This window comes from Quercus lobata, chromosome 10, assembly GCF_001633185.2.
Source record: "Quercus lobata isolate SW786 chromosome 10, ValleyOak3.0 Primary Assembly, whole genome shotgun sequence".
NCBI classification, from domain to species: Eukaryota; Viridiplantae; Streptophyta; class Magnoliopsida; order Fagales; family Fagaceae; genus Quercus; species Quercus lobata.
In genome coordinates, this window is record NC_044913.1 from 3,376,599 (window position 1) to 3,520,777 (window position 144,179).

A 144,179-nucleotide genomic window follows, 5' to 3' on the forward strand; every position below is an offset into this window, starting at 1 on the left:
ATTTTAAGCGGGTGAGGATAGCTTGGTAGACACTAGAAGAAACATCTGAAAATGATGGTGTGCCACTATGATTACGTCAATAGGAGACGATTTTTTAGCGATATGGTATTAGAAATTTTAATCTTGTCAGGATCGGACTTCATAAGCAACATGGATTTTTTGAAAGGGTTTACGTTTGGGGCTGCATGTGTTTTTCTCTAACGTGGATGGCATTCTCGTCAAAGTGGCGACCACAGGCGTTAAATCTTGTGTCTGCAGAGAGATATAATTGTGTCCAAACTTGTATCTATAGGCAATTATGCATCCTTTGGGAATGGCTTATCTGTTAGTGAACAAATATGTCTTATCCTAGAATTATAACCTTACCCAAAAGCTATATCTCTTTACGGAAACAAGACCACACCTAAGAAGCAACTCCATCTATCTAGTGGGTGTCATTACATGCATGAGGGTACACCATATTATGTTGTGATCACCCATCAAGACCATACATCAACATGTACCATTGGGTTGCCTACGAATTTTTTGATCGAGATCAAACTAACTTTTGAAGTTGCTTTCTATGGCGTTTGGATGGCACCAGTGATTATGAAAAGGTGGTATTAATTGGTTGCTTCTATCTTGAAGAAGCGTTTCTATGTTCTGTTCCAGAATATTTGAGATGATTCATGATAGATTTGATGTCAAGCAGTATTTTCAGAAAACTCAATCAAATAAGTATTAGGAGATAACTTCATTCTAATGGAATCCACTTGTTAAATATTCTCATCTGTCTACAAGAGAAATCATTAGAAGTTACAAACCTAAATAGTTTCATAAACCAGTTTGTAGATGGGAAATTTAGTCAAAGGAGGAAAATGAAGGCAGTCAATACAAGTTACATGGAGAACAGAGGATTTGGTGAGGAGAACGAGTAATCAATATTTCCCACCTCAAGTTGATCTAGGTTTCTATTCTTTTCAACCTCTAATTACAGAAGTAAAAAATTACTAAATGTGCAGACTTGCTCCTACTTTGTAGTGTGACTCATGAGGTGTAATATTTTCCTTTAGTTTCTGTGTGGGGTGTGTGGGCGTGTGTGTTTCACCTCTACTTACATAAGAAACAAAAAATCTAAATATGCAGAATTTCTTCTGCTTAGTGGTGCAAGTAGGGAGGTATAATTTTTTGTTCAGTTGTGTTATATAATTTTTGTGGAGTTGTGCGTGCGTGTGCACATGCGTGTGCACTTGTTCTCCAGTATCCTCTTACTCAACAAGAATCTCCTCCTCTAATATCATTGTGAAGAGTGTAGTCGTTACTTTAAGACCTATCTGTTGACACAAACACTGCACATGCCCTAAAATGGTCATGTATCGGTACAGAAGCATTGCCTGTGTGTAAATTATCAGTAAAAATTGTGTACACAATACACACATCTGATTTACACTAGAATTTTGAAGCTTGGGATAATCATCTAATCAACTACAAAGCAATCAACAAGGAGGAAATCCAATCCTTTATTTGGTCTAAAAGTCAATGAGTATTCTTCTGTGTTAACAAAGTGCTTTAGTTATGAATGAATTGGACTTGCTCTACTATTTAAATCATGAAACCTTAGATGTCACTACAAAAGCCGCTCCAGGCATATTTTAGCAGTGGATTATATGTATTTACTGTTTGATCTTATCCAATAGCTATGTCCTTTTGGCAAGTTTTGGCGGGAAACTATGGCAAATATGTGGGATTGTTGTCGTTTACTAGTCATTGATTGATCTGCTCCTGTATGCAGTTTCAGTCGAAGGAAGGTACAGTAGGAATGAAAGGCACATTTCCACCATTGGTTGTGGTTTAAATGCAAATTATGTTTCAGTTATTTAGAGGTAACTTTTTAAATGTAGCTCCGCAACTTACAAGTAATGCTGCTACTTTTGGATAGATCTAAATTTGGTGATGAAAGATGAGCGGGCTCTGTCCTGTAACTACTTCCCAGCTGACAGTGTTCCCAAGTGTTTGGAGCCAAATAACCCCACATGCTTCTAGACAAGCGTGATCCTAAAATTTCCATGTCTGGTCTGAAACTCATGGATCTTATATGAGGGTTTGGACTTCAATGTTAGTTGTCGTAACTTAATTCGACATCTTATCTATTTATTATCTTTCCTAGCCATTAGCTATATTGCAGGGTCCGCATGGCATGACCCAAGGGGGCCTCCTTGCTGCATTTGGTGTTCCTTCCATTATTGTAGGACTAGGTTTGAGTCTACCAATTGTTTGCCTAACCATGAGCAATTACTAACATCTTATCTATTCATTATCTTTCCTTGCCATTAGCCATATTGCAGGGCCCCTATGGCTTGACCCAAGAGGGCCTCCTTGCTGCATTTGGTGTTCCATTATTGTAGGACTAGGTTTGAGTCTACCAATTGTCTGCCTAACCATGAGCAATTACTAACATTTTATCTATTCATTATCACTCCTAGCCATTAGCTATATTGCAGGGCCCGTATGGCTTGACACAAGTGCATTTGGTGTTCCATTATTGCAGGACTGGGTTTGAATCTACCAATTGTCTACCTGACCATGAGCCATTACTAATCTCATGGACCACCCTCTCATATAGTGTTTGTTGCATTGTTCAATTGGGCTTAGGCAGAAGACCCTATTTTGGTCCTTAAAAGAAACATATTTTTTTTTAAAAGAAAAAGAAACATAATCTTAGTTGTTTTAGATAGATTAACGGTATAGTCTCTTGTTGTCGGTTTGAATACCATCTAAAAAATATGGTGATAGTAAAAACAATTATTTATAAGTTTTAAATTTTATAATATCTATTAAAAAAATTCAAATTTCAAAGCAATCAAATGAGAACCACCAAGGCATTATGAGGTCGTGGATGATATGCCCCTAATAATTAACAAAACATAAGGGAATGGTATGGAACTCAATTGTTGGTAGCCCCAGAAACTAATCCATCAGAATTTTAGTCTTTGTTAAAAGGACACAATTTCCTTCATCCACTTAAATGGCAACTTAAAAGACAATTCATGTGTATTATAGTCACATGACCAACTTAATGATTTGCCTTTTGGTATTAAGATGTCCATTGAATTTGACCATTAAACTCCTATAGCTAGACAAGCCCACCTTTATAGGTTTCTATCAATTTAAAACCTTGGACAAAAAAAATGTCCATTGAATTTGACCATTAAACTCCTATAGCTAGACAAGCCCACTTTTTTAGGTTTCTATCGATTTAGAACCTTGGACCAAAAAAAAAAAAGGCTGATTTTCATCTTCACGATATGGGTTATCCCATGAGGATATGTATTGTCTTTTATAATGATTATGAGCTAGGGTGTCCAATTTGTAAAGGAGAGAACTACACTTGATGATAGTTTCCGTTGAAATTACGTTGTCTAGTTTGGTAGTTTCTAGGGCATGCCTTGCTTACTACTTAGCCTTAGAATGCAAATTATTAATTTCAAGCGAAACTCGATAACTAATTTTGCAACACAAACCACTGTTATTTCTTTGCAGATCAGAATATGCTAACCTCATAACCCTCTCAAAGGAATAGAATCTGTACTGATCATGAAATTCATAAGATAATTAGAAAGTCAAACTAAATTGTTTGGTTAATAACTATTGATCATAAATTTTTAGGTTGCATTGCTGCTAAATTAGAAGTGTGTGTTTTCTTCCACAACCAACAGAAGCATCATGAAACTTTTTAGAAATTACCTTCAAGAATAATCTTTCAATGCAACTGACATCCTCAAGTGCATCAACATCCTCAAATGAACCAAACCATGCCTATATGGAGGTCTTTGAGTGTTGAATGTTCCACAATGACCATGAACATAAATTATTGTTTATGAGCTAGTTCAAAACTTTGGTAAATCCAATCTCCGCAAACTCAACAATGCAACTGAGATCATCAGGGGCATCAACATCCATCACTAGTGCATTAAGAAATTTGTGTTGGGCTATCACTATTATCTAGACACAAAAATTATGATGTACTTTTAGTACAAGAAACAAAAAAAGAAAAAAGAAAAAAAAATGATACAAAATAATGGATACAACAAAAACATTCAAAGATCCATACTGTTACATTAATATCCAATTGTCTACAAAAAGCTTTGGAAGCAGGTAGCCCTCATAAATAATGGGCCAAGAATGCAAATAAAGCCCACACACCATAACGAACACAAAAAAAGAGAGATCCTCCAAGCACGAGGACTAGCATATACCCCCACAAGAAAGTTCCCTCGCTTTTTCGTTTTCTGTTTATTCTGAGTTCTGACTATTTCAAGTAAGACTAAAGCCAAACCCCTGAAATTATTGCCAGGACCACGAATACTAGCATCAACAATGGTTGCGAGACCAACGCAGTCCCGCCACGGCTCATTAATTCCTCATTCTATTTCTATCTTCCAAAGCTTCCTTTCTCTTTCAACTTCTCTCTTTGACTCAAACCCCAAAAAAGATCTCTACGACCACCATGACTGACATCAACACTGCTCAGCACATCGTGCAGAGTTTGAACACTCCAGTAAGGGCCGATGAAGACAACGAGGACAATTTGATCGATCCAGAGGCTGTGGATGAGCTCAGAGAAATCGAGACTAGAATGGTTCGCCAAGTGTATAGAGAAAGAAGTGTGTCACTTGTAGCAGGGTCTTTTTTTCCATCAGCCAAGTCGGAAGTTGGCAGTGGCAGTTGGGATTGGAATGAAACAAATCCAGACTCCTCTATTAACATTTCATCACTCTTCCCATCCAACAAATCTGAGACTGATAGCAGTCCAGAATTCTCTCGTTCTAATTCTGATTCCATAATGTCAATCTTCTTACCAGCCACATCTCCAATAGAAAGTCCTGAAAACTATGAAATAATTGTTCGAAGTCGTTCCATACCCTCATATTCCATAATGTCAATCTTCCCACCCGCCATGTCTGAAACAGACAGCCCCGATAATTATGAAATAATATTTCGAAATCCTTCCATCCCCTCATATTATCACTTCTTCCCACCATACATGTCGGACACTGACAGCTATGGATCATCAACTCCTAATATTTCGAAATCCTTCCATACCCTCATATTATCACTTCTTCTCACCAAACATGTCGGACACTAACAGTTATGGAACAACTCCTAATCATCAGCTTTCCATACCATCATTATATTTCCCACCCAATGATTCAGAGACTGATAATAGTCGTTCACTAGTTAATGGAATTTCTTTGGATGAGCGCGTCGTGATCTTAGAGATTAAGAAGTTGAGCATCAAAGAGGTGCAGAAAATCAAGTGGAATTTACTGGATAAGAAGATGGAGAAATGGATTCAAGCCATGAAGATTTTGGTTAGGTTGATTCTCAGTGGTGAGAAGAGTATGTCTGATAAGATTTTCAGTGGCGCTGATGAAACCAAAGAGATTCGCTTCATTGAAACCGTGAAAGGTTGTGTGATGCGGCTATTGGATTTTGGTAAAGCCATTGCGAGTGGGAGAAGATTGCCTGAGAACCTCTTTAGGGTACTCGAAATGTATGATGTGATGGCCAAAGCATTGGCACAATTGGAGTGGTTGATTACTAATGATGTCATGATCAATGAGGCCAGAGAGGTGCTCACGGAGCTTGGTGAGGCAGCCAGCTGGACATTTCCGGAGCTTGAGAACGCAATGCAGAATGAGTCCTCGGTGAAAGGTATGCAAAGCGGTGGGATTCACCCACTAACACAGTACGTAATGAATTATGTGCAATTGATTCTGGATTATAGTGATTCTATGAACTTGTTGGAAATTGGTGAAGATGATGATAGTGATGATCACTTGAAATTGACTCCGGTGGCTAGGCGGGTGTTGGTGCTAATAACATCTTTACTGTCTAATCTTGAGGAGAAATCGAAGCTCTATAAGGATTGTGCATTGCAGTATGTCTTTCTGATGAATAATATTCTTTATATAGTGGAGGAGGTGAAGGGTTCGGATGATCTTATGAGTCTATTTGGTGATGATTGGGTTTGTGAGCGTTTTGGGCAGATAAGGCAATACGTGATGAATTATCTAAGGGCTTCATGGACCTACCCATTGTATTGTTTGAAGAATGAAGGGATTGGGAACTCGAGTTATCCCTCAAGGGTGCCTTTAAAGGAGAGATTTAAGAATTTTTATTTGTGTTTTGAGGAAACCTACAGGGTTCAAACTGCATGGAAGGTACCTGATGATCAACTCCAAGAAGAGCTTAGGATATCTATATCGGAAAAGGTAATCCCGGCTTACTGATCATTTATGGGAAGGTTTCAGAATCTAGTAGAGAGTTGAAGGCATGCTGGGAAATACATAAAGTACACAACAGAAGATTTAGAGGGTTATTTGTTGGATTTGTTCAAGGGATCACCGTGAGTACTGCAGAAAAAGTACATAGGATAAAGGAGGACTCTTGCTGTAATGAAGGACAAGTTGGAAAGGAGTGTGCCTGTTAAATGTAGCTTGGTTGTATGATGTCCATTTTTGTTGTTTTTAATGTTATAAACATGGGTTTATAATGTGCTATAGATTTTAGTTTTTGTAGGTAAATCACCATTTTCTACGAAGTAACTTTGTGTCCATATGTACTTAGTTTTTTTTTTTTTTTTTTTTTTTTTTTTGAGAAACATATGTACTTAGTTGGACACCCTATGGGCTACTTGATTGTATACTTGCTGTTCTAGCATGTTTATATTTTTATATCAATTTTGTTCTTGCAATTCTATTGCTGAGTGTATCTGCTAGTGTTTTCTTCAAAAGGTGCATGTTTTCATCCACAACCAACTAAGGCATCATGGAACTTTTTAGAGATCATGCTCAAGAATAATCTTAGGGTTAATTTCTCCGTCCCTCTAAATGATAGGTTCACATTTAATCCCCACAAAATACTCCATGCTGTTAACAATTTCCATCAATTTTAAAATTTTTAAAAAAAATTCTGAAATCAAGCAATGTCCAAATAGTGAATTTCTCCCATCATGAGCTTGTGAATTTTCTGTTTAATTTTGAATTGGCAAAAATTGTTAATGGCATATCATAATCAATCAGGAGGTTGATTTCTTTATAATAGCGTAGTGAGGGCTTGAAGTTGGCCCCATAGTTTTGGGGGGCAGAGCACAATTAACCAAAAATATTAAATACATAAATATATCAACCAAGTATTGAATGTTTGGTTTATTATTGGGATTATCCTACTGATGATGACCATGAAAGCATTGAGGAATAATCTTTTTAGTATATATAGAAAATGAGCATGGAATATTGAGATTAAAATGTACAAATGCTGATGAAGAATACTCGCATGAAGCTCATGGATACAGCAAAATATACAAAAAAGTTATCTCAATCACATTGGAGGAAAAAAACCTACATACCAAAAAAAAAAAAAAACCTTGACAATATTTTTCACATCAATTGAGTACCTACCGCTTACAATCTGCCACATTAGTATATGTCAAATTTTTTGTGTCTCTAGACTTTCTTAGAAAATTAATTACAAATGCCTATCTTAAAATCAGCATAATCAACCCATCTCCAAGAAACCAAAGGACAAGGGCAGAGATCATTACAAGTAAAAGAAAAATAAAAGTACCAAAAAAGGCCAATCAATGTTATTTTTGATATTAAACCCTGTTGTTTTGGGGCAGTAGTAGAACACCATAAAAGAAATCGCCAATATATATCCGGTTGATCTTCTTGGAATCAAGCAGCTGAATCAATTCTTTATTGTGTGGTCTCTTTTGCACGTAATCTTGTCATTCGCTAATGGAGAGTTCTCATGATGCTTCTCTAGCTAACTTCTAATAGCTGTTAGGAAGTTCTTTGTTGTGATAGATATGTTATACATGACAAATACAAGTCACGGAGTCATCTTGATTGAACACTCTGATGCTAACTGATTCATAAAATAATAAAAAAACAAATTTGATGAAATTGCATACTTCCCTAGCCTAATTCTTTTATCAATAACATCATATGAATGTTGATTTAGACATGGAATTCTAATGAGATAGAAGACTTATTATGCACATAATAGACAAGAAGTCAGTTCATTAGCCACACGTGCGCAAAACAAAAGAACTAAACCATGCCATCTATATGGAAGGTCGTGGATGTTGAAGGTTCCACAATGACTATGAACATAATCAAGTTTTATTGTTTATGAGCTCGTTCAAAACTTTGGCAATCAATTCCCACAAACTCAACGCCATGTACTTATTAATCAAAATAGCATCCTCAAGTGCATCAACATCCACCATGGTGCACTAAGAATTTTGTGTTGTGTCAATACTATTTGAATAACATCAGCTGGACTAGCGTCAGATTTTCTTTCAATAACTGGACACAAAAATCATGGGTGTACTAAGAATTTTGTGTTGGGCCAATACTATTTGAACAGCATCAGCTGGACTAGAAATTATGATGTACCTTTTTTTTTTTTTTTTTTTTTGAGAATGAAATTATGATGTACTTTTAAGTAAAAGAAACAAAAAAGGTACAAAATAATGGATACAACAAAAACAATTAAATAATGCATATAATAAGCATCATGCGCAAAATCATCCATACTACTAAGAGCACCTCCAATGGGCTCTTTCAACTCATCTTTAGAGAGCAAGCCCATAAAAAATCGGCTCTAACAACCTCTCCAAAATCCCAACTTTTGCAAATTATTTTTAGTGTTACAACAGTAGCTTTCCTCACCAAAAGAGCATTGTCACTCTCCATCTCCTAGTGATTTTCTCACCTTAAAAACTTCCACAGTTGAATAATAGAAACAAATCTTTCTCTTTCCTCTCATTCTCTTTGTTCACCAGCTGCTTCTCATTCTCTCTCTCTCTCTCTCAGATGTATCTAAACGGACATGCACAATCATAACCCAACACAATCTTATTCTCATAAAACCAATTAAAAAACAGAGAAGTTGATCTGACCCAATTCAGGCCGCATGCATGGAGTCTAAACAAGTTGAACCAAAAAAACACGCCTCCACTTCTCTGAAAACCTTCTCGATCTATTGTTGGAACTTGGACAACTCGACCTAACCAGAAAGCAAATTCAAGCCCATTGTCTACAAAGAGAATTGGAGGCAGCCTCACAATTAATGGGTCAAGAATGCAAATCAAGCCCACACATTATGTTAAACATTAATGGTGTATTTGGATACCACTTATTTGTTGAAAATTGAAAATTTATTGCTAAAAATACTATAGCAAACTAATTTTACAAGTGTGAATAGTGCCGCATGACCCAAATTTACCTAGAAGTCTGTGTTTTACTGACTTTTGTGGATCTGTAAACAATTCCTATAAGACCCCCTAAAAAAACGCATACACACAGGCAAAACGCCCAATTCAAACGCATTAAGAAAAACCACATATTTTTTTATTTTTTATTTTTTTTTATCTTGCATCTATGTGTTTAAAACCCAATCCTCTCCGAAAGAAAGTTCCCGCGCATTACTTCCTCGTTTCCTCACCATGTCCCTTTTGTTAAAAATCACCACACCAAACCTAGTTGGAGGGAATTAACCCGAATTCCCAACTTGTGAGAAACAACAAAATAGAGAAAACACATGCCAAAGAAAGCAATCAAACGCACAAGACAATATTTACGTGGTTCGGCAATTTGCCTACGTCCATGGAGTTGCAAGGATTTCGCTATTATCAGAGAAGAAGAAAATACAAGGTGCGGCTACAAGATTTTTCACACTATCTCAAAAAACATGGCAACAACCCTATAAAACCCTAATCACCAAAGTCGGTTCCATAATGGGCTAAACAGGCCAAATTTTTTTTTCCTGAGGGCCCCCAAGAGGCTCCACTCCATGGACTAAGCCTCAGTAAATCTTCCATTAAAAACCCCGCAATATTATTAGGGTCGGGTCTGATCGTCAAACCAGATCAAATAAAACTAGGCTCCACAAAGCCCAACAACCTTCCCAACCAGCCAATTCATTTTGCATCTTTTTCTGCTCAGTTTCTGCCAAGAGTCTAAATCCAAAAGACCAATTATTTCAGTATTACACTATTATCGGAACTTGGTGGTGTTCTTTCCTCTTACATTTTATGTATGTAGGACTATACCATGAATTTAATAATTCTCTACTTCCTTTCTCTTCCAATTTCTCTCTTTAACTCAAACCCAAAATCATGGCTACGACCACGACAACTAGCATCAACACTAGCGGCATAGTGAACAGTCTCAACACATCAGTGAGAGCCTGGTTCCAAAAGCTTCTCTAAGGATGATCGAGATGATGACATTTGCGTTGATTAGGGAACGATTTACTCAAGCTATGACGAAGAGTATATCCAAGTCTATAGAAAAAGAATACTAGTAGGAGGGTCAATTCTTCCACCAGAAAATTCGAAGTTTGGTAGTGGCCGTTGGGATTAGACTGGAACACTTGACATTTCATCAGTATTTCCAGCCATCAAGTCTGAGACTGATAGTAGTTCACTATTCTCTCATTCCAGTTCCAATTCCATAATGCAATCTTCCCACCAGACAGGTCTCAAATAGACGGTTTTGAAAATTATGGAATAATTATAGCTCGAAATCCTTCCATGTCATCACTTTTCCCAACTTACCTTTTGGACACTGCCAATTCGGTATCTAATGAAACATCTTTGGATGAGTGGCTCATGATTTTAGGGATCGAGAAGTTGAGCCTCTTAGTGGTTAAGAAACTCAAGTGGAACTTACTAGATGAGAAGATGAAGAAATGGATTCAAGCTAAGAAGAATGTCGTTAGTGGCTACTGTGATCAGATATTCTGAAAAACCGATGAAACCAAAGAGATTTGCTTCAACAAAACTGTGAAAGGTTGCGTGATGCAGTTGTTGAATTTTGGTGAAGTTGTTGCGATCGGGAGAAGATCCCCTAAGAAGCTCTTTAGGATACTAATGTGTGATGTGATGGCCAAGGCGTTGGCCCGACTGGGGTGTTGATTACGGATGATGTCGTGATCAATGAAGTGAGAGATTTGCTCTTTGGTCTTGGCAAGGAAGCTTGCAGGACATTTGCTGAGTTTGAGAACGCAGTGCAGAGTGAGACCTCAAAGAAGCCCATGCAGAGTGGTGAGATTCACCTGTTGATGCGGTACGTGATAAATTATGTGAAATTGATTATGGATTATAGTAATACTCTGAACTTCTTGTTGGAAATTTGTGAAGGTGATGATCAATTAGAGCCTTTACGAAATGATGATAGTGATAGCTTGAAATTGACTCCTATAGCTAGGTGATTGTTGGTGTTAATAACCTCTTTACATTCCAATTTTAAGGACAAATCGAAGCTCTATGAATAATATTCTGAAAGATTTGGATCTTGGTGGGCAATTAGGTGATAATTGGGTTTGTAAGCGACATGGGCAGATAAGACAATTTGCTTGGAATAATTTTTAGGCTTCATGGACCAAGGTGTTTCATTGTTTGAAGGATGAAGGGATTGGTGGGAGCTCGAGTAATGCCTTGAGGGTGGCTTTGAAGTTGAGATTTAAGAGTTTTAATGCATGTTTTGAGGAAATCTATGGGATTCAAACTGCTTGGAAGGTTTGGGAATCAAGTAGAGAGTGGAAGGCACGCTGAGAAATACGTAAAGTACACTGCAGATGATTTTGACAATTATTTGTTGGATTTGTTTGACAAAATAGAAGGGAATGGTATGGAGCTCAATTGTTAGTAGCCCTAGACAACAACCCATTAGAATTTTACCCAAGTTAAAAGATAGAATTTCCTTGGATCCACTTAAAAGAATTTCATTAGAATTATAGTCATATTACCAACTTAATAGTCATGTAATTTGTTTAAATGTTTTAATGCGTGTGATTTAATACATGTGCATGGTCTTATAAACCAAGACATCATGGATTGTAGGCTCCAACCCAGTTTGGAGGAATTCTCAAGTTAAAGCCAAGTCCTGCTTTTCATAACAAGATCTCCATTTAATTGGACCATTTAAGTCCTACAACTAGTCAAGCCCACCTTTTTGGGTGTCAATCAATTTAGAACCTTGGACCAATGTTATTGATTCTGTTTCGTTACAGCCAGAATGGCTAAAATTTCTTGTATCAGAATGGAAACACCTTTTATTCCACCTCAGATAAAATTTCGGCCAATTTCGATCTATTTCGGTTAATTTCTGCCAAAGTACATATTTCAGCCGGTATGAATTTTGGGTTCCTTTTCCCTTTCTAAACCTACCTATTTTGTCTTCTTGATGGGTCTAAACTCTAAACTTAACGCAATTGTTTCTCCTTCAGCTTCATCCTTGTCAATGAAAGTTCTAGAAAAGTGATTGGGTCAAGCATTTTTCAAAGAGAATTTTGCATAAGTAGAGGCAATCTTAGAGCTGACCATAACGGGAGAGGAGAGGGAGAGTGAGACCAGTAGCAGACTACCATGAGGAAGAAGAGAGAAGACTAGATTGTTTATAGAACTAAAGTTGAATTCCAATTGGATTTTAATCCGCCTCAACTCTGCTAGCACGTGGAACTCGAGTCTCTAAGACTAAGACTTGAGTTCTTGCTCTGCTTTCCTTCTTCCTTCATTCTTTGTTTCTTTCCCCATCCTTTTTTTTTTTCTCCATCTTCCTGCCGTCCCACTATTCTTCTTCTCCTTTCTCAAACATCCAACATGTTCTTCTTCTCCCACTCTCCTTTCTCTGCTTCATTATTTTTTTCTTTGGGTTTTTTTGGGTGTTGTTTCTCTCTAGGTCTCTAGGAGGGGTTGTTGATGTGTTGTTTCTTTAAGGAAAGATTCAAGTTCCACGCAGATAATTTTTCACCTTAGTTCTATTAGCACCTGAAACTCAAATCTCTAGGACTCGAGTTGCTATAGTGAACTTAAGTTTAATAGACTGGAGTTGTTAATTTCCTAATTAGTTTTAGAAACGTGCCAACTAAAGAAATTGTTAGCATTTCGGTGTTAAATTGCAAAAAAATACACTAAAGTCCTAAAATCAAAAAAGAAGAAGAGAACTTCAAAGAAAATTTTGAATCCACGGCTGTGATGGCATTTGGATGTGGGAATATTGGGATTTGGACTTAAGAGAAAAAGGAAGATAGGGGAATATGTAAGAAAGAGAAGATAGAGAAATACACAAGAGAATTACTAGGTGGGGTTAGTTTTAGAGAGGATTGAATAAAGAGAGATAATAACCTTTTTCTCTTAAGTCCTCTCTCTATCAAATCCCAATATTCCCACATCCCAAATCCCATCACAGTCGTGTATTCAAAATTTTCTTTGAAGTTCTCTTCTTCTTTTTAGGTTTTAGGACTTTTGGTACATCAAAATAGACCGGTATCGAAATATTTTATTCCATTGTACAAACTGAAACTGAAACGGTATTCATAAAATTGCCTTGGATATAAAAGCAAAGGGTTGAATTGCCTCTTCACAATATCGATTACCTCCTGATGATATGTTTTTTAATTTATAATGACCATTAATCACATAATTGGTTTACCAGTTCACCCTGCACAGTATTTTTGATAATTGGTTCACCCTGCATGTTAGATTAGATGGTGTTAGGATACTTTTTTTTACACCTAATTTTATTTAAGTACCACCTATTTATTTTCAAATACCACTAATAAGTTATTGGGTTTTCCCACGTATTTTTCGCTCTATTATTATGTTAATCACAAATATTTTATATCTCATTATGTAAATTGGGTCATGATATAAACTATCATAAAAAGCCCAAAAAACTCATATTTTACCCAATTTTATTATCATTATTTAGCTAAGTCCAAAACTGGCCCTATGAGCCCAATACACACATCCTATTCTATTTAAAGACCAAGAATACTGATGCTTGAGAATATTTGAAAAGCTCATGATTTAAACCCATGACAATTTTATCAATGGAATTCAAATCCATAATCAAAACTCATGGTTTAAACTCATGGCAATTTATTTATCCAAAACCCAATTCTTATTAGCAATATCAAAGCCCAATTTTCATTGGCAACATCAAAGCCCAATTCTCATTGGCAATATCAAAGCCCAGTTCTCGGTGGCAATATTTAAAACCTAATTTTCATTGGCAACATCAAAGCTCAATCCTCATTGGCAATATCAAAACCTAGTTCTCGCTAGCAATATCAAAGCTTAATCCTCATTGGCAATATTAAAACCCAGTTCTTACTAGCAATATTTAAAGCCCAAATCTCATTGGCAATATCAAAAACTCAATTCTCATTGGCAATATCAAAAACCCAACTTACGTTGGCACTATTAAAAGCCAAAACTAACTACTTGGCTTTATTTTATCAAAAGCCCAAGGTTATTAATACTTGGCAAAATACTATATCATAATTATTTCACTTAAAAGTCCAATAATGAACAATACTTTAGATTCTTAAACTTATCTATATCTATTTAATACTAAAAGCTGAAATATGACAATTAATGTTGTTACGCTCACATTGAGTCATGTCAGCAGCTATGTCATTATCATCTTTTTTCTTGAATTTCTTCTATAATTTTAAAATAGTTTTTCTAAATTTTAAAATACTAAAAAAATGAAAATAATTCTTAGCCTTATCTCTACTATAAAGCCCAATCTTTATAGCTTTAATTCCACAATAAAGCTCAAGCCCAAGCCCAAGCTTATGTCTCACGGTTTCAAATCCCCTTTCTGTCTCCTCACCTTTTGGTTTACTGTGTTTCACGATTTCTGCCTCCCCGCCTTTTAAACGGCAACCCTTCATCAGTGTTAATTTTTCAGCGGTTTCAATTCCTCAATGACAACCCTTCAGCTTTTGCTAATGCCAGCTTGGAATAGCAGTCTCTCTGTCTTCCCTCCTTTGTCTCTTCCTTTCCTCAAAATATATTAATACTGACAAAAGGTGGATGATTTAGTTCAGGTATCTGTGCTCCATTCTTGTGACTGCCCCGCATAATAATTCAATGTAAGGATTAGATTATTTTGATTGAATTTTTTTTTTCTTTTAAAATTTTGTTACTGCCTCTTTCGTGCTATGATATGGATGATTGTTATGTTGATTTTTCTTTGAATTTGATTTTTTTTAGGATGTTGAATTTTTGATTGCTGGGTTTTTTAATTGGAGCTCTATCTCTTTTGTATTGTGGGTCAAATATGGGTTAGTGTGATTCTGATTTCTTCGTGTAGTGCTGTTGTGTGGATACCTCAACAATTTGGTTTGGTTAACATGTGGGTTTTTTAATTGGAGTTCTACCTCTTTTGTGTTGTGGGTCATATATGGGTTTATGTAGATATTGTTTAATGAAAGAGGTTGAATAGTTCATGCAAACTTATTTCCCATATGATATGAGCGGTTGCCCCAAATTTATAAAAAGTGAATAAGAGTGGTCCAAAATTTCCCATCTTCAATGTTTTGGTATTGACGCTATTAAAATTTGTCCCTAGCTGCGCAAATTGGTCCAAGACAGATCCCAGCTATAAGTTTTCTCATATTGAATCAACCAAACAATTATCAAAGATTGCCAAATTCACTTTTAGTTTTTTTTTAAATTTTTTTTTAGTTTTTTTTTTTTTTTTTAATTTTTTTTTTTTTCGCGTTTAATTTTCCAGCTATACTTTAAGAAGTAATAATAAAATGGAATGTTCTATTCTCTTCAGCTGCAAATGGTCGAAATTCAAGAGCTGCATGTGATGACAAACCAAATAAGAGAAGCTCCAGATTTGTTTGCGCAATGGTAACACAAAAACAATGTGGTTAGTCCATCTTCTACTCTCTCTTTTCTTTTATAAATTTCTTAAATTTTTTTTCTCTGTTTTATTTCTGTGTAATTCCCAAATTTTGAATGTGCCTATAGGGTTATTTGATGATTATCCAGTTGGGGAGAGATGAGAAATTTTTTCCCTGCAAACAAGTTCAGGTATTTAAATTTCACCTTCTACCCAAGTCATTATTTTCTTTCTCAGCATAACACAATGCAAGACTAATGCAATGATATATTTTTCTAGCTTAGATTATTGGGAGAATTTATGTGAAACAATCTTGGACAATATTAAGGGTCTACTTAGATCCACAGGAAATTTTAGGAAACATATGCATAATTTTTCAGATCTATAAAATTTTCATTTGCCCAAACTTAAACACTCAAAAAAACCTCATACAATCTAAGTTTCATAGACTACAAAAAATCTTTTTTTACAAATTCCTGATGCAATAAGCTATTATTGGAATAAAGTATGCTTAATATAAGAACACCAAAATTAGCTTAAAATTCTGCAGGGCAAGGATTTTGTTATTATAAAGAAAACAAACTTTTCCCTATCCTATCTGCCTTGACTAAGTTAAGCAGGAAGTATCATATTCTTTTTTCCTTTTCTTGTCTTGGATTTTTCCATTTTGCATGATAAGTAATGTCTATAATTCTGTTTATCCAAAAAAAAAAAAAAAAGAGTCTCTAATTCCATTGTTTTACTATTTCATTTTTCCATCTGCTCTACTTAATAGAGTGGAGAGTGTCCCCATTTATGATGACTCAATTCTTGATAGAGCCTTATGTAGGAATTGGAGTCTCAATTCTAATGTCCCTTAAGTCCAAGTAATGGAATGGACAGGATTCATCTGTATAGTTTTGTATAGGTGATTTTGCTGTAATTTAGGTTCTCTTTTGCTGTAACAGTATCAGTTTTTGTGTTGTATATGGAGGTTGCAAGTTGCAGCTAAAGCTGCAATATGCTATATAGAATGATGCAGAGCTTGCTCTGCTATTTGGTTGTTTGGCTTGTGCCAGTGTTTTTTTTTTTTTTTAGATAGGGATTAATTTAAAGATTTTGAGTTTATTTACGTTGCATGCATCATGTGAGCCTAGATTTTTGGGTTGGGTCTCATCCTGTGTGATTTCAACGACTATTTGTGTAGGTATGTGTAAGTATTTTCTGTCAATTTTGTGTGTAAGTATTTGGGTTGGGTCTTATCCTGTGTGATTTCAATGAACATGTAGTGTAAGAGTATAACTTTTGCTGTCATTTGTCAACCACTTTGTTTTATGGATATTGGAATTGTTGTATAACTTAATTTGGTCCTTTGAATTGATTCTGTTGTGGACCTATTTTACGTGTAATTTAATAATTTTGTAGAATTTGAGTTTGATTCATTTCTATCTGTTTAAAAGATTCAGTTTTTGGAAATTCTGAGAATTGGGGTTTTATATATCAAATTTTTTTTTTTTTTTGGAGATGTGGGTTTGTTTATAAATCTATTATACGATGCTGGGTCTTGTATATTAATATTTGAATTGTTGTCATCTAAGACTTTTTAGGGATTTTTATAGGTTTGGGGTCATCGGGAAGATGGGTTTGATTGAATAAAGAAAAGGGGCTATTTGGCACAATATTTGTGAAATTCATAAGATTTCAACAATAATTATGTTTTGTTTGGTTTTTGAGATAAGGTTGGAATAGAAAATTAATTTGGGTTTTTGACTGCAGTTTGATTTTGATGGTCAATGTAACAGAACTTTGTGCTATTAGGGAGCTTGGTACAACTTTTCGTTTTAGTCCTAGAGTGGTTGTATAGCTTGGGGACTAAAACAAAATAAGTAGTAAGATTAAAGAATTTTTTTTTCCAAGCGTTTTTCTCATCAACCAAAGAGTTGTTGTAATTTGATTCAATGGACCACCTTATGCTGGTTGATGACACATTGGGCGACGGTTTGGATTTAGAAGTTGATGGCTTAATTAAAGTGTGACAACATAGTGGATAAAGATGTGAGTGATGAAGAGATTGAAGCAGAAGAATTGGAAAGGCGAATGTGGAAGGATCGTATCAAACTCAAGAGGATTAAGGAAAGATAGAAGATTGTAGCCCAACAAGCTGCAAAGAAGCAGAAGCCCAAGCAGACCACTGAGATCAGGCTTGGAGGAAGCAGAGCATAGATGGGATTCCCAAGTATATGCTGAAGCTGATGGAAGTTTGCAAAGCTCGCAGCTTTGTCTATGGTATCATTCCTAAGAAGGGTAAGCCAGTAAGTGGTGCTTCTGACAACATTAGAGCTTGGTGGAAAGAAATAGTGAAGTTTGATAAGAATGGGCCGGCAGCCATAGCCAAGTATGAAGCGAAATGCCTTACCATGAGTGAGGTAGAAAATAATTAGAATGGGAACTCTGAAAGCATTCTCCAAGACTTGCAAGATGCTACTCTTGGGTTACTTTTGTCTTCTTAATTGCAACACTATGACTCCCCTAAAAGGAAGTACTTGCTAGAAAAGGGAGCTCTGCCACCTTGGTGGCCAATTGGAAACAAAGATTGGTGGGTAAAGTTAGGGCTACCCCATGGTCAAAGATCTCCTTATAAGAAGCCACATGATTTGAAGAAGATGATGAAGAAAGTTGGAGTATTAACATGCTGGATTTGAATGAATGCAATCACATGCTGCAATCTTATAAAAAAAAAGAAGTTGTGCACATCACTTTCAAGGATTTTGCAATCATATGCTGTTGAATGCAAATTAAACTTGAAATTTCATATTTACATGTTTGTACATACCAAATTAAAAATGTCATCTTAAGTTTGATTGCTCATATAAATATTTATTCTTAATGTGCTACTACTTTAAAGTAGTGAGAAGGGAATTTGAATTGTGCATGTCAATCTATAGAACAAATGGGTTTTGATGGATAGCTTAGTGATATTGTTATGTTCTGGTCTTTTGCAGGACGGATGAATAATAAAACACTTCATAGTGATTGACTTTGCATGGATTGTAAAAGGATTCACATTTCAAAGATATTTCTGAATGCATTTTTTTAAACTATTTGCTTTGTCTTTGCCCATTAAACAATAAGTTAGATCAAGAGTTGCACTTATCAAGTTAAAAAAAAAAAAGGATCAAGAGCTGCATATTGAGAAATTGATTCTTTCTATCTTTGATCTTAAAAAAAGAATCAGATTCAATTCCAATTGCATTAACAAATTCTATTATTTTATATGGATTGTAAATAATATAAAATGTCTTTTTTAATGAGTGCTTTATGAATTATTATTTATATTAGTTTAAAATATTATTGATTGACGATTGTGAAAGGGGGTTCTTTTATTTTTGCTTTGTTTTATGCTTTGTCAATGGGTATCATGACAACAATCTAAAATTGAATGGAAAGACATTTGTTTTCCAAATACAATTGAATGAATATAATCTCAAGTTTGGATGGGAATTCTACATAGATAAGAAAGTTTTTGACTCAGTTGTAGAAATTGACAAAAACATTTAGCTTGAGAAGTGCATTTTTTTTTAATATAGCAAAATTACAAATTTGATATCTAACTTCTACATGACGTAATACATTTCTCAACATGTCTTATTGACGAGCGTATGTTAGTGGTACTTCAAATAAGAACAACAAAGGAAGAAGATACAAAAAGTACTTTAAGTTGTCTTTCAATTTATTGGAAATTGATATTTTAGCATTTATTAGATATTTGAGGATGTAGAGGATTGAAATCCTAATTTTATTTTTAATTTAAATTTGATTTATATTTTCCACTTCGTAATTTAATGTTTCATATCAAGGATAGGAATCCTAATGGGAGATCAAAGATGAAGAAACAAAGAATTGTTTCAATCTTCAAACCCAATAGCTTTCCTGTGCATCGCACGGGTTAGCGACTAGTTACTATAATATTACAAGCTTATAGAATTTATGAATTATCTATTCTCAAAACCCATGACAATCGTCTATAAAAGCCCATGGAAAGTTATGATTATTTATCTTAGACCCATGACATTTATTTATTTCATATCATATTATAAACTTATGTTCACTGTCTATCTTACATCACAACATTCATAATATTTATTTCCAAAACTCATGAAAATTATTCACCTTACAAGCATATTATGATAAAAAAACCATGAGAATATCACATTATTCCACTATAGTGGTTTTTACCGTATTTGAAACCTATGGATATTGCCTCTATTTAAAACCCATGGTAAATATTATTCTCAAGAAATATTGGAGATTTGGAGGTCATTATTTAAAAGCCCAAAGAAAATATCATTTACAAAAATAATCCATAGCAAAAATTATGAGAAACTATACAAGTTGTTATTTAAAGCCCATAAAAATTAATACCCAAAACCTATCATAAATATTTATTAAAACTCATGGATTCATTTTATTTCTACTAACAACTAAAGCCCATGTGGAATAAAAATCCATGGCAATATATGGTAGCTTTGTCCATTTTGTAGGGCTCACAATGAGAAAGCAAAAGGATAGGCCTAAGTGGAGAGAACCACCAAGTCAGAGGCCCACCAAAATACTTAGCCCTTATGGCCAAGTCCAACATGAAATCTCAGCCAAAACAGCCCATATGTGCAAACTAATCTCGTTGGAGAACTCCATTTAGTTCTACCTTCTACTCGAGGTCACCTCAAGAAGCAACCTTCTGCTCGAGGTCACCTCAAGAAGCAACCAAGTTCTCAAACCAAATTAGGAGTTGGCCACCTGTTTCACTGCCAACTCTGACGTGAACAGTACCAGAGGTTGACACCTAAAAGGCTAATGGGCAATAAATTCCCTTTTTCCCCAAGTTTTGGGCACAACTCAAGGAAGTCAAAACTAAGACCTCCAAGCTCATAAAATCCTCAACCAAATAGTTTATTATATTACTAAAAATATATGTAATTGGTTCATGAACCAAGACCATGAATCTAGAAGGGGAAAATTTGGGAACATGTGGTTTGGAGGGCATAAAAGTATCTCTAGCAGAACCCTCTGAAGTGGACTTAAACTTTGACACCTGGCTTAGGATGTTGAATCCTACTTTCTAAGGTCCAAATCTCAGTTGCAGTACTAGGATCCCTCCTTAATACCTGCCTTAATTCCATTGGCTGAACACAATCTCAGAATTCTTAGCATTTAATGCAAGATTATACTAATTTTTACCCATGTGTGACATTGCCCAAAGAAGCAAAATAGCCCTAAAAGCAAATATCCCATTTTTGGCCAAATCTTAAGATAATTAAGTTTGTTGTCTTGCCCCTGATCAATCCTACGTTTTTGGAACTTTTCTAATCAATCCCTTAAGTTTCACTATAACATGGAACTACCATCAACTCATGGAAGACAACAAATCTTATCACAAAATACCCCACCCATCATACTATTTTCAGCCCATAAGTTAGTCCCTTAGTTCAGAAACTAGCCTTTAGTCCATAAATGCTCATATAAACTTGCCCATAAACATCACATTCCATCTTCTTAGAAGATCCCGACACCTTAAAATAGACACCAAACCCCTCTGAAATTTTTGATTTTCTTATCACTTTGCTTGTGGCTCAACTCTCCCCAAGCTCATAAATCATCCCCTTAGCCCACACTCACTTAGCCTTAGACATTCTTTTTCTTTTTCTTCATATTCACAGCCCATAAATATTTCCTAATCAGTCACAAACAATTCGTTGCCCATAAAACCCTTAGCCACAACATTAACTCCATCACACCACCACAAGCTTAAATACCTACTCACTCAAAAATAGCCTACACTACACCATTCATGCCCCACATATAGATATTCCAAAAATCTTAGTTCAATATGTGTTGCACATCTCTCTCTCCCTTCATTCCGTCCTATTTTTTCCTCTTTTACTTGTAATTATGAAGCCTTTAATCCTTCTTTATTGTTATTAGGGGAAATTACACTTTACCCATCTGTGGTTTGGCCCATTTTAACAATGCGCACCCATGGTTTAAAAGTTGTCACTTAACCCACCTGAGGTGGCCTCTGTTAAACCTCCGTTACCCACCTCTACCCTCTTCATTAAAAAATCTTCTTTACTATATAAGCCAAAATTAGAACCTAATTAGAACCCTAAAAAAAAAAAGGATTGAACTCTCTCCCTCTCTCTAGAAACCTTAAAAATCCCGAAACCCATAATCCCTTTCCCTCTTCACTTAGATTGCCAAAGTGAAATCTGAACGCTTGTAAGCAAGGAGGTGTATTGAAGCTTGGGTTTTCCTTTCCTATAAATTTTCTCACCAACCAAACAAGAGTAAATCCCTAATTTTATCAACTTGTGTTCACCACGCCAAAAAAAGGAAAAAAGAAAAGAAAATATTGCTAGCAGAGAGAGAATTGCAAGCAAGCAAGCCTCAGGTCTTGGCGTCAAAGCACACAAATGTTCAGATTTCAAAGTTGCCAACACAAGCACCTGCTCCTAAAGCTTCAACGCCGTCACCTTCAGTTAGAAAGACTCCAGTGCCTACTCCATCTCTGGCAGTGGTGAACTCTCCACCATCTCTTCCTCTAGCTTCTTCTAAGGCTTCGGTGAGTCCTCCATCTTTGATTAGTACACCTGCCAAAGCTCCTAGACTGGCTCAGAGTGGCACCGTTTTGGACAGAGTTGGGTTCATTGTCGGATCTGGGTTCACTGTCGTTTTGGATCTGGGTTCGTTGCTGAATCTAGATTCATTACCGGATCTACTGGATCTGGGTTTGCTGCCAGATCTGCTGGGTTTACTGATAGATCTATTCGATGCCGTTTTGGATCTGGGTTCGTTGCCAGATCTGCTGGATCTAGGTTCACTACTATTTTGGATCTGGGTTTGCTGCAGAATTTGCTGGGTTTGCTACCGGATCTATTTGATGCCATTTTGGATTTGGGTTCGCTGCTGGATCTATTAGATTTGGGTTCTATGTTTTTTTGGGTTTAGCTGTTTTATTGTATTTATTCATTATTCATTCATTCACAGCATGTGATGTTTTGTCATGGTATTGACTATACCCATTAATATAATTCAGGCAAAAAAAAAACTATTAATATAATTTCTTCTTTATTCTTTTAATTTTGCAATTGGTGTTAAATATTATGAAATTTTTATTTTTGAAAGTCTAAGGAAACAAACTTTATGGGTTTGAATTGCGATTAGACAGAAATCAATTGGTGCTTGAGTTCAATAAAATATAACACACAAAAGGATCAAGTTGCTTTATATATGAGGTTGCTTGCAAGTGTTCGGATTTCACTTTGGCAATCTAAGTGAAGAGAGAAAGGGATTATGGGTTTGGGGATTTTTAAGGGTTCTAAGGTAGAGAGAGAGAGAGAGAGAGCTCGTTCCTTTTTTTTAGGGTTCTAATTAGGTTCTAATTTTGGCTTATATAGTAAAGGGAATTTTCTAACGGAAAGGGCAGAGGTGGGTAACGGGGGTCTAATGGAGCCCACCTGAGGTGGGTTTAGTGACAACTTCTAAACCACGAGTGGGCATTGTTAAAACAGGCCAAACCACAGGTGGGTAAAGTGCAATTCCCCTTGTTATTATGATGAAAACTATAATGTTTTGGATATTATGAAAGTTTTCCCTCATGATAACTTGATAAAAATAAAAAAAACTATATGATTTTTTTCATGTAAACATATTTATTGACTAATCAGACGTTACCGCTAGAGGTTGTAAGAGACCGCGCCCCCGGCCCGTTTTTATGATGTGTTGGGCCAAACCCACGTGATTGGGTGGAGTCGTGTTATTGCCTCTCAAAATGGAGGTTCGACTAGTTATATTTTTCCCTTTAGATTAAGGGTTTTACAATGGAGTCGCCACTTATTTAAGGGTTTTACAATGTAGTCGCCACTTATTTAATTATTGGAAAAATAAGAAAACCATGAATGAAAATTCCTCATTTTATTAATTTGAAATTGAATTTACATTGATCATAGGAAAATTACATGGCTTTGGTCCTAGATACAATCTAAGATAAAGTACATGGCTTTGTTTCCTAGTTACAATCTAAAAATAAAAAATTACATGGATAAGTATTTGATCTACTAACCCTTGATCTAAGCTCGGAGGCTATGTTACAAGGTGGGAAGGTGCTAGGCACCCACCTTGCTCGGTAAAACCGGTCTTCTAGACTATGGTGGCCAACATTCATATCACATCATCCAATATGTCAATCAATTTGTATGTTGAATTTAATGTGTGTGCATGTGATAAACCCTAATTCAATTTATTAAGCATGGCATTTGGATTGAAAAAATGAACTCTAGTGAATGTGTGTGAATAGTGATAAACCTAGATTCAAGAATTGGAAAGAATTACTAAACAAACATGTTTTTCATATTTTTGATGTGGATTTAAGATTAAATCTAGTGATATGCATGAACATGTGATGAACAATTAAGAACATGTGAAGAACACATAAGAACAATTAAGAACATTCAAACATATTCAAGAGAATTATCATGTTTTAATCTTAAATTCTCATCATGACAATATAAGCAAACAGTCAGGGAATGAGATTATACCTTTATGCAAGATCCATGTAATGGAGGAGGAGATTCTTGATGGAGGTCTTGAGGGTGGAGGAAAAGAAGAACTAGGAGAGGGAGAGTGAGTCTCACTCAATACCTTGAGTCTCAGGAAGACCAAGATATGACAAGACTACTCAACTTCACTAAAACTCAAGAGAAGAGAAGAGAGGGGGATTTTTTGTTGTGTCCTTTGGAATGAAGGAGAGGGGGGTTTATATAGTAGTGGTGGAGGAAATATGAATGGAAGGCCATTTAATGAGAGTTGACAAGGAATCATGAACCTAGACCTCATTTTAGCCTTTAGGAAAATCTGGTGCATTAAATGGAAAGATTGGTGGGAGTGAGGAGCAAGCCAAAATTCGGTTTTCCCGTAGCTGCTGTCACAGCCTATAGAGCCAACTTTGAAAAATCATATCTACCTCAATTCTAATCGGAATTGTCTCATTCTTGTGCTCAAATTGAAGCCCTGGATGTCTAGTTTCTGGGAAAAATAACCTCGTTCACAGATTCAAAATATTCTGAGAGATATCAATGAAATGGTAAGCAGAGGTCATTTGTTAGAAAATGGTTTCAGCACAACTAACATTAATAGGTCCCCAAATTAGCTCCCAATTAACATTAAATGGCTCCAATCACTCCCATTTCAGACTTAATTGGCTCTAAATTTACTCTAATTAAAAGATAATTGCATAAATTACTCATTGAATAATTAATGTTTAACTATCTAGTTAATTAGGTGTATGCAACTCTACCATAAAATGTAGTCCTAACCAATCAAATTATGACACATCATCGATCTCAAATTGATTATATTTGTAACCAATTGAAATCAATTGTTCATAATCACATATAGTCAGACTCAATTTGTAATAGTACATCTCAGCCATGAAAACTTGATTTGATGATAACTTTCAATCTAATGGTCCGATTAAGGCTCATGACCAGTCGATTTGATCGTTACAACATCAAGAGCATTTTGGTGAAATGAGATTAAGGATCTAATGACCAGAATCAAGATGCATATTTCCAATGTGAAATTACCCTTTTACCCTTCATGTAAGGTTAAATACGGGTTGCAAAATAGGGTGTCAACAGAGGTCTGTCATATTCACTGTTGGACCGTTTTTCCTCTTATGTACTAGTTATAACAGGCCAACTTCTATATTAACCAACTATGAAGGAAATGCATAATTTTTACTATGCAAATACATTTATTGATTTTCCAAACATCTACCATTGGACGTTTCTCTTGCTTACCGCTAGACTATTATTTAAGCACTTGTTATAGTGGACCATCCTTTGTGCTAGCTTATCTTTTTAAGAGGTATTTTTGGGGTCTTATTATAATCTTTGTTGAATGCAATCTAGACTTTGAGCAAAATGGGTCTTTCACACTTCACCAATAGCCTTTGGGCCATGTTCCAAGTCTAAAGTCGAGTCTCAGTTTTGACTCCCCTAACATCATGCGGGCAACAAAAAATGCCCCCATCAGATGGATACCTTTTTCTTTCAACACAATAATGAAGTTAGCTGTATTTCACCAGGAAAAAGGCTTAATAGATGAATAATTGAGGTTAGCATATCATTCAAGTTTTCCACTTCGGTGAAACTTTTGCTAAACGTCACAAAAGTCCCTTTTTTTTTCTTCTTTTTTTTGAGCTAACAAAAGTCACTTCTTTCTTTGGCACTGGAATTGATTGAAAACAAAATTGTCTAGATTGCAAGACGAAGAAAAGACAAAAGCCAAAAGGTGGAGAAAAACTACAATTTTTTATTATTATTATTTTTGTGGGGTTAGGTAAAGTGGAAGATTTTCATTAGGTAAAAGAAAAGGAGGGGCCCGAGGTAAAGTAAAGCAGAACCACGATATTCTCATGAACTTGCAATTAGTGTCGGTGTGGAAAAATAGGACACGGTTGATAAGCCAAAAAAAAAAAAAAGAGGACTGAATTTAAGTAGAGTATGTGCGGAAAAGGAAGGTTTGAGTGAAATTAAACAAAGAGAATGCAAATTCTTCAAAATGTGAGAAAATTAACATTCAAAGATCCCATTCTGTTCATCTTGTTTTCGGTGAAGAGAAATGAGTGAGGTTGTTGTATCTGGTGTGGTGGAAACTTGCTTGTACAAGAGGCAAAATTCTTGTCCGGGGTGAGTAACGAAGTTGAGCAGCTACCTCTCATTTAGGAAGTTAGTTAGAGCTCTTGCCACTTGTGACACATTAATCACATAGATTAATTGATGAGAGCACGTGCTTAATTACTAAGCCAACATGACTGAGCAATTTATGACTAATAGGAAGAGAGCTTGAGTTCTATAAATAGTGCTTCTAAACAATATGGATCACCTCCTAACGTTACGTTTTTTAATTTATATACTAGTCACTAACCCGTACGATGCACGGAAAAATCTTATGAAAGTATAGTTTATACGTTAAAGCTTTTTAATTTTACATGAACTATCATATTTTAATAATATTTGAAAAATAAAATAAAAAATAAAAACTCAAGCCAATTCAAGATGAACCACTGCAATAACAAGACAATCCTCCCATTCGTTTTCAGCAAGCAATATCAAGTGAAAATCACATTTGCACAATACCTAAATTTCCACCATAACAAACCCCTAAATTTGGAAGAGCAAGAACTTGTATGTTTTCAACAAGAAAAATCAAAATCCATATCTTTCAACAGAGATTGAAAACCAAGCCTTGGAGTTTATGTATTGTGTGACCTTGCCAAGAAACCCAATCTATAAAACTGATAGAAGAATCCAACGGCAGAAGCCTCCAACAGGGTGGAAGAAATTGAATACCGATGGATCTTCCATGAACAGCTCGGAGCGGGCTGGTTGTGGGGGTATCATTAGAGATGAACATGGTGGGTGGGTAGTAGGCTTCGCCAGGCATATTGGATCTGATAAGGATAAAAAGATTGATCTTAGAAGATGAGGTGACGGCTTGTAAGCGACGAGATCTAATAATCCGTCAGCCCCCATTTTGTAACTATCGGCATGCGAGAGTTGCAAGAAGAACCACTGAAGAGGCAGCCTAAGGCTGACGGCATCATAAGACTGAAGGGATTCTGAAGTTGACGGGATAGAGACTAAAGGCATAATATAAGCTGACGGCACTAGTCCAAGAATGCTTCCTAATCACATTTGCGTGTATAAGTAAATGACTTGCCCTCCACGTTTTGTAAGGAGGATTACTATATGGAAAGGATCCTGCAAAATATGCCCAAGGAGACTCCTATAAGGACAAAAACGACGAGGCAATGCGACTACAGCTCAACCTAATGGACGAGATCAGGGCGGTGGCAAAACAAAGGCTCGCTAGGTATCAGGACCGCATGGCCAAACACTACAACTCTCGAGTTCGACATAGAGACTTCCAAGTTGGAGACCTTGTTCTTAGAAAGGTCATGGGTGCCGCTAGGGACCCTACCCATGGGAAACTCAACCCCAATTGGGAAGGACCTTATCGAGTTACGTCATGACAGAGGAAAGGTACTTACCACCTGGAGACGTTGGAAGGACAGAAACTGCCACGCCCATGGAACACCGAGCACCTACGAAAGTATTATCAGTAGGAGTGACAGCATGAAGACCAACCTTTTTTATTTACATTTCAACAAATTCTAGTCTTACTCCTCAATTTTATCATCTACTTTAGTTTTTTGCAACAATACCTCTTTTTTGTTTTCAAGCCCAAAAGGCAAGATTTGGTTTTAGAATTACTTTTATTTACAAATGCATGGCAATAAGAGGAGTTTATTCAAAATCGCTGAAGTATCTATTTTAGAAATTTACGGTTTAAAGTCCACAAAATTGGACAACTAAGTTCACAAAAGTGAACAACCATAATGACTAAGTCCATAACACAAGGACTAAAAAGCTGACGGTCCCATAGATGATGCTAGCATCATATGGACGAGGTCCTAAAACCAACGGGCCTACAAAAGATGACAAGCTCATCAAGCCCATAACAGACCAAAGCTAAAAAGCTGACGGTCCTAATAGATAAGACTATCATCATATGGACAAGGTTCAAAAACCAACGGGCCTACAAAGGTGACAAGTTCATCAAGTCCATAACAAACCAAAAAAGCTGACGGTCCTAATGGATGAGACTATCATCATATGGACAAGGTTCAAATACCAACGGGCCTACAAAGGTGACAAGTTCATCAAGACCATAACAAACTAAAATCTAAAAGGCTGACGGTCATAATAGATAAGGCTATCATCATATGGACAAGGTTCAAAAACCAATGGGCCTACAAAGGTGACAAGTTCACCAAGTCCATAACAAACTAAAAGCTAAAAAGCTGACAGTCTTAATAGATGAGGCTATCATCATATGGACAAGGTTCAAAAACCAACGGGCTTACATAGGTGAAGTTCATCAGGCCCACAACAAACTAAAAACTGAAAAAAAAAAAATGACGGTCTCACCAAACGGATTGGACCATTAAGTCCATAAGATGACTGGAAATTAGGAAATTGACGGCCATATTAAAGTAAGTAAAGTAATAAAAACAGTGCAACTAACGGGCGAAGCTGTAAAGCCGACAGGCTCCAGGCGATGGAACCAGTACTTGGATAGTGCAACCAAGCTGACGAACCTTGAAAAATGATGAACAAGGCCGAAAATCCAAGAAGAAACCCGTGAAAGTGACGAGACAAGAAGGATATACACATTAGTCGCCAAAAAGCTATACCGACGGGGTTTTCCAACTAGTTCAAAAAACTGACGGGTTCCCAAAACAGACGAGAATGTTTACCAGGACTTCGTATGGCTCAATCACTGATTAAAAGATATGAAAGCGACAGAAATAACATAATTGCAGCTGTACACAAACAAAAGCCCGAGAAAACCAAACGTGCACTTAAACAATTGTTTGCAAAATAATTAAAATACAACGATTGTTTGCAAAATAGTTGAAATACAAAGTTGAAGTACAAATAAAGAAAACTAAGGGGCAGGAGCGTCAGCAAGATTCTCGTCAGCTTGCTGATCTTCAACGTTTACAATCGCAGCTGGAGTATTGGAAGCAGAAGTAGGAGGGTTTGTAGTAGGATGGGCTAGGATAACAACGCTGTTAGGCTCTGGAGTAGGATTAGGCAGAGAGGAGCCGTCATCTCCATCATCGATGGTAATTCCAGACAAATCCAACTCTGGGAAGGCTGACGCGACCCGTTTAAGGCAATCATCAAACCCAGTGCCGTAATACTCGGCACAAGAGTCAATAAACGATTGCGTCACTTTAAAGTCTCGAATCGCGTCAGCCCCAGCAATCTGTAACTTTTGGCCTAGATCCGTCACCTCCTCCTGGAGCTTGTCATTCTGACGGTTAGCCTTCACCAGCTTCTCTCTAACTTCCTTCAGCTCCTGGTTCAGGGTACGGACAGCATCCTTGTACTGAGCCTGTTCATTCATCAGATTTGCATTATGCTTCCAGACTTGGGTGACGACTCCCTCCTTCACAACGCAACGGTCTTGAAGGGCCTTGACACGCACCAAGGCCTAAGAAAAGAACACAGCCGTCAGTCAAAGTTTATCAAAATAAAATAAAATCAGTTCGACCAAAAAGTAGTAAGCATACCCTGATGAGATCAAAAAGGGCTAACACCCCTAAATCCTTCGTCCCCACAAGGTTCTATGTCCGTCGGTTTTATTAGGGACTCAACCTCCCCGACGGTGTAGTCCTTATGGGTCAAGAGGCGGTAGGGACCCTTGTTGATGAGACCAAAAGAAGTCATTACCCCCTTGCCTGCACCATGGCTTGGCTTCAGAGGGGATTTTCGTCCCCAGGAGTGATGGTGGCCTTTTTAGATGGACGGTCGTCACTCCCGTCAGGCTTCCTCTTCGCCGCCTTAGTGACGACCTTAGGGGTTGATGAGGCCTCCCCTCCTACCTCCTTTGGCCTCTTCTCCTCCTTCTGACGAGCTGCAGCAGCCCTTATCCTCTGTTTTGCAGATTCCATCTCTACAATACCAAAAAAAAAAAAAAGTTAAAACAAGAGACGGAGGAGTAAAACTGATGGAGTCAACAAAAAATCTACTCACGTTGACGTGAAAATTCGTCCAACATTCAAGCTTCAGCTGACAGTTTTGGACCCCCACAGTATAAATGAATAGTGTCAAGGGTGATTAAATCCCTACACTTACGTTCCTCCAAAGGGATTTCCAGAACCTGACGGATGAACTCCACCTATTCGTCGGTTATACGGGGACGGGTATGGGCTGAAAAGGGAAAAGAAAAGTGTTAGTAGTGTCATTTCAAAAATAAAAGGAACATAGTTGACGAGATTAACCTGAATCCCTGATAAAAGCCCAAGTATTGTCAAAATAACCCTGGGGCATCGTCACCCATTCCTCCTGACGGCAAACCCAATCAGTCCCTTCAACAAAAAAGTACCAACTCTTCCAGTTCCTATTGGAATCTGACATATCAGACACCAGCCTCAAACCTATCTCTCAGGCATTAAAATGGTATGTCCCCTTAGATAAGGCAATATGATGGGGTCTGTAGCAGAAAAAGAATTTGTCCAAGGTAAGCTGACGGTTTCCTCCACTAAGGTGACCCCACAGGATTTCAGCACTTATGAATGTTCTCCAAGCATTCGGGGCAATTTAAGTGATATACAAGCCCAGAAAGTCAGCTAGCTGATGGTGTATGGTCGTTAACGGCAACCTCAATCCCACAGCAAACATGGCATCATACATGCCAACGTCAGCTGTTCTCCCTGAGTAACATCTCTCATTTTCTCTAGGGAGACGGATCGAGATGTAATCTGGAATTTGGTAGCGAGCACGCAACTCCCTAAATACCTTATCACTCATCCTAGGTAAAAACTTGTTGACGGCCCAATCCTCAGGAAGAATGAAAGGATGGTTATCCCCTAGACCCTCTGAGGTCCCTTCACTGGATCCCTCATCACCGTCACTAACATCTCCGTCAACGTCTACATTGTCCTCGTCACTTTCGTTCTCTCCTTTTCCCTCTTCTACTTCATCCTTAACCCCCTCAATATAACACTCATCACCGTTAGGAGATCGGGCCAACGTCTTTCTCTTTAATGAAGGTGAGAAGTCCTCTAACTCAACATCAGAACCAAAGGCCTCGTCCTTCGCGAACTAATGACCCCTCACACGACGCGTCACTTGACATCTGACTACCAACAAGTGACGGATCCAATCTAAGTACCTAAGTTGAAGCCCTCACTAAAAATTATTCGGGCATAAAAAAAAAATGAAAGGGAAGAAGAAATAGAACTTACGGGTGAATTAACTTTCTTGGAGAAACGGCTTCAAGGGTAGCAATGCACAAGTTGACGGAATGAGACTTATGGATTTCAGGGCGACGGTCTCTCTCTTGCAATGATCAATAGAGATAAAATAGGGGAAATAAGGATAAGGAGCCATTTATATATAGGATGAGAGTGTGTGAAAGATGAAGTGAAGCCCTCGTCAGAAGCGAAGCCAATGGAAACACGCCACATGTCCAAAGCATTAAATGCACGGCGGCTCAAGGAGTCCTATGTAAATACTTTTCCCAAAATATAACAATCGACAAGAATGTTAACTCCATAACCTATCAGTATTAATAGTGATGGCGTTATGGAGTAGGGGGCAATTGATAAGGATAAAAAGATTGATCTCAGAAGATGAGGTGACGGCTTGTAAGCGACGGGATCTAATAATCCGTCAGCCCCCATTTTATAACTATCGGCATGCAAGAGTTGCAAGAAGAACCACCAAAGAGGCAGCCTAAGGCTGACGGCATCATAAGGCTGAAGGGATTCTGAAGCTGACGGGATAGAGACTGAAGGCATAATATAAGCTGACGGCACTAGTCCAAGAATGCTTGCTAATCACGTTTGCATGTATAAGTAAATGACTTGCCCTCTACGTTTTATAAGGAGGATTCCTATATGGAAAGGATCATGCAAAATACGCCCAAGGAGACTCCTATAAGGAAAAGACTTCTACTCCAAGGAAAAGGGGTCAACCCCTACTACTATAAAAACCCAAGCACCCTCACGAACCAAGATACGCATAATTTACCCTCTCTAGCACTCTAGAGTTGTGAGAATAGTTCTAACTTAACCTTCGGAGGGTATTTGACCGGTATCACACTGGTGCTCTTTACTAGGTCCTTTCTTTTTTACTGTGTAGGTGCTGTTTGGAGCGCGCGAGGACCATGTGGCTTACTAGTGAGATTTCCGACATCATCAGGATCAACAAACAACTTTGTTGTAGAGCTGTGGGGACTTAGGGATAGGCTTGTACTTTGCTATAATATGAATATATCTTGCCTTATTGTTGAGATAGATGCAAAAGTGGTTGTGGATGTCTTTAAAAATCCAGATTATGTAAACCATGTAATATCCTCTATCTTGGGTGATTGCAGGCAGTTGGTTTCCCGAATCCAGGGAATTCAGTTTAATCATTGCTATCGTCAGGCTAACTGATGTGTTGATATGCTGGCTAGAATGAGTGCTGGCCAGGAGTTCAATTTTTATTATGTTTAATAGTCCGCTTGTGGACTTCTTTAACAGGCTGTTTCTTGAACTTGAAGTAGCTATTTAGTTTTTAATGTATTGTCCTTTAACAAAAAACAATATCATTATTCAGGCTTAGATTAAAATAATCACAAGCAAAAGCATTAAACCCACCCAAAAGATTAAGAATTTTTATCTCAAATAAAAGGGATGAGTAAGCTTTAGCTTTTTCCTATGGAGTTTTTCCAGTAAACCTTGCTGGAAAAATGGTGGAGGTGGCTGTGAGATGGGCACCAATGAGAGAGTGAAAGAGAGAGGTAAAGAGTAGTGTGTGTGAGTGTGATTGTGCTTTGAGTGCGAAATTAAAAGAAAATGAAGGCATCCACTTCACTAGCCGGCCAAGGGAGAGGGAGATATTTTGTGAGAATGAGTGGTTGGGAAATAAGGGGTAGGTTGGGGCCTCACGTGGGTCTCAAAATCTGACCACATTCTCCTTTTTCCTTTTTCTTTTTTTAAACCTGGGACGTTACACATTTTAAGTGCATCATACACCTAAAGTATTCTTGACATCTAATGCAAATTCAAAGACGCTGTCAAAGGTCTGCATTGATGCCATCCTTGATTGTTCTGGCAACTTCACCTGGTCCATCTCATATTTTATTTCAAATATTAGTTAGCTAGCTTTGTCTTTTACATCATGACCTTTTAATTGGGTCAAAAGAAGCCGTAACTCTGCTGCTCATACAGCAGCAAAGTTCTTATTAGATTCTATGTTATTTTGTTTTTTCTATTCGGGTAATCTTCCACCTAGTATAGCTGCTGTTTGTTTGGAAGATGCCAACAATTGCATTCCCTCGTTTTGATTTTATGCATGGCAGATTGAAAAAAAAAAAAAAAAAAAAAAAAAAAAAGAGTTTTAGAAGCAGCCATTCACAAATAAGAGCACTAGCACTAATGAAGCTAAATAGCTATATTGCTATTTTAGCTTTACCAAAATACAAAAAGTACTCTACAATAGTGAAGGCATAACTAAATATTTTACCTTCAGGGCTACAGTATGCAACTATTTTTGGCTACATACCGTAGCTTGAAGCTAAATAGAAAAAAAAAAAAATATATATATATATATATATATATATCTATATATATATATATATTTTTTTTAATTTCCACTAGCATTAAAATAATATTTCTTTCTCTTTCTTTATTTAATTCTTTTTCTATTTCTTTTCTTTCTTCCATTTATCACACAAAGACAAAGCTTTGCTCTCAAGCTCTTAGCTCTCACAGTGCTAAAACTCTCACCGATTCCCATCATCCTCATCCACAAACTCTCACCGTATAACAAAATAGAAAAGAAGGAAGAAACAAACGTGTGAATACACAGGAAGAACAGAGAGAGAAATTGAGAGAAGAGATAAGAAACTTTCTCTAATTCTTGTATTAATGAATCTGTACATACATCAAGCTTATATACATCTCTGAAATCAAATGCCCAAAACAGAGAGCAACGGAATAACTGAAAGAATAACAGAAATGGGAGAAGGAGCTATGGAGTCAGTTACAACACGTGTGAGAGTTAGTTACAATACGTGTGACATAAGCTGAGTTAAATAATCAACAGGACTACATGCCGTTTAGCTGCTCTTCTAAGTAGACTTGTAGCTTAGCTTATTTCCAGTGTCGTTTTACTCCTCTTCTCATTCTTCTTATTCTCTGCTCTTTTCTTCTTTGTTGTCTGATACTCCCCCTCAAGATGAGACTCAGAATTATGTATATTTAATACATTCATCTTGGAAATTAAGAACTTCAGCTGCTGACTGCATAATGCCTTGGTAAAGAGATCTGCTAGCTGTGTATGTGTGGGAGTGAAGAATAAACGAATCACCTTTTCTTGTACTTTGTCTCTAACCAAGTGGCAGTCTACTTCTATGTGTTTTGTACGTTCATGGAAGACAGGGTTCTCACCAATATAGATTGCTGCCTGGTTATCACAGAAAAGCATACCCGGTTGTGGATGATCAACTTCAAAATCCTTTAACAAAGCCAACAGCCAAGTCATTTCACAAACACTTAAGGCCATTGCCCTATATTCAGCTTCAGCTGAGGATCTAGAAACAATGGATTGTTTCTTAGACTTCCATGAGATCAATGAGTCTCCTAAAAACACACAAAATCCAGTAGTAGACCTTCTGGTATCTACACAAGAGGCCCAATCTGCATCCGTGTAAGCCTTCAAATGCAAATCTGATTTTGATGATAGGAGAATGCCTTGGCCAGGGCATCCTTTAATGTATTGCAACACCTTGTAGGCTGCATCAAGATGTGGCTTTCTAGGCTTAGCCATGAATTGGCTTAGTTTATGAACTGAATAGGTAATATCTGGTCTTGTTATGGTTAGGTAAAGCAGTCTTCCAACTAATCTCCTATAAACACCCGGATCAGTCAACAATTCTCCTTGAAATTTGCTTAGTTTTAAGTTTTGTTCCATTGGTACTTTGCTGGGTTTGCAACCTGTCATCCCAGCATCTTTAAGAACACCTAATGCATACTTCCTTTGACATAATGAGATTCCTTTCTCTGATCTAGCAACCTCAAGACCAAGAAAGTATTTCAAATTACCAAGGTCTTTCAACTTGAATTCCTGATTCAAAGAAGTCTTAAGATCTTCGACTCCTTGAACATCATTACTTGCAATCAGAATGTCATCAACATAAACAAGTAATGCTATGAAAGTCTGATTGCACTTCTTAGTGAACAAGGAGTAATCTGATTTGGATTGCTTGAAACCATATTTTAAAATGGTTGAAGAGAACTTGGAGTACCACTGTCTTGATGCTTGCTTGAGACCATACAAAGACTTGTTAAGCTTGCAAACTAGGTTCTCCCCCTTGCTGTGAAATCCCTGAGGTAACTGCATATAGACTTCTTCATGGAGATCACCATTTAGAAAGGCATTGTTCACATCAAGTTGAACCAAATGCCAACCTCTCACAGCAGAAATGGCAAGAAGAGTTTTGACAGTAGTGAGCTTAGCAACAGGTGAGAAAGTATCAGTGAAGTCTAAGCCAGCTTGTTGAGTGAAACCTTTGGCAACAAGCCTGGCTTTGTATCTGTCCAAGGAGCCATCAGCATTGTATTTGACTCTATAGACCCATTTGCACCCAATAGCCCTTTTATGAGGAGGTAAAGGTGTAATGGACCAGGTTTGATTAGCCTCCAAAGCAGCAATTTCAGATGCCATAGCATCCTGCCAATTAGAATCTTTGATTGCCTCTTGGTAAGATGTAGGTTCAGGTATGGCAGAGATGAGGGAGCAGAAATGTGCATAATTGGAGGATAATTTTGAAGAAGTAAGATAATGAGACAAGGGAAAGAGGATACCTGACTTGTTGGCAGAAAGGGAAGGTGGATTATCAGTAACAACTGTGCTGCATTTGAAATCTGTTAAGTATGCAGGTGGTTTGGAGAGTCTGGATGACTTTCTTAAGGGAATAGAGGATGGAAGAGTGGGAGAAATGATAGGTTGGATAGATTGGGAAGATGAAGGATCCGCAGAATTTGTAACATGTAATTCTGCAGAATCTTCAACAGGTAAGTTAGCAGTATTGGGAACAAGTGAATCAGCAGGAGCTAAAACTGAGATATCAGTAGGTAAAGGAGCTAAAGGAATATCATGATTGGGAATAGCATCAGTGAGAGGAACCTGTGGGACATAAGAAAAGGTGCCAGAGGTTTCAAAATCAAAGAAAGAGGTAGATGGTTCAGCCACTGAAGGAAAAAGATGAGATAAAGGGATATTAGTGTTTGGAGAATAAGAATGAGGCTGTGAAATGAAAGGAAAAACAGTCTCAAGGAAATGAACATCTCTGGATATGAAAATCCTCTTGGTAGTCAAATCAAGAAGTTTGTAACCCTTAACTCCAAACGGGTAACCAAGGAAGACACAAGGGGATGATCTAGGGTCAAATTTGGATCTGTTATGGGATAAGGTAGAGGCAAAGCAAAGACAGCCAAAAACCTTTAGATGAAGAAAGGAAGGAGGCTTTCCATAGAGTTTTTCAAAGGGAGTTTTCTGGTTTAGAAGTTTGGAGGGTAGCCTATTGATTATATATGCAGCAGTCAATACACAGTCACCCCAATAGCAAATAGGAACATTAGATTGAAATTTTAATGTCCTTGCAATGCTTAAAATGTGCTGGTGTTTCCTCTCCACAACTGAATTTTGTTGTGGAGTGGCAACACATGAATGTTGGTGAATAATACCCTTGCTGGCATAAAAGTCTTTTAAGAAAAATTCAGGGGCATTATCAGTTCTAATGGTCTTGATATTTGTATGAAATTGAGTGTTGATCATGTTATAGAAAGAAATCAGCAAAGGTCTAGTCTCAGCTTTTGATTTCATAAGATAACTCCAAGTGGATCTTGTGGCATCATCCACAATAGTAAGAAAGAATCTGAATCCATCATGAGTGAGCTTGGCAAATGGTCCCCAAACATCACAATGGATCAAATCAAAAGCAGCATTTGAAACATGATTAAGAAAGGGAAATGGAAGTCTCTTTTGTTTTGCAATTGGACAAAGAACACAATTTTTATTGCTATGGAAATTTTGTACATCAGGTATATGACTGTGTAAGGCCTGAAACTTATTATCAGAGGCATGTCCTAACCTCATGTGCCAAAGATAAGACTTGCTAACTCTAGGAATTGAACCAGATACAGAATTGACAAAAGAATGCAAAACAGACTCAAGAGTTGAAGAAACTTCTGAAACAGATTTGCAAGAAGATGCAGTGTGCAGCAGATACAGATTGTCATGTAATTCACCCACTCCAATCGTTTTCCAACAAGTAAGGTCCTGTATAAAGCAAAATTTTGACAGAAAAATGAAACAACATGAAAGTGTTTTGGTTAATTGGCTAACAGAAATCAGGTTGAAGGTGAAAGAGGGAACACATAGCACATTTTCAAGTTTTAAAGTTGAAGTAACCTGAATTGTACCTACATGTGTAACTGTGACCCTTTCACCATTAGGTAATTGAACAAATGTGGAAATGGAGCTAGTGATGTGTGTAAACAAAGATAAGGAATGCACTATGTGGTCTGTGGCTCCGGTATCAAGGATCCAAATATCAGTACCATAGGCATTCTTATTGACAGGATTAACAGCAAAAACTGAATGTTGCAAGTCTAAGGAAACACAATCTGACCAAGTATTACACACATTACCTGAAAGAGCAGAATTAGCTGAGTGCAATGCATCATTGGCAGCACCAGATGTGGATGCATGATGAGAGCTGAGCATTGAGATTAACTGTTGATATTGCTCTGAAGTAAAGGGAAATGAATTGACCTGTTGATTGCCAGAATTGTTGGAAATTCCTTAATCATCTTCAGTCAAGACCTGATTAGCCATGGCCACTCTGCCCTTCTGCTTGTAACCTGGAGGATATCCTACCAATTTGTAGCATTTTTCTACAACATGTCCAAGCTTGCCACAGTGACTACATACAGGCCTCCCTTTTGCATTGATTCCTTTAGTGTTCTTGTTGTATCCTGGATATGAAATCCCTTGATTGAATCCTTGATTCTTGTTGACTGCAAGGGCAGTTGATTCAACAGAAGGACCAGCAGAAAATCCTGAATACCTTTGCCTTTCCTCTTGAATCACCAGAGAAAATGCCTTATCAATGGAAGGACTAGGCTCCATCATGAGTATTTGTGTTTTCACTTGAGAATAGGAATCATTCAACCCGTTCAAGAATTGCATGAGAGAATCTTGATGCTGAAAGGTTGTGATCTTATCATTCACACCACAGGTGCACTTTCCACATGAACAACAAGGTGAAGGCCTGAAATTCAATAATTGATCCCAGGCAGCTTGAAGATCAGTGAAGAAACCAGTGACAGTAGCAGCACCTTGCATCATAGTGGAGATTTGTTTCTGAAGTTGAGAGATCCTAGGTCCATTTGCTTGAGAAAATCGTTTCTTGAGAGTATTCCACACTTCGAATGCAGTGTCTCTGTAGATTACACTGGCAGTGAGGTTGGGAGAAACGGAATTCAAGATCCAAGAGGAGATCATTGAATTGCATTTGGACCAGGCTTGCTTCTCTAACGGTGTGATCGCCATTGATGCATTAACAGTACCATCAATAAATCCAAGCTTACTCTTGGCATCCAAAGCCATTCTCATTGCTCTGGACCACATAGGATAATTATCCTCTGTTAATGGTTGAGTAACCAGAATCGCACCTGGTGTTTCACCATGATGCAAGAAAAATGGACTTCGTGGATCCTCCATCGGAGTCAGTTCTCGTTGAGATGAGAAAATCTGAGTAGCCTGAGCAGCTTGAGTAGCTTGAGTAGCCTGAGTAGCTTGAGTATTCGACGCCATTGAAGAAGGCTCGAGCTCTGATACCATATAACAGAATAGAAAAGAAACAAACGTGTGAATACACAGGAAGAACAGAGAGAGAAATTGAGAGAAGAGATAAGAAACTTTCTCTAATTCTTGTATTAATGAATCTGTACATACATCAAGCTTATATACATCTCTGAAATCAAATGCCCAAAACAGAGAGCAACGGAATAACTGAAAGAATAACAGAAATGGGAGAAGGAGCTATGGAGTCAGTTACAGCACGTGTGAGAGTTAGTTACAATACGTGTGACATAAGCTGAGTTAAATAATCAACAGGACTACATGCCGTTTAGCTGCTCTTCTAAGTAGACTTGTAGCTTAGCTTATTTCCAGTGTCGTTTTACTCCTCTTCTCATTCTTCTTATTCTCTGCTCTTTTCTTCTTTGTTGTCTGATATAGATGAAGAAGATTGAGCAGAGGACTTTACTTAACAGGCTTGGTACCACACAAGACATGGCTGCTGCCGCTGCCTTGTTGGCATCTGATGATGCTTCTTATATAACAGGAGAAATTCTAGTGGTGGCGGGAGGGTTGCCTTCTAGACTCTAGATCCCTTTCTATATGGCTATGTGTTGTCTTCTACCGTTCTACTCATTGAAACCCTTCAGTTTAATACTTGTTTCCAATGTAACAATTAAAAAGCAAGAATTTTTTTTTTTCCCCTTACTTTTGATGAATAAGAAACTTTATTCAAACAAAGCAAAGAATCAAATACAAGCAGCATTTACTGCAGACGATTTTCAGGCAACGAACTACTTCCTCATTCAAGAATCAAATGGGCACTCTTTTCACCTGTGATGGTGGTGGGATTGGAAAGAAGAGGTCCAATCTCCCATTCGGGGATGAGCAGAAAAGGCCTTAAGCCAACCGTTATCAACCCTGTTGAACAACGTATTGTCTCTGGACAAGTGTCATGACTTGTTCTAGTGAAGCGGATGGAAATGCCAACACCATTTATTTGGCAAATTTGGTGTTTTCCCGACTTGCTATGAAGTCCTTATCTTCATCCATAGACTATGTTGCACGGACACGGACACGGACACGGACACGGACATGACACGGACACGGACACGGGGATACGACAATTTTTGAAAAATAAGGACACGACACGGCGGGGACACGGCGGTTAAATAATTAATTAAATTTTATATTTAGGTATATTTTTTAATATTTTTAGACAAAATACATTTATGTTTAGAATATAAATTATGTAAGAACTACAAATAAGTAAACTAACACCCAAAATACTACAATAATACACAAAATTTTCAAGCACTTTCAGTATTCATTTTAGTAAAATTACCTACAATATTTAACTTTAATAAATAAATAAAACTATAGCAGGACACACAAAAAAAAAATTTTATAAGTTATAACTAATATTAAAAAAAAATATATATATATATATATATAAAAAAAAAAAAAAAAAACGACGGAGGCACACAGGCCACACGCCACAACGCCACAGCAGCAATAAAAAAAAAAAAAAAAAAACACAAAACAAAAACAAAAGCAAAAGCAAAAGCAAAACGCGTTATACATTGTCTAAGTAACAGTAGATTCAAGTAAACATCGGAAAGAAAGAAAAAAAAAAAAAAAAAAAAGACAGAGAGAACAGAGAAGAGATCGGTCCGCGCCAAGAGAGATCGGAAGGGACAGAGGACAGATGGCACGGCGTCGACGTCGGAGCTCGCCGATCGGTCCGATCTAACTCCGATGAGGGACAGAGGGCAGCGGCAGCGGCAGCGACAGAGGGAGGGTGGGTTGAGAAGATCTTGAGATGTGGTTTCAACTTTCAGTATAAGAGACTCTAAACTTGCTATATTATTTTAGGGTTATCACAAAATCAACGGCATTGGTAAGTTCCGGTCAAAATCTGTGATTTTTTTCTTTTTTTTTTCACTGGTGGCGTGTTGGAGGTGTCGGAACCGCGTCGATGCCATGTCGGAGCTGCGTCGGCGCCGTGTTGGAGCCGTGTCAAAGAAGCGAAAAAAAGAAAAAGAAAAGGGACACTGCCGGACACCGGAATCTGGCGCGTCGTCCCCATTCCGGTGTCCGACACGTGTCGAACGCGGACACGACGCCAAAAATGGCGTGTCCGTGCAACCTAGTCCATAGATTCCATTGCTTTACCTTTTTCACTCTTCTCTGTTTCTGGGTGGGGTTGATTCGTCCAAAGGGCTTTACTTTGCCGCTTTGGATTGACTTGGAGATTCTAATACTAGGTCTGCAATAATTATCCATCACATCATCTCTCACAGAATGTTGTGTATGCCCCAAGCACCTTCCTCCTGGGATCTAGGAGAAAGTATGAATAAGAAAGGAAAAGGGAAACAGGTTTAAACCCCCTTACCATAAGCCAATCAGGGTCCTGGAATTATGATAAAAAAAAAAAAATTATCATAGAATAGATATGACCTAATCCAAAGATAACACATTCCATAATTTTAGTTGATTCAATTGGTAAAGTATATTATCCTTGAATAATGCTTACACTAAAAACTAATTAAAATAATAATAATAATAATTAGTGTCTTGATATGTTGATTTCTAGCAAAAAAACATGATGATAGAAAAGATTTTATTTTCCCTCATTTTTGTTTGGTTGGGAGTGAAAAAGTGGAGAGATGGAAAAAGTGAGTTTTATAAATTTACTCATATACCCTTTTTTATAAAATGATGCACAATTAAAATAAAAAAGTGACAAGCAACCCCAAAAAAAAAATCACCTAAATTTATTGAAAAAAAAAATCATGTCCAAAAAAAAAAAAATCATGTCTAATTAAACAAAAAAAGAAAAGAAAAGAAGAAAAGCAAAACAAAGCTCCATGCCACAGTTTTAGGAAATCAAAAAAAGGAAAAAAAGGGAGGCAAGGATTGCACATTTTTTATGTTCTTAACACATATGTTAAATTTTTTTCCAATTGAATGTTATTTATTATTTGATATATAAACCTTTTTTTTTTATGTATGATTTATGATTACAAAAACTTGAAATTTTAAATATTTAATTGATAATATAGTTATTAATTTTTTTAAAATTTTGCAAATATAATAAAATAATGCAATCTAACAGTCAAAACTAATGTTAAATAGAAACAAATGAGTTCAAATGTTTCTCTCTAAAAGTCGAGAAAAAAAGTGTCACAACTCAAATTATCTTCTTCTTTTTTTTTAAACAAGATAAAAATTTTACTTTACTTTAATCTAAAAGTATATAAGTGTGAAACTCTTTACCTTTTTTTTTTAGAGAAAATTTTATCCTATAACATTCATTTCTGATGATAATTCTTTTTCATCAAACCAAGACATCAATCAATTTTACACCGAAAACTTGAATTCCCACCATTATCTCCCACATCTCACTAATATTTATACGACCAAAATGCGTAGTAGTGCAACTCAAAGTAGGGTGCGTGGTGGCCCGTGGGGCAAGTCATAGTACCTTAAACGCGCATCAACTCACAACTTGTAAAGATCCGTCGGTATGTCCTCATATCTTTTTTCCAAAAAAAAAAAACTCGGTCCCATATATATATATATATATATATATATATATATATACAATACGAATGCGTAGATCAGGAAGTCAAGCAAAATGGACAAGTCGAAGTTTGGCAAGAGATACGAAGGCAAAGTGGCCATTGTCACAGCTTCGACTCAGGGCATCGGCTTCTCCATTGCCGAGCGTCTTGGCTTGGAAGGTGCCTCTGTCGTCGTCTCTTCTCGCAAACAGGTTGGTGGTCGTGGGTCACCCCTCAATTTTCGATTTTTCATTCATATTTTTAGGTTTCTACGCTTTAATTCATCTGGGGTTTCTCAACTCTAGCCAAACTTGGTGTCTCTTTTTCTACCCTTATGTTTCATTGTCATTGATCTGAAATTTCTGAGTTTTATGTTGTTTTGGTTTTGAGGAAATGAATTTTTATCTCAGCTACGCATAAAGTTAGCATCTGGTTTGGTTTGGTGGATAATTTAGGAGCTGAATTCAACCGGGGTTATTGAATTTAACTCATATTTGATTCCTTGTACGCTCTGGTTGGTTGCTGAGAAACTTGTGGAAAAGAAAAAAGAGGAAGGAAAGAAGAAATAGAATGTCATGGTTTGATTATGAAAGAGGAATTTGGATTTTTTTTTTCTTAGTTGCTTTTATAAGTGGATAAGTCTCATGTTGTTTTTTAAGCAGATATATGATGTTGATTTACTTGTTTACCTTTGTGTTGTGAAATTGATACAGAACAATGTAGATGAGGCAGTTGAAAAACTCAAAGCTCAAGGAATCGAAGTGTTGGGTGTCGTTTGTCATGTGTCAAATAAACAACAAAGGAAGAACCTCATAGACAAGACTGTTCAGGTGAGAAATGAAGTTGAATAGTTGACCTTTATGTGAATGACCCTAGAAAAAGTAAATGAATGAAGGAACTTTAGAAAGTGAGTTTATAAGGTTTTGCATATGGTTCATGCTATGGAATAATGGAAATCAGTAAGTTCAACAGCTGGACTCAGTTGATTTACTCAATCCCTTTATCTCGTGATTAGTAAGTAATGGGGAGGCTGTATCATGTTAAAAGGCAGTAATTTGCTTGGCATTTAGCCATATCTTAACATACATGTTTAATTCTGATTGTTGCTTTCCTGGTTCTTCAGTCTTTATTTCTATCTATGTGTCTATATTATTTTTGAAGGGAATGGATTTATGTTTTAAGTAAGAACATGCTTTTACTAATGTTGAATGTGGTTCTATTAGATAATTTTAACTTAAAATTTCATTTGCAGAAATATGGGAAAATAGATGTGGTTGTATCGAACGCAGCTGCTAATCCTTCAATTGATGACATTTTGCAAACTCAAGAATCTGTCCTGGATAAGCTATGGGAGATAAATGTCAAATCATCCATACTTATTTTACAGGTAATTTCTTTGGAAGATTCTTCATTGTAATTGAATAATGCCATTGTGGGGCATGCATGGGCATCAATACTAGTTTTATAATATGTTTAAGTGTCTTACCTATTTTTTGTTCTTTTGGATGCTTTTAGTGGTGTACAGTAATTGTTGGCCTTTATAATCTTTTCATTATTGTCTCATAGTTGGTAGATCTTCTCTTTGCAGTCTTCATGAGCTGGCACTATTAGTATGATTTGTAACGTTTGATACTCACTACATTATTTTTATAGGATGCAGCTCCTCACTTGCAGAAGGGTTCTTCAGTGGTTATTATTTCCTCTTTTACCGCCTACCAACCACCAGCTACCATGGCTATGTATGGGGTGACTAAAACAGCCCTTCTTGGGCTTACAAAGGTATAACTTGGTTCATTATTAGTTCTATGTTCAAGAATTTCACAAATCATGGATATCTTCTTTCCTTGTTTCCTTCAGGCCCTTGCAGCTGAAATGGCACCAAATACGCGCGTAAACTGTGTTGCTCCTGGTTTTGTACCAACAAGCTTTGCCGCATTCCTTACAACAAATGATGCTATTGTAAGTATAAGTCCATCCTTTAATTGCGTGACTGACCTTGCCCATTTCACAAGATTTTGAGCATTGCTGCATTGACCTCTGCAATGAACTGAATATTGGTTTTATTTATTGTAGAGGAAGGAGATTGAGCAGAGGACTTTACTTAACAGGCTTGGTACCACACAAGACATGGCTGCTGCCACTGCATTTTTGGCATCTGATGATGCTTCTTATATAACAGGTGAAATTCTAGTGGTGGCGGGAGGGATGCCTTCTAGACTCTAGATCCCTTTCTATATGGCTATGTGTTGTCTTCCACCGTTCTACTCATAGAAACCCTTCAGTTTAATACTTGTTTCCAATGTAACAATTAAAAAGCAAGAAATTTTTTTTTTTTTCCTTTTTACTTTTGATGAATAAGAAACTTTATTCAAACAAAGCAAAGAATCAAATACAAGCAGCATTTACTGCAGACGATTTCCAGGCAACGAACTACTTCCTCATTCAAGAATCAAATGGGCACTCTTTTCACCTGTGGTGGTGGTGGGATTGGAAAGAATAGGTCCAATCTCCCATCCGGGGATGAGCAGAAAAGGCCTGAAGCCAACCGTTATCAACCCTGTTGAACAACGTAGTGTCTCTGGACTCAAGTGTCATGACTTGTTCTAGTGAAGCGGATGGAAATGCCAACACCATTTCTTTGGCAAATTTGGTGTTTTCCCGACATGCTATGAAGTCCTTATCTTCATCCATAGATTCCATTGCTTTACCTTTTTCACTCTTCTCTGTTCCTTATCTTCATCCATAGATTCCATTGCTTTACCTTTTTCACTCTTCTCTGTTTATGGGTGGGGTTGATTCGTCCAAAGGGCTTTACTTTGCCGCTTTGGATTGACTTGGAGATTCTGATACTAGGTCTGCAATAAATTGTCCATTACATCATCTCTCACAGAATGTTGTGTATGCCCCAAGCACCTTCCTCCTAGGATCTAGGAGAAAGTATGAATAAGAAAGAAAAAGGGAAACAGGTTTAAACCCCATTACCATAAACCAATTAGTGTCTTGGAATTATGATAAAGAGCAATTATCATATAATAGATATGACTTAATCCAAAGATAACACACTCCATAATTTTAGTTGGTTCAATTGGTAAAGTATATTATCCTTGAATAAGAGACTTGGAGTAGAATCATGTTTACACTAAAAACTAATTAAAAATAATAATAATAATAATTAGTGTCTTGACATGTTGATTTCTATCCAAAAAAACATGATGATAAAGAGTAATAATCATGAAGTAGACATTATATGTTCAAATCATACTATATCTTAAAAAAATTAAAAAAAAAAAAAATTAGATACACAAACAAAATTATAAATATGTGGACTCAAAAATCCGTTCCATATACTGGAAATTTTAACAAAAAAATATTTATATATGATACATAATTTTTTAATATATATATATATTATGATTATAAAGAAAATTGTTCCAAATTAAAATTTAAAAAAAAATGAATTTGATAATAGTTATATATTGAAATTTATTATGAATTTGTTTGTTAATGGAATCATTCATTCTACCATTTTAAGAAAAATACGATGTGGCATTCTAATGGGAAAAATAAATATAAAATTATATATGTGTATATATAAAGAGAGAGAGAGAGAGAGAGAGAGAGGGTTCAGTTCAAGTTACACTTGGTGTAATTTTAAGTAATGTTACACTACTTAATATTTTTTAATTGAATTTGAATTTTGACAAATCTACCATTAGTTTACATTATTCGTATATTCTCTATGTTTACAAAATTTAAAAATAATCAAAGATCAATGGTAATGTCATCAAAAAATTGTTTAAATTCGAGTTTTTGTAGTTTAAAATACTGTCTAAAATATGAGTTTATGGATCAATTAGTAAATTACATTTGATTAGCATGAAAATTAGCATACATGTTAAGAACATATAAAACATGTAATTTAACGGTAGGATCCTCAAAGTATGAATTCTATAATACGTTATTGGGTGGTGTGACATTATTTAGAGTTATACTAAATATAACTTGAACTCAACTCATATATATATATATATATTAGAATAATGATGTGAAAAATATGAACTTTCAAAAGTTTACGCAACAACATTAGAAGAAGTTGATTCTAAAAATAAAATAAAAACATTATAGTTCAACAAAAAACTTTGATTTTGTATTATATATAGATAAAAATATAGAGAATTATATAAAATATGGAAGAAGAATATGTGTGTATATAGAAGGGATTATAAATTTTATTACATAAGATATAGAAATTGATATTACACTAATCAAATAAAGTAATTGTCATATTTATTATTTTTCATTTTTGAAGCATCATTATATATATATATATATATATATATATTTTAGAAGGTTATTATACAAATCACCTGCATCCTAAATGTTAGTGGCTTTTCCCTTACCATAATTGGGAAGAGAATTCAACTTCTTTCCAATAAAAGACCCAATAAAAATTTAGTACTTAATAGTTTTAAATATATATATATATATATAGTATCAGGTTATTTAAAATTATGTCTCATCTCTTATATTTTCTGTAAAAATAAAAATTATTTCTTATTGTATTAGAACCAATAAATTTTTTTCATATATAATTTTCACAAAAACAATAAATTTAATAACTAAAAAATTATCATGAGCTCCAATTAGCTTAACAAATAAAGTCAGTTATGATCAAATGAAATATATGTGGTTAGAACCTTTGCTAATACAAAAAAAAAAAAAAAAACCAATCAATATTGTCGCACGGTGATAAAAATAAATTATTATAAAATGCACACCATATATTAAAATTTTATGTATCTATCAAATTTGCACAACAATCTATTTATAACACTATTATTTATTTTAGAAAAGTACTACATCCACAATATTTTTATAACATTTTTATAACAAATCAAATGTAGGTTCTGTTTGAGATCTGCTTATTTTACTGAAACTGAAAATTGTTTGTTAAAAATACTATAGATAAAGGTAAAAGTTAGCTGAAATAGTACAGTAGAACCCATAAATAGTACTAAAAAATGCAATATGACCCATAAATAATAGCAAAAATAAGCGAAGTAGTAAAATAAGTTGACTTTTTAATTTAGAGTCAAACACACATACGTAGTAAGTTATTATTAATTCTAATTTAAACTTACCATTAAAATTATTTTTTTTACCAACTAATAATAACTCGTAACAATCTGCTACTTTTAATTTGGTACAAGAGAATGTTGACAGTGTTATTTCTCTTTTTCTCTTTTCTTTTTACGAGATATTATAAATTTTTTGAAGTTCCTAAAACACTAATTTTTTTTAGACTATATTTTCAAGAGACCAAGCTCATAAAAAAATAATATAAAAAAAAAAAATTTAACTTGACTACAAGATAAGTACTATGTATGATTGGAATTAATTGTCGGGGCTAGGGCCCATACTCTGGAAAATGATTGTGGTATATATCCATTCCTTTGTTCTCGTCGAAACTAAATTGCGAACATGAGAAGTCAAACAAAAAGACGTAAGGTACTGTGCACCCTAACGTTGTTGCTTATAAAATCAAAGCTCGGTTCAATAATTTACTCGATTACATTACATAGATCAGGAAGCCAAACAAAATGGAGGGGACAAAGATTGCCAAGAGATTTGAAGGCAAGGTTGCCATTGTGACTGCTTCCACTCAGGGCATTGGCTTCACCATTGCTGAGAGGTTCGGCTTGGAAGGTGCCTCTGTTGTCGTCTCTTCTCGCAAACAGGTATGTGGGTGTCCCTCAATTTTCGATTTTTCATTCATATATTGGGATAGATAGGCTTTAATTCACATGGGGTTTCTCATCTCTAGCTAAAGTTGGTTTCTTTTTCTACTACTTTTATGGTTGATTGCTTTGGAAACTGAGATGAAAAGGACATGCAACTCTGAATTTCATGTTGTTTTGGTTTTGAGGAAATGAAATTTCGATTTCATCTAATCCTAATGTTAGAACTTAGTATCAGGTTTTGTTGTGTGCAGAGTTGAGAGGTTATAGCTGAATTCAAGTAGGGTTATTGAATTAAATTCATATTTGATATGGTCTTCTGTTGAGTGAATGATTGTAGGTGGAGTCATGGATTTGTTTAAATTTTTTTTTTTTGGGGATCGTATCTGATTTGCTTGAAGCCAACCCCAAAATTTTGGGACCAAGGCTTTGTTTGTTGTTGTTGACTTTTTGTATCTGATTATGCTTGAAATGCCTTCAAGTTGGACTTTCTGTCAACTCCAGTTTAATGCATGTGTGCGTGTTAAAAAGAAGGATTTGCTTTTATAAACTGATAAGTCTCATGTTGTTTGTTATGTAGATATATGATGTTGATTTACTTGCACATGGTGAAATTGTTACAGAAAAATGTAGATGAGGCGGTTGAAAAACTCAAATCACGAGGAATCGAGGTGTTGGGTGTTGTTTGTCATGTGTCAAATGCACAACAAAGGAAGAACCTTATAGACAAGACTATTCAGGTGAGAAATGAAGTTGAATAATTGATTTTTATATGAATGGCACTAGAAAAGTAAATTAATGTATAGAAAGTGTGAGTTTAGATTTAATAGAGAGAGGGGAAAGGCTCATCTTTTGCATATTGTTTTTGCTATGGAAGTCAGACAAGCCAACAGGTGGTCCCAGTTGATTTTGGCAATCCCTTTTGGTCTCACCATCATTAGATAATGGAATCTATGTCATTCTAAAAGTTAGTAATTAATAGAACTCCATTAATGAAAGCTTTAATCTAATTTTCTGTCAAAGATGATGATTACTTTTTCAAATGAACAGTTATTCCCACAATGATCATGGCATTCAAACATTCCCTAATATACATGAGATATTATAATTGTTGCTTTCTAGTTTCTAGGTTCCTCTGTGTTCACTTTATGTGTCTACTTAAGGCTGTAAACGAGTTAAGCTTGGTTGAGTAGTGACTGTTCAAGCTGGGCTTGACAACAAATGTAAAATTTTCAAGCTTGGCTCAAGCTTGATAAATGATGCTTGAGCTCAAGCTCATCAAAAAGTCTAAAAGCTTGAACTTGGATTGAGTCATTAATCAAGCCAAGCTTGAGCTTAATATCCATCTTAAACTTTAGCTCAATATTAAGTTTTTGAGGTTGAGATCCAACATAAGTACATTATCAAGCCTATATCAAGTTTATTATCAAGCCTATTTGGTTTGGACGAGTGGTCCCAATTTCCAATTACTTAAAGTCTTAGTAAGATTTGGGTTTAATTGTCAAGCTCATATTATGCTTATTACCAAGACCACAAACAAGCCTAAGCTCAACTTGTTTTGTATGGAGCCCTAATGTTCACAAGCTTGTTCAGGAACTTTTTTTTTTGCTTGTGCTTGGCTTGTTTATTAAACAAGCCTAAAACTAAGGCTCAAGTTTGGCTTATTTAAAAACAAAAAAACATGAATAAGCTTTTTAACAAGCCAAGTCCAAGTTATTTATAAACAGCTTGGTTCATTTACAAACAGTCTACTTACCTTTAATGGTATGGATTCATGTATTATTAAGAGTGTCAGTCTTTGCTAACACTTGAATGTGTAAAATATAATCTTAACTTAATTGTTCATCTGCAGAAATATGGTAAAATAGATGTGGTCGTATCCAATGCTGCTACTAATCCATCTGTTGATAGCATTTTGCAAACTCAAGAATCTGTCCTGGATAAGCTGTGGGACATAAATGTCAAATCCTCCATACTTATCTTAAAGGTAATTTCTTTTAGCAAAGGTTTTTCATTTTAAGAGAAAATTATAAGAATGGAAGAATGTCTGTAATTCTTTATGGTATAGGGTCTACTTAATTTTTTTTTTCTATGGATACTGTGTCTTTTTCTTTCTTTCTTTCTTTTTTCCTTTATTTTTTTTTTTTTTTGAAGTGAAGATAGTCATTATAGATACTATGTCTGTGGTATACTGTAATTAGTGGCCTTGATAACCTTTTCCACGGTAGATTCTCCTTATAGTCTTTAGTGTGCTGACATTGCTAGTATGATTTGTTAATTTTTGAGTCTCACATCATTAAATTTACAGGATGCAGGTCCTCATATGTCCAAGGGTTCTTCTGTGGTCATTGTTTCCTCTATTGCTGGCTACCACCCACCAGCTTCCATGGCTATGTATGGGGTGACTAAGACAGCCCTTCTTGGACTTACCAAGGTATGACTTGGCTCCCATATCCATGTTTTATATTAGTCGTGTATTCAAGCAAATCATGGAAAGCTTCTTTCCTTGTTTTAATTCTTTCTCAATCATCATCTAGGCACTTGCAGCTGAGATGGCTCCAAATACACGTGTGAACTGTGTTGCTCCCGGTTTTGTACCAACACACTTTGCCTCATTCATTACAGAAAATGATGCCCTTGTAAGTATAAATCCATCCTAAGTTGCAGTCCATGTCCGACCTTGCCCACTTAAGAATATGTTGAACATTGACCTTTGCAATTAACCAAATATGTGTTTAATTTATCGCAGAGGAAGGAGGTCGAGGGGAGGACTATGCTTAACAGGCTTGGTACCACTCAAGACATGGCTGCTGCTACTGCCTTTTTGGCATCTGATGATGCTTCTTATATAACAGGAGAAACTCTGGTGGTGGCAGGAGGGACTCCTTCGAGACTCTAGATCCCTTTCTATTTTCTCTGTAATAGCTTCTACTCTTAAAATCCCATTGGTTTGATAACTGGTTTACAATTCCGTAATTAAATGGCAAAGAATAAATTCATAAGTTATGTATTTCGTTTGTAAGTGACGCCAAGTTATATATTTCGTTATATATGGCCACAGGTGGCTAAAAAGACCCGCACATTGTGAGTATGAGTAACATGTACACACAATATACATTCCACACAAGCAGCTTTATTTGGAAGGCAATTGCTTTAGCGCCCGCTTGGTAGTGGAGTTGAAAGAATGTGAAAATTGTGGTTTAAAATTTGTTGTAAAAACATGTGTTTAAAATATTCATAACACAAAACATGTGCTTAATATCATATTTCAAATAACATATTTTAACTGTAAGTCTCTCTGCCGTAAAGAGAGAAGGGTTTTTTCCCTTTTCTTTAGGCAATAGTAGTTCTTGTCCCTTCTGAGAAGGAGATTTGTGTTTCTTGTCTTGTTGTATTTGTTCAGTCTGATCTCTCTATCCTCTTGAGCCTCCAAAGGGGTATCTCAAGACTGGTGGGTTACTTTGTTTTGGGGTTTGGGAAACACTAATTTCTTCTTTCTCTTTTCTAATCTCTGTTCCTCCTTCTCATCAGTCTTCTTTTCAAATGTTTTTCTCCTCATGGAAGACTTGAAAAAAGATTGGAGTAAGTTTTCGCTCTCGGAGAAGGAAAATTCTGGCTTTGTTCTCCCACGGATCCAAAAGTCTAGAGCATTTGTTGTGGCGGCAAAATTTCTCACCTCTCGTTTTCTAGTAATGGAGGCCGTGGTTCGCACCTTCAAGTAGTTATGGAGGTCACAAAATGGTTTCAAGATTCGCAATCTGGGCAACCATATAGTCCTATTTGAGTTTGATAATGTCCAAGATGTGGAAAGGATCCTTCAAAACCAACCTTGGACTTTTGACAAACACCTTGTGGTCCTAAAAAGATACGAGGAAGGTTCACAAGTTAAAGATTTGATCTTTGATAAAGCTTGGTTCTAGGTTCAAGTGCACGATATCCCTCTCAACTTCATGTCGAGAATGGTGGCGGAAAGTCTATGTGACATGGTTGGGGAGGTTCTCAGGTCCCCTGAGTCCACTGAGGATGATGGTGGAAATTTCTTTCAAGTTCGAGTAAATATTGACATATCTCTCCCTTTGTGTAGAGGGAGGGTGATTACACTTGAGAATGGTGAAAAATCATGGGTTCGCTTTCAGTATGAGAGGCTTCCTAATATGTGTTACTGGTGTGGTTGCCTAGACCATGTCGATAAACAATACAAACTGTGGATTCAGAGTAAGGGATCACTGTCAACTGAAAAACAGCAATTTGGTTCATTCTTAAGAGCTACTCCTTATCAAAGGGGGAGTAAGAATGTTTTTTATGTACCTGGGTGGTTTGAACAGGAGACCCCAAGGAAGGAAAATGGGGAGGCGGCGGTTCCAAGTGCAAGAAAGGTTAGTAGGCCAAAGGGAAACTCGGCGGTGTTCCAACCCGTTTTGGTCATGGATTTGGGAGGTAACACCTCTAATTCCAACTCTTCTTCTCATTTTGATTCAGTCACTACATTAGGAAAAGACGAGTCTTTAGGGGAAGCGAGTGTTGAAATTAACTTACCCCCGAATCTGCATCCCACAAATTTCACAGAGATGGTCTCTAATGATTCTCTTTTCCTTTCCAAACTAGCTGAGATTGATGAGGGTATTAGGAAATTTGATTCAGTTAATAATGTGGAGGGGGTTACTTCCTTATCTGAGGCAGAAATGGTCTCTAATGATTCTCTTTTCCTTTCCAAACTAGCTGAGATTGATGAGGGTATTAGGAAATTTGATTCAGTTAATAATGTGGAGGGGGTTACTTCCTTATCTGAGGCAGCTTCCCCTACTGACTACAGCTGCCCCCAAAGCCTTATGGGTAAGAAAAATCCGGTGTTTCCCTCTGAACCTACTACAATAATTCAAAAGGAAAATCTAGCTCCGCAGGTGCTATGTGATATTACCAATATCAAATCTCCTCCTACCCATACACCTCTCCAAGGGAAGTGGACTCGGCTTGTGAGGACAGTAGGTACTAGCCCATCTCTTCCTGAGGAGGGGCTTATTCCTAGCTTGGGGAAAAGAAACCAGGATGATAGTAGAATTCTCTCGAAGTTACCAGGCAAGAGGCGCCAGGTTTCCAAGGGAAATGGTCCTCAATCTAAGATATTGGTGAATGCTGGTCACTAGCTCCGCCAGATGCAATGAATCTCCTAGTTTGAAACTATCGTGGGCTTGGGAACTTATGTACAGAGAAAGAGCTTGTAAGTATATTACGAGCAAAAGATCCCTCTGTCGTGTTTATAGCCGAGACATGGGCAGACGAAGTAAGGCTAGACCGAACACTTAGTTACATTAATTTTGATCAAAAGTGGGTGGTACCAAGAACTACCAGAGGTGGTGGCCTGGTCCTACTCTGGAAAAATTCTGTAAACTTGAAGGTAGTAGGCTCCCATAGATACTACATTGATGCTGTTATTAATAAAAATGAGAGAGACGAATGGAGGTTCACAGGCTTTTATGGTGAACCTGATGTAGCAAAAAGGAATGAAGCATGGGCTAAGCTTAGAAGTCTGAACAGCAACCAAAATATTCCTTGGCTGTGTGCTGGTGACTACAATGAAATAACCAGACAAGAAGAAAAGAGGGGTGGAGCTTTAAGAAGTTTTAATCAGATTCAACTATTCAGAGACGTAATTGATGAGTGTGGGCTTATGGATTTGGGATTTGTGGGCCCAAAGTACACGTGGAGTAAACATTTTGAGTTTGGTCAGTCTATTTGGGAACGCTTGGATAGGGGTTTAGCAACAAACAATTGGTTTTTACTGTTCCCAGGTACAAAAATCCACCACCTATACTGTTACTTTTCAGACCATTTACCTCTATTTATTAACTTGTCTGGCTTGGAGATTCCGGGGAAAAGGAAAGTTTTTAGATTCGAAGAAATATGGCTTTCTGATGATAGATGTGGGGAAACTGTTGAAGCTGCCTGGACAAGTACTGAAAGTCCAGATCCTAGTAGTGCAATTCTAAAGAAGGTAGCTAAGTGTGAACAGGATTTAACTTGGTGGAATAATAATTGCTTTGGAAATGTGCGAAAGAAATTGGCAGATAAGAAGAAGTTATTGGCTACTGCAGAATTGGAAGTGATTAGATCGGGGAACAACTCACAAGTTCGACTATTAAAAGCCGAGGTTAATGTTTTGATCGATAGAGAATCTAGACTGTGGAGCCAAAGATCTAGAGTTTTGTGGCTGAGTAAAGGAGATAGCAACACAAAATTTTTTCACAGTAAAGCCACTAAGAGACTCTAGAAAAATTCAATCCTAGGTATCCGAGACCTTACTAAGAGGTGGCTGAATCAGTCAGAGGATATTGGTCAGGCCTTTATCAATTATTATACCGAGCTCTTCTCCTCCTCTTGTCCAGCTAGCCAGTGTGGAGCTCTAAACAAAATTCCCCAAGTAGTAATAGAAGAAATGAATGTTGATCTGGTTGGAGTTTTTCATGAATGGGAAATCTTGGATGCTATTAAACAAATGGTGCCATTAAAAGCCTCTGGCCCAGACGGGATGCCTCCGTTGTTTTATCAACATTTTTGGCCTGTGGTGGATAAGGATGTGACTAGCTCTGTCCTCATGTGATTGAATTCAGGTATTCTGCCCTCTCCCATTAACCACACTTTCATTACTCTTGTCCCTAAGGTTGATAGTCCTAAATTAGTAACTGAATTTCGTCTTATAAGTTTGTGTAATGTCTTGTACAAAATCTTTTCAAAAGTCCTGCAAATAGGCTAAAAAAGTTTCTGCCTAACCTTATTACTGAGCACCAATCAGCATTTGCAAAAGACCGGCTTATTACAGACAACATCCTAGTGGCTTTTGAAACATTACATTGTATGAAAAATCAAACTTTTGGTAAAACAGGTTTTATGGCCCTCAAGTTAGACATGAGTAAGGCCTACGATAGGGTTGAATGGACTTATTCGGAAACTCTCATGTTGAAAATAATTTTTTGTGCAAAATGGATATCTCTGATTATGGCTTGTGTGAGATCTATCACTTACTCGATTTTGATTAATGGAGCCCCCCAAGGCCTTATTACACCATCTAGAGGGATTAGGCAAGGTGATCTCATCTCTCCCTTCCTATTCCTCTTATGCACGGAGGGGCTATATGGTTTGATTGAAGATGCAGCAAGCTTGGGTAATCTCAGAGGCTTCCCTCTATGCAAAAGAGGTCCTAAACTAACACATCTATTTTTTGCAAACGATAGCTTGTTATTTTGTAGAGCTAATTTTAAGGAATGCAGCAATATTCTAAAGCTCCTTGGGGTGTAGGAACAATCATCAAGACAAAAGATCAATAAGGAAAAAACAGCACTTTTCTTTAGTAAATCTACCCCACAAGCTACTAAAGATACTATCAAAGGCCTTCTAGGAGTTCAAGAAATCAAGTTTTATGAAAAATACCTTGGGCTTCCTTCTCTAGTGGGAAGAGGTAAGAAGGCTAGTTTCAATTACATCAAGGAGCGAGTTTGGAGAAAGCTGCAAGGTTGGGAAGGTAAGCTTTTGTCACAAGCTAGGAGGGAAGTCTTAATCAAGGTAGTAATCCAAGCCATTCCGACCTTTGCTATGGGGTGTTTTAAGCTCCCTTTGGGCCTTTGTCATGAGATCGAAGCTATGGTCAAGAAGTTTTGGTAAGGGCAGCGTGGAGACCGAAGAAAAGTCCATTGGATGCAATGGGATGTTCTTACCAAATCAAAACTAGTAAGTGGCTTGGGCTTTAGAGACCTAATTCATTTTAATGATGCTCTTTTGGCGAAGCAAGCTTGGAGACTGTTGAATAATAGGGAATCTCTTTTCTATAAGGTTTTCAAGGCCAAATTCTTTCCCCATTGTTCCATTTTAGATACTCAGGACTCGGCTTCGGGTTCTTATGCTTGGAGAAGCATTCTTAGAGGAAGGGATGTCATCTTAAAGGGAGCGTGTTGGAGGGTCGGAGATGGCAGATCCATTAAGATTTGGCAGCACCATTGGCTGCCAATTAAGCATCCAACTAGAGTCTCTTCTCCAGTGTTGGAGTCTATGGCGGAGGCGACTATTGAGTGTTTGATTAATGCTGATACTAGAAGTTGGAATGAAGAGATGATTGATGGTATATTTATCCCTCAGGAGGCTGAACTTATTAAAAAGATCCCTCTGTCCCGGTTTGAGGTTAATGACTCTCTTTTCTGGCCTTTGTCTCCAAATGGGTAGTACTCATGCAAAATGGGGTATCGGTTTTTGAGAGAAGAGGTGGACTTCAATCGGCTTGAAGAACCTCCAGATTATGAAAAAGGCTTGTGGACGGCAGACTGGTCTCTTGATGTACCAAACAAAGTAAAACACCTTAATTGGAGAGCTTGTAAAAATTCCCTCCCTACTAAAAGGAATTTAGCTCGGCGGCAAATTATTAATGACCATTCCTGTGACAGATGTTCTGGAGGTAGTGAAGATATTCTTCACGCGATATGGAGCTGTGCTGAGCTTGATGGGGTTTAGGGAGCAATGGTGTTGTGGAGGTTTCGAACTCATACATCTTTCCAATGCTTTGGTGAGCTTATGGCCTGGATTATAAAAAATGACAGAGATCTAGAATTGTTTACAATGTTTGTTTGGTCCATTTGGACTCAATGGAATCAATTGAGGACCCAGCAGTCTTGTTGTCCCACAACCCAGTTGGCTCAGTTTGCAAAGGACAGGTTCAATGAGTTCAAAGCAATTAAACCTGTAGCTCATCCTCGACAGAGACAGCAGTGGACCTCTTGGTCTCCCCCTGCCCAGAATGTTTTCAAGATTAAATATGATGGAGCACTCTATTCCAACACTAACAAGTCAGGTATTGGTGTGGTTATTCGTAATGGAGACGGCCTAGTGATCACATCTTTAGCCTAACCGCTGAACCAAGCTTTCAAAGCAGTAGAGATTGAGGCTCTGGCTGCTGCCTGTGCTCTTGAGTTTGCTGCTGATATTGGGCTTGATAATGTTATAGTGGAAGGTGACTCACTGGTAGTGACGCAAGCTCTGAAAACAAAAGTTGTGGGACTGGCTGCTTATGGTTTGCTGATCAAGGATGCTTTTTCATTAGCAGGAAATTTCTCAGAAGTGTTCTACTCTCACACAAAGAGAGAGGGCAACAAAGTTGCACATTGTTTGGCTAAATTAGCTGTAAATTTAGCAGAGTGTGTAATTTGGATGGAAGAAGTTCCTCCTACCATCTATCATCTTGTACAGGTTGATTTGGCCCTTCTAGTTCAATAAAGTCTGATGTCTTCTTTCTCAGAAAAAATAAAATAAAAAGAAAAATAACATATTTTAAAGTGTAAAAAAAATAATAATAGTTGTATGTTTGGAATGTGTATGTTCTTTTTAAAAAAGTGATGATTGTATAATAACACGTGTTTAAAATATTCATAATGCAAAACATGTGTTTAGTACCATATTTCAAATAATATTTTTTTAAATGTGAAAAAAAAATGTGTGTTTGGAATGTGTATATTCTTTTTAAAAAAATTATGATTGTGTAGTAAAAGAATACTATTTTATTTTATTTAAGGAGAGAGAAAAAGAAAAAGAAAAAGAAGAAGAAGAGAAGAACAAAAAGGAGGGCCCATGGGAGAAAAATAAAAAATGTTGAAATGTGTAAGAGAAAGTTTAGTCTTATCAATAGGCCATACAATTTTCAATTTATTTACAAAACTACCATTCAAAAACATTACTAGAAAACTAAATCAAAATACATGTTTCAATTTTAAACATCATAATTTGAAAATCGTAACTCAAACATCTATAATAAAACATCATTACTAAACACGTTTAAGTTTGAACATTGCTATTGAACATGCCTTAGCTTTTTCTAATAGTCCAATTTTTCAGTGAACAAATTTAATAAATAGAAAAAAAAATGCTATAATGCAAATTAATATCAATATATATATATATATATATATTTATATAAAAGCACAGACCTCATGCACTGTCTTGCCATATGACGCTCTAATTTAACATTTAGTATTTTTTTACCTCTTTTCATTAAGTTTTTTTTTACTGTTATTCAAAAGTTCACATTAACTTATTTTTATTGTGGTTTCTCCAAAAAAAAAAAAAAAAAAAACCTTATTTTTATTGTTGTCTGATCAATTGTTTGAGCTACTATATTAGTATTAAAAAAAAAAAATTAAGGACTATTAACCGCTACCTCCGTTATACTAGCCTCCAATACCATCAAGCTGCCAAACCTCTACGGATAATTTCTTTTTTCTTTTTTCTTTTCAAATTAGGGGCTTAAATATGATGTACGTTTGGGTAATTTGGTTGGATAGTTTTTGTTTTGGGTATATAAGTAAAGTGAATATTTGGTGCGTAGTGTAAAGTCATATTCTATCATGGTTTTAAATTATCTATAAGACATACATTAGCACTTGCCCACACCATGTCTTAATGTTTCACTATTGATGAGTGGAAGAAGGTAAGAGAGTTAGGCATGCTTTTGTTTCATGGTATGTAGTCTATAAACATAACACAAATTAGTTGATTTTCATGATCCTGTTACTCTTTTGCATTTATATTTGTTTAATGATTTTTTTTTTTTAAATATTAATATTGCCTTAAGAATGCTACAAAAATGTAGTGAAGCTACTAAACTGATTTTTAATATCTCAAAATGTATATATTTCTTTATTCTAATTTAGTTTATTTTTTCTTTATAATATATGTTTAATATTCTCCAAAACCATCTTACATAAAATATCATAAAATAATCTGTTGCTGGGGATTCTTACCAAATCAAGGAGTAACAATGAGAGAACAAAATGAACACTTCAAGTAAATGGAGATTAGTGATTAACTTGGAGGCACAATTGAATGTTATCCTTAGACAATATTTGTCCCCATATGTAAGTTGCTAAAGGGTTTCTACAAACTTGTCCCAAGATACAACCAAGTTTATTGAGTTCTACAAATAACAATTTTGAAAAATATCCACATGATTTTTTGTGTTTTTTTGTAACTAACTATTTTGGGGAGAACATAAGCCTCTATTTATACCCATAGAGTTATATTTCATCAAAAGGCACATATGAAGAATTAAAATGTTTCATAAAACCATTCACAAGGCTTGAAACTTCTTCAGCCCCTCTGAACAGTCATCTGAAAATTCTACAAAAAATCCTAATTCACAATTTTTGATCGGTCGAAAATTACTTTCTATAGATCGAATGCTCTTTTTGATCGGTCGAATAGGAATCGAGCAGCGATTGAGACATCCAGAGACTTTAGGATTTTTTCTTTACCATTTCAAACCTTCAACCAATCAAGCCAAAGTTTCGACCGATCAAAAATGCCTAACTTTGAATTTTCACTTAGAAAATTCCAGAACTTGAATTTTCACTTTAACAATTTTATGAAACAATATTCTTCAAACTCAAACATTATTATTATTACAATCTATTCATGTATATACCTATATATACATTTGTGCATCACACAGGTAATTTACTATAATAGTAAATTTAGAATATGACATTCTTACTCATGCTTAGTTGCTTTGACAACAACTGATACAAAAACCATAAAAATTAAATATTTATGAATTTACACAATCAAAAATGTAAAAAATAATAATAATAATGGAAGGATGTATACATTTTTTAGTAAGCATGAAACATGCTTATCTATATCAACCACCATATCATGCAATTTTCAATTTGTGAACAAATATATAGTGTAATCAAATCACTACACTAACTCTTAATATCTTACTATTTTGTCTATAAAATAACTAAAAATTACAATTTTTTTACAAAGAAATTTATTGAAATTTTTTTTTATACATCAATAGTTGGGAGATCTAAATCATGAATGTCTCTATTGAAAATTAAAGTGTCAACCAATTAAATTACAAGATTTTTGATAAACTTATTGAAATATTGAAGAAAACTAATAATAAATTACACTGCAGAGCTTAATTAATTGACGAAAGCCAATAGAAATAGCAAGATTTATTATATCTTTCTCTCAAGGTGTCTGCTATCATACATTTCAATACCTCAATAAAACAAATCTACCAATGAGAAACTCAAAAGGAATAAGAATAAGAAATAACACCCCTATTATTCTTAGTACAAGTTCTTAACACTAGAATGGAAAGCTTCATTGGTACATAGCAAAAACAGGATAAATTATTCAATATATCTGGTGGACTACACCTTCCTCTCACATAAACATAAATCTCACTTGCGATGAGGTCTACCTTTATGTGAGAGACATAATTTCACCAAGAATAGATGAATATGAATATTGACAAGATCCCCTAAACAATTCACACCATCAAACAGTGACTAATTAAAATCAGATCTTAATACATAAATACCAATAATTCTACAGTTTATGCTATAATTGAGAGTAGCAAACCATTTTGAACCATTTACCGCAACTTATCAACTCGACTTATGTACATATCAAATTAGCAAAAATCAAAATGTGCAACTTCCTCACAATACATCTTCTAACTTCTTGATGGTGGAAATCCATTTTCCCCCATCATCTCCATTAGCATCCTAGCTTGTGGCATCTTAACCACCAACTAGAGTTCATTGATTATTACGTGATCTTCAGCTTCTTGCTCTGATCTTCTAGGGCAATTTACACACTTAAATTTGGACAGGAAAGAACAGCGTACTCAGGCGGTGTAGCATTTTTCCATCAATTCCGCCCTTCCAATATTTACTTGGGAATTTATCAAAACATAAAGACGATATAAATTTTTTACACAGGAACCACATCAGCATTTTGATTATCATCACATGTCAAAATTAATCCTTCAACATAGGTAGGGAGAAGGCAGCGGACCCACTGACAGCCTGTTGAGACAGGTTCTGAAGGTGGAACAATCATAAGTATGTTATCATGGCGTCGAACAACCCCCATTACACTTACAGTGCTCCCTTCTTTGATATACCTGAAAGACAACAAACATCCTCTATGAAGCATTCAATTGTAAAAAGTATGAAAACTGAAAATCTAAGAATCTCAACTTCTAATCTTATAATTCTCAAAACAATGCATACAAGAAGGCTTATAACAATACAATCATTGGCATACCCTTCTTTGAGGCGCATTATACGGTCATCACTAGAGAGGCTGCGGTCAGCTAGCCAACGTAAAAAGCTTGGAGATAAGTCCTTGTTTTCTTTTGTGACTTCAACTGCAGTTGCTGGTTTTACAAATGGAGCAACTTTAGCCCCATAACCAGCCTTTACTAATGCTCTTAACCCAGATTGGAAGTCTGATATGTAAAAGTCAGCCACATATTTCTGTTCATTAAAAGTAACTGCATTATTACCAATCTTTGATCCTCAAACCATTATTTGAAGCAAGTCAATAGGAAATACTAACCTCTGAATGTCTAGATCCCCACGACAAGCAATGGTGTTTAGGATTTGCAGATTTTCCACCCAATCCCTTGTATTCGTAGAGTTCTGTGGACACATATACACACCTTGGTACCCTTTGGTAGGATGACTCCAAAGGAATACTACCACAAGTAACAACCTACATAAAGAGAGAAATATGATTCATTACTTCACTTGAAATAACTTATATAAAAGATAAACTGAAAAATAGGAAAATAGAAAAATTATCCTCTCTTTTTTTCCTCCCTATCAATCAAGATATTAAGAATATAGTTATTTAATCATATAAAAGTCAAACTACACAAGTATATTGATAAGAAACTTCTACAACCAGTAAAATTTCAAAACCAGCTCACGTATTCTGTTGCAGAAGATGAATTTATAACTTTCTGACTGACAACAGAACTTCCAAAAAACTTGATAAGATAAACCTTTCTAAACGCTTCAATGAAAAGTATTTTCCCACTAAACTTACATTGGAGATCACTTGATACTGTTTGAGCAGAACATAATTCTGATATCAGGAGATGGAATATTTGAGTATCCTGAGGAGTGGACATCCACCAAATCAAGCTTAGTAAATCCTATAGAAATTATATTACTCTATTCATTTTCTAAGAATAGTCCTTTGCCATTCGGACTATCTCAACAGATAATGAAATGGCTAAAATAGCAACCTCTAAACCAAAACAGCTGACAGGATTTCCCATAGAACTTATTGATATTCTTCCTCATAAAGTTGTTACTTCAATTTTCATGTTATGGCTATTATACATATCAACCAACCTAACCACTATATCATGGAATTAGAAACCAGATTTATTGATAAAGTCAAGATTCTAACGTCTATAATTTCTTTGTTCCTTCATTTTCTTTTTCTCTTAGCCACCACCCAATATAATTTTTGCCTTTTCAGGCTTAACCAAAAAACAATTCCCTGAGTCTCCATCCAAGTTCATTCAAATCTCAACCAGAATCTGCATATATTTTCAACATGATTCTTACGCTTTCCAAATTAAAATCAAAGAAGGGATTCAAGTGATAGCCCTATAGTTCAGGCTGAGCACAGGTTGTATCAGTTCTAATTTCTCGCATAACCATCATCCAATCCAATCTCAATCAGGTGCAGGAGATTCAAATTGTTGCCAACCAAAATGGGTTGGATTCTTGATCGAGATTCCTCTTTGAGTCGGCAGTCAGATTGCTCGGTTTCCCTAGGTTGTGGGTGAGTGGTTGCCAAAGGAGGGAGATCAAGCAAAATTGGCTGGATCTGATGTGGTGACAATGATCCGACGCCAACTTTGACTCAGTTTTGCACCAATCAATGGTGGGCTGTGACAATGAGGCCAGATCGGATGCTGTGTGATGCTGGCAAGGGGCATAGTGAGTGAGGTGAAAAAAGGACTAGGTGGGCAACGAGGGGGCAGGCACGACACTGAGGAGGGGGGGTTTGTTCGGATCAGTTTCACCGGGTTCCTCTTGTGCCTGCCAAAACTAGGCAGGTTTTGAAATACAACTAAACCCCAGATCCAACGTAGTATTCCAACAGAACCATCTGTGATGGACCAGTTTGGTCCAGATCAAACAGGTTGTGGCTCAAACCCCAACTTCATCCACACCCCCACCATCTACCTATCCAAAAAATAAACAGAGAGAAGTAACCCAGTAACAAGTAGAAAGATGAAGAAAAAGAATGCATTGTTCATGTGGACCAGAGTAAACAAGGTGGCTTGAAGTTCAACAAAGTCTTCCACCTTCATCTAAGAAAATATGAAACATTACCTCAGCTTGTCAACATTAACAATGAAAGAGACCATTCATTTAAATGAACCACTATGATCATTTCAGTGGTATAAAATCACATTAAAAGGCCCATCTTGAAATCAATCTTGGAGACCCTCTTAAGAAATTGGCAAAGTCTAGTGGCGTCTGTAGTCAATTGGCATTCATGACTTCCAAGTAGTTTACATGCATTCACGCAGTAAAACCATCAGGGTAAAACAAAAGATTACTACTACTTAAAATCCCCATTCCAAAACCATGTTTGGCAGTCAACTTACTGAAATCTATATCCTTTTACCATCAAAGAAGCAAAATGTGGTCCCTTCCAAATTCTAACCAGCACGTTCAACCTTGCCAACCTGCAACATATCGTCCCCCTGGACAAGTTCACATGCCAATCAAACTAGTACCTTCAACAAGTTCCTAACTTGCAAAGCAATCCGACACCATGCAAAGTGCAAGCAAGGCATTCAAACCCAAGAACAAATACTGGGTCTCATATGCAATATCTAAAATCTCACTCACTTCCCTAATAAAAATCTATAACATCATTATCAAAGCTAAGGAATCTTAAAACAAAAGGCAAAACAAAACAAAACCCAAATAAATAAATAGCAGAAATGTCAATCTCAGTTAAAGATTGCCTTAGTCAAAGAAAAGACCCATCCATCCATAATTCCATATCCAAGTCCACACATCACATATATAACCCTAAAAGTAAATATAAAAAACAAAGAAATCTCTTTCTATTTTAGGCCTCTCTCTTCTTTTCACCCAACTAAACTACCCACATTCCTTTCCAAAATCATCATCACCACATCCCTAAAACTTTGGAGGTCTGCTATACATCTTCAACAGACTAAATAAAAATAAAAAAATAATTTTTAGTGTTTTCTTTTTTACACTCAATCCATTGTTAATCATTACGAAATAACCACAACAAGGTCCTAGGATTCGGTTGGGTCCTTAATTGACATGTGTTACCTTAAATGTAAACCCCGAAAAAAATTTATAATCTTACTTAGATTCCATTAATAACATATATATAATATAATATAATAATAAATACGTAGTAAATTAAAAAAAGAAAAAGATGGAAGTGAAATTACCCCAGTGACCTTGACGAACTGTCCATCAAGAGCACCTCGAAGCTCAGCATCGGGGTACCTTCTCACGAACCCTACTAACCCTCTCTTCCCCCAGAGGCAATTCCAAACCGCCACCGCCACCACCGGCACCACCACTCCTCCCACCGCCACCAGCACCACCGCCTTCTTCACCGCCACCATCAGGAACGCCCCAATCAGCAACCCCATCGCCACCGCCACCACAAACACCCAAACAGCCGCCTTCGACACCCCAATCCCCACCCTCACCTCCGCCCCCGAACCCAAGCTCGTCACGGCCGCACCGTAGCTCGGTTTTCCCGGCCCGGACCCGGACCCGGAGTCCAGATGACCCGACCGACGCCCAGTTGATGATCCGAGCGGGCCGGAGGTGATTAAGCCCGTGGGCTGGAGCGGCATGGGCCCAGAGGACTTTCTCGTCATTGGGCCGGAGGAAGTTGTGTGCTTGGAGCTCAGTGGGCCGGAGGTGGACCCGGATCCGGATCGGAGCGACCCGCTTGTTGACGGGCGTGAGGATTTCAAAGACGGAGGTGGGTGTGGGCCCGGGCCTTCGAGAATTTGGATATCGAACATCTTGCCGAGCTCGCCGGATTTCTTGACGTCGCCGCCGGTGTAGGGGACGGCGCGTGAACCCATTGTGGGCTTATCTTTCTGCTGCTGCTCGGGTCGACCCGACACGTACAGCCCATTGCTCAGCTGGTGCGACTGAATTCGACTACCCATTTTCGCCTTCTTGTTTCTAAAGATAGAGAGACAGAGAGAGAGATGTGTTGAGTAGTTGTGAAGTGAGAGTGAGAGTTCTGTGAGTGTGAGTGAGTGTGTAGGTGGAAGTAGGAGAGAGAGAGAGAATGTGTGTGAAATGGCAGAAAAGGGACTGAGGAGTTTGAATAATGACGGATGTGTCCTATGTCTTGAAATGGCGGTACTGTAAACTGTATGTGTGTTTGATGCTGAGCCTGAGTTCAGAGAAGTGATTAGTTTGGCTTTTTGTGTGAAACTGATGGGACATGATGGGCCTTTATGCAGTCATTTTTATTTACCTTTTTCTTTGTTCCGGTAACTTATAATAATTCATAATTTTTACCACAATCACTATCTCACACTTCTACACGAGACCTACTTTCTTTTTCACTGCTCACAAACTGTCAATTATAGAAAGAAGTTGTGAAATTTTTTTTTTCTTAGACTTTTTCTTTTCTTCCTTCATCAAATCTTGGGCTTAAGGGTCTGGTTTAATGGTTACTAATGCCTTATTATATCTACGAGTCTCTTGCCAACATCTTGTGGCTACTTTTATGAAAACCCTCCATTTAATAACCTGATGCATATGAAACGGGAATTATATACACCTGATAAAATAGTTAAATACTCGAAGAGGTCTAAACACCCATCTTTGTAAAAATAAAATGTCTTGGACACAACTTTAGCCCCCCACCCCCCTCTTTTCTTTAATGTTGTTAATAAGGGCTGGAGTTAAAATGGGAGTTAGGATAATTAATTCATGGAATAAATAGACAAATAGTTTTGTAGGTGTGACTCTCAAATTAAATTGACCAAGATCTATATAAGAAAAAAAGTACTAACAAATTAATATTAAAAATATTGAATTTAAGAGTGAATTTTTTTAAAGCCCTTGTCGGTTGGCTCAAGATGGTGGAACAATTTTCCACCCAAAAAGAAAAAAGAAACTGTTTCAAGTAGGATATTTGGAGAAACTCACGATTTAATGATCTACAATTACAAAGGATAGGCCATTTTATAGTTGTACTCTAAGAAAGTAATTAGATACTCGAAGAGGTCTAAACACCCACCTTTGTTAAAAAAAAAAAAAAAAAAGTCTTGGACACAACTTTAGCCCCCCCCCCCTTTTTTTTAAATGTTGTTAATAAGGGCCGGAGTTAAAATGGGAGTTAGGATAATTAATTCATGGAATAAATAGACAAATAGTTTTGTAGGTGTGACTCTGAAATTAAATTGACCAAGATCTTTATAAGAAAAAAAAGTACTAACAAATTAATATTAAAAATATTGAATTTAAGAGTGAATTTTTTTAAAGTCCTAGTCGGTTGGCTCATGATGGTGGAACAATTTTCCACCCAAAAAGAAAAAATGAACTGTTGCAAGTAGGATATTTGGAGAAACTCACGATTTAATGATCTACAATTACAAAGGATAGTTCATTTTATAGTTGTACTCTGAGAAAATAGTTAGAAACTCGAAGAGGTCTAAACACCCACCTTTGTAAAAAAAAAAATGTCTTGGACACAACTTTAGCCCCCCCCCCCCCTTTTTAAATGTTGTTAATAAAGGCTAGAGTTAAAATGGGAGTTAGGATAATTAATTCATGGAATAAATAGACAATAGTTTTGTAGGTGTGACTCTCAAATTAAATTGACCAGGATCTTTATAAGAAAAAATGTACTAACAAATTAATATTAAAAATATTGAATTTAAGAGTGAATTTTTTTAAAGCCCTTCTCGGTTAGCTCAAGATAGAGGAACAATTTTCCACCCAAAAAGAAAAAATGAACTGTTGCAAGTAGGATATTTGGAGAAACTCACGATTTAATGATCTACAATTACAAAGGATAGGCCATTTTATAGTTGTACTCTAATTATGTAATGTATTATAAACCCAGTTTAAAACACTATTATTATTTTCGTGTGTGTTATAATAAAAATATTATTGTTCATTCAAAAAAAATGATTAAGAGTCTAGTAGAAGACTGATCTCTAAATGGAAATACACAATTCTTGAAAATTAATGATCTTTGAGTCTGAAATCTACCAAATTTAAGCTTTTATATTGAAAAATAGATACTAATTTAGGCATTAGAATGCCACTACTGAGCTTTCATTTGTGTTGTAGGTGCAGAGAGCTGTCGATTATGTTCCTCTTGAAAGGATGGGTGTAGCCATTGATACACCATCACATATTAAAATAGGAAAAATGTTAAGATCATAACTTTTGCCACAACTTACTCATATAGTAAGTTACGAGTGGTGGGTCCATAATTTCACCATTCACGATGTTCCATGTAGGCAAGTTGTGACAAAATTATGGTCCTAACATTATTCATTAAAATAAGACCTGTTTTATGATAAAATCTATTTTCATTAAATAATGATTACCCTTATGAAAAAAGAATGTATTGAGACATTTAACATTCATGATCAATCATTATTTTTCTATATATAAAATAATAAATACAATCGGTTTCGAATGTATGATGCACATTTCATGGTAGGTAGTTGTAAACTTGCAATTTATTTTTATACTAAGAAACTAATTAATTTTTGGTGTAGGCAGAATTCAAAACTCAAGCCTTTTATTCAAAAAAAAAAAAAAAAAAAAAAAAAAAAAAAAAAAAAAAAAAAAAACTAACTTTGAGTATGGATAGTTATTTCGGCCATAAATGTTTACTAACTAATAAATATTATATTTATGGCATTGGAAATGAGTTTGTACTTTGTAGGCCAATGGCACCTACAACTTCTCTTGTCTCTACTAGTGTAGTGGGTTCGACAATATCTCCCTTCCCTCCCAAATAATTTTAAACAAAAAAATAATAATAATTTATTACTAATAAGAGTAATAAAATAACTGATTTTATTACATATAAATTATTTAAACTCAATGTTTAGGCTCTAAGTCATGCTTAAGTCTAACTTCTACAAAATCTTCTCACTTTCCTCCAACTTTTTGTATATTAAATATTTTGTTTGCATGACTAAACCGGTACAATGGAAGTGTTTGAATTAATCTTGATTTTGCAAGTTATTCCCATCTAAATAAATGATTCAATGAAAAAAAGTAAGCATCTATTTTGTAATGAATCCAATGAAAACCAAAGCTTACTGATAACAAAAGAGAGCACCCTCATAGTAACATTATCTTCTTATTCAAAGTAAGTTATACTTCTTATCATCTGTCGTGGTCGAACTGCATCCATTTGTCCCATTAGGAAGTTGGCACTGAGGGTGATTGGGTCCTACAATTTAGATTTGCTTGCCAGAAGATCTTCTACATATATTGTGTATCATTACATTCTGTTTAACGATGGGATGGATTGAACGGTGCATGATTAATTCCAATCACACCTTTGCCAAGTTAAAAAATTAAAATTAAAAAAAAAAAAAAAAAAAACTTTTTTGCCAAGTAATAAACACAATCAAAATAAAAAATAAATTAGGGTTAAAATGCTATTAATTGAGGTCAACTTTTTTTTTTTTTTTTTTACTACAATTTGTTAGAGTGAAAAGTGTGATTGTAGTTGTTATTTTTATATGTAGTCGTTATTAAAGCCGCTTTTTATATGCACCAAATATAAAACATGTTATATAAACGGTTGTGAAAGGTATTGTATTTCTCAACCTATTTAATACTATTTGCATTGTGTAAATTTGAAGGTACCTCTACATTGATTCCTATTTATGAGAACTCACAATTTACTCCCCTGAATATTACAACAATATCATTAATATACTCTTTCCATAAATATCTTAATGTAAACTCACATAAAAAATGATGTTGCTTTGGACAAAAAATAGAAAAAAAAAAAAAAGATTTCATTTTAAAATAGGTTAACAATGAAAATGAAGTCTTTCAAGGACACTAGGTGACGAGTTTAATGGACTTCAGGGCATGTTATAAACTTGAAGGTCTTAAGTTTCAGCTACCACATTATCAGTTTATCAGGTTTTTGAGTTTCTTATGTGCAACAAGTGAACTAATTTGGCCAGAGACTAAGACACTACTTTCTTATATTAAGAAAACAAAAAAACAAAAATGTGGCCAACCATAACGTAAATTGGAAAATTAATGGATTAATTAGAAGCAATTCCAACATTTTAACCTAAATTAAATAACAATATTAGGTACTCAAAATATTTCACAACATTTTTCATAATTTATTGATATAATAATTTGAAATTAGTGTAATGTCATTTTCATATAAATCATTAACTTTTTTTTAGTATACATCAATTATAATATAATACGGTAGATTTTTATTAGCTCAATTAGTAAGATTTTTTTGTTGTCGAATAAGATATCTAAGTTTTGTATGGTATTTTTTTAAAAATAAAATAAAATAAAAAACTCATAACGTAACACATTTAACATTTAATGAAAAAAGAGAAAAGAAAAAGGGGTGATAAATGGGATCAATCAACCAGTTTTGGTCCTAGGCTCCTAGCGGTTGTCTATAATTAACCCAACATCAGTTTTCCACGAGGGGAAGGACCTCGGCATTTAAATCGTGCTAATGTGGGTCCAATTGCTTCATCAGACGGTCGTGATTGAATCAAGTGTGAGGCATCAAATAATAAATGTGGTTATTGTCTCATTGAATAGTTTTAGTTTCCACTTATTAACAAGAGGTTCAATTTCAATTTCATAGGATCCCAACTTGTTGGGCCCCATGTTCACACTTTTAAAAAAAAAAAAAAAATTTCAACCATGCTTTAAGTTTTAACACTTCACTAGTTTCAAAAAAAAAAAAAGTTTTAACACTTCACTTCAGCGACGAGAGTATGAGAAATTGAGGAGGGCAACTTCGGAAATTCACTACTCTTGAGAGTCGGTGGTGAAATTCAATAGTAGCTAATAAGGTGTAAAAAAAAAGCACACGATGGCGAATATTTCTTGTTCGCTCATAGAAAGAGAGAGTTAGAACTAAAAAAAAAAAAGAATATTTATCTCATATTAGTTGTATGTGTCTAGTATTCGTTATTTATAACTTTAATCTATAACTATAAAAGGTAGGTCCTTTTGTAGTTGTACTTTGTTTATGTAATGTATTATAAATTCGGTTTAAAATAATAGTATTACTATTTTCGTGTGTGTTCTAATAAAATATTATTGATTACTCAAAAAAAAAAGTTAAAAATCAAAATGTCATATTTTTTTTTTGAGCAAAAAATGTGTAAACAACCTATATTTTGTTCACTTTTTTATTTTTATATTCAGGTTTGAAAATTCGAACTCAGACATAACTTCTATGCAAATTAGCGAAGTTACTAATGTAATTTCACTTAATAATGATAGGATTATCTAACCATGTCAATTTATCTAAACAAAGACGGATTTAGTATATAACTCGAAAAATTAATACTAATCAAATGGAGATTAATTTTATATAGAAAATAAAAAATCATAATTCACGTTTAAAATTTAACATAAAACTAAAAATTTATTTTTATTAAAAATGAAATTTAATTTATCATGGGTAAGGTGAGGCATAGTGAAAGAAAGCTAAAATCTAATTTCTAGTTTTGATTTTGGTGTTGTGTGTGCATGAGAGAGAGAGAGAGATAGAGAGAGAGAGAGAGAAATTGTTTGGTGTGTGGTTGAATGGGAAATTGGGTGATTTAAGTTCATAAGTTACCATGTGGATAATTGCAATACAAAAATTGATGTCTCAAGTTTTTATAGGAAATTTATTATCAATGAAGATTCGACACACATACAACAATTTTTTTTTTTGGGTGAAACATAGGGTTTCAACTTGCAATTTTTGGAGCCTTGAGGGGTGAAGGGCTTACACATCCCATAAATTTTCTAATAAAATTAATTATTTTAGAATATTTACATTTTTCTAATCGAAAGTTTTAGGTAATGCCTTTAGTGACATAACCTCGGATCCAATCTTGAATATGTCACCTCAATAATTGTGAAAAATTATAGAATTTTGTCTTGTAATTAATTGTTTCCTTCTTTTTATATGCTTAATTACTCTCTAAATTTCCTAGAGAGATTTCAAAACAATAAGTTTAGAGATATATCTTTTGTCAACTTACTAAAATAATTGAAAATGGTAGAAAATAACTTTTATGTAAACTTTTTTTTTTTTTAATCACAATCAACTATTGTAGTATTTTTTGGCTAAATCAACTATTGTAGTAAGTTGTAAAAAGTTGTGCCTAAACTTTATTGATTTCGAAAGCCCCATTACCTTAGAAAACTAGGGGTGGTATTTCCGTCATTGAATTTCTCGTGGGCCAAACTTGCATGTTGATAATTGGTTCTGACGTTCTGCCCCTAAAAGCCTCTGTTTTTTTTTTTTTTTTTTAGCAAAGGATTCTTGTCTTGTGAAAATTACATTTGTTTGCTAGCTTTTCATCATAAAAATTGACAGATTGTTTTTTAAACTATCTGTCTAAACTCACCCACAAATGGACCACTGTAGCACAAGACCACTCAACAACCTAGTAATGGTCCCTAGAGTACCATGCTAACTCAATAAAAAGGAGGTGGTATCTTATATATATTAGATGTATGTAGCATCTCCTTCAAAGTTCAAAGTATGTGAGTCTCATTCGTGGATGTACTCCACACAATTTGAAAAAGATGTTACATACGTATTTGATGCATAAAATACTTCTGCAAAAAAAAAAAAAAAAAAAAACCAATCTTTTCCTTATATTTAAAGAGGCATATATTTCATGCATTTGATGCATAGTATAAAATTATTTTCATATATAATATGTGTAAGTCTCAATAATGATGTTACATATGTTTAGGGGCATTTGGTATGTTGTGATGTTACATTATGCTGTAATATTACGTTATTATAATCTTACATTAATGTAATCTCAATACAAGAATACAATATTACATTATTTAAGAAGGTAATGAGATTAAGATAATGTAATATATTTTGTAATTTTAAATTATTGTAATGTTAGAAAAAATAAAATAAATACAAAACTTTAATGTCATATCATCGTAATGTATATCACATCAAGGGCACATTATAGCGAACCAAATGCCTCTTAATGTATTAGAGAATTATTGCTCTACTTCTTCCTACAATAAATTGGGTAGTTTTGTAACCTAATCTCAACATGGGTCTACTAATATCATGACTTGGACACATCATAACTAGTTGTCTTAATTAGTCATAAGTTTAGTCAATTCTTACTAACATTTTTTTTTAATGGCTAACCTAAAATTTTCATTTGTATGTAAAGTTGATGATAAGTTAACAGAATAATAGTATGGGCCAAAGGTATAAATCTATATTAAAAAGGACACTTTGTCTTATGAATCAATCGAGAGAGAGAGAGGACTTAAACAATGACATAAGAGCTGGTTGAGACCCTTTATTAAGGAGAAGCACCTTTGACTTGATCTTATAATTAGTGATAGTCGACCTGATGAGTGTAAGAGACCTTGGTTGAATTGCTTTTGAAATCTTACGATAATTGCCATCGCTTTCGGATCTTTATGTCAAAGGGGGAGGTGGGTGATCTTTTGTTTTCTTAAGCAAAAAAACATGTGCATCAAACGTTTTGACATCGTGCATGGCCAATGTCTTAATGAATTTGTATATTTATATATACAGCCTTGTATTAATGTATTTATTGGAAATTAATGTTAGAGATCAATGCTAGCTTTTGTTTTCTTCAATTGGTCATTACAAAACAGAGAGAGATTCTTCCAAAAAAAATAATAATAATAAGAAAGTGTGGATGAGAGGTAGAGTGTTGCTGAGATTTTGAGTTGAGTAAAACTCTTTTCACATTGGCGATCGGCAAGAAATTTTGAAAAGAGTTATATTGTGTAGCAGTAATTCTTATAATTTAGGGAAAAATAATATTACTATACGTTCATTTTGTTATGACCTGCTCCTAGAATCTGCTTACTTCTTAACAAGAAAAAAAATTTGGAAACTTTTTGTTGGTGGTGTTGTTGTTGTGCCTACTCCTATTTTAGAAAAATAAAAGAAGAAGAATTCAAGAGGGAAAATAATGGAATATACACGAATTCTTAGATTTGTAAGAGGTGGAACAACATACAGAAATCAGGGACGAAACTATGTTGAAGAAGAGGGGGGCTGTGGCCCCCCCAAATTTTTTTAAAATATTAAATAATAGGTATATATTTAAGATTTTAGAAAATAAGTTCATGAAAAATTATATTTTTCCCTCTCAAGAAAATTATATTTGCCCCCCTCGACTTTGAATCCTAGTTCCGTCCCTGAGAAAAATAACACATACAAGAAAATCACACGATACAAGAAATTACGTGGTTCAATAATTGGCCAACGTCCACGAAGTCATAATGATTTACTATTTCTAGTGAAAAAATATAAGATGTGGCAGTACAATGTTTCTCTTTGAAAACAACATGACAAATCATAATCTGAAACAATGATATTTATATTTTGCACAGAGGATCCACAATAGGCTAAAAATGGGCCAAAAGTTTGAGCCTATTGGCCCAAGCTTCTACTTCATGGACTAAGCCTTAGAAAAAATCTCATTAAAACTGTACTTTTATATCAAATCGGGTCATAAAAACTAGATTCCACATAGTCCAATAAAAAAATCGAGCAATTTATATATGATATTATTGGATGAGAATTATGAGATGTGAGATAATCAATATATATTTATATATATATATAACCGAAGCCTCCTACTTTTTTGCTAAGCTTTACAAATTTCCACATCAGCATTATTTAAATAAAAAAAAAACAAAAATTTCGATTTTTATACTTCTAAAACCCAATAATAATAAAAAAAAAACATAAAATCTGATTTTATGATTTTATATTTGTAAAACTCGATACATAAACATAGACCCAAATTGTTTCAAACTGTTTCCCAGTCTCTGTCTGTCACTCAAATGCAAACACAAACTCAGCCCACATTTTTAGAGCTCCCATGTTTATACACTTCAGCATTATTAAAAAAAAAAAAAACTATTTCTAACCCGAAATCTTCCGTGGCACTAACCCCAAACCTAATGCAGCCTCTTTTTATTTAACTTATAATCCTACGTTTAGAGATAGAAAAACAAAACCGTAAACCAGAAAATCTCAAAAAAATTCAGCAGTTTGATTTGAGATTTTTTGATTTGTAGGTGGTTGCAAAGCATTATGGAGTGAGCCAAGCTTCTTAGAGAGCAACCTTGCTCCAAGGGTAAAGGCAATAAAAAATTTCCCCCTTTTTGTTTTGTTTTTATTTTATATATATATATACATATATATATATATATATACATACATACATGTTAGCTTTTGTTGGGTATGAATTATGAAAGGAGTTTGGGTAGATTTTTTTTTTAATCAGTTTTCCTTCCTAGCTCTAGTATATTGGAGTTTATTACATTGATTTTAGTGTCAAGTTAAGGGAATGCCTCAATGAAGGACTGGTAGGTATATATATAATACATATATATATATAGAGAGAGAGAGAGAGAGAGAGAGAGAGAGAGAGAGAGAGAGAGAGAGAGAGAGAGAGAGAGAGAGAGAGAGAGAGAGAGAGATGTAGTTTTTTTTTTTTTTTTTTCCTCACCACTAATTTGAAAAGGAAATAAAATATTTTGGATTTTTTTTTGTTAGTTTATTTCTTTTTCATGATTTCAAATCCTATTGAGAATCATTTTTGCTATGGAATACCAGACATACTTCACCATTAATTTGTTATGAATACATTTGTATTTAGCATTCATATATAATGATGCTAGGTGTAATCAAGAAACTATAATAAATTATAATAAATAAAAAACTAACACATAAAACAATTGTAAACTTTGATTTATGACTTTGTTTTATTTATTTATTTATTTTATTGTTGGTATGTAAATAAAAGGTCAGCTAAGAGGCATGAATTACATCTTTATAAATTTAAATTTTGATATAAATTATGAAATGTAATATGTTATTAGTAGCTCATCTTCAACTTGAATTTAATACCTCATCCTTTATTATTATTATTTTTTCATATATATGATCTATTTGCATTTTTACTCCATTAATGCTATTTTTTGCCTTTCAATGGGTACTTCTTCTTCTTCTTTTTTACATTCATATATTTCAAAATCTATTCTTTTCAAATTTCTCCCATTTGTGCATGTGATGAGGGTTTGTTTTGTTTATTGGCTTAAAAGTGTCCAAAGGAAGGTTTTTTTTTTTTTTTTTTTTAAATAGTTCTACTATTTAAGCCAGATGACTGAAGCAATCTTTACTCAATATTTGGTACATTTATTTGTCTTCACTCTCTAACAAAGTCATTTTATTTATCTGAAAGTTGAGACCGTATAACACTATTGGTGTTAGAGTTATCACTATTGGTCTTAGTATTTTTTTTTCCTTTTAAATTTTAACTTTTATAAGTGAAAATTTACAACTTTTGTTAGTCTATTTCTTGCATTATACGGATTAGTGACTAGTGTTTATTTATTTTTAACATATAATTGAAAATCGTAGATTGTATATTTAATTTGTTTGATCTTTTAAGTCGTTGTGGAGCTAACTAATCCCGTAGAAGATACAACTTCATTGTCACAACAAGACTGACTTGACACTAGGTTGTGTCCTGTTATGGCAAACTTGAAATGGTTAGTGTGTAGAAAGTAGTGATTTTAAGGGAGGAGGGTGCATTGATTGACATATATAATTGAGGGGGCAATGATTTTAAGTAGGAAGGTGAACTAATTGACTTATAAATTGAGTGACAATATGACACACTCAATAGCTGGAGAGATGTAGTCGGCAACGCATGCACTGATACTCTTGGGTTTCAATTCCTACCCTGTTTTTGTTTGTTTTTCTTTTTCTTTCTTTATTATTTTAGTGGTTTGGATTGATTTTATAATTAATGCCTCAACTTTTTCGTAACTCTTTCATGGACCATGCTTCCTCCCACTTTTCCTTTCAGAAACCCCACCTCGTGGTACGGATAAAACACATTTTGCTTTTGTTGATAGATATGACTTGTTTCATGTTTGTTGTTATTCCCTGATTAGTTGAAACTCAATTGATTAGATGGTTTGGTTTGCAGCTTTTTTCCTTTTCTTTTCTTTTTTTGGGGCTACAAGTAGATCCAAATATGTTAAACAATAACAACTATACAAATATCTCTCTTCAAAGCATACCGCTTTTGAAGGAAAATTTAAATTTGAAACTCCTTCACACTTTTTTTTTTCCTTGAATTAAAAATGAGTTTTATTTATTTATTTTTATTTTATATACATATGAACTCATTTACGTAACTGTAAGGTATTACGTGTACCATTTAAACCTTGATGAGGATACTGCTGTATGTGTTAAGCTTCGTTTGGATAGGGATGTTTATGTCTGCGTCTGGAGTAAAGTCACCTTTTTGAATTTTTTCTTTTTATTTAACCCAACATGTTATGCATTATTCATTGGCCATGAACAATGTATTTAGGCTAATGAACAATGCTAAACAGTAATAAACAGAAAAAAAAATTATTTTTTTATTATTTTCAGTTTTCAATTTTCAGTAAAATAAGTCGTATCCAAACGTACACTTAATATATAAGCCAGTGAGCTTAGGTCCTTAATAATTAATTAGTTGTAGGTTACTTTCTTTAACTGTCTGCACAGCACACTTGTTTTGTAGAAGTGTCACTACTAAAATCACTAAACTCCGGTTAAATATCAGATAAAACGATATGAGAACTCCTACTACCAAGCTACACATGGCAGTGGTGGAGCTCCTTCTCATTTAGCATTAAATAAATAAATAAAAATATTGAAGAGAAGAAGTAAAGCTTCGGCAAACTAAAGAAACATAAATCAAATGCCCATTTACGTAAGTGATGGGCTACAAAATTTGACTCCATATTGATCCAAACAATAGAGCACCATTCAAATTCTAAGTTGTCAGCTTATATAGGATATGTACAAGGATTCCATCAATAAAGCATCAACATAGGCTTTGTATTGTGGCCACTCTCTATTATAATATTTTGAAGCTTCAAATTCCTTTTCACTCAGATTGAGCATAAAATGGCTCAAACCTCTGCTATTTCAGGGGAGAACTTTAGGAAGCTAAGAAGCCAGCCTATTTCCTACCCAATTACACAGCATACTTCCTACGACATCGCAATTTAGTTTTAAAAAACCTTCTTGAGGTTTTCTCTATTGCAACCCATTGGTAACCCTTGTAGGCTTTCTTTAAAAAAATTGCTGCATGCTTTTGAAAATAATTATAAATTCAGGGGAAAATTATTTGACCATTTTTGCTCAGTTACCTTTTTGACATGACTTCTTTTATATAATATAAATTTGGCTAAATTACAAATTATACTCCTAAATTTTGGTATCTTTGGATTTTACACTTTAAAATTTCAAAATTTGAATTTTATTTCCTAAAGTTTAGGGGTGTTTGGATTTTACACCCCAAAATTCTGAAACTTTAGAGTGTAAAATTCAAACACCACCTCACTTTAGGGAGCAAAATCTAAACACCCTGAAAATTTAGGAGATAAAATCTAAATTCTGAAATGTCAGAGTGTAAAATCCAAACACCGCCAAACTTCAGATGGTAAAATCCAAATTCTGAAAATTCAGGTTGTAAAATCCAAACACTCTCTAACTTTAGGAGTGTAGTTTACAACTTAGCCTATAAATTTCAAGATTACAAGAAAACCTATAACTTTTAGCTTAGTGGATATGAGAAATGTTCAATTAGCTACTACAAATTTTACCATAAAATGCTTACAAACTAATGTGACAATAAACTCAACATAGGCTCATAGTAGGCACTTTTATGTTGGGAGTTATGATTCCAAATGGAAGGCTTAAAGTTATGATGGTGAAGAAGGTTGAATTGTTGAAGGCCTCATATTTGAGATCATGATGCCCCTCTACTTTTTGGACTAAACTCAATTTCTAAACTCTGGAGTAAAATGTTTCACTTACTACGTATTAAACATGTTAATAAACATTATATAAATATATATATAAATGTTATTAAACATATAAGTAACAATATTTTGGAAAGGTAAACACTAATTCCATACTAAAATTTGGTTCTTAAACATCCTCCTTTCTCATATGATAAAAATTATAAAAAATAGAGTTGAGAAAAATTAATTTGGAGTTGAACATATATTTAAACATATGAATAGGAGATATAGACAATTTTAGGAGCAAAATTGATTACTTTTTTGACAGGAAATATACTTTCCTTTTTTATCAAACAAATGTCAATATGAATTATATATAACTTCTAACAAATGTGCACCTTCACTTAAAATCCCGTCAATTAAGTAATATTCCCTATTTTAGCAATAGCTCCACTTTAATCTAAACAAGCTTTCCTCGAACAAATTAATCCTCATTTTCCACTTAATGGCTTAGTTTTTTGGAAAGTCCAAAAAATTGCCACAATAAATACTATATTGTAGTGGAAATTAATCGCCAAATATAGTTGTATTGGATATAGTTATATAGGTTTGACTTTCTTGCGATAGTTTGAGCCTAATTGTGACTATAGTAATGATTTGTGGTGGTGGTTTTTAACCTCACAATAACTTCATTAGATTTTTATTTTAAAAAAAGCGAGCATTTACAGTCAATATAACTCTGTAAAAACCTATGTAAATTATGTCATTTTTTCATTCCTATTTATAGATAAAATTATTTTGAAAATTTCATCATCTTTCTAATACTCCTCTCATCCTAGGGATCTAAAATCAAGTCACAAGCCTTTCCTTTTCTATTTAATAGTTAAAATGGATTTTCGTACCAAGTATATCCCCACTCACCTCAGCATTTAATCTTAACACCTCCTATCAATGGCATCAAATACTATTGGCTTAACATAGGCCAGGTAAGCGGGCCATGTAAGTGCCCATTAATGTCATTACACTTGGGCTTAACTCAATAAAGCGCATGCACAAAATAGTTGTAACATGATCTTCATAATTCTTTTAAGTAGCTCATGTGATATTAGAACTAAAATTGCAAGTTGTATCAAATGTGACAATAAATCAAGCATATTATTATCATGTAGATCTTTAATATTAGATATTTCAAAAAATATAAACAAAATGTGAATAAAAAGATATTAAGATGAAATCAATAAACTGGAAAGAATTAGTAAAAAATAGTTTTTCAATGACTAATTGATTGGGAATATACACTTTCATTGAATTTTTCACTGGGGCCAACCATGAAGATATCAATTAATTTGACCGTCATCATTCATCCTATTAAATAATTTTTTTTTTTAAAAAAAAAATAACCAAAAATTTAGCTCCTTTTTATGTTACTTCGAGCACTAATTTTGGTTATAATCCCATACCACCTATCACATTGTACGTCTAAAATTGTTAACCTAATCTTGAATTCGGTTACCTTGGGCCAGCCCAAACTTATGAAAAGGAAAAGGGCCTAGAATCCTAATACCCAATTACAAAAATGATTTGATATTGGGCTTGTGGTCTAGTTCCACCAAAAATATTTTGCCCTTTGATGCTTGGGTTGGTCCTAGCATGCTTGATCTTTGTAGCCTAATGATTTTTTTTTTTTAATTAAAAAAAAAAAAAAAAACTTTGGCATCCATTTTTAATGGGTCCGACGATCACACAAGCATTTATTTATTTATTCGTGTTGGGGGAAGCAATACAAGCTATACCTTGTGATTACTGTGACTCAATGACACTATGCCATTTTCTAGATTTTCATAAGCTAAACTCATGAAACGAACCTGAGTTCAATACTCCTTTTTTTGCTTCCACCTTTTAAAAAAAATTATTATGTTAACTAGTGATTTTAAGACATTTATTAATAAACCATTTTACAAAAGTTTTGGTACAACTTTTATGAAGAATATAAAAAGTTGTAAAAAACTCTCTAGTTTTTTATTTTTTCCAAAAAAAAAAAAAAAAATGAAAGAAAGAGGAAAGGCATAGGAAATCCCACAATTTCATCCCGAATTAGTGGTGAGTGAGAGCTAAAGCTGCAGACAATTTTCTTGGAAAATTAAAAGTATCCAACTTCCACTTGAAACTTATGTGGTATCGTTGTATTGCCCAAAATGTCTTGATAGCTGAAATAATAAGCAGTATGGTTGAATCCATAGATCTTGAAGTACTGATGGATTTGATGGTTAATCTCAAGATGACTTAGGTATGATAAATATCATATCATTATTATAAGGTTTGGTTGTTGCACAGCAGTTTTCCCCCTCATATTTCCTTTTCCAATTCTGGAATCTGGAGCATTAAAAAAAAAAAAAGAAAAAAAGAAAAAAAAAAAAACCCTGACCTCAATTAGTGAAACTATTGGAAGAATAATCTTGCCCCATCAAATTTGTCTTCAAAAATTATTTAGGTGTAATCCTTCCTCTTGAGCCTTGGCTCTTTCCCTTGACAACCCGGGTGGTAGTGGTTGTTGATTATGAATGAATTAACAAATTATCTAGTTATGAGAATTTATCAATCATGCATGTAAACAATTAAACCATATATGGCATGTAAAATAATATTATCACTAATAGCACAAAATCAATCACAATGAAGATGGCAATATATATGGTGACCAAGTGGAAAATACTAGCCGCACACGTAGCTTTCTCTCCTAAATTTTTTTTTTGGAAAAAAAAAAAAAAAAAAAAAAACTTCACTAAAGTCAACTTATAATGTCCTATGTTTATTCCAACAAGTAGGGTGCAAATTAGGACTGAAACAAACAAGTTATTAAGCCTTTTACGTTGTTGATTCGTGCAGTATTGATAGAATGAGTTTGCTATTGGTGTTACAAAAACTTCACTTTCTTAAGCAATCTTGGTTTCTTCCACTAGATCTTCAATTACAATTCTAAGATACAATAAAATTCATAATTTGATACAGTTTGCCAATACTAATACGTATAGACTTAATAGAGGGTGTTACAAGCCATTTGTGCACTTTGGTATCTCTCTACTGATAACTACCTTTGAGTTTTAAATCTTGAGTAACATGAGAGACTAAAAAGTAAAAACTTTCATCACTGTTTTTACAATTTATTGAGTTAATAAGCTATGATCAGTTCAATATCACTTCTATATGATCTTACAATTAATAGAACTTTTATTTACATCAACAGTAAGTACTTATTGTTTAATTTTTATCTTCTTTGGTGCCAGGTCTAACATGTGAAGTATTTTTTTTGTTTTTGTTTTTTTTTTTTTTTTAAGAAAAAAATATGTGGACAACTAGGTGTACCATTCCGACCAAAAGAAAAAAAAAAGGGTGTTGCCATTTGTATTCAAAAGAGTGGACAAAACTAAAACCAGATCCTTCCTAGTCGATTCTACCTTTGGCATTTTGCAGGAAAATAACGACGGTCTTGCCTCGCATTTTCATGAAGAAACTTTATTTTTTAATTTGTTGGAAAGAAGAAGTAAAACCACTTTTTAACACAGTCAGTGCAGAATGGCTGACAAAGACAACGCATTCCACGGATGACATAAAATAGGGATTGCAAACAACTTTGTTAGGTGAGAGTTTGGAAACTCATTTTGTCAAAGAAGAAGGGAATCAAATTCATGATTAAGCTATCTATTAGTTTTATTATTATATATTTTTTTTAAAGATTGGTTAGAAATAATGTTGCTACTGAGCCTGAAATTTTTTGTAATTCTAGCATTGCTTCTTTGAATATAGCTAGTATAAATAAAGCACTTTGATGGTGATTCTTTTCCCTTGTTCTTTTATGTGGCTAAGCTTGATTTCAATTAAAAAAAATTGTAATGCATAGGTGGGCAACCTCATATATGCTTGCTATGAGCTACCCAAACTCATATTTTTCTATGATTTCAGGTTGGTTTGGGAATCCATGACACACAATATAGTTAACCTCAGTTCACAATGTATTAGAATAGGTAGCTAGTTGTTCTACTGTTTTTTTCCCCTCCCTAGCTACTTCTAGTGCAAAAGGGTAGCATTCCATTGCATATTTCACATAATGTGATCGAAGACAAGCTAGATATGGAGAGTAAGAAAGTGGAGATGTACAGAAATCCTCATGAGATAAGTGAGAAGGGATTTCAAATTAATCACATGTTGAAACATTTAAAAATACATGGTTATGATTAAAGACTAAAAGTGGATACCTTATCCTAAGAAGTTGTATAGAATTTTCGGTCCAAAAAAAAATGGGATATATGCTAAGTTATTAATCACATGTCTAAACATTAATCAGCCTCTTTTTCTTTTTCCCTTATCTAATTTTATTCGGTCCTCTTTTTGTAGCTGAACTAGTGTCAATAAGTACTCAAAAAAATAAAATTTTCCATTCTCACACACACACACAAAGAAGAAGAAGAAGAAGAAGAAGAAGAAGAAGTAATAAAGTTTACATAAGCCTGAAGTCATCCAATACAGTTTATGAATCTTTTTGTTGATTGATGTATAGGTTGAGGAATGTAATATCATAGCCGTGTCAATTCACATGTTGCTGCAAGCTAGCTACTCCAACTTGTGTCCGACCTAGGAAATATCTTATCAAACAGTTATAAGCAGTCAATAAATAATAGTTTATTGATTTCCTTTTTTGTGGACTGAAATGAACAACGAAATCCAACGATCTTCAAGTTTTTTTAGCCTTACAATATGCAGTTGAAAGCCAAAACAATAACATTGACATGAGAGAGCTTATAGTATCTATCTTGTGCTAAACACCCATATGAGTTATGACCAACGAACTATATTATGAACTATGAAGGTCAAAATTCAGTTTAATTACACTTATCAAGTTTGGATCACTTACAATCTTCCCTAACTTTTAAATTTTGCAATTTACACCATTAATTATTACAATAATGTCAAATATATTCCATTCATTATATATGGTTCCAACACACATCTAAAAACATTATGCTCTTTCATTCTTGTCCAAAAACAATGTGTGCATTAACCAACAAGATTTAAAAAAAAATACTAACAGAAAGAACATATTGATATTGTTGTAATATTCCATGGTATATTATAAGTTTTTATGACTAAGATACCAATTTATAAGCCTAATATGCCAATACATTTTATTGGATCCAAAACCATGATAAAGATTGAAGAGTCAATGTAGCCCTTTTGCTTTTTACTCATCAACCAACATAACAATTTACATCATGCATGCAGTGTTTGACAACTAGAATCATGCTCTACATCACTTAGATCAGATGCCTACTGTTTTGCCAGGAGTCAACTATTCCTAAGTCCACGTGTACATGCCACTTGTATGACTTTATATTTGTAATGTGAAAATGTTTGTTATACCGTTAAAAAGCATGGGATATATCAAATATGCCAAGTTTCCTAAGTACTGCAAAGCTGACAAGACAAACTTAAATCTACGATCCTTTGCTTTGCCACTGTGGCCACTTAGCATTGATGATGGCAAAAAGAAACACAAACAGAAACAAGAAACAGAAGGAGTTTGATTCAGTTTAGAGAAAAGCGCTCACTCACTCTCTCTCTCTCTAAAAAAGTGTCAACCTTTTGAACCAAGTAATCACGGGACACCCCTGAAATCTCTGCCTTCGAATTCATCTTTCTGCTGCCAAACGACCTAATCCTTATTGATCCTATTAGAGCGAACCGTGAAAATCTGCGTCCTCTTTTTTCTTTCACTGCAAAACCTTCAATTTTTTCATGAAAACATGAGACCCCACTATCTTTCTCTCTTTGTTTTTTGTTCCCATATAGATTTTCATGAATTTTTCATTGATTTATCACTGCTTTAGTATAGAAATGTACAAATGTTTGCCATCAAAGACTGTCAGTTGGTCTTAGTGCTATGGTCTATCTCTGAAAAACTTGATGGGTAGTCTTTAATTTCATAGTTCTATTTTATTTTGGATAATTCATGAAAACCCAAATTTCTTTTTCATTTCTCTTTGGAACCCATGTATCTCAATCAGTTCATGCACTTCCTCAAATCAATTCACACTTTCAGAAGGAAAATTCTTATTCCTTTTGACTGTTTGCTTTGATACTATAGTAATTATTCTCTATAATTTTCACATAGACATTTCATATTATTGAGGCTTTTGAGAAGCTTACTATAAGAGATTCTTCAATGGCAATCTCTTGTTTCCACATGCCTAGCCTTCGAAAGTCGAAGAGCAAAGCTATGTCAACCCCTTCCTCGTCCAAGACCATGTTGAATTCTGAGATGGAAAGCATGGAAAGGAAGAGATTTGATAGCTTGGATTCATGGTCTATGATATTGGACTCTGAGAATGTGGAGACTTGGGAGGTAGCAAAGGAGGATCAGGAGGAATGGACCGCAGATCTTTCACAGTTGTTTATTGGTAACAAGTTTGCATCAGGAGCTCATAGTAGGATTTACCGTGGAATTTACAAACAGAGAGCTGTGGCTGTTAAAATGGTTAGAATCCCAAACCAGGCGGACACTAGAGCCTTTTTGGAGCAGCAGTTTAAGTCTGAAGTTGCCTTGCTTTCACGTCTCTTTCATCCAAATATAGTGCAGGTAAGGTTTCATTCTCAAATTGAACAAGTAATTTTATTACCATTCACTGTTATCATCATCATCATTATTTTTAGTTTGGTGTATCTATTCTCATAACTTTATTTTTCTTTTTTCGTTTTGAAATGGAATATATATGAAAGAGAGGAAAAGAGTGTTGTCCTATGATTGCTTATAATTCTATTTACTCTATGCAGCAGAACTTGCCACATATACCGTACATCTATGAAATTGCTTATCAAGTTTTGTTATGTTCAATATGGTTGTTGCAAAGACTAAATGAAGAATTGAAACTGAATAGTTTCCTCTTAAGGCCAATTCAAAGGGAAATAATCCTTTGTTATCTTTGATCATTATGGCCACGGTTATATATATGGTATGCTGGATTTTAGCTTCACTTAAAAGTCAATTACTTGTTCCTCTTCAATGTTCTCAGAGAGAACATATATAGTTGGATCCAAAATTTTCAAAAGGTACATCAAAGTGCATTAAAACCTAAAATTTTCATCAAATTTCCAGAGTTTGTGTGAGTCTATTTAGTACTAGATCTAGGATGAACAATGGAAGCTAATCGGGTCAGTTTTACGTATATTAAAAGAATGTTACACTTACACATGATTGAAAAATGTCCTTTCATTCAACATGTTCCTTCTTTTGTAATGAAGGGCTTTTTGAACTTAGGAGCCTCATATTGCCAAATTGGTTAATTCATCTTCTTTGCAGTTTATTGCAGCTTGCCAAAAGCCTCCTGTTTACTGTATCATCACTGAATACATGTCACAAGGAACTTTGAGGATGTACCTTAACAAGAAAGAGCCATACTCTCTTTCAACAGAAACAATACTGAGGTTAGCTCTTGACATATCCCGAGGAATGGAATATCTTCATTCACAAGGGGTGATTCATAGAGATCTCAAATCAAATAACTTGCTTCTTAATGATGAAATGAGGGTTAAGGTGGCAGATTTTGGTACATCATGTCTTGAAACACAGAGCCAGGAAACTAAGGGAAACAAAGGGACTTACCGTTGGATGGCACCTGAGATGATCAAGGAGAAACCTTATACTCGAAAAGTTGATGTGTATAGTTTTGGGATTGTGCTATGGGAGCTAACAACAGCTTTGCTTCCCTTTCAAGGAATGACGCCGGTGCAGGCTGCCTTTGCTGTGGCTGATAAGGTCAGATAGCTATATCTAAATGCAAATCCTTCCTCCTAGTTTTATATAAGAATTTTCACTCTTCCTTTCTTACAATGTCATACTTTTCTTTCCTTGTATTTCTGATGTCTTTCTTTAACTACTCCTATTTAGTTTTAAGTTTTTCTTAACTTTGAATTTCTGAGCTTCCCTCTTGGTTGACCATAAGTACATTCTATCAATTGCATAGTGGTGCACATAAACCATGATTGTATAATTGCCCTGGGATAAGTCAATTGGCATAATAGAAGTCCTCTGGACAACATCCAACTAGCTCAATACATACTTTTGTTGAATCTATTGAAGTAAAACCAACAGAAAAAAAAAAAAATTTACAATCATTACTGTGTTTTCTCCTTTATATAGACTAAGTGCACGCACAAACACAGAGTTAGTTCAGTTACTCTGCCACATCTACTAATCTTTTGTCTGCAAAGATCAGCTGCTGGCTGTTATATGCCTATACAACTACTTTAACAGAATGAAGAATAAAAATCCCCATGGAATATCTAATATGCATAGCTAATCATGTTACTATATCTACTGGAGTTTGAAAACTTCCAGGATGAAAAGTGCACTGCTCCCCTCTCTTGCTTGAGGACCCTTTACCAGCCTAATATCTATTTATATGGCTCTTCTGGACTAAATTTTCATCAAAAGGAGGCATAGAAATTACACATAGGACTTGAATGTCCTTTTATCTAAAACAAATATGCACAAAGTTACATGCTCAATCAGAGACATACTAGGAGGATCATGATGTGTGTCCAAATTTGATATAGTTGTTAGTGCCTCAGTGACAATGGTTCATGAGACAGCTTGATGCTAATTTTATTTATCATGTATTAATTGCTGGCAGAATGAACGTCCTCCGCTCCCAGCTAGTTGTCCGCCTGCACTCGCACACCTCATAAAGCGCTGCTGGGCAGCAAACCCCTCAAAGCGGCCAGATTTCAGTGATATTGTCTCTACTTTGGAGAAGTATGATGAATGTGTCAAGGAAGGCCTTCCACTTACTCACCACTCAGGGCTGGTCAGCCGAAATGCCATTCTTGAATGCTTGAAAGGCTGTGTATCAACGAGCAGCTCTTCCATACCTGTACATGCCTAACTCCATTAGAAGGTATTGTTGTTATCTGTATTAATTTAGGTCATCATATTAGCAGATTAAATTGTCCATTATAATTTGCACATATTTAATGTTCTTTTCAACCAGTTGTTGTTCCTGTAATTGAAGTTCTTTTCAACCAGTTGTTGTTCCTGTAATTGAGGATTACAAGGTTGGTGTTTCACAGTAGGCATATCAATCTACTCCACAAGAAGTGATTTGGATTTTCGACTGACAACTTGGTAGCTCAATAATTTGATTATATGTGCTTGATTTTGACTAAGAATATGATGAATTAAATTAGAAGACAAAGAAAGAGTAAATATGCTCGTCTATCCAAAAATTTAAAAAGAAAGTAAGAATAAAGAAGTAAAAATGTTGTATTGAGATACCATCTTTCATCACCCAAGTAGGATCTACCAAGCAGTGGGTTCAATTCTTGTTGGTATGCCTTAATCTTATTAGGATGCAGAAGAATAGTTTTGATTCCTTGTTTTAGTTATTGCAATGTATAAATGATATTAATGATCTAAATATTTGATTGATTTGATGCCTGATCCTTGTTTATTTTACTTTTTTTTTTAGTAAGTTTTGAATTTGGTTTTGGTCTTAATAAAATGTTTTCTAAGGTATGATTTATACCATGGGAAAATTTGCTTAAAAATTCTCCTAGACAAGAAGATATTCTGACAGAATGGCAAGACCTCCTACCCCTCCAACTCCAATGGCATGTGTCAAAATTCTGGCTGGCCCAGCCCAAACATGAATTATCCAGACAAACACCCATATGTTAAATTAAGGACCCCCAATAGGCCCAACCTACTATCATTTTCCTTGTGTTAGTATGTTGATATGTTGTCTCCCATGAAGACCAAGTTTTTCAAAATTTAATGATAGGTCAAAAGGAATCTGCACCTAAAGGTGCTATTGGTCCATGATATTAGTGTTTGTTTGTCACACAACTTTTAGCTTTTCTTCTCAATTAAAAAAAAATAATAATAATAATAAAAAAATAGTTTTTATATATATATATTTTTATAATTTTTAAGTTAGCTTATAGCTTTTTATCACACATTTAACATAAAAATTATAAAAAATTTATATATTTTGATAAATACTATACAAATAAACTATACATACACAGACAATAAATTTTGCATATCTAATATATCAATAAGATCAAACTAACTCTATAAGGTTGGTTTAATGGTTCTTAAAATCTCATGATATTTATCAAATTTTGAGTTCGAAATCAAATTTGTTACGGGCTATAATATTTTGTTTATAAATACAATCCGAGGTAAACATTTTGTAACCTTTTTTCCCATTATTTTTTTGTTGCAAAAAAAAGGAAAATTGTATGCTACTATGAACTTTCTCACGCAAATTGTCTACTAATTGAAATAGTTTAGACAGTTTACTTTAGACTTGTCATGAAATTGACCAATGGATCGAATGGACAAAAATCTTGTTCTTGATATTGGACTTTTTTTTTTTTGAGAAGTTTCTTGATATTGGACTTAAAAGTTGAGAGTCAAGCATTTGTATAGTAAACAAGAGCTCGTCTTATGACCAAGTAAAAAGGCCACGAGGCTATGTCAAATACGTGTTGATTTGACTCTCTCTCAGTCCCTGTCACATACTTTAACGTGAACTTAGAGTTATAGAAGTTGTAAGTGGCATCAAAAGCTATAGTGATTTTTTTTGTCATAATGGGTAGCTTTTTCCTTACTTGGATAGGTTTTGAAGATCTAGCATGAATTTTTTTATTTAAGATTCCTTGACCCATTCCTACTATTATTATTCATGGGTATTTTTGCCTAGTGTGGGTGTACCTGCTCAAGTCAATTCCAACTTCTGAATTTAATTAGCACGAAGAACTAATTGACTCTTCAATTAAAAAGTAGAGAGATCTCCTCACTCCAATTTAGGCTTTGGACCTTTGCTTATCTGTTTTTGTTTAAATTAAGTTTTAGTTCGTAGTGAGCTCAATTAACATTTTTGAAGCACCAAAAATTTTGTAGTTCAGTGGTTTTACTTCTACCCATAGACAAGAATCAAGGGATCGAGAGGGGGCATTTGTCCTCTTAGCCTCCCGAAAGAACATATATAAAAAGCTAGTTTGCAGCCTGCAGTTTTGCACCTCCTCATTTATTAATTAAAATTTGATTAATTCTTTTATGTATTTGTTGTTCATATATTAATTATTTTTTCATACTTATAATATATGCTTTTATATGAAAATTTTCATTCATAAAAAGAAAGAAAATAAAAACAAAAAAGAAAGAAAATCTTAGCTATTTTATTAATGTCTTTTTAAGATTCAAGACTTATATAAAATAAAATAAAGGTAGGAATTAAAAAGAGGAAAATAATGAAGTTATAATTTGAACTTTCAATAAAATAAATAAAAATTTAAAAGGATCTTAGATTTTTATTGTAACAATTTATTTAATAAAATTTTGCGTAATAAGCAATTACAATTTTGAGATAATCACATAATAACATAAATTTATTAATTTATATTTCATGTCAATTCATTTCTAAATGGAATTTTAACTTGGAAAAAAAGGCTTATTCATGGAAAAAAAAAAAAACAATAAAGTCTTGAGGATAAACAAATATAAAAAATATGTTATCATTTTGGAGATATTTGTTGTAACAAATATGTTACATTAATATACACATGAACGACTTTTTATATTTTATATTGATCATAGGTACTATATATATGTTCAACTGTATATATTTTGCCCCTCTTGAAGTCAAATCCTATTTGGGAGGGGGAGTTTTGGTATACTTGTCATAAGTTTGATTGAACTTTTGAAACATTGAACTTGTTAGTTAGATTAAATATGTAATTGTATACATAAAAAGAATCCTATTACTATTAATATAGCTAGTTAGTGATTAGCACAACCACTCGAAAGCTTATTCAATATTTCATCAAGACCCACTAATGTTTATGGTTATTAGTTAAGCAATTACGCGTATAATATAATCATACTTCGATCGTGGAATCTTGTAAGCATGACTTATTAAGCAACAAAACCCCTAAAATAAGCTTGAGCTTGATAGTGTTCTTTTTTAAAAAACTAAAAAAGGGCTTAGTTGAGCAAATTTCTTTAATAAGCTAAACTTTGGGTCTCCAATTTTAAAGCTTTTAATCCATTTTGTTTCCCCCACAACTTGCATTCCCTTAATACCCATTAAATTAAAGCTCTCCCTCTCTGTCTTCCCGTATTGTGACAAGCAAAAGATTGAACACCAAAAGAGATATTATTGGAAAAAAACAAAGGAAAATTTTAAATAATATTGGGGAATCAATGAACCATAATGTATGTATCGATGTGTGCTAGATAGGGTGATTTATAGGGTTGGGGAATATGTGCTAAGGCTACCGAGACTTGGGTCCACTGTCCCCCTCTTTCTTTCTTTTCTGGCTAAATTCAAAGTAGGCAGATTCGCATTCCAAAGATACCCTTGTCAATTTAGTATAACTTTTAATAATAAAGGGTGCAAGTAGATAAAGACATGGGTGCAAAATTTCATAAACATATAAAATTAACTATTATGCTCCTTCTTGACCAAATTACCCCAAAAACCCATAACCCATTAGCTTTGATGAACTAAATTTTGAATTAGGGTCCAATTAAATGACCGTTTGTAAAAAAAAAAAAAAAATGAGGAGTCATAGTTATAAAACAAAATTTTGAGTTTTAAAAACGTTTTTTTTAATTTTCCAAAACGTCTAACTAAATAGATCTTTAAGCATGTTATCTAAATATTACCAATTTTGATCATGATAAACAAATAGACATCCATTCATGCGTATCTTTGGTGGCTATATATGTAGATGATAAAAGTAGAAGACAAATATTCAACCGAAAAAAAAGGAGGAAAGTAAAAGACAATATAATAAGTATTGGTAAGAACTAAGAACTATGCAACTTTTCGTGGAGTTCTAAAAGGTGTAATACTAATGCTCATGAAAGCAGCACAATTAGCACGCGCTCAAAGGTGATTCATTATTGATTGTATCGCTTAGAATGGGGCTAGAGTTTGAACAAAATATAATAATATTTATGATGTTTGTGTAATTCTAACTTTAATCAAAGTTTGAAGTTGGATTTAGTGACAAATCACATGCATGGCTTTAGAAATGAGATATTTTTAGACAACTCTCCACCTAATACATATTTAACCAAACAAAATTAGCAATTTACAATCTTTGTAGATTCACTTGATTATTAAATGCATTATTTGTGAAGATAAAAGATTAAAAGTAATTACTTCTATGTTAGACGTAATTTACACATATGTTTGGTAACTTTAAGTGTTTTTTATTTTATTTTTTTGAAATCAACTTTTAAGTTTTTATGTCATGAATGTTTGAAAATTCTCTCCACTACTTTTTCATCAATATGAGTCATCGATCCCTCAAAATGCGTCCAAATGTCCCATTAAGAAAAAAGCACCATTATTTATTTGAAAAGGCGAGTTAAGATTCATAAAGCAAGACTTGATTAACCAAAGCTCTAGATTAGCCAAAAATAAAAAGACAAAAGTAACCATTTTTCTAACAAAACCTATCATCACCATCCATTAACTTAGACTCATTAAGTGGGTTGTATGTTGGGTTGGGAGGGAGTGGTATTAAACTTTGCTCTATACCACAAAAAAAGCATAGAGAACTAAAGAGGAACAAGTAAGAACCTATCATCAACATCAAAATCGACTCATTGGGTTGGTGTATGGGGTTTAAACCATTTCTCTATACCCCGAACAACACAAACAACTAATCAAAATTACTCTCTATAAAGTAACACTAATATTGCAACAACACTTGTTAAGGGACAAATTATTATTAATTTTTATATAAATTTATAATTGATGTCATTTTTATCATGCGTTATTACTTGCCAATTTAATGGTTATTAGTGTATATATATATATATATATATATATATATTACATTTTGTATACATTTTAATGTGAGTTTGAGAAGTGATTATAAGTTAACTTTTTTACTTATTTTATGTACTATTTATGGATCTCATTCTACTTTTTATTGCAAGCTCATAGCTTTATTTCAAATAATTTAACTTTCATATTTTTGAAAATAAGCTCGTTTTAAATTTTTTTTATCCCACATTATACTGACAAACTACCAAAAATAAAAAAATTATATAGATAAACTACAGAAAATAAGCAATTCTCAATCCAACACTAACCAATTAATGGTTAATTATCTTTTAAGAATATTAATGGTTAATTATCGACAAAAGAAAGTATTTTAATATTTTGCGTGCACAAAAATAATTTGTGTGTTGATTTTTTTTTTGGGGGTGGTGGGGATAATTTGGTCCAAAAATAGGGGTTTGATTTAAGACAATAATGGAAGGAACAAATGACCTTAGGGAATAACGAAAAGAAGTTTGGCCTCAAGTAATTAGTGGGGACTTTTTATGGGGCTCCCCTTTTCCTTTAATCGAGGCCTTGCTTTTGCCGACCCCGTCAATTGCGACACCAACTTATATCTTATCAAATTTTTTTTGATCAATGACCAGTATACCCTCCCTTTTCTCAAGTACCCAAAGTACCACTCGTACAATACGAGAAACAGTGGATCCCACTTTATGAGCCACAGGGCTATTAACGTAAAAGTAGGTAGCCACATGCATTTGTCTGAGAATTTCCAGCATTTATGACAAAATATGGGGACCATTTTGAAACTATTCAAATTAAGACCGTGTAGAAGAGCTAAGCCAAAAATACTAATAAAAACGACGCAGTTTCATGTCTATTAAATAACGAAACTGCGCCGGTTTCTTCCTAATTTGTACCTGAACACTTTTGTAAACTGACCCAAAAAGCTTTCCATGAAAAGTAAATTTTACCAATGACCTTTACCAAAAAAAAAAAAAAATTTACCAAGGACAACCACACAATAATAATAATAAAAAAAGATTTTCATTTTCCATCTTTATTGGAAAAATAAAAAATTTCATTAAACATTTTGATTTTGATTTTCTTTTTATTTTTTTATTCTCACTCATCTTTTCCACCTTCAAAAAAAAAAAAAATTTTCATTTTCCATCTTTATTGGAAATTTAAAAAATTTCATTAAACACTTTGATTTTCATTTTTTTCTTTCTTTTATTGTCTCTCATCTTTTCCACCTTCAAGATTGATCCAAATAATGAAACCAAACCGTAATTTCAATTAATAAAAATTCATCTTTGACCCAATTTTTTGGAAAACACAAATTTTATTTTATTTTTACTTAGGAACAAAGTTTTCAAGCAATTGAGTACCAACCTGAACCCAACAGGGAATGAAACTGAGAAAGAAACATTGGGAAAGTGATCATTCAACTAAAAATATTTGCATATTTGTTAACAAAGTAATTTAATTCAAGTAATTAAGTACCACCCCGAACCCAACAGAGTTTGAAACTGAGAAAGAGAGTGATCATTCAACTAAAAAAATTGAATACTTGATATTATTACTCTCCCCAAAAGAAAAAACCCACATATAGTTAAAATTTCCTAAACTCATTCATGCATAGAAAATTAACCAGCTTTGCTCATAGCTACTAATTACAACCCTAACATGTATATATACACACAGAGATTAAGAAAGAAAATTAACCACAAAGACCCCAAAATAACAGGAACACCAATATTGGTGTCTTATATTGTTATAATTCAAAGGAGAAAAATAATAATAATAAACCAACTCTTGTTGATTCAAAATTACACCACCCCATTTTTACATTGTAAGGGTAATATACAAAAAGGCCCAAAAAAAAAAAAAAAAGAAAAAGAAAAAAAAAAGAGAGAGAATTTATAGAGGAAATGAAAAAAAAGAACTAAACCCACCTCTTAATTCTCTTTTCCTTCACTTTCCTTCATTTTCTCTCTCAGATTCATTGATTCCAAACACCCCAAATCCTCTCCCCAATAAAACTCACAAGCTTTCTCACAGACCCTTTATCCAACCCTTCCTCTCCATCAACTCCACCACCCCCAACAAAACCTTCACCACCATTATTATTACCACCACCCTCATGATGAGCACCCACCGAGTCCGACTCGCTCAACTCGTTCTTACCCGAACTCGATTCCAACCGCTTCAACTCGCTCGACCCACTATGACACCCTCTCTTACCATTCCTCCTCTCCTTCCTATTCCCTTTGCCGCTCTTGCTCTGAGCCAACTCGGCCTCGAACGCGTCGATGATTTCGTGAATCACTTGGCGATTCGGCGACTCGTCCCATCTGACCCAGTAACTCGTGTAGCAACGGAAACAGTTACAGTTGAACTGCGGCGGGTGATCGGAGTTCAAACTGCCACGTTTAGCGACAACCCTGTTACGCTGTTGCTGTTGCTGTTGAGGTGAGCCGTTAAAGTTAACGGTGACGGAGGAGTAGTTGGAGCAAGAGGAAGAGAGAAGATAAGCGAGGACTTCACGGTCTTCAGGAGAAAGAGCCACCGTTAAGGTTAGTATGGTGGCGGGAAGGAAGGACAGGTGGTCGGATGTGATTGGTGGTGACGGATGAACTGTGCCTCTGCGATACAGTTTCTTCATGGTCAAAAAAATATAGGACAAAACTCAAAACTCAAAAGGGCTTTGCTAGGTTTTTCAGACAAAGAGAAACGAAGACCAAAAAGAAAGAGATGACTGAGAGAGAGAGAGAGAGAGCTATTAGGTTTTGGACTTTGAAAGTTTGATGAGGTTTTTTTAAGGTTATATTTATTTATTTTTTTGTGTGTGAGCATCGAAGTTGGTGACGTGTAAGAAGAGGAAATTTCACGTGTGACGCAGGGACATTGTGGCAGATGGTACAGTCTCAGAGTTTGTGAATATTATTGCAAGTGATGAAAGTGGGACCAACTTTCGATGATAGCTGATAGGATAGGGTAGGGTCTTTCACTCTTTTTATCAAAAAAAAAAAAAAAAAAAAAAAAAAAGAGTTCACTCTTGCTTTCTCTAGGCCTCACAATTTGAGATTTGTGAGTACTAATCAATGCTTGTGTATGTACCCCCTTCTATTTTTTTTTTTTTTTTTTACTGCTCTCTAGTTCTTAGTTTAGAAAAAGAAAAAAAGAAAAAAAAAAAATCTAATAGAGCATCTATTAATAAATTATTCTAAAAAAATTATAAAAAATGAAAAACAGACTTAACTTTTTTTAATTCTTTTTTTTTTTTACATAAAACTTTTCCCAATTATCAATAACAATTTGACAATTGTGAAAATTTTGGCGCCTTCAAATTCTAGTGGTATTTAATTTATAAGTTTTTTTTTTATGACCGCACTATTTATCATAATTTATTGAAAATTTTCACAACAAATCATATGTGATAAGTTATTATATGTTTTAATTTGAATAAATAACTTAAATTACTTTTTTGTCTACTTGTAACAACTAATAACAACTTACCATTTAAAATTTATTATGAAATTGTTATAAAAATATTATAAAAATAATATTTCTCTATATTAAAACGCTGGACAATAAACAGTAATTAATCACTTATGCATGTATCTCATACATGAACCCATTACCTTTTTTTCAACCTGAAACTTTCTCTTGATTTATTATAACATTTTTTGTTTTGTTTTATTTGGAAATGAGTATTAGTACTTCACTGACCCTCTTTATACGTTAGGGTTGGTGAAAGAGGGGATTGGTGGTCGGGATTTGATATGATAGTCAAGCTTGGCTTGTGTTAGGTGCCATAAGCCAGAGCTACACCTGGCTTTGTTTTTTTGACTTGTTCCTTTGAAAGCACAATCTGGCCTCAAAAACGAATTTTTCAAACTACATTGTGTGAGTTTGGATAGGGGTAGACTCAGTGTTTTGTGCGTGTGCATTTTTTTTGCTGGATCCTGTGCACTATTTACAAAACCTATAAATACAAATTTAAACAAATTTTAAGTTAAAACTAGGTCTTACGATACTATTTATATATTTAAAAATTATTTTGTTATAGTATTTTCAGTAATAAATTTGTAATTTTCAATAATAAATGACATCTAAACAGACTCATAATACTCTAATCAACAATGAGTGATTTTAGTTTTGTGTCAATTTTATTTATCAATTTTTAAAATCTAATCAATTTGTATTGATAAAAATTAAAATTGACTTGATTTTAAAAGTTGTGAAACGAATTTTTTTTTTTTTTTAATTTTAATTGTTCAAGGAAAAAATTGAAACAAAAACAAAATGTGTTGGGACTAAAATTGTAATTTGGCTAAAAGAGAATATGAAATTTACAAGTTTGACATAACCTTCTCTGGATTAAAAAAAAAAGAAAAAAAAAGGAAGTTTGGACCTTTTGATTTTGGATTGGGATATTAAATTAAATCCAAATAACAATAATAATAATTAATTTAAGTTTTGGCCATTTGATTAAATGAATAAAGAAAAAAAGATACTTGAAATTTGTCCAAACAAAGAGAGAGAAGGAAGAAGAAAGAGTTGGCAAAACAAATAGAGATGTGAAATTGCAATCAAGTTTGATATAAATGACATCAACTTATCTCCTTTCTAAAATAAAATAAAAAATGGATTTATCCAATATGCCTGGTGGGTTAGAGATTGAAGTGTAAGCCAATTAATCAAATTAAGGCTGTCTTCTCTCCCTCTCTCTTTCTCTCTCATTCACACAAACCCAAAAGCATACAACATTTGAAAGTTTTAAAATCATGAAAAGTTGATAAATGGTTGACAACATGAGGGGCATGGGATGTTAAATATTAAAGTAATTAATCAGAGAGGGTTAGACAAAGAAATAATAACTGCAGATGAAATTCAAATATCTTATGTTAAAAAAAAAAACATTAAAAAATAAAAGTAGATAAATAATTGGAGCATGCTAAGTCTACTCTTTTCACTTATAATATGTTTAAGGTTGTTGCTTGGATTTTTGGATGAGTCAAATCCCTTGGTTTATCTCATAGGGTAAGCCCCATTCCCTCCTAATGAAATAGCAAATAGGACTTACCATTTGGACAAAAAGACCTTGGTCTAGGGTCTCAAGACTACTTGAGAAGGGTATATTCATATGTACATATGCTTTCTTCCAATCTAAATTAAAGAAGGATTACATGTTGGTTATAAAACCATCCACAAGTATTTTAAAAGCATGATTCATTAAATTATTTAAACAAATTGCATGACTATTATTCTATTAAATAGTTCATGTTACTTAAAATGCATAAAAATACTCATTTATACAGATAGATATTGAGTTCCTTATTTTAGGAGGACATAAGAACCAATAACATGATACAATCATTACAAATCCTTAGCATACGAAAATGATGTAATTGTCATATCTTCGAGTGCTAATTTGGATGATTTGTTCATTATGAATTGCTAGTCTTTAATTTTTGTTTTTCTCTGCTAAAAAATTTAACAGTTTTAATTTGATTATCATGTGCCACTTGGCAGCTAATAATTGCTGTCTCATGCACATGAAGGGTTATTATGATGTACAAGCTTGCACTAATTACTTGATAAAATCACCGCTCAAAGGACGATTCCCTCTCTAGGTACAAATGATAGAATTAGCTAGCCAGGACTACATGAAGAGAACCTAATACGCGTGGATTTATTTTATATATATATTCCTAATATTATTTCCTTGTGACGTAACAGTAAGATTCGTATATAAGCTCAAAAATTTTAAAATAAGTAAAACTAAATTATTAAATATAAATAGTAATAATAAATTATAAAATAAGTAAATAATTTTAATAATAAAAATTACTTTAAATTTTGATTGTTTAGAATTTAGATTTGATCAATATTTATCTATTTTAATATTTTGAAATTCTCTTTTTGTTTTATGTTAATTTCTTAATATGAGATATAGAATGAGTTTAATTATTCCTATTTGGGTTATATTTAATTTATCACTTAGCTGCATAAACAATAATAAACAAAATAATTCTTCAAAACCAATTTTTTCTTAGTGATAGTCTAATTGAAACAATCAACACATACACAAATTAAATACATAACCAAAACTAAAAATCGAAATATACACAAAAGAGTTCAAAATTTGAGAGTATAAAAAAATAAATAAAAACTTACGTTAGAGAATCAATAATTTAAATAGGTGTCCATTATTTTGCTTCTTTATAGTAAACTTTCTTTTGCATAATATCTTGAACGCAAGTTCGGAAACAAAGAGCAATAAGTAAAATTAATTTATTAGACTAAAAAATAAGCATAAATTTCATTTAAAAAAAAAAAAAAAAAAACAGCAACAACAACAACAATATAGGGTGTATTGCGTGAGATTTAATTATAGGGATGGCTTATTGGTTAAGAGAGATTATATCAAAAAGTCATAGCTAAATATATAAGTACTGAAAATTTTGATAAAAACTTTTAGTTGGAGTAGAATTTTAAATTTCTAAAATTTAGATGATAAAGTTTTATCTAAATTAAATTATTGTTAAATCTTATCCCTTAATCAAGAGCTTTTTAGCATAACATCCTAATAAATATTAATTTAATAAGATGCAACTTGAGTAAAAAAACCAAAAACAAAGTGTGGATTGTGTGGGATTTAGTTTAGAATTTTGAATAATAGACTTTTAGTTTGAATAGAATTTAACTTTGTTTTAAATTATTGTGTTGTGTGGAATTTAAGTTTATAAATTTTTTATAATACACTTTTATTTTGAATAGAATCTAAATTTGTTAAAATTTAAATGATAAAATCAATCAATCAATCAATATCAATATTTATTATATATAAAAGCAGAAACCTCATGTGAGAGAGCATGAGGTTCTGCCATGTGGCACTCTCTTTGACAAGGAACTTGTTCACATAAATTCTTTACTCAAGTGCCACATAAGAGATAAAGACTAATTAAATTTCAAAAGATAATTCCCATGAAAAAAATATTCAAAAGATAAGAATTCTTTATTTTCTTAGATTCATTGTATCAGGACATTTCTCAAATGCTACATTATAGATAAGGACTAATTAAAATTTAAAAGATAAAGACTCTTTATTTTTTTGAGTTCATTGTTTTAAGACTTTCATCTCTCTCTCAGAAAGCACAAAACTTTTCGTGTTTCCACTCACCCTTTTCACCTCTTGCACTTTTGCTACTATATATACACCGACCTATAGTCTTTCATCTTCATGCCATAGGTTAGGTGCCTTTTGATTTTGTTTTAGCCCTCACAATTTCTTGGTTTCTTTGTCATTTTTTTTACTACTATTTAACGTGGTATTAGTATGAGCCTTGACCATAAAAGTGAAAAACGATGATTATTTTGGAGTTTTCTCTGTTGTGAATTAAGATTCAAGATTATCTCAACTTTAATTGCAACCTCAAGTTTAGTTGCAGCTATTCAGGAATAGTGTGAAACAGTGTACAAATTACAATCATATTGTTAGTTCTCTCCATCAACTCTACAATTAGGTAGTTCTTCACATAATTTTTATGTTCTTTCTCATGTATCTTTCATGTATAGTACTTATCCACCTATATTTTTTTGATTACTTTTGTTAGTGCTTTAAATTATAGTTGTTGTGGTTTATTAGGATTAGTTTCAAATGCTTTATTTGTTGTTTCGGTTTTGATGTACGATTGTAAGTTAATTGGTGTGCTCTAATTCTTTATATAAAGACAAAGCTCATGTGTAAAATTAATAATACAAGATTAGTTCTCCCATTTTTAGCTTATACTTTTCTTGAATTTTAGCATTCTCTTTGTTTTTTTGTTTTTTTAAGGATATAAAAGCCATATTAGAGGCGATTAAATATTGATAAATGGAAGTATATTTAGCCAATTTTTCTTTGTTTGATTACGTTCTCTTTATGTTGGTACACAAATAATTTTTTTTTTTCATTTAGATTACGAACAAAGTGTTTGAGATTGGGGTCTTAGGATTTGATGATGAGAATGAAGTGGTTGAGGAAGTGTTCGGTTTTAGAAATAAAGTCTACCTGTATCTAGATGTTATTTTATTATTTTAAATATTAAATTTATAATATGGTGTAAACTCCTAGAAATTTCTAATAACTATGTAATTTCAATATCATATATATATATATATATATAAAAGTAAAGAAAATCCACTCAATAGTCGGAAACTACTTCTAGGATAAGGAAAAATTATAAAATATGAATTAAGAAAATTAAGTTTCAAAGTATTCAACAATATTATGGGAAACATCATTAATACTATACAACAAAATGATTATTATATATGGGTCTTAAAAAAATAAAAATTATTTTCAAATGAAATTACCAAGCATTTGCGCATCGCGCTGGAAATTATCTAGTTTTACTTAAATTAGACACTTGTTAAATATTATCCCTTAATTGAGTAAATATATCATAACAAAAAATATATAATTAATTTACTAATTAGTAAAAGTAGCCATTTGTCGCAACCATGCCTTCTAAACCAAAATTTTATTATATAGTATAGTATAGTGTAGTGTTTAACTTTTTTTTTTTTCATCATAAAAAGGAGAAATTTCAGCTTTTTAAATCCTCAGTTTTTTTTAGGTAGAATAATATCTTTGCTTAGCTTTATTTTTAAACAAAATACACCAATAGAAATAAATTATACCAAAGGGGCTCTAACACGTACAATATATGTAACTTCTATAATGAGCCCAAAATTGCAACAAGACCAATCAAGACCAGCCCAATAGTGAAGAATACCCGTATGGATAATCATTCATATAAATAAAACTAGGATCAAGAACCAAGTGCAAGATAATTTGACAAGTCAATTTACAAATTGTTGTACAAATGGTTAATTGATTAGAGAACCAAATTTTGAGCTTTTCTTGAAACTAGACTTAGAAGAATCCTAGTATAAATACCAGGCAACCATGTTAACATATTGGTACTTTTAACATTGATGCAAATTCCTCTACTACTGCGAATCAAGTCAATTTCCATAAGACTTCCTTGGAAAATTTTATTTTAGTGCCACTTAATTTAATGACAAACTAATGTCTCGGTTAAATAGCATCTTCTGTTTTTCTCCACCATCAATTTCAGCAGTCTGAATTTGCCTTAAACAAAAGTAATTTAAAATAGCTTTTAGATTTAGGTTCATCATAACATGTGAATTGTGCAGTAACTTGAAAATTTTCAAGTTTCGTTTTGTAATATGACAACTCAAAAATCAAAGACCAATGCATATAACAGGACTAGTTCCACCCAAGTCTTTAAGAAGAACCCGAAATACGTGTCTTTATCCATGATTCCAAGTACTGCAGCTCTTCGTTGATTATTGAATGGCCAAGACCAGGATAAGCCTGTGAATAAAAGATTGTCAAGAGTCCTAAACAAAATCAGGAAAGAATTTAAGAAAATATTGCAATAGTAGGATGTATTACCTTAAACTCACAGCTAACACCAACTTCTACAAGGAAAGGAGGACCAGCTTGTCCAGCTTCAAACAATACAATTCTGTCAGCCATTCCATGGAACCACAAAATAGGTGTCTGCACATACATTCAGATTCATAACCAAAACACAAGTAAATTGAAGAGTTACATGCAAATCTAAATATAGAATTAATACAAATTTGTCTTACAGCCTTCTAACTCAAAGTGTTAGTTGCCAAATGATCCAGATATGCGTCAATGGTAGTGGGGCCTTGTAACGCCCCAAAATCATAAGTAATAAAAGTTTATTTAATCTGAATAATCTATAAAAAAATATTAAATAAAAGAAACTAGCAATCTAAAATCTCTTCACAAATGTCAGAACTCTAATCCACCAAAGACAAAACATTCTCAAAATAATTCTCCAATACAATGTTTAATGCCATAAAAATCATGATAAAATCCTTAGTTCCACAAAATAATTTGTAACTGTTGTCTTTCAAGAGTTTCTACTCCAATAATTCCTCTAATGTATCTGTAAGGGAAAATAAAGGGGGGTGAGATAACTCAATAAGTGGAATTTACTAACATTAGGGTTTAGGAACAAACATTTCAAATAAATAATTCTTACAACAAATTCATAACTTGTAACTCATCAATATTTTATCATCAAATATTTCATATATAAAAAAAAAATATCTTTATATTGTGAGCCATCATAATATATATATATATATTTATATCAGTACCATCATATAAACAAATCTCTAGGCTTTTCTCATAGTCAACGTTTACGCCCCGTTGACAGGGTTGTGTTGTCCCCTTTTAGGACTAAAACCTCTTTTTCATTCCTTTTCTTAAGGATGACTCCTTTGAAACCTAAAGGTGCACTTCCTTAAGGAGCTTCCTTTTTTGATCTCAATAGTATACTCCCTTGCTAAGGAGCTATCAAATGTGCACTGTCCCCTTTTTTGGGACCGTCTTTTGCTAAGGACTAGCTGCAGTATGATTGTTCCTTGCTAAGGACTAAATACCATACTGAGCTTTTAATCATGACTTGTCATAGGTTTTCAAAACATATTCAATATGCTCACAAAAATAATCCATTCATAATTCTCAACAATATAAAGGTATATTCACACATACAAGTTTAAATAAGTTTAGGTTGTCCCACAAGTTTTTCATAAAATGAAGAGTCAATGTGCACATCAAACATTTATAAAATATCAATTTATATATAGAATATCAATATATTTCTTTGATATAGAATAGTTTAATAATCAACACTGTTTTGGGAAAACTCCCAAAATTAGTAAACATCACTTACCTCTTAGTTGCAAAAATAAAAGAAATCAACCTCCCTTGAATCACAACAATTCAGTAGAATTAGAGCCTAGCAACACCAAAAATAGGTCCATCAATACACGAATTTCCCACTAAAATCTGTTTTCATACTTAGACAATATAATTTTAGACAACACTGATATTTCCAAAATTTTACATTTAATCTAATTGTTCTGTTTCACGTATTTTTACTATCCATTAATAGGCATGATTGTACTGCAACTCTATAATACTCTAGCATTTCACTAAAGGTCAAGCCATCATATATTCTACTATTCCTTAGAAGCCACATGATATATAAATCTATCTGATCAACCTAATATTTATATCTATTAATCAAAGTAGAAGCCACATATTATAGTTCTGTCAAATCAATCTTAAAGCCTATGGAGGACCATATGGCTATACATACTATTTTTACGTAATCAATTTCAAAGCCTATGGAGGACCATACAGCTATATATAAACAATTCCTATTCATCATGGTCAGCTTTCCCATCAATATAGTGATGGGTTTAGATTCATGAACCAAATGCCAATTGTTTTACTTGGTACCAAAATAACAGATGCACAGACCCATGTCTTCCTATAAGCGTGGGGACAATTGTTAGCCATAGAATAATTCCAACTCTCTAAATCTTTCAACTTCTAAAATTACAGCAAGACAAACCATACCTGAAATACTTGTGCACAGCCGTAGAGAAGAAAAGAAACAGCTCACTCGTATGTTGTGGTTGAAAACAAAAAGGAACTTTTTATGTACATACACGTGTAACTTAAGAGGTAAAATGTTAGGGTTATCAAGACCCATATTTACTTATGCCACTTCACTTGGACTTTATATCCCATAGTATTTATCTTATTTTTAATATCTTAGGCCCAAATCAATTTAATCCATTTAATTGTAGACCTTCTTTAAAATTTACGCATAATAATTAAATTGGTATTAAAATTATGAGTTACAGGCCTAGTGGTAGATATGACTAGTTGAATCTAAATCAGATGGGCCTACTGGTACACATAAAACACCCAAGAATATTAAAAAAAGGGGATTATCTATAATAGTGAGAAGAATTAGCAAATACAGTTGGGTGATTCTAGTAAGATCTGCTACTTGGACTAGAATGTCCTAGTAGGGTGCCATGTAGATCCTCAGACCTAAGTAAACTCTTGCAAACATCAGGCATTGAACTCTGTCTACAAAGTTGTTAGTGCCAATGCATACAAGTTGTTTTAGTGAATGAGTTTCAAGCAATCTAGCACTATTTAACTGCAACCTATCACCAAATTAAAATCTATGCCACCACACCATAGTTGATGCAGTAGAGTAACTTGTAGATGAGCAATTATTCTCATTACAAATAACAAGATCACATTTGATTTATAAAGAAATGCACAACAATCCATAACTAAACTAGGAGATGAATATGTCAAGATGGAGCATTGAACCATATGTATTACACCTCTGATGCAAGGAGCATAATCAATCTTTAATTCATTGAAGATTTTCTGGGATGTAATTGTGCCTTAATGTAATCCCTAAAGCTTAATAAAAGGAGGCTCCAGGAATGGTTTGCGAAATTGTATGTGTTTGGAATGGTAATCTTCTGATGAAAATTTCTTTGGCTTGGTGGTGATTCCATGCCCCTACATAGTGAAGCCCAGGGTTTCCTATCCTATCCTTTTATTTCCTATTTTCTTTCAAATGCGCTATGCATCAACCACTATCCCATTGCTTGACCATCCCTCAATGATATGATTGAGAACCTATCTACAAAATGTTTGCTAAGATCTTTGTTTCATATGCATCCAAATGGCAAGTCAAGAAGATACTAAAAAAAAATATAAAGAAAAGAGTCTAAAACCACATCACAATGTTTTTTGAAGAAAAGTACCCTCTTTGCATTTGGTGAAATTTTTTCTGCTATAGACGAACTAAAAGGAACCCATCCACTGAATACTGCAGAACACTTGCCAGTGTCAAGGCACTAACTAAAATCAATGATGTAAAGATGTTTTGCTGTGTGCATTTATTTATACATTTTTCTGGAATGGGGACCCACCGCCGCCGGGGGGGGGGGGGGGGGGTGTGTTTGTGGAAGAGGAGGGTGGCAAGGGGGGCCGTATTGAAGAGAAAGGAGAAGAGGGAGACTTCCTTGACTGAATCCACACACAAAGACATTATTTAGGATCTGTGCCGGAAGCTATTTCCTTATCTATCACTGCATGCACATTCTGAATCACTTTAAGCACATCACTTTCATCTTTTCGAGAATTCTAATTCATGTCAGCAAAATAGTCTTCAATAAATGCAACAAATTAACATATCAACTAGTATTGTACCAAAGCAATTCACAATCCTCTCCTGGAGATTCCTTAAGCCTTGCAACATCACTTTAACCATAGCAAGAGCAACTGAAACATTCTAATAACTGACAATCCATAAAAGATTCAAGTGGAGATGTACGTTTGCACTAGTGGTGCGATATATTTGGTTCAGTGTCAGATTGGTACTAGTAAAGGCCAACAATGCAATCAAACATCAATGGTATGACCTTCAGAAAATCTCAAGACATTATTTAATATTTTTCTGACTCAGTTAACAGCACTGTATAAGAAGATTGTGGCACCTCTGACAGATGGTTGACTGAACCACTTTAAGCTAGCTGGGCACTACTCCTATTAAGACCACCCTTGGTCCACTTGATCATGCATAAGTAAGTGCCAAGTCAATTTGACTGATGCCAATCATCAAGCATTAGCATCAGATGAACTTATAAGTAAAGCCATCATAAACGAGGTTCTGCATATTAAAAGTAGACAATTACCATTCTACTATCACAACGTAAATAGTAACCCATTGAACAAAATTCTACTTCATACAAGAATTACCAGTAAATCCCTTATCAGGAGGCTCTTGTTTCCCAAAAAAAAAAAAAAAAAAACCAAACAAACGAACAAACAAAACAAAAAAGTCCTTGGGTTCAATTCAATTTGATATCAACAATGCTATAGACATAATTAATTTCACAACCTGTTGCGGTGGCAGATTATAATTGGTGCAACATTGTTCCCACATGGGACCACCACTATCATTGTTTTATCGCACACCAATCACAAACTGCCTCTTAAACAAATGTGAAATTCTTTGTGTACTTAGACTTACTGATTTCATATGCATATATCATTGTGCAAACTGAACTCAAAGAGAGATTTAAGCAGTAAAAAACAAGCAAATGAGCTCTAGCTAAATAACACCACCTTCCCTTGTAAGACTATGGTGGAAGGTGGGGTTGTAGCTTTTAGGTTCAAGAGTCAAGACCCACAGTGTATGCGAGTAACTTACCATTTAAACAAAAAGAAAGAAAGAGGGAAGCATAACTTACAGCTCTCACAGGAAGCTGATGAATGTCAAACCATGAAGGCATCACAGCACCATCTACAAGTAGAAGCAAAGACAGAACGGCATTAAGATGAAGAAAATATAAAAACATCTTCATCAGATGAGTAAATCTTTGACTTGTTATGCCGATGTTGATACATGCTCTATAGCTTGATGTTACTCATTATTAACATACAAAGCAAGGAAGCCACACCAAGAAAGTAATACTCCCTATGATAAGGCCAAGAGATAATCGAAGGGAACTAATGAATAATGAAAAAGCAACACTTCGATTGGACAATAACAGCATGGTTGAACATCCCAAAGACTTGAAATGATTATATAACTTTTTAGTGGTTAGACATTTCTCTGAATTTACGTTACAATATCTTTTTTAGTAATATCATTTTAATTCATAGACCAAAGGGCATTTTCCAGGGATGACCTTATAGCTGCTATTCAGCTTTGATGTGAAAATTTTGCATCTAAACTTGGTTTACATGCCATGCAGAAAACCTTGAACTCCCTGAATATGTCTTCTAGAAGAACCAATGAGGAAAAAACATAAAGGTTACCCACAGGCCAACAAATTCAACCCAAGATGATGAAACACAAATGAAAATTATACTTTATGGTAATGAAGCAAAATGTTTATCCCTCTAGTAACAAAACGGTAGCCAAAGACAGATCAATAATCCATGTTTTCACAAAGGGAAAGGCCATTGCCAGAAAATTATTTTATCGCTATTTACAACATGCAACATCAGAAGTTAATCAGAATTGAATATTTTAAGAATACAATGACCACCAACAAACCAAATGAAAATGGCATCTATGTCTTTATTTCTTTTCATTTGAAGTTTTCAGCAAAAATTGTATGAATAGAAGAATTTACATGAACAGTACCACCAAGAATCATAATTCTGAAAGTCTAATTTACTGTGCCATTACATCAGTTTCCTTAGGGCGACTTCTTGCTACTCTATAAGCGATGAATCTCATGTCTTGACAAGTGCATTAGTGACTAAAAACAAATTGTACTTTTTAATTTCAATTTGTTGTTATTAGCGTACCTCAATGCTCCCTTTACAGTATCCATTGAATAATCCAAATAAAAAATTTGACTAAGTCAGAAACTATAATGGCCTTGAGACCCCTGGACAACAGGATGATAGATTCTCTAATTGCAAATATCTCTAATTTATTAGATATGTTAGAGCATTGCAATTTGAGAGGTTGATGTACTGCTTCTCAAGTACACCACCGGTATACCCGGGAATTCTGTTTTTTTTATCAATAAAATTCCCTTATTTATTAAAAATTGCTACGCAAATATCAGCACTTGCTAGATTGCACTATCCAACTACAGGCAAGGCTGCACAGATTTGAGCTAGGCAAGTCCACCACCTTGAGATAGTAGATTGACTCGATAGCATTGAGGCCTTTTAACAACGTTTTTTGAGCAAGGATTGATATAGATAAGCAAACGTGACAAAACCACCCAAAAAAAAAAAGTTATACAAATATGAATGATAATTAAAATCCAAATTTAAACTCAAACAAAGAACATTAAAAATATCCACCACATCGATAGATTTATAAAAATTTTACTCATCTAAAAAAGAAACAACAAAATAAAATTAATACTAAACAAGAAAATCCAACAAAGAACTATAGATAAATATTCCTTCCGACCATTGATCTTCAAACTAACAGGTTCTAAGTCAGATTGAAAGGGGAAAACTTCTAACGGATGGATTTCTATTGGATAGCTCTGCATGATGAACACGTTCGAATTGCACTGTTTAAAGTTGCAGAATATTACACTGTAACATCCCTTCATGACTGCAATGTCAGTACTGTAGAAGGCTGTGGGACAAGTACTCCATTCCTTCACTCCAGTGCTCACTGTTTTCCACTCACTCCAATTTATTGTTTTTGTCTCCATCACCCAAAGTTGTATAAAATCAATACCCTTGCAAACCATCCCAAGGTTCCCTTGGTACTCTACAAGTTTCATGTAACTAAAATAATTTCTCTTGCACAAACTTTTAGGGATATCAAATATGGTCCAACTTTCCGTATCTTCATGAAACGCGAATACCTGGTTGTTAGTCATAAGCCAATAAAACGAACCACAAACAGACACAGCAGGCTCAAGTCTCAAGAACTCGTACTCAGGAAACCTTACCGTATCTTCTAATTTTTTCCATGCCCATGTTGCCGAGTCAAAAATCTCACACCAAAGAGAATAGCATGAGTTGTCTCTGATGCCTGAGAACTTGGGTTCTGAAAACCGAACAATTTTATAGTGCATTGGATTTGATCTAAGCACCACCATTGCACATCTTTTGGTTTTGTACCGTGTTTTAGGATTTGGTATCTGCTGCCATTGTTTTGTGCTCGGCTTGCAAACAAAATACTCAGGTACTCCCAATTTTCTTGTTTCAGAACTCTTCATGCACAACAGAATACCTTGTTTAGTGGAGGCTTCAATCTGTACTGGACCAGGCAAGAAGTCAAGAGAGAGTTTAGAGTCACAATCCAAAGCATTGATGGAAACAAACTCGGAAACGGGTTTTCTTGTGTAACCCTGAATGAAAAATCCAGAAATCGTTTTTGTTTTTTTAGAATGTTCTTGCATGAAACTTGTATCATAAGTTAGCAAGTTCCAGTCTTTTGAAACTAGCCTGCACCTCCCAATATCTTTCAAAGTTGCCCGGCTCAAAATCTCAAACACTAACTCCCAAGTAATAGCAGGAGACTCCTTTTTCTTCGGCAGCGTAAAGAGTTCTTTGAACCAAGAAATCATACAAACAATGAAGGAACACTTCAGAGACGACAACATAGGAGAAGAAGAGTAAGAAGCCATGTTTATTGATTAGACAAAGTTTATGAATTGTGATTATTATATAGTTAGTTTGAATTCCAGTTCTATTCTACGTAATACTAATAAATTTTTTCCGAGCTTGGTTCGAATTTGGAATCCTAATCCATGTTGTATTGGTAATACTAAACAAGTAGTCACAATTAAAGTGAAAAGCTTTTTTTTTTTTTTTTTTTTTTTTTTTTTTTAAGGAAATTAAAGTCAAAAACTTTATTATCAATCCAAAAACAATAAACTAAAAAAAGGGGGAAAAAAAAAAAGAAAAAAAAAGAAAGATTGAGTAAATGTAAAATGGAGAAGAACTTATGGTAACAAATGACTAGTTTGGAAGGAGCAGAAGGGAAAGACCGGACTGTGTTTTTGAATTCTGGGGAGAAGTGAAATGGGATTTGATGGGTCCATTGGCTGCGGCTGGGCCTGAGCTCCCTAAAACATGTAGCCAAACAATAAAGCTTCGATTGTTAGCCCCTGAATGTATATGGGTCTTTGATTTTAGAGAAGATTGTTGGTGGTATGAGTGGGATAGTAGCACAAACCCAACGGTGCTACTCAGGGTGATTGCTATGGCTGCAATTGGCTTTGCTAATGGCACAACCTCCATCTCTGCAATTTTATGCGTGTTTTGTTTTTTTTGTTTTTTTCCCCCAAATTTGTCTTTGTGTGAAAAGTGGTGGTCGTACGTACTAGAGTACGAGAATGAATTGTCGTTTAGATTGTTGCTTTGTCGTTTCTTAAAAAACAAAAAAAAAAAAAAAACAGAAAAAAAAAAGGTGTTTTTTTTTCGTTTAGATTGTTGCTTTGTCGTTTCTTAAAAAACAAAAAAAAAAAAAAAAAAAAAAAAAAAAAAAAAAAAAAGGTGTTTTTTTTTTTTTTCTTTTTTAATGAATGACGATATCATTAAAAACTAAGCACCAAAGCAAGGTTTAGAATATATCTTGTTGAAGTACATCCCATTGAGGTCTCCCTCAAAAACATCTAAAATGTCCACAGGCGAACTATCATAAATAAGGAAATCAACAATTAAACTAAAACTCGTCCTAGCTAAGCCATCAGCACATTGATTAGCTTGTTGGAAGCAATGTTTAATACGGACATTTTGAAACTGTTTAATCAGTTGCCTACAGTCATCTAAAATAGGGGATATAACATAGTTAACATAACCTACATTCTGAAGCACCTCAACAATGGACTTGGCATCCATCTCGACTTTAAGACAATGGACGTTTATGTTGCAGCACAGTTTGAGGCCCTCATGCAGCCCCCACAACTTAGCGGCAAAACTACTAGTGATCCCAACACGCTTGCTAAAACCAGCAACCCACTGCCCATCCTCATTCCTTACCACTCCCCCACAACCAGCTAGACCATGAAGCTCACCACATGCCCCATCTGTGTTCAGCTTCCTCTAGCCATGCTCCGGTCTCTCCCAACGAATGCTCCTTAAGACTCCACGAGTTTGCAATCTTGGAGCAGCCATACAATGAAGATACTCCTTAGCTTGATACATAATATCCATTACCAATTAAGGACTCCGACCTTTCCTATTGAAAACAATATCATTTCTACTCTTCCAAATACTCCAAATAGCAAAGGGAAACACAATTTTCCATGGGGTACCCGAACCATGCAGCTTATCATTCTTCCTTATGTTCAGAGAAAGCCAATCCACCAAATTAACATGCCAAAACTCATGATTAGAAGCCGTAACCCCTAGCTGATTCCATACATGTTTCAAATGGAAGCAATCCCTCAAGGTATGCAAAATAGTCTCACCCCCATTGCAGCAAACAGGACACACTTCATCTTAAACCACTCCTTTCCTTCCTAGACAAACTTTAACACCAATACTATTGTGGGCACACAACCAAAGAAACAATCTAACTTTTGGCAACAAATCTGTCTTCCAAATCTAGCTAGCCGAGAAAACAGTAGCATTAGAAGACTCCATAGCAATCTCATATGCGCTTTTGACATCAAAAGACCCATTGGGTGACCCAAACCAAGCCAACTTGTCCAATCCACCACCTAAGGTTGAAATGGGAATTGTACAAATTAATCCCTTAACTTCATCAGGAAATTCAAAGCTTAGTTTCTCCCAATCCCACCCCACATCAAGCATAATATCTTTAATTTCCAAACGGTTGGCTTCTTGAGAAATAGGTCCTTGAATCAACTTTCTAAGGGAACCCCCATTAGTCCAATTATTATGCCAAATATTCAAAGTGCTATTTTTTGTCACCAACCATCTACATCCCTTGTTAAAAGTGCCCATCCCTTTCTTCATAGCAGCCTATATTGAGGAGCAAGGGAGCTTACTGCATTTGCCGCTGCTCTCCTTCGGTGGTTGAAATACTTCATCTTCAAAACATTTACCCACGGTGCCTCCCCCTCCATATGAAACCTCCAGTTCAGCTTGGATAAGAGAGCTACATTCTTACCTTTGGCTATTGGTAGCCCCAATCCCCTTTCCTCCTTTGATTTTGTCATCTTTTCCCAACCAACCCAATGAATCTTCTTGACTAATTCTGTAGACCTCCAAAGCAAGTTCCTATTCACTCTATCTAGCCTATCCAATACCCTTCTCGGAAAGTAAGAGCATTGCATAATGTACGAAGGGATGGCAACTAGAGAAGACTGAATAAGCACTCGATGGCCCGCTAGGGATAAAAGGTTTTCCTTCCACCCAGATAATTTTTGCTTTACTCTATCCAAAATAAAATTATAATCATGCGAGGAAGAACTCGGTTGTTTTAGCGGAAACCCAAGGTACTTGCCAAGATATGGTGTAGACACAAATCCCAGAATATCACAAAGGGACTCCCTAATATCCTTATCCACATTTGGAGAAAAATATACCCTTGACTTAGTTTCACTCACCGTTTGGTCAGAAATGCTACGGAATGTGTCCAAAACATCTCTAATGGCTGCACAGTTAACCCCATCAGTTTTTGCAAAGAGAATCAGATCTTCGACAAAGAATAGATGGGAAAAAGCAGGACCCCTCTAAGAAACCTTCATTGGCTGCCACACCTTCTCACTACACTTCTCTTCAATGAGTTGACCAAGGAAGTCCATACAGAGGATGAACAAGTATGGGGATATCGGATCCCCATATATCATACCTATAGAGGGAAAGATTGGGTCAAGGGCTTCTCCATTGAATAAAATAGAAGTAGAGACTGTAGACACACAACTCATAATCACATCTACGATATCCATTGGGAGATTTACTCAAATAAGCATATCTTTGATAAAACTCCATTCTAGCTTGTCATAAGCTTTCTCCAAATCTATCTTAAGAGCCATATATCTGGTCCTTCCCTTCTTCTTCCCAAGGGAATGAATGACCTCTTGAGCAATAATAACATGATCGATCCCTTTACGTCCTGGCATAAAGGCCGTTTGCATAGGAGAGATGAGTTTGTCCAAGTAAGGCCGCAACCTTGCCACGATAATCTTGGTAACCACCTTATACACCGTATTACACAAACTAATTGGTCTATAGTTTCCCAAAGTTTCTGGATCCTGAATTTTTGGAATCAAAGTAGTGTGGGTACTATCCAAAGCCTTCGGCACTCTTCTATTAGCAAAGATCTTTTGAACCTCTTCAAACATAGAATTACCCATGGTATGCCAGAAATTTTGGAAGAATCCTGCATGAAGCCCATCTGGGCCCGGAGCTTTGAAAGGTTTCAAGGACTAAAGAGCTACCTTTATCTCTTCTTCAGAAGCCCTTCCCCTCCCTCCCCCCCCCCCCCCACTAATACTCTCATTCTCCAACTCCAAGAGCCTAGGCTGCCATTGTGAAATAGTGGGGTCCATCCTAGGCACACAAGAGAGAGATGACAAGAAAATTTGCTTATAGCCACACCTAATGAAGTCTTTTATCTCCCTCTCCTCAAGAATCCAATTCCTCATTGCATTTTTCATAGCCATGATTTGATTCCTCTTTCGTCTAACCAAAGTTGACACATGATAAAAGGTCGTATTACGATCCCCCTGAATCATCCAATTCACCCTGGACTTCAAAGCCCACAACTCCTCCTCCTATCTAAGCACAAGATCCAACTCCCTAAGAAGGTCATTTTCCAACTTCATAAGAAAATCCGAGGGGTGTAAAGCTAGGGTTCTTTGAATACCATTCAGCCTCGACATTAGATTCTTTTTTTTTTTTTTTTTGGTGAAAATATTTCCAAATTGGTTTTTATTCCACTCCTTTGCTTTTTGAGTAAAACAATTAATAGCATCAACCAGTCTATTATTCCTTTCCCACGCCTAGTGCACTATAGGAAAAAAGGAAGGATCCAACAACCAACCAGTTTGAAACCAAAACGGCCTACTCCTCCCATTTTGGGTCCTTGGCTGCAACTCCAACAACACTGGACAGTGGTCCAAGTGACACCGAGTCAAATGAGTAATTTTTGCATTAGGGTACAACACACACTAGTTTGGGTTAACAATGTCACAATCTAAACCTATACTTCAAAGTTTAGAGCATGACCGGTATGTTAATATCAAGTTTACCTCAATACTAACACGAATTAACCTAAACTAAAGGTACTTATCAAGAATTATTTCTTGACTTCCTGCTTATTTTCTTGCATAAAAGCCAATATATACAATAATGATGGCAACCCTGAAATTTTATTTCCTTCGAACTTGGAAAAATACCACTTGGCTGAAACTTAAGGTATTCATGTAAATATTACATAACTAAATGTTTAGTAAAACTCTTATTACAAACCTAACCCCAAAGACATACAACTGAGGTTCAAAACAAAATAAGGTACCGAATTACATCTGTGCTCAAAGGATCAAGTACATCTTGATTTCTTCTATACAACAAAAGAGCTAAATGCTATACAACAAAACTCTACATTCTAACAAACGAGAAAATACAGAATCCTTGCCACCTCTAATACTCTCGCTGCTTTCGGGAAGAACCTGTGCACTGAAATATAATAGGGTGAGCTGCAAAACCCAGTAAGGTTTTAAAGCTCCATGTGCCTTGAATAAAAATGCATGTAAATCAAATAGTTTATGGATATACCAACTTTGATAAAATAGTCTTCATACTATTCATATTGCTCTTAAAATAACTTATGAACTTGCTGAGAAAAATATTTCATTTTCCTTTCATATAATAATAAAAGGACATAATAAGGAATCTAAAAATAATTCCGTAACCTTATCTTAAAAAGGACTATAAATGCTTCATCATAAACTTCTTTTCATGAGAGCTTTTAATTTTTCATAATGCATTTAAACAAAATCATTCTCTCATGATCAATAACATAATATAGCTATTCATAACATATTGGTTAGTTCACATTTGATAAGTCTGTACAGAGAAGGCCTCATCACATTTGGGTGACCTCGTGTGCATGATATTGTCCTCTTTGAGAGGCTTGATGGCACATCTCCTCAAGGTTTTATTCCTCCCCGCCTTCCATACACATTGGGGAGAAGGCCTTGTTCAGATTAGAGTTACGAGCAACCCCATTTCCTCCAGTTTAAATGGCCAAACAGATAATATTTTTCATGGAAAAGCCAATAATTAACCCCTACTGGCTAAGTTCAAAACATAACAATGGAATAACCTGAACGCTATATTTTTCTGATAACTATGCTTTTACATAATTATTTCATAATAGTAGCATATCCACTTCATTTTGAAATATTATGTTCGTGATATAGGTACTAGCATTAGAATGCTAAAATTTTCATATATATATAAGATTGAACAACTCATGAACATGTATTTTACTTAAATCATGCTTATATGTAATATCTCTAATCAAAAAGTTTTAATGCATAATAGTTTTCGAAATAATCTTTATACTTATTAAAAGCACACGTCGCAAGTCTCTTACCTGAAAACAAAAGGCGCGAGAGATTATGTACGAGGAGCTCAAGTGTCCATGTTCTCGTTCTCGTCACCTAAATGAAAAACCAAAATTATTACGGACAAACCCTTCCTAATATATAAAATTATACCTCAATCACAACCTAACTCTTAAACTCAAGAAAATCTTAATTCCCATCACATAAAGTTCCCTAGAGCATATGATACAATCATCAAACACATTATGCATCCAAACCATAGAGAAACCAATTCATAAAATTTAAATATGCTCCAAACATACCAAAGGATGAGCGTATTAAATTATAGCTCAAAACATTTATCCTAACTTGAGAATTAAATCCACAAATTCAGGTGTAACATATGTTGTTCACTGCTCATTACAGCAGCGTATGCTCCATTTGTAAAATACAAATGGGCTGTCCACACACCCCCAATTGTCATGAAATTTAACAGAACTACTCCCCTGTATGTCCAGTATAAACGATAAAAATTTCGGAGCCAAAACATAAACCCATGATTTACTAAAAATCACACAAAACAATATACTCAAATCTGTCCTGACAAAATTTCTTGCAACTTACAAATTAAACCATTATTTTTATGTTCATCCAAATACTGTGAGACCACTTTTATAACAACCATATGTGTCTTATAATTCATAAAAAAATACTCCTAGAACTAATTCACAAAATATGATTTAATACATATTTTTCTTGTTGTAAACCTCAAATCTGTCACAGAGACAGCTTCAGTACATATCTTTACAAAATCATCAACAAATAACAATAGGCCTTAATTTCATTTGGATATTTTTATACTTATAGTATACATATTAAAGTATGTTAATAAGCATTCAATTGATCACAATATCATCAAAGTTTTAAATCACTAAAACAGAATCATAGTTCAGCCTCTAAAATCAGGATAGAGGATAAAGAAGTGGAAATAAACCAAGGAAGTTTTGATTACTTACCCCAAAATTTGAAGATGAAACCTTAGTGTTAGGCTCTTAATTTCTTCTTAAAGAGAGTTGTCTATGATTTTTGGTGAGAGGGTGAAAGAGAGGTGCTGCCGGGTAGAGCAAAGGAAGAAGAAAAGAAAAAGTAAAGGAAGATGAGCAAGGAGTGTTTTCTGGTGCAGCAAAGAATATAAGGGAATTTGACTTTAGGAGTGGGGTATGTGGGATGCTAGGGAAGAAAATATCACACCTACTTTTCAACTTTTTTTTTCTTTGCATTCACATTTATTTTTTCTTTGCATTCACACTTTTCTACAAAGAATAATATCACTTTACACACACACACACACACATATATATATATATATATATATTCATACCTTTATAAAGTTATATCCATCACATTAAAAAGGCATATATGTTCTATAATATCATAATATCAAAGCTTCATGCACTTAAAAGTAATTAAGATAATGACATGTATATAAACCCATAAAATTAATTATGCAATTAGGTTGGGGTGTTATAAACCAAGTATCTATCAATTCTCTCTTGGATCAAAGCTTGAACCTCCCTTCTGTTTGTCCAAGTGAAACTGGGTCCCGCGAAACCAATATCCATCATATTACATTTATCCAAAGACTTCTTAAACAATAGAGACCTATTAACACTCACTGCCCTACCTCCAAATTTATCCTCACTAAGGAGAGGTTCATTAAAATCACCAATTATAACCCAAGGCATATTATGCAAATCAGCCACACTAATTAAATTTTTCCACAAAACTTGCCTTTCGGCATTCCTAGGACTAGCATACATAGCAAAAAATAACCAGCTAGCGTTTGTGAAACGTACCTTCACCTCTGCATGAATTTCCTGCTTAGTACTGGAAAGTAAGGCTAAATCAACTCTGTCAGCGTTCCACAAAACCCAAAGACCACCAGCATAGCCAATGGGGTTGGTATGGAATGCTCCATCAAACGGCAACAAATTTGTGATCCCTCTAGCTCTATCTCCCCCTACATGGGTTTCCATGACAACCAAAATTGTTGGGTTGTAATTCTACACCAAATCACTAACACGCTTCTTAAAAGAGAGCTTCAAAGCACCTTTGCAATTCCATATTATAATATTCATCATAAAAAAAAAACCCCCTTATTGTAAGAAAGAAAAATTAGCACTGAGGCTCCTCAATTACAACTCCACCTTCAAGCACCATCCTGTCTAGCCTATTCCTGAACACAGAGGGATCATGTGCTGCAAAACCCCCATCACTAATAGGCAAAACTCCACCAAGGCTATGATTGACTTGCACCTCATCATGACAAAATTTATCAGCTACTCCACCAAACTCCTTTGTACCGTCTGGCCTTTCAGAAGCTTCACATTGCATAGCATAGGAGCTGCCTAATCCCGATTCGGGTATGGTAGCCTCTCTATCCTCACCTTTACCCTCCACGGCTTCTTGCTTTTGGAACTGAACCGCCTTCTAAATCGGCTCAGATATGTCCGAATCCCTGCCTTGATTGACTGCAGCTGAACTTGTGGAGGCAGTAAAAAGAACCACCTCACTAGAACCTGCCTCCGGTGAACGGTGTTGCCCATCACTCCCAACCGACTCGGCATTCCTCAGTGGCTGATTGGGCATGACACAATTTAAGAACTGACCCCGGATGGCACTGTTTTGTTCTCCAAAGGAGAATCTATTGCGTGTTGCCCCTTTCTTTCTCTTCACTGAGGATAGCCTTTGATTTTTTTGAGTGGACAAGGGCCGGGCTGTGTGGTTAGTGCCATCATTATTAAAATTCAAAGTTGGGCTAGAATGGGCCTGCTTTTTCCCCTCGCTTCTCAAGCTTTGTACCACAGAAGTTATTTGGGCTCTATCAAGCAAAAACGAAGGAGATAACTTCCTTTTTGCTTCCCTTGTAGGTTGATGAAGCACTATAGCCCGATCCAAACTTCCCCTCTCCATAAAGTCGTTATCCTTGAAGTTGAAACCAGTGCTTTGTTTTGGTGAGATCCCATCACTCTTCATCTGTTTTGTCCTATTCTTTCTATGAGCCACCACGACCTATGGCCCGTACACACCCTCATGCACTTCAACCTATTCTGTGCATTACTCAGAGCTAGCCACTACACTGCTGTTCCCCTCCCTGCTCCTTGGTGTGTCAGAGACATGAGTAGAGCATGGTTTTGATACCGTATCACCACCTTCCTTCACCCCCATCTCTAAGACCGACGGTTCTTGCCGGATAATATGTGGGCATTGCTCCTTCGTATGCCCTATTCGTCCACACCCAAAACAGATTTTGTGGATACCTTCGTAGCAAATCAGTTACTCAAGCCTCCTTATCATTATCACAGTTGCCAGTGGGTTCTCCACATCCATTTGCACACATCCTAGCAAACCTCCCTCTAGTTTCAGATGCCATGAAAGTGTCAACATTAAGGACTCTACCGATAGCATTCTCAATGATTTGCAATGCCTCAGCGTTGTAATACTCAAGGGGAAGCTCATTAAGTCTAACCCAGACTGTAATGGATGACACACTAGCTAAAGTCGGCTTAAAATTCGGTTCCTGTGGTCTGATAGATAGGAAATGGTCTCCAATAAACCATGGGCCTTTTTGCAGCACATTCTCATAGTCTTTGCCTAATGATAGCCTTGTGAGGAAGAAACCATGACCTAAATCCAGATAGTCTAATCTACCTGCAGGTTTCCATAAGGCAATGGTTTTGAAGTTAAGCTCCACACTTCGTCCAAAAACTTTCATGATAAATGCTCTTCCCAAGGCTTACGAATTTTTTGCTTAAACTCCCTAAAGAGTTTCACTGATAACAGCCCTTGCTGAAGTGTTTCCACCTCCCCATCTAACTCAGCATCATCATCCATACCATCCTCAAAGCTAAAAGCTTGTGAGAAGGCTCCTGGAATTTCACCCACCAACTTGTCCTTGAAAGAGGCATTCGAGTTCCACAATCCCCCAGCATGGCTCGGTGACACAGGACCCGAGCTATGGCCATCACAGAAGCCAGCATGGCTCACAACTTTAACTTTTTTCTTGCTACGTACAAGCTCTTCCTTTTCCTCATGAGAGAGAGAGTGCTCCATTACTTTTGTTTCAAAACACAACAAAAGGTTGTTGCTTCGTCAAATAAGGCTTTTTAAATTTTAGCCCACATATATTAACAACACAATTACGAATTACCTTGAATTGATTTTTGTGAGTTGAGTTGGGGTTATACATTTTTCTTATTATTAAAGCTTAAATTGATGGAAATAAAGTTGACAAAACATTCAACCAAATATATGTATTTGTTGTGTTTTGAAACTTTTTTTTTTTTTTTGAATTTGTTGATTTGATTTATTTTGGTAATTTAAGACTTAATTTTAATGAAGATGAAATACCTAAATGTGTTGATTACAATTTTTTTACAAGAATAAATTACAATCATTATGTTTGAATTTTTAATTAATTCTAAAAATATAGAACATGATGTACTGTTAAGATTTCATTTTCTAGATACTTTGTTCAATCAAAATTCTTGTTAATTTTCTTTTCATAAAACCAAAAAAATAAAAACAAGTCTTGTTAATTTGGCCTTTTATGTTACTTGGTTAAGTTACTTTTATTGTCAATAAAGGAAATTTATAATTGAAACTTAACCTTAATGCCACATATTAATTGAAACTCCCACATTAAATTCAAGCTTCCTTTAAACCCATATTGAATCAGTCCTACACCAACTCCGCTAGCTTCCTTTAACCCATTTTGTGGGAAATTTTTTTAAGCGAAATTACAATGTTGGTTCCTCAAATTTACCCTCAGAGTATAATTGGTCTCTCAAGTTTAAAGAAATGAGTTGTATTACTCCTTTTACTAATTACTATTAGTAGTGTTACTTACATGGCTAATGGAACAATAACTTGGCATTTTTAAATGACGTGGTTTTTTTTTTTAATTAAAATAATTAGTTTCCACGTCAGATCAAATTTAAAGCAAACTGAGGGGTTGAAATCAAATCTAAGTTAAACTTACTTGGTTGAAAAAAATCTGATTTTTGTTTAACAAAAGCATGATGGTGTGAGAGAGAGAGAAGGGGGAGAGAGAGAGATTGACAAACCCTAGATGCTGCCTTCCTCCTCTGGCGACGGTTACCTCTTGCCTCCAAGCTACGTGTCCTTCTCAGCCACTAGTGTGTCTTCGTGCTAGCACAGCCACCGATACCTTGCCCTTGCCACTCCTCCTCATCTCATTGAAAACCCTCTTAGGTATTGTTGTTTTCTGGCTTCACTAGTGTGTTGTCATGTTGTGTGGGTGTTCTATGCAAGGGAGCGCTTATATTTATTAATAATTTTAAATAGATATTTGTAACTAAATTCAAAAAGATTACATTTGGTTTTGCAATTATTTTTTTAAAATTGCGTTTACTTTCTAGAAATAAGCACAAAGTTTAACAACTTGCTAGTCAATGCTTGATAGCTTGATTAGTTCAAACTACATCAGATCATTCAATTTGTTTGAATTGGTGCACAATGATTACCATTATTGTGGTGTCCAAATCTATATATTAGATTACCATTATTGTGGTGTCCAAATCTATATATTACTAAAATCTGAAGCGTAGCATTTAATGTTGTTACGCTCTCATTAAGCCACATCAGCCGTCATGTCATTTCTAATTTTTTTTTCCTAAATTTTTCCTATAATTTAAAAATACTTTTACTAAATTTTCCCTAATTTTAAATAGTATTAAAAAGAAATGATTTCCAACCATATCTCCACCATAAAACTCAATCTTTATAGCTTTAATTATGTTAACCATAAAGCCCAAAAAATGAATATTACATTGCGGTCCACCATTAAGCCCAAATCCAACCCTTTATTCTTTTAAATGCCAACCCTTTCTTCTTCTTCTTCTTCCTCTTCAAACCTTCAGCATGACTAATGCCAACCTCTCTCTCCTCCCAAGACAGATTCAATACTTTAGACCTTCGGTTTTCTAACTCCAACCTCTCTTTTCCCTTCTTCGTCTCTTCCTCTCCTTATTTAAGTGAATCACTCCTTCATACCTCATCACTATCTCCCGTCCTATTGCTCTTCCTATCTTTCACAGTTTCAAAACTCCTCATTTAATTGAATCAGAAAACAGCATAGTTAAAGAAGAGCTCAGAAATACTAACAGAATATGGATGATTCACTTTAGGTATTCACTATAGATATTTCACCTTTGTTCATGTTTCATTTTGGAGTGTTTCTTTTGAATGATTTGCTTAGATTGATGGGTTTGGAGCCCTGTAGTGGGTTTTGCTAATTTCAATTATTAGACGCATTGCTCTCTCTTTTGTATTTCAGTAATTCAATCAACACTCTGTTTCCTATCCGTATCCTTTTGTGAGAGGCAAATTGGTCCAACCACAAGCCCAGGTTCAAGGCCATCGTCAACTTTAATGGCAAGGAGTTATTAGCTGCCTCCTCTGTACAAGCCGTGGAGGTATACTTAAATTTTATTTTCTATGTACATTTAAAATTTTTAGGGTTAATTCTTCTATGTTTTCCTATTTGGGTATTGAGTTTATGGTTTGCAATTTTTTGTATTTTTAGTTGTTGTTGTTGGCTGTAGAGAAAAGCTCAGAAATTAGGGTAAGGAAAATTACCCAAATCTGTGATTATTTTTATTAGGCTTATATCAAGTTGAGGTTATACAACTTCAGGGGGATCAGAGGAAGAATGTTTCCACCTTACTTGTGTAGGCCATGGTTTTGAAACTCAGATTAGACTAGACTATACGGTTCGATTGGAAAAACTGCAAACCTCTCAGTTTTGCGGTTTTTTTTAACTTCACGAACTGCTCTATGGGAAAAAAGCAGGAACCTGTGCAAACCGTGGCCGAACTATACGATTCTGAGAACTGTGACCGGTTTTTAAGGTTTGGAGGTTTCTTTTTGTTTTAGCTTTTTCGATGAATTTTGGCCAATACATCATTATGAAGTTATGATCAAATCTAGAAGAAATGGAAAAAAGAAAAAAAAAATGAAAGAACACAAAAAAGAACAAAGATCAAAAGGAGATCTAATAATTTTTGGAGGGTGCTTAAACTTCACTAATTCACAATCTTCAAATTTGCTGCAGAGAGCTCAACACAGAAGAACAGTAAAGAGAATGATTGAAGAATGAATTATGGCTTTAGGCTTCAACGGCCAAAAGTAAGAGAAAGGAAGTGGTCAAGTGAGGTAGTAGGTGGGGTAGGTGGGAGAATTTATTGGAGTGGCCACGTTTTGCTTTGCTAAAGAGGAGTGGTCAAGTGAGGTAGTAGGTGAGGTTAGTGGGAGGGCTTTTTAACTTTTGCTTTTTATTTTAAAGAAAATAATTGATTCTTATATTCCTAGTGGGCCACGTTGTAGACATGCTATGCGATATAAATATCATCCGTTCATCACTTTGTAAATAGTCCTACAATAAAATGAAAAGTAGGTGAAGTGCAATTACTACGAACGAACACGAGCATTGGTCTTTGGCATTGAGCTTAAGTCAACAAGTCAAAGTCTTATTTAAAATAGTACAATAATAATGAAAAGTAGTTGAAGTTTTACCAAAAAAAAAAAGAAAAGTAGTTGAAGGATCCCTATATATTATCATGAGCTGCTATAACATCCAATTGCATCACCTCCATTACTCGCTTTTCAGCTTCAGCTTCTCTTACTTTAAACTATGGGTGCCTCTCTTGCAACTCATCATGTGCTTTTCTTAGTATGGTTCCTTCCCGTTGCCTTTAGTTTAAGCTTCTTCTTCTTCAAAGCAGAGTCAATCTCAAATGTCTCTTGCAATGAAAAAGACAAGCAAGCCCTTCTAACCCTTAAACGTGGTCTCACTGACCATGGACACGTCCTCTCATCCTGGTCTGACCACAAAGATTGCTGTATATGGGACGGAGTTTTCTGTGACAAGAAAATTGGGCGAGTCTCTGAGCTCCACCTCAATAATTCGGGGTTAGGTGGTGAGATTAGTAGTTCATTGCTCCAATTAGAACATGTGAATTACTTGGATTTGAGTGGCAATGACTTTAATGGTACTCTGATCCCAACTTTCCTTGGTTCAATGTACAGTCTCACACTTCTTGACCTCACAAGTGCTAACTTCAGTGGACTCATTCCTCATCAGCTTGGGAACCTTTCAAGCCTTCGCCATCTATCTCTTTGGAATAATTCTGACCTCTATGTAGATAACCTTCGTTGGATGTCTGGTCTCTCTGCCATTCAACACCTTGACCTAAGTGATGCTGACCTTCACAGAGAAGTTGATTGGCTTCAAATAATGAGTAAGTTCCCATCTCTTTCAGAGTTATACTTGCACTATTGTCATCTTGATAGCCTGAATCCATCTCTTGGATTTGTCAATTTCACGTCTCTTCGAGTCCTTGATCTTTCTGGAAATCATTTCAATCATGAGATACCTAATTGGTTCTCTAATCTTAGTTCAAGCCTCTTAGAGCTTTACCTGACAAACAGTTCTTTAAAAGGCAATATACCGCCTAGCATTTTCAATTTAGAGAAATTAGAACTTCTTGATCTCGGACTTAATTCTTTAAATGGTCCTATACCTTCTTCCATTGGGAATTTATCTCGTATAACATCATTATACCTCGACCAAAATCAGTTGAATGGCACCATTCCAAAGAATCTTGGGCTTCTCTCTAAGTTAAAGACGTTGTATGTCGGAAAAAATTCTTTAACAGGTACCGTAGATGAAAGGCATTTCCAAAAACTCTCAAAATTAAAGGATCTCTATATGTCTGAAGCACCTTTGTTCTTTAATGTCAATTCCAATTGGGTTCCCCCCTTCCAACTTGACCGTGCCTCCATGAACTCAATCAAGATAGGTCCTAATTTTCCTTCATGGCTACAATCACAAAGATCCCTCAGATTTTTAGAAATGTCCATGTCAGGAATTTCAGGCAAAGCTCCAGGTTGGTTCTGGAATTGGACTTCAAACATTACAGTTATCAATCTGTCTAACAACCACATAGAATGTGATGTATCAGACATTTTGTTGAGTTCTACTGTTAAATTGCTCAATATAGCTAACAACTCATTTTATGGACCCATTTCTACTTTCTTATGCCAAAAAAAAATTAGAAAGAATAAATTAGAGGTTTTAGATGCATCAAACAATCTCTTATCAGGAGAACTTTCTCACTGTTGGAAGTATTGGCAGTCTTTGATCCATTTAAACTTAGGGAGCAATAATCTAGTAGGTAGAATTCCCTACTCCATGGGGGCTTTAGTTAACCTCCAATCATTGCATTTACAGAGCAATAGCATCTATGGATATATTCCTTCGTCATTGAAAAAGTGCTCAAATCTCTGGTTCATCGATATGGGTGATAATCATTTGTCCGTCATACCACTATGGATTGGAGAATTGACAAATCTTATAGTTCTCCGTCTAAGATCAAGTGAATTCAAGGGTTATATACCTCAACAAATATGCCAACTTTCTTCTCTTAGAGTGTTGGATCTTGCCAATAATAGCCTATCGGGATCCATACCAAATTGCTTGAAAAATATTAGCGCCATGGCATTACCAAATTTCAATATTATTTCATTTTCTTCTATGTCTTTTATATATTCATATATATATGGATCCTATGTTGAGAATGTTCATTTGGTTCCCAAAGAGAAAGAAATGGAATATGAAGAGAACATTTTATTAGTCAGACTCATAGACCTTTCAAGTAACAACTTGTCCGGATCAATCCCTACTGAAATTTCAGATCTTTCTGAATTGCGTTTTTTGAACTTATCTCGAAATCATTTGATGGGAAAGATACCGGAAAAAATTGGGAGTATGAAAGAGTTGGAGTCAGTTGATCTCTCACAAAATCATTTATCGGGTGAAATTCCTTCAAGCATGTCTAATTTGACATTTCTTAGTCTCTTGGATTTGTCATACAACAATCTCTCAGGTAGAATTCCTTCAAGCACCCAGCTTCAATCATTTGATGCCCTTAGGTACATTGGAAATCCTCAGTTATGTGGTGATCCTCTTCCAAAAAGCTGCACAATTGAGGAACAATCTTTGAATAGATCACCAATTGGTAGTGTTGAAGATGATTCTAAAAACTCCAGCTTCTACATTGGTATGGGAGTTGGATTTGCAACTAGCTTTTGGGCAATTTGTGGAGCTCTCTTCTTTAATAGGACTTGGAGGCATGCTTATTTTAGATTTGCTGATGAAATAAAAGATTGGATTTTTGTGACTACAATGATAAAGATGAATTACTGGAAACGCTAAGAGTCTGCCTTAGCAAGTGAAGCATCGTTATCTAGCCAAAAGGTATTACTTCAAGTTATATGTCCTTAATATTGTTTCTTTCATGTTAATGTTGTAGTCAGCTACTTTGAATATACAATTTATTTCATAGCTAAATGTGATAGTCATTTGGATTTTATTTCACAAATATAACATAACTGTAGCCTTGGTTTGTGATAACAGTTTTACTGAAAATGCTGTTCCCTATTTGAAAAAACAGGTTTCTCATTTTGGAACCAACAAACTCTACTCAATTGAGCCAAATCTATGACTGTTATTGAATTGAGTTGGGTCTTTGATAACAATATTAGTCATAAAGATTAAAACTTTCTGTCATTTATGCTATGCTTTCTTATCTTCTTCTTCGTCTTCTTCTTCTTTTTGTGCTTTTGTATGACCCTTTGCTCTTTTGCAAAAAATATTCACAGGCTGTGAAAACTCTTGCAATCCATGACAATTACAATTAGAAGCAGACATAAATAAATTGTTTCTATATACCAAGTCAGTGTAACTATGACTTTGTCGTCTAAATTATCTTGTTTTTTAGCTCTGCATATGAATTATATCCGGCTATTGGTACTGGCTAGTATCAAATATATTTTAAAACATGATTTAGAATGCAAGGGGCCTGCAAAATTGCGTACATGAAAACTTTAGATTAATTACTTGATTGCAGATATCAAACATATTTTAAAACATGATTAAGAATGCTACTATTTGCCAACCAGTCAGGTCAGGTCATGGTGGTTGGAGCACCTAATTTGTAGACAATGTTGAGTAGAAATATGGAAGGGTATCCAAATGAGGTTAAATAATCATTTTCCCTTTTCTGACTACAATTTACATATAAAACTTTAGATTAATGACTTGATTGTAGACTGCAAATTGCCTTCATGAAGCTGGAATCCAGACGAACTTAAAGTTGGTTTTGTCTTTGTTTTACCCATATCACTTGGCAAATATAACTTGGTTTTGTCTAACTATTATCGGTTGTGAATATTAGGACTTAGAAGACAAATTTTAACTTGGTTCAATTTTTATCCCTTAAGGTATCCAACAGAATGGCCTGCATACACAAAAATAACTTTAAAGCTCAAATGATGACTCTTTATTTTATTCCTTAATATGTATTGAAATTATACAATAACTTTTTAAAAAAATAATTCAGCCCTTTGGAAAGTCAGTTTTTAACTGTAAATTCCTTGCTCTTGTTTCTAGTAGATTAATATCCTTGTGCACTTTTTTAGGTTGGACTCAACGAATTTACAGTTTTGGAGTGTTAGCAGAGAATGCACAAGTGCAGAAGTGAACGACATTTCTTGTGGTTAAATGTGCAAAAATGAGGTGCTTGTGGAGCTAAATGTGTATTTTGAAATTGATGGAACACTTACATACTTTTTTTGTTATTGTTTGAAATAGTTCGAGGATTACTTCTATAGGTTATTTAATGTTACTATTTTGAATATGTTAATAAGTGCAATTTAATATATATGATATTTATTGAAAACCTTATCAAATTATGCAATTGGCTAGTCTTTCTTTTAAAATTGATCAATTTTTTAGAGATATTGTTATGCCTTGGACTGGTTTAATTTACTTTATTGGAGGAAACCAAATAGAAAGCAGTCAACAATGCCAATCCATTTAGTTGCCTTCAATACTCACATACAACACTGAGAATTGCCTTCAATTCTCACATACAACATTGACGCAAACAATTGTTTACTCACTCTTAAAGAGATCAAGGAAATTGTAGAGCAAATATATTAGACTGCTAGAAGCCTAGAAAGAATCGGCTTATATGCTTTATTGACTGTATAAGCTAGCTTCGGTGGTTGAGCAACATACAAATCACACTAGTAAAGAAATGGATGCAAATTGCATGACTGTCAAAGAGTGACAAACAGTAACAAAACTCACTATACGAATCAAAGATGGAGAGTTCAAATCTTCATAAAAAGGGAAAGAAACTTACAAGTAGTTAGGCTCTCTCTCTCTCACACACACAATCAAGAAACATCAAAACAATAATTATGCAACAAATAAATAAAAACAAAAGAGAAGGCATAAAGCCATGTATTCATTCATTATGGGATAACTTTTTATACATATACGCAAAAAGTAATACAAAGTAAAATGGGAAAGGCTCCCTAACTTTTTTCAGCCTTCCTTTATCCTTTTAGGCCCCATGATTATGATAATGTTAAGCAAATTAAAATCTAATACAATATACCCTGCCCTCATGATTTATATATAAGCTCAAAAATTTGAAAATAATTAAAACTAAATTATTAAATATAAATAGTGATAATAAATTATAAAATAAGTAAATAATTTTAATAAAAAAATTATTTTAAGTTCTGATTGTTTAGAGTTTAGACTTTGTCAATATTTATCTTTTATAATATTTTGAAATTCTCTTTGTGCTTTGTGTTAATTTCTTAATATGAGATATGGAATGAGTTTGATCATTCCTATTTGCGTTATATTTAATCTATCCCCTAGCTAGCATAAACAATAATAAACAAAATAGGTTTTCAATACCAATTTTTTCTTAATGATAGTCTAATTCTATAACGACTTCGTTCCAACTATATAGATTTGTCTACTTTGGGGCCCATGCCTCTCATGATTTTGTGCTCCCTCAAAGCACACAGCAGTGGGGGAAAATGCCTCTCTACACATTAAAGTGAGGTCATTCCTTATAAACACATTCTCATGTGCTTCCCTAGGCGATGTGAGATTCCATGGAATGCAAAACCCCCCTTTTGGGTCACTACAATCCACCCTCCTTACGAGCATACATGTCCTCGCATGTGGGGTCTACACTTTCAACTAGGGCATGGCTTTGATACCATCTATAACGACCCAAGGAAGCGCTAGGCATATTTGCGCTATACCTCAAAATGACTAGTCACAATTGAGCTTCCTTGTAATTGTTAATAAAGTTTAGATATACTCAATAAATACCCGATGTGGGACTCATCACACACCCACACACATCACACAATTAATCAAATTGTGGCATTACAATCTCCCCCACTTAAATCCCTAATGTCCTCGTTAGGGCCCACTTTGTGGGGTAGTGTCTCTGAGCCACACGGGGTTACCAGGTTGGCCCCGATACCATAAATACATAACCAAAACCGAAAATCAAAATATACACAAAAGAGTTCAAAATTTGAGAATAAAAAAAAATTAAATAAAAACTTACATAAGAGAATTAATAACTTAAATGGGTGTCCATTATTTTGCTTCTTTATAGTAAACTTCTTTTGGCATAATATCTTGCACGCAAATTCAGAAGCAAAGATGAAAGAACAATAAGTAAGATAAATTTATTTAATTAAAATATAAGCATAAGTTGCATTTTGAAAAAAGAAAAGAAAAAAACAATATAGGGTGTATTGTGTGAGATTTAATTATAGGGATGGCTTATTGGTTAAGAGGAATTATATCGAAAAGTCATGGGTGAATATATAAGTTTTGAAAATTTTGATAATAGACTAGAATTTAAATTTCTATAACTTAGATGATAAAGTTTTATCTAAATTAAATTACTATTGAATCTTATCCCTTAGTCAAGAGTTTTATAGCATAATATCCTAATAAAATATTAAGTTAATAAGATGCAACTTGAGGAATAAAAATAAAAACAAAAGCGCGGGTTGTGTGGGATTTAGTTTAGAAAATTTTTATAATAAACTTTAGTTTGAATAGAATTTAAATTTATTTTAAATTAATGTAAAATTTTATCCCTTAGTCAAAAGTGTTTTTTTTTTTTTTTTTTTTGGATAGGAAGAAAATGTGGGATGTTGTGTGGGATTTAATTTTATAATTTTTTTTATAATACACTTTTATTTTGAATAGAATTTAAATTTGTTGAAATATAAATGATAATTTTTTACGTAAATTAAACAATTGTTAAATATTATCCCTTAATTGAGTAAATATATCATAACAAAAAATATATAATTAATTTACTAATTAGTAAGATTAGCCACTTGTCACAACCACGACTTTTAAGCCAAAACTTTATTATATAGTATAGTATATTATATGACTTGGGTAGAATTGAAACAACAACAAAAAATCGTCACCAAAAAAAAAAAAAAAACTCATCCAAAACTCAAACATCCTAGGGGTTTAACTTTTTTTTTTTTTTTTTTCCATCCTAAAAAAGAGAATTTTTAGATTTTTAAATCCTCAGATTTGTTTTAGGTAGGATAATATGTTTGCTCAGCTTTATTTTTAAACAAAATCAACCAATAGAAATAAATTATACCAAAGGAGAAGATATTTGGTATCAAATGATACCATATCAACAATATCAAAATCTAATAAATGTGAGACATGTCAGCAAAAAATATCAACTCACTAACAAATGAAAGACGTGTTAGTGGAGTAATTATTTTTGCACATATGTCTTTTGTTTATTGAATTTTAATATAGATGATGCAGTATCATTTGATATAAAATACTTTTTCATACCAAACGAGCTCTAACACGTACAAGATGACAAGATTTACACAACTATAATGAGCCCAAACCAGCAACGCAGCCCAAGACCAATCAAGACCAGCCCAATAGAGAAGAATACCCGCATGGATAATCGTACATATAACCAAAACTAGTATCAAGAAACAAGTGCAAGACAATTAGACAAGTCAATTTACAAATTGTTGTCAAATGGCTAATTGATTAGAGAACCAAATTTTGAGCTTTTCTTGAAACTAGACTTGGAAGAATCCTAGTATAAATACTAGGCAACCATGTTAACATATTGATACTTTTAACATTGATGCAAATTCCTCTACTTTCTCTCTAGGCTGTGTTCTTAATCCCTTTTATTCTTCTTTGGAAGATAATTACTGCGAATCAAGTCAATTTCCATAAGACTTTGACAAATATATTTAGTTCCAATTAAATATAATGACTAAATAATGTCTCTGTTAACAATGCCACACAAACACACACTTACACAGTAACGTTGGCAAATCGCAAGGTCCATGGTAGCATAATAAATAGGATCTTCTGTTTTTCTCCACCATCAATTTCAACAGATTGAATTTGCCTTAACAAAAATTTAAAATAGCTTTTAGATTTAGGTTCATCATAATATGTGAATTGTAAAGTAACTTGAAATTTCAAGTTTCGTTATTTAATATGACAACTCGAAAATCAAAGACCAATGCATATAACAGGACTAGTTCCACCCAAGTCTTTAAGAACCCGGCATACGTGTATTTTATCCACGATTCCAAGTACCGCAGCTCTTTGTTGATTATTGAATAGCCAAGACCAGGATAAGCCTGTGAATAAAAGATTTTCAAGGAAAGGACGACCAGCTGGTCCAGCTTCAAACAATACAATTCCGTCAGCCGTTCCATGGGACTACAAAATGGGTGTCTGCACATACATTCAGATTCATAACCAAAACACAAGTAAATTGAAGGGTTACATGCAAATCTAAATATAGAATTAATACAAATTAATACAGAGTTGTTATTGTCAATGCATACAAGTTTTAGTGAACAAGTTTCGAGCAATCCAGCACTATTTAAAACAGTGGCGGAGTTAGGATTTCAGTTTAGGGAAGGCAAGATTAAAAGAAAAAATATTCTAAATATGTTAATCAACAACAAATTAACAATAACAAAATAAATAAACAATTGTAAATAAATGTAATTACAAGTATATGTTTTGTATCATTTAAATAAAGAAACAAAAATAACTAGTTCATAATTATTAACAATTAAAAGAAGAGAGTAATGTAAATACATAAAGTTTAGACATCTAATTGATTCATTAAAATAAACTTAAAAAATAGATTCATTTGATGGTCTTAAGAGTATAGTAAATAGTAAATACCTGTAAAATTATATATATATATATATATATATTTTTTCACCATCTTAATTGATTCTTAAAATATGTAGAATTCAACATTTATTTATCTATCCTTTTAAGTATCTAAAATTTGAGTTTATAACAAAATTTTCATATTTTGAAACCGTTAAAAAGCCAAGAGATAGAGGAGAAGAAAAATGTAATGAAGGGTTGGAGGCTCTAGGTTTTTGGTACAATATAAGAAGATTAAATATTTTTAATATATATTTATTTATATATGAGACCCACTAATTGAATTGTATAATAAAAAAAGATTATCTTGAATTGTTCTTTGGTGTTAGGTAATTTAGGTTCATCCTATCTTATTCTAAAAAAGTAAAAAGTAAAAAGCTTCATCCTATTCCTATCTAAAAGACTAACCAATTTTAACTGCATTTCACTATTCGTTTAACTACTGTGGAGCCAGAGAACTTATGATCCGTCCCACTTTCCATTAGGACCCAGGGCCCGTGTCGAAGAGAGTAGTCGCCGAGGACACGTGGTGAAAGTCCAAACAGCCTAGAGATGCAGCCAAAGATGACCTTGTCCTCGACATCCCGAGACTTCAAAGGGTAGAGAGACATGTCGTCCAAGGTAGCCTCCGAAGCACCCCCAGAAGAAAAGGCGAGTAGAATGGGACTCACATGGGGGTACGGAGTGAGAGTGGTTCAAGGAAAAGACATCACCTCCGCATTGAATGCACCCACAAACGTCCTGGCCATATTAATGGGAAAGGACTCCTGAACAGTGTGGTTTCGATTATTGCAACTAATAGAAAGTAGGGGGAGGCGGTTGATGGGACAAGTACTCGAATAGGTACCTGCCTGATCAACAGATGGAGGATCAAGATCAACCGTGAAGGGCTATATAATGTAAAGGCTTAAGCGCCAAAAAGGGGAGGACAGAAAAAATAGAAAAAGGAAGAATATGAACATCAAGCTTGATAGGGAAGATCCATGGACAACCATGGCTTGTCCCTGCGTGTCCACTACGAGTACTATGACTAACCACCGTTCGGTGATCAAGGCTTAGCCTTTCCAGCCCACGCTCTACAAATTACATTGTTTGGGCCCTTAACGTGCGAACCCAATATCATTTTGGGGTCGTTACAAATTGAGTCCTTACAACTACTATTATGAATCTATGATATATATTCATTTATGAGACAAGCAAGAAATTCAAATGCTTGAATAGTGGCGGGTAAAAAACGTTACAAGTGGGACAGGATAAAAAATTTAGAAAAAATGATATGTTGGTTTGGTGGGTCAGGGAAGTTCGTTTCCCTTATTTTTCGGCGTCTGATTCTTTTAAGGATTGCTTCTTTGTTTTTTTTTTTTTTTTTTTTTTTTCCTTCTATGTCAGAGGGGTCAATTGCTTAAGAATATCTGAATATATATCATAGTAATAGTACTCTGGGGCTGTTTTCACAGAGTCAAGGGGGCAATTGCACCCCCCCCCCCCCCCTTTGCCCCCTACTGCCTCCACCCCTGATTTAAAAGCAACCTATCACCAAATTAAAATCTATGCCACCACACCATAGCTGATGCACTAGAGAACCTTGTAGATGAGCAATTATTCTTATTACAAATAACAAGATTACATTTGATTTATAAAGAAAATGCACAACAATCCATAACTAAACTAGGAGACGAAAATGTCAAGATGGAGGACAAAGTGAGGATTTCTTTCTTTCTTTCTTTTTTTTTTTTTTTTTTTTTTCCTTTTTATGACCAAATTGCCCTTGTTCTAGTAAGCTTATTTAAAATTGATCCAACAACTTTTCAACCTAAAAGACTCAATAGTAAGACTCAATAATAGCTAAAATAACCTGCCAAAGGTGCTAAAAAGATCCGATATCAAAACTAGACCACAATTCTTGAATCTTTGTATATTTAATCTTCTTTTTCCTTGAGCTGTTTCTTGTCCTCATCAATTGTCTTCCTGCTCCCTTGAAGAAAATGCTTGAGAATCTGTTTATTAGAGTTTCTATAGGACCTAGTCCTATTACTATATCTGATCAAGTAATTGACAAATCTTTTTAAACAAGCTACGTATTGCATTGCATACTAAATTAGCTGTGTAGCAAACGCATTGATAAATTTGTTGGTACAAAGGACACAGTACCCGTAGGATTAGGATTGGGCATAAATTAACCATGAAGAGCCAGAAGGGAGAGATGATTATTGCGAAGAGTAGTTCAATAGCAATAATTCCAGAAACCAAACAAATGAACCTCAACATGGGAAGGTACCCAGCATCTTGAGGTTGTAGTTTAATCTCCATATATGCAATGCGATGGATGATTGTAGCCATAAAGAAAAGCAAGATGATAGCAAAATGTGTATGAAGTGGCGAGACGCCCAAGACTTGAAAGTGTATACCAATTGAGGCAGTCGGAAACAAGGTGAGGTCACCAAGAAGCGCGTGAAATGCTTCAATGAAAGAGAGTGCTTCATTACTGGCACATACACAAACAATAAACCCTTTAGCTTTAATAAGAATTTTTCTTCCAAACATAGGAAAATCAAAATCCACTTAACTTCCACACACAACCAAAAAAAAAAAAGGTAAATCCCTTCAATAAATTAACTGCCGAATTTAAGTTGAAACTTGTAGAAAATTAAAAGACAAATAACAATCAAATTTGAAAAAAAAGAAAAAAAAAGAAAAAAAAAAAGGAGAACCTAAACCTTGTGAGTAGGTAATCACGTGCTTTAGAACTTAGTTTCACCACTTTGAGCGCAGCAGTTTTTAAGCTGAAACTCGTAGAAAACAAAAGTTAAAAAATCAATTATTAAACAAAAATTGATCCAATCATCTTTAGAAAAAAAATGAAAAACAGAGGAATAGAGAGATAAAACCAAGAACCCAAACCTGCTCAATAGGCCATAAAAAGCAGCTTTCAATCTGGTCAGTGTGATGAAGCAATGAAAAAAGAATATCAATTATTAAATAATAATTAAAAAAATCCAAGTAACAATCAAATTTGTAAATTGGAAAAAAAGAAAAAATAAATAAAATCAATGTGAATGCGAGCTATTTAATATTTATGCCCAAATGGCAATTTTTTAACACTCTGGTACCTTCTACGATGGCAGCATCAGGTGGCTGGAGGTTTGGTTCCTATTTGGGAGCTGAAAGTTTGGTTTTTTTATTTTATTTTAGGAAATTAAGGGTCTATTTAGATATAACTTATTTTACTAAAAACTAAAAATACTGTAATAAAATAATTTTTAAATGTGTGAATAATACCGTGGAACCTGTTTTTAATGAAAAAATTACTGAAAAGTGAGGTTTGTAAGTCTCATAAACAGTACACGAGAGCGACTAGTGTGTATAGAAAAGTCAAAAATCACGGCTCAACATTTTGTGAACAGTATACTTTGTCCCCTAACGTTGAAACGTGAAAAAAAAAAATAATAAAAAGGGAAAATGTCAGATGCAAGTTCGTCTGAATCCAAGGAGGTATTGTGCATATTAGATTCCTTCAACCATTCAAAATAGTAAGTTAGGCACGTTTTGTAACAATTAAGAAAACTAACATCTCAAGTTTTAGAAACTCGAGATCCATATTATATCTCGAGTCCAAAAGACTCGTTTTGGATCTCGAGTTTTTAAAACTCGATTTCCATGCAAAAAAATTTCACCTATAGTGGCGTTTTTAAGTCTTACAGTAACGTTTTAAAGCCCTATAGTGGCGTTTTTCTGCAAAAAAAAATTTTATAAGTACAGTTTTAGGGGTCCTATAGTGGCGTTTTTAAGACCTATAGTGACGTTTTTAAGACCTATAGCGGCGTTTTTTCTCAATTAATGGAAATCGAGTTTTTAAAACTCGATTTTCAGCCTCTTTTTTTTCCCGCTTTAACCTAATCCACTTACAAATCGAGACTTAAAAACTCGAGTTTTATCTTAGAACTCGAGTTTTAGACACTCGAGATGCTAGTTTTCAAAATTGTTTTGAAATGTGACAATTAACTAAATTTTTTAATATTTATTGTTATTTAGAAAAAAAATTCCTGAATCCAAATACATACTGAGTTTTAAGGAGTGATTGTGTGTGGGGGTAGGTATGATTGTCTAGTCTCTATTGGAAGGTAAAAAATGGGGGGTTATACACCATGGCCCTAGCATTTTTCTTTCATTTACCTAAAACCACTTTCCTTCCTTACTATTCAAAACATTAGTTGAAAAAAAAAAAAAAAAGAAAAGAAAAAAACATTAGTACTATTTTTCTCAACAAAAAAAAAAGAAAAGAAAATTACTACTATATTAGTACAATTCAATTAAAAAAAAAACAATAGTACTATATATATTAGTACACCAACTATATCATGAACAGAAAAAAGTTTTTGAGGGAATTATGAGCCATTAACTATGATATTGAATTCATAAAAAAAATTTAAAAAAAAAAAAAAAAAAACTATGATATTGAAGAAGAAAATGAAAACACTACGTACCGGTATGACATTGTGGCTGTGTGGTTGTTTGAGTTTTTTTTTTTTTTTTGCTGAATGTGTGGTTGTTTGAGTTGAGGTGGATAATTGTGGCTGCTATATATATATATATATATAGTCTATAGTCGTCAATAAGCACTAAAGCACACCTCTAATCCTGGCAAAAAAAAAAGCACACCTCTAATATTATATTAATATATCTACCCTATTAACCAAAAAAAAAATATTATATTAATATTACTCTCTCTTTTTTGACTGAGAATAGTGCTTACTACACCGAAAAAAAAAAAGAGAGAATAATGCTTTAGTGCTTATTGACGACTATGTCCCCGTTTGGTTTTGGCGTTTACTGTGTTTGTTGCATGCAGTAAACGCATTTTTTTTAAGCCGTTAATGTTGATTTTTTTTGTGAACAGTGCACCTAGTTTCAAGATACTTTTAGCTTCTCCCTACTAAAGCACTATTTCAGAGAGTAAGCACTATTCCAGAGTTTGAAGATACTTTTAGCACTGTTCTCCCTAGTTGTTTATGTGTTTTATTACTTCCGTGAATATTCCATGCTTCTACGTAGTGAAGGAAGATCATTCCTAATAAGTGTATTTTTATGTGCTTTTCTAAGCGATGTGGGACTTTAGAATTGCTTCTCCCTTTTGTCCTTCACACAAAGTATATTAATAATGGTAACAATTCCTTGATTTTGAACAGATTGTTGAATTGTTTGATTTCGTTTTAATTTTGCAAAATTCCTGATCTAGATTAGGGAAAGGAAGTGAATAAAATGTTATATATATATATATATATATATAGATAGATATCTCTTCTGCAGTTTGAGATATGATTTATTGTCATTTTTCTAAGGCCTTTTTGCTTAATATTTCCATGTACAAAACCCTTGATCGGATTTATAATGTTGTAGCAATTATACATCTTATTTGATCCAATTCATGGGGCCTAGAAATTGGAGCAACATAACCTAACTCTTAAAAAATTGATGTTTTTGAAAAAAAATTTGTGTCATTCTTATTTCTAGTATCATGTTTACTGCAACTTCTTGTGAAATCCTTAAGGTGCCTACTTATTTGTACTCTGTTTGAAACTATTATTGTTAATATCATACGGTGCAATTTATTATAAGTTTTTTTTTCCAATATTTCGATAAGTTTGACCAAAAATCTTGTAACTTAATTAATTGGCACCTCAATTTCCAATAAAAACATTCAGGATTCAAATCTCCACCCCCAACTATTGATGTATAAAAAAGATATTTTAATGAATTTCATTGTAAAAAATTGTAATATTTAGTTATATTATATATAGACAAAATAAAAACACACTAAGAGTAGTATAGTGATTTGATCATACTATATATATATATGTGTGTGTGTGTGTGTGTGTGTGTGTGTGTGTGTGTTTACAAATAGAAAATTGCATGATATAGTAGCTAATATAGATAGACATGTTTCATGCCTACTAAAAAATGCATATATCCTTCAATGATTTTTTTTACTTTCTTTTTTTTAGATAGATTTTTTTAATTTTTAATTTTTTACATTCTTGATTATATGTTACTAAAAATTTTTTTCCCCATTTTGTTGGACATGGTTCCAATTGTTGCAAAAACAACCAAATTTGAGTAAAAATGCCATATTTCAAATAAATTGTTTCTCACATAAAAAAATCAATTGTTTCTCATATAAATCTTAGAAAAATGATATTAAAATTTCATTATGATTAAAATAATTAATATAACAAAATAGACATATTTATTGTATTAGTAATTTTTCTAATTACATAGAATATATACTACAATGTTAGTTCCACACAAAGGAGTTAGGAAACATAAAGGATTAAGATTAATTTTAGTGAATTCACAAATATTTATTTTTTTTATGGCTTTTGTGATAATTGTTGTCAAAGCAACTAGACATAAGTAAGAATGTTATATTCTAAATTTATTATTATTATTCCAACTAAAAATTATTTTCTATATAGAGTTATAAAAATAATCATATAAATTCATTTAATATAAATAATTAATGCACAACAATAAATAATTAATATATGAATTTACTCTATTGATTAATTCAATGAACTAATACTTTAATATAAATGCAAACTTTGTTGAAGTAGAAAACTAAATAAAGAGAACTTCAAAGAATGCACCACAAGGCATAATCTCATACTCTCCAACATGAGGTCTCTACTTATATATATATATATATATATATATTGAATTGAATGATTTGAATAAAAATGATATTACCTTTGTATGTGTACCATTAATGAACCATTTCAAACATCATAAAAACTTAAAATTGTCTATTGTTTGGAGTTTTAATTTTTAGAGCTCATAACTTTATTCATTCCTTCATAGATTTGATTTATATGCAGATAGTTTTCCATTTGTAATTCTTTAGGCTACTTCGTGACTATTTTCACAAGGCAGTCTTGTTTCAATAAAATTATTTTTACCTATCAAAAAATTTTGTTTAGAGTTTGTTTGGTTTTGTTCCTATTCAAACTTTCCAACATTTCCCTCCTATACAGGTTATGGATAAGAGTAATTTCAGGATAATAGCAGATGATGAGATTGAGGTTACTCTTTCTGCGTAGTTGAGGCATCTAAAGTGTGAAACTACTTTAATGTGGTTATCTAGCTGCCTATTACAAAACCACATTTTGAAACATCATCCACATTATAGCCAAGCATCTGTAAATATGTTTTTTTTGTAAAATGACAACGTGGCTTTCAATTGTATGTTTTTATCTGTAAATATCTTTTTCTCTAAGGCTGCGTTTGGTTCAATGTAAATTGAATTCCAAGTGTAAAATGAATGCGGGGGAAAGTGAATTCCTGTAAGGAAAATGAAATCCAGGTGTTTGGTTCTACAATGGAAAATAGTCCAGAAAAAGATTTTCGGTGTTCGGTAACATTCTAAAAATGCTATTTTCCTACAAATTTTTCACATTTTCTCAGCCATTTTCTCAGCTCTTAAACAAATTTTATAACAGAAAAATTCAAAATATACACTTAACACAACCAAAAATCAAAATAAAAATATCTTTTATTCACAAACTCGGTGAGAGGAAGAAAGAGTGAGAGATTAGGGAAAGAGAGACAGATCGGGAAAGAGAGGATCGGAGTGGATGGAGGCGACGGAGGCCAGTTCGGGTGAGTTTGGGGGTGGAATGGAGTGGGCTGGTGGTCAGTGGCGGCCAGTGGGGGTTTGAGAAATGGGTTTGTGGAATAGGTTCGTTGGAGTGGTGGGTTTAACGAATGGGATTGTTAGAGTGGTGGGTTTGTCAGAGTGGGTTTGAGGAATGGGTTTTTTAGGTTTCAGGGATAGGTGTGGTGGGATGCTACCAAATTCAGTTGAGTTTGAACAAGAAAAAATGGAGGGGACTTCAGACGACGCCTTGTGGTTTAGGCATTGCTCGACGAAGATGGAGGGGACTTTCGATGAGGGTGGGTTTGAACAGATGGGTTTACGCAAGCAACAAAAAGAAAGGAAGAGGAACAAAGCACTCACCATCGGGTGGAGGGGACGAGGATGGCAATTTGATCGGCGAGGATGAGCTTCAAGTGGCGTGTGCTTGAGCTCTGTCTCAGTCTCTCTCTTCTAGATGTGTTTTCCAGAAAATGGTTGAAGGTAAAATCAAAGCGTAAACGATTTTATGCTTTTGGTGGGTTATTTTATGGTCAACGGGTTGCTGATTTTCCGTTGACCCTTTTTTCCGTGAGTGCCCAAACACACACAAGGGTGTAAACCGAATCCAAATCTTACGTCCCACTTTTCCTGCTCCACTTTATACTCCACCAATAAAAACTTGCTACGTGTTAACATAATTAATTAAATACTATTATTATTGACTTATTAATATTATCATATTATTAATTAATAGTAGTATTTAATTAATTAAGTAAATATGTAGCAAGTTTTTATTGATAGAGTATAAAATGGAGTAGAAAAAGTGAGACAGAAAATTTAGACTCGTATAACACAGTTTTCTAAAATTGAAATCATGTGAAACAAACGTAGCCTAAATAAGTTTAATTTCCGTTCGGAGGTGGCAAAAAAGAAGTGTTTTACATCATCCAATGAATGAAAGCCACGTCGTCATTTTACAGAAAAATCAATACACCTTAACACACACAATCATAACTCATTAAATCTACAATCCTCCTCACACACGATAGTTTCAGATATGGAGAGCTAAACCCCAAATGAATCTCCTCTCCCCTCCTCTCTTCTTAGCACCGGAGCTCTACGCCGCCACATACGCCGCCGCACGCGTAGTTTCCGGCGTCTGAAAATTATGTCGGAGCCTTCGTAAGTGTGGTGTCACAACCTCAAGGCGTGTTCTTTGAAGATTTGTTATTTCCCCAAATTTTGGATTTCGAAATATTGATGGGTTTTGGGGTATTTTTTGGATATCAATCACTTGATTTGGTATGGGTTTTCCTGGTTTTTGGTATTTTCATGGGTTTTGATCGGATTATTAAGTTGTAGGTTCAAACCCTAAAAAAAATCTGATTTTGGTTCTTCATTTTTTTTTCCAGCTAGCTTGGGTTCTTACTTATTATGTTTCAGCTCCAAATCATGATTCTTGTGTGCTTTCTTTTTAATTTATGATTTTTTTTTGAGGTTTTCTATGTATTTGGATCCCCTGTATTGCTCTGCCATTGTTCTTCATTCATTTAGTTAGTTGAATTGTTCTTTATTTTAATAGTTAATACTTACATACATACCATTCATGTTCCTATAATATATACCGTGGGAAATGAGATTTTTTTTTTATTCTTATATGTCTTAAAAATGTGATATGAAATTTACTTAAACCAGATTTAATAATAAAAATTCGATAGAATGCTATGGTACTCATCCTTCAGTTTAAATAATATGGATTATTAGTCAATATGTTTGCATCTCTCTTTCATTCTCAATTACACACCTGTGATATTAAGTGTTTAACTATCCCCTGAGCCCATAGGAGTTTTGTAAATTTGGCCCTTAAGTAGTTTGCTATCAAGTTGCATTTTGAACTGCATTCTACTGGAAAGGCCTGGGGAATACAGGGGACTCTCATTTGAGAGGATAATTGAATGAGTAATTGCTCTCAATATGCCCACCTACTGGCCACACTTCCCTCTCCCTGGCCGGATAGTTTTGTTTTTTCATGCCATCTAATTCAGACTTAATTTTCACTGGCTTGCTTTTTCATGCTATCTCTTTTAATTTAATTAAACAATTTCATGGTTTAACATGATGTCCTTGCGGATTTGATTAACGTGGGTCAGTTGATCTGGGTGGGCTTTTACTTTTAGTACTAGTGCCCCATACAGTAATGTAGAAGAAATCATGTTTGATGAACTTGTGTTACAAGAAGGAAAAGTTAATGAAATTTTAACATATCCTCAAAAAGGATCCCAATCCTGAAAGTTAGTAAATCATTAACGTGGGTCAATTGATCTGGGTTTAGTACTATGCCCCATACAGTAATGTCGAAGAAATCATGTTTGATAAGATTCTGTTACAAGAAGGAAAAGTTAATTAACATTTCAATGAATATTAAAAATCTGATTCCAAGAATGTCATAACAAAAATTGAAGTACATCGCAGATGATAATGACGTACTTTTAAAAAACTGCTAATCTTTCTAAATGTTCCAGATCTATTGGTGAGAGTGTCAAACTAGGATTGATACTAAAAAAAATTGTCAGACTAGATTGATGACAGCAAGTATGACTAAAAGTTCACCATGAGGTTTGATATTTCTATTGCTTTGTTGTGTAGTTGTGCCCTTCGTTTTGTAATGACTTCTCAAGATTCAAGTTGTGTTTAAGTGTTTTTATTGTCTGGATTTTTCTTCTAATTTTGGCTGCAGCTTATTCTCAATTTTTTTCCCAGTTGTGGTGCAGATAGATGGTTTTGAATACTTCATAGGAAAACTGCCCTACCGTCTTGAATGAATTCTTAGAGTATGTGGCTAGGATTAGTGCACAATCTGTCATCCAACGGCGACATGGAAATGAAGCCTAAAAATCCTTTTTTTTGGAGAGCAATTGAATCATCAAAACTTTCTGAAACTTTCATATGAATGAATTGTGGATTAGAAACTTTTAGAAAGAATTTTAGAAAGAATTGTGATAGGTTCTATTTAAATTTATTTCCAATCTTATGATCCTCTTTTGTATACTGAAACTGCGACAGGTTTTATTGCAAATGTATTTCCAATCCTGTGATCCTCTTTTTGTACAATATATCATGACAGGTTTCATTTCAAATGTATTTCCAATCTTGTGATCTTCTTTTCGTACAATATATCATGACATGTTTTATTTATGTCAAATGAATGTATTTTGAATTAGAGAGAGTTAAATAGAATTGTTATAGGTTTTATTTTCAAATATATTCTCAAACCTATGTGATAGGTTTTATCTTAGGTATTGCTGTTTTCTGGCTTCACTGGTGTGTGTCATGTTGTGTGGGTGTTCTATGCAAGGAAGCGCTTCTATTTATTAATAATTTTAAATAGATATTTGTAACAAAATTCAAAAGACTACATTTGGTTTTGCAATTTTTTTATTTATTTTTTTAATTTTTAAATTGCGTTTGCTTTCTGGAAATAAGCACAAAGTTTAACAGCTTGCTAGTCAATGCTTGATAGCTTGATTAGTTCAAACTACATCAGATCATTCAATTTGTTTGAACTGGTGCACAATGATTGCCATTATTGTGGTGTCCAAATATCAGATATATTTTAAAACATGACTTGGAATGCAAGGGGCCTGCAAAATTGCATACATGAAAACTTTAGATTAATTACTTGATTGCAGATATCAAACATATTTTAAAACATGATTTAGAATGCTACTGTTTGCCAACCAGTCAGGTCAGGTCATGGTGGTTGGAGCACCTAATTGGTAGACAATGTTGAGTAGAAATATGAAAGGGTATCCAAATGAGGTGAAATAATCATTTTCCCTTTTCTGACTACAATTTACATATAAAACTTTAGATTAATGACTTGACTGTAGACTGCAAATTGCCTTCACGAAGCTGGAATCGAGCCGAACTTAAGTTGGTTTTGTCTTTGTTTTACCCGTATCACTTAGCAAATCTAACTTGGTTTTGACTAACTATTACTAGTTGTGAATATTAGGACTTAGAAGGCAAATTTTAACTTGGTTCAATTTGTATCCCTTAAAGTATCCAACAGAATGGCCTGCATACACAAAAATAACTTTAAAGCTCAAATGATGACTCTTTATTTTATTCCTTAATATGTATGAAACTATAGAATAACTTTTTTTAAAAATAATTCAGCCCTTTGGAAAGTTAGTTTTTAACTGTAAATTCCTTGCTCTTGTTTCTAGTAGATTAATATCCTTGTGCACTTTTTTAGGTTGGACTCACTGAAGTTGCAAGAAGTTACAGTTTTTGAGTGTTAGTAGAGACAATGACTGCTGCAAGTAAGACATCTAGAAGAATTACAAAATTTTATAAGAATGCACAAGTGCAAAAGTGAACGACATTTCTTGTGGTTAAATGTGCAAAAATGAGGTGCTTGTGGAGTTAAATGTGTATTTTGAAATTGATGGAACACTTAGATAATTTTTTTGTTATTTAATATATATATATATATATATATATATATATACTAGCATTGGTTGCACGTGCAAGGCACGTGCTGCTTCCAGTAGTGAGAAAATTAATATAGATTTTGTGTGTGAAATAATGAATTTTGGCTCACCTAATTTGATTATATTAAAAAAGAAGTCTAAGAATACAACAAACTATCACAATATTTTCACAATATCTTTATTTTTAGGATCCGAATAGATATATATTTTTTTTTATTTGAGAGAAATGCTACATTCATAATATTTTTAGAACAAATTGTAAATGATAAGTTATTATTGGTTTTAAACTGATAACATTGTTATTGTTATTCTCAAAACATTTATTTTCAGTTATAGTTGGTCACAGTCTCATATTTTATTATTTTATTTCGACTTGTAAGAAATTGACACTTCAATATTTATAAAAATATTGTGAAATTTGTTATGTCAGTATAACAATATATATGCCAACTTATATAAATATTTAAAAGGAAAAAAAAAAATTTAGGCACGGTAGAAATTAATGTTAAAATGTTGTGGACTTAGCATTTTTTTATTTGATCTATAAGAAATTGAGATTTCAACAATTGTGAAAATATTGTGATAATAATAAGTGTTGTAACACTTTCTCAAAACATTTATTTTCAGTTGTGGTTAGTCACAATCTCATATTTTATTATTTTATTTCGACTTGTAAGAAATTGGCACGTCAATAATTGTGAAAATATTGTGAAATTTGTTG

At 34.3% G+C, this 144,179-nt stretch overlaps 7 protein-coding genes, 1 long non-coding RNA gene and 3 pseudogenes across 8 annotated transcripts; 7 read left to right on the forward strand and 4 right to left on the reverse strand.

The window, feature by feature from the left end:
* The first annotated feature begins 4,486 nt into the window (after positions 1 to 4,486).
* LOC115963556 lies at positions 4,487 to 6,521 on the forward strand (annotated as a pseudogene).
* Positions 6,522 to 10,585: 4,064 nt separating this feature from the next.
* LOC115963557 lies at positions 10,586 to 11,702 on the forward strand (annotated as a pseudogene).
* Positions 11,703 to 42,728: 31,026 nt separating this feature from the next.
* On the forward strand, positions 42,729 to 45,253 carry LOC115965515 (tropinone reductase-like 3). The gene is made up of 6 exons (XM_031084761.1): positions 42,729 to 42,944; positions 43,446 to 43,562; positions 43,985 to 44,119; positions 44,386 to 44,511; positions 44,590 to 44,691; positions 44,806 to 45,253. The coding sequence occupies exons 1-6, from the start codon at positions 42,807 to 42,809 to the stop codon at positions 44,953 to 44,955; spliced, it is 768 nt and encodes a 255-aa protein (XP_030940621.1). The 5' UTR covers positions 42,729 to 42,806; the 3' UTR covers positions 44,956 to 45,253.
* Positions 45,254 to 48,285: 3,032 nt separating this feature from the next.
* Positions 48,286 to 51,384, forward strand: LOC115965483 (tropinone reductase-like 3). Its single transcript, XM_031084718.1, has 6 exons — positions 48,286 to 48,470; positions 49,094 to 49,210; positions 50,323 to 50,457; positions 50,779 to 50,904; positions 51,008 to 51,109; positions 51,220 to 51,384. The coding sequence occupies exons 1-6, from the start codon at positions 48,333 to 48,335 to the stop codon at positions 51,367 to 51,369; spliced, it is 768 nt and encodes a 255-aa protein (XP_030940578.1). The 5' UTR covers positions 48,286 to 48,332; the 3' UTR covers positions 51,370 to 51,384.
* Positions 51,385 to 56,972: 5,588 nt separating this feature from the next.
* LOC115963559 lies at positions 56,973 to 57,725 on the forward strand. The gene is made up of 2 exons (XM_031082598.1): positions 56,973 to 57,303; positions 57,385 to 57,725. The coding sequence occupies exons 1-2, from the start codon at positions 56,973 to 56,975 to the stop codon at positions 57,723 to 57,725; spliced, it is 672 nt and encodes a 223-aa protein (XP_030938458.1).
* A 3,503-nt stretch (positions 57,726 to 61,228) lies between these two features.
* Positions 61,229 to 65,582, reverse strand: LOC115965304 (uncharacterized membrane protein At1g16860-like). Its single transcript, XM_031084496.1, has 4 exons — positions 64,768 to 65,582; positions 61,860 to 62,015; positions 61,566 to 61,777; positions 61,229 to 61,422 (listed from the first exon to the last, which is right to left on the reverse strand). The coding sequence occupies exons 1-4, from the start codon at positions 65,506 to 65,508 to the stop codon at positions 61,230 to 61,232; spliced, it is 1,302 nt and encodes a 433-aa protein (XP_030940356.1). The 5' UTR covers positions 65,509 to 65,582; the 3' UTR covers position 61,229.
* Positions 65,583 to 83,954: 18,372 nt separating this feature from the next.
* Positions 83,955 to 87,584, forward strand: LOC115965607 (serine/threonine/tyrosine-protein kinase HT1-like). Its single transcript, XM_031084869.1, has 4 exons — positions 83,955 to 85,025; positions 85,746 to 86,201; positions 87,079 to 87,455; positions 87,491 to 87,584. Exons 1-3 carry the CDS (start codon positions 84,612 to 84,614, stop codon positions 87,328 to 87,330), a joined length of 1,122 nt encoding a protein of 373 aa, XP_030940729.1. The 5' UTR covers positions 83,955 to 84,611; the 3' UTR covers positions 87,331 to 87,455; positions 87,491 to 87,584.
* Positions 87,585 to 93,997: 6,413 nt separating this feature from the next.
* On the reverse strand, positions 93,998 to 95,033 carry LOC115965405. The gene has a single exon (XM_031084616.1). The coding sequence runs from the start codon at positions 94,919 to 94,921 to the stop codon at positions 94,259 to 94,261; it is 663 nt and encodes a 220-aa protein (XP_030940476.1). The 5' UTR covers positions 94,922 to 95,033; the 3' UTR covers positions 93,998 to 94,258.
* A 6,494-nt stretch (positions 95,034 to 101,527) lies between these two features.
* On the reverse strand, positions 101,528 to 109,933 carry LOC115962604 (annotated as a pseudogene).
* Positions 109,934 to 113,957: 4,024 nt separating this feature from the next.
* On the reverse strand, positions 113,958 to 116,379 carry LOC115965734. The gene is made up of 3 exons (XR_004086146.1): positions 116,172 to 116,379; positions 115,206 to 115,272; positions 113,958 to 114,283 (listed from the first exon to the last, which is right to left on the reverse strand). It is a non-coding gene; the product is annotated as an uncharacterized LOC115965734 (long non-coding RNA).
* A 6,476-nt stretch (positions 116,380 to 122,855) lies between these two features.
* On the forward strand, positions 122,856 to 126,747 carry LOC115963250 (receptor-like protein EIX2). The gene is made up of 2 exons (XM_031082193.1): positions 122,856 to 125,494; positions 126,718 to 126,747. Exon 1 carries the CDS (start codon positions 122,870 to 122,872, stop codon positions 125,450 to 125,452), a length of 2,583 nt encoding a protein of 860 aa, XP_030938053.1. The 5' UTR covers positions 122,856 to 122,869; the 3' UTR covers positions 125,453 to 125,494; positions 126,718 to 126,747.
* Positions 126,748 to 144,179: the final 17,432 nt, after the last annotated feature.

Bases quoted from the DNA above. Each gene is read 5' to 3' on its own strand.
- LOC115965515 (XM_031084761.1), top strand. From the start codon at position 42,807: ATGGACAAGTCGAAGTTTGGCAAGAGATACGAAGGCAAAGTGGCCATT. The intron at 42,945-43,445 runs GTTGGTGGTCGT...AAATTGATACAG, and splicing joins TCGTCTCTTCTCGCAAACAG to AACAATGTAGATGAGGCAGT. The intron at 44,692-44,805 runs GTAAGTATAAGT...TATTTATTGTAG, and splicing joins TTACAACAAATGATGCTATT to AGGAAGGAGATTGAGCAGAG.
- LOC115965483 (XM_031084718.1), top strand. From the start codon at position 48,333: ATGGAGGGGACAAAGATTGCCAAGAGATTTGAAGGCAAGGTTGCCATT. The intron at 50,458-50,778 runs GTAATTTCTTTT...TTAAATTTACAG, and splicing joins CCTCCATACTTATCTTAAAG to GATGCAGGTCCTCATATGTC. The intron at 50,905-51,007 runs GTATGACTTGGC...ATCATCATCTAG, and splicing joins CCCTTCTTGGACTTACCAAG to GCACTTGCAGCTGAGATGGC.
- LOC115963559 (XM_031082598.1), top strand. From the start codon at position 56,973: ATGGTGTTGTGGAGGTTTCGAACTCATACATCTTTCCAATGCTTTGGT. The intron at 57,304-57,384 runs GTATTGGTGTGG...CTTTCAAAGCAG, and splicing joins TTCCAACACTAACAAGTCAG to TAGAGATTGAGGCTCTGGCT.
- LOC115965304 (XM_031084496.1), bottom strand. From the start codon at position 65,508: ATGGGTAGTCGAATTCAGTCGCACCAGCTGAGCAATGGGCTGTACGTG. The intron at 62,016-64,767 runs GTAATTTCACTT...CTCTTTATGTAG, and splicing joins AGTTCGTCAAGGTCACTGGG to GTTGTTACTTGTGGTAGTAT. The intron at 61,423-61,565 runs GTATGCCAATGA...GTTGTCTTTCAG, and splicing joins ATAATGCGCCTCAAAGAAGG to GTATATCAAAGAAGGGAGCA.
- LOC115965607 (XM_031084869.1), top strand. From the start codon at position 84,612: ATGGCAATCTCTTGTTTCCACATGCCTAGCCTTCGAAAGTCGAAGAGC. The intron at 85,026-85,745 runs GTAAGGTTTCAT...TCTTCTTTGCAG, and splicing joins TTCATCCAAATATAGTGCAG to TTTATTGCAGCTTGCCAAAA. The intron at 86,202-87,078 runs GTCAGATAGCTA...AATTGCTGGCAG, and splicing joins CCTTTGCTGTGGCTGATAAG to AATGAACGTCCTCCGCTCCC.
- LOC115965405 (XM_031084616.1), bottom strand. From the start codon at position 94,921: ATGAAGAAACTGTATCGCAGAGGCACAGTTCATCCGTCACCACCAATC.
- LOC115963250 (XM_031082193.1), top strand. From the start codon at position 122,870: ATGGGTGCCTCTCTTGCAACTCATCATGTGCTTTTCTTAGTATGGTTC.